At 37.8% G+C, this 123,066-nt stretch overlaps 2 protein-coding genes across 13 annotated transcripts; both read right to left on the reverse strand.

Moving 5' to 3' along the window:
* Nucleotides 1-47,861: 47,861 nt before the first annotated feature.
* Nucleotides 47,862-114,749, reverse strand: LOC131684805 (uncharacterized). 12 transcript variants are annotated; one of them, XM_058967965.1, is made up of 8 exons: nt 114,628-114,749; nt 109,179-109,405; nt 64,051-64,298; nt 63,812-63,987; nt 62,866-63,115; nt 62,657-62,803; nt 49,179-50,475; nt 47,862-48,799 (listed from the first exon to the last, which is right to left on the reverse strand). In XM_058967965.1, the coding sequence occupies exons 2-8, from the start codon at nt 109,241-109,243 to the stop codon at nt 48,040-48,042; spliced, it is 2,943 nt and encodes a 980-aa protein (XP_058823948.1). In that variant the 5' UTR covers nt 109,244-109,405; nt 114,628-114,749; the 3' UTR covers nt 47,862-48,039. The 12 variants fall into 12 exon arrangements, with proteins under 12 accessions (XP_058823948.1, XP_058823945.1, XP_058823949.1 ...); XM_058967962.1 differs by having other exon boundaries at nt 114,643-114,729; XM_058967966.1 differs by having other exon boundaries at nt 109,179-109,427; nt 114,643-114,716.
* Nucleotides 114,750-115,860: 1,111 nt separating this feature from the next.
* On the reverse strand, nt 115,861-118,738 carry LOC131684810 (ficolin-2-like). Its single transcript, XM_058967978.1, has 5 exons — nt 118,543-118,738; nt 116,999-117,169; nt 116,802-116,938; nt 116,503-116,744; nt 115,861-116,425 (listed from the first exon to the last, which is right to left on the reverse strand). The coding sequence occupies exons 1-5, from the start codon at nt 118,683-118,685 to the stop codon at nt 116,033-116,035; spliced, it is 1,086 nt and encodes a 361-aa protein (XP_058823961.1). The 5' UTR covers nt 118,686-118,738; the 3' UTR covers nt 115,861-116,032.
* Between the last annotated feature and the right edge of the window lie 4,328 nt (nt 118,739-123,066).

The raw sequence follows: 123,066 nt of genomic DNA on the forward strand, positions 1-123,066 counted from the left end.
AATTGTATCAGAATTTTCTTGCAGTATCTCGATATCAGTCGTATCGAATTGCGGATCATGAGAATCAATGCAAATATTATGTAGTATAGCTGCAGCAACAATAATTTTTTGCGCGGTTTCTACACGTACCCGCATCCCGTAGGCAAGCACTGGAAAGCGCCTTTTAATTACTCCATATTGGCGTTCAACAACATTTCTGGTACTGATAATATCTGTTTGATAGCGTTGCATCCCACGATCATGCACTATTTGTGGATTATTCTCAGTGTATGGCGTAGCCAGGAAAAATGTCTTAGCGTAACCGGAATCACCAATTAAAATATATCAACCGAAATCTCCAGCTTCGAATCGATTATGGATTTGTGATTGACGAAAAATGATTTGATCGTGCGTTGATCCTGGCCATCGTGCAACAATGTTCGATACTTTCAGGTTTGCCGATGAGATGGTTTGTACGTTTAGCGAAAAGTAACCTTTGCGGTTGCGAAAAACCTCACTCTGCAAAAAGAATTTGTGCATTCTCACAAAATACAACGGAGAAATAATTTACCATTCGACCACCTGGAGATTGTATTTTTATATGCGTGCAGTCAATGGCTCCAACCGTGCGAGGTAAACCAGAAATTGAATGGAACGCGGTTGCTTCTGCTTGACGTTCTCCGTTAGTTTCCGGCATTTTTACGTACGTCGTCAAATACTCCAATAATGCCATACATACTTTAGGCAGAACGCGACAAATTGTGGCTGGTGAAACGCGAGCTACATCCGCAACAACAATTTGCATGCTTCCTGATGCCATAAATCTCAATAAAATAAGCAATTGCACTTCAGGAGTTATGTATCTGGAGCTGCATAAATTAAAAAAAAAAAATATTTTAAAATACAATAAAATGCAATTGAAGAAAATAAACATTACCGTGGTTGCGGATGTTGCAAAGCCGGTGCGATCAAATTCAACACAGAAATAAAGGTTTGTTTAGTCATGCGAAAACGACAGTAAAAATCAAAATCGTCCCAATTATTAATTGTAACTTGAAGGCGTATTCTATAAGGTCGTCGTACATTAAACTCATTGTCAACATCCTCATCTCTAAATATCCAATCCATATCAATAATATGACGATGAAAAAGCTCTGGAAACAACACCCAATTGATTACAGATTGCATCCTTCTTCCACTCAGAATACAAAGTTTGCTATCAATGGCAGAATCTATGTAAACAAATATTTTGTGAAGAAATAAAATTAACCCGAAAACCAGTTTTCTGCGCGCGAAACCCTCAAATTAATGGGTTTCGTTAAAACCTAGTTTTCGGCGGAAACCCATTTCCGAAAATTAGTTTTCAGTTCGAAAACCAGTGTGAAGAAAGGCATATTTTGAAAACCAACCATTCGAAAACCGGTTTTCGCTGAAAACTGGTTTTCACGCAAGTGAAGAAATTGGCCGTTTGTAAATTTACGCAATATTGAATTAACTATTTTTCAAAAATTAATTAGTAAGTTTACCACAACGATAAAGAGAAAACATTTTCCAAAGTTAAGGTGTTTTACCCTTACATTAGGCATTGCGATCAACCCAGAGTTCGATATTTGATGGTATATGAATACTAGGGTGGTATGCAACTAATTAAATAGATATTCCAGGATATGCTGAACAACTTTGCCGAAGGATGTATGGTGTTAGAATGTCCCTAAAACAAGTTATAGTTGATCAAAGTTTGATAGTTCGAATTAATTGCCAAAAATCATTTTCTTTGCCAACACCGCGGGTTTCATTTCATTTATTTAGTTCAACATCAATTTCGTGATAACACTGAATCAACGATTTGCCTCCACAATACTCGATTTGTAGCTGCAGCTTTCCAACATCGGTTCCGCCTAACACTCGCCAAATCACGTTACACCTGGTCCGCCCATCGTGCTCTCTGCGCTCCTTGCCTTCTTGTACCAACCGGATCATTAGCAAACACCATCTTTGCAGGATTGTTGTCCGGCATTCTTGCAACTTGCCCTGCCCACCGTATCCTTCCAGCTTTGGCCACCTTTTGGATACTGGGTTCGCCATAGAGTGCAGCGAGCTCGTGGTTCATCCTTCGCCGCCGCACACCTTTCTTCTGCACACCGCCGAAGATCGTACTTAGCACCCGTCGCTCGAAAGCTCCTAGCGTTTGCAGGTCCTCCTTGAGCATGATCCAAGTCTCGTGCCCGCAGAGAACCACCGGTCTTATAAGCGTTTTGTACATGGTGCATTTGGTGTGGGGGTGAATCTTTCTTCACCGCAGTTTCTTCCGGAGCCCGTAGTAGGCCCGACTTCCACTGATGATGCGTCTTCGGATTTCACGGCTCACGTTATTGTCAGCCGTTAATAAGGATCCTAGGTAGACAAAATCCTCCACTACCTCGAAGGCATCGTAACGCTGTTTCCTAGCCGGATCCTGTCGTTTTCTGTTCCGCCTACCAGCATATACTTTGTTTTGGACGCATTTACCACAAGTCCGACCTTCGCTGCTTCGCGTTTCAGGCGGGTGTACAGGTCTGCCACCGTTCCAAATGCGATAATGTCCATGTCGTCCGCGAAGCATACAAATTGGCCGGATTTCGTGAAAATCGTGCCCCAGCTGTTGAGCCCGGCTCGTCGCATCACACCTTCCAGAGCGATGTTGAATAGTAGACACGAGAGTCCATCACCTTGTCTCAGTCCCCATCGAGATTCGAATGGACTGGAAAGTTCACCCGAAATTCTTGTACACCGTCCATCGTTGCTTTGATCAGTCGAGTCAGCTTCCCGGAAAAGCTGTTTTCATCCAAGATTTTCCACAGCTCTACGCGGTCGATACTGTTGTATGCCGCCTTGAAGTTGATGAATAGGTGGTGCGTTGGGACCTGGTATTCACGGCATTTCTGGAGAATTTGCCGTACGGTGAAGATCCGGTCCGTTGTCGACTGGCCATCGATGAAGACGGCTTGATAACTTCCCACGAACTCATTTACTTTAGGTGATAGACGACGGAAGATGATCTGGGATAGCACTTTGTAGGCGGCATTCAAAATGGTGATCACTCGGAAGTTCTCACACTCCAAATGGTCGTTATTCTTGTGAATGGGGCAGATCACCACTTGTTTCCACTCCTCCGGTAGCTGTTCGGTTTCCCAGATCCTGACTACTAACCGGTGCAGACAAGTGGCCAACTTTTCCGGGCCCAACTTGATGGGATCTGCTGCGATACCATCTTTGCCAGCTGCTTTGTTGTTCTTGAGCTGTTGGATGGCATCCGTAACTTCCCTCAACGTGGGAGTTGGTTCATTCCCGTCCTCAACTGCACTGACGTAGTCAAATCCTCCGTTGCCTTGGTCATCTGTACCTACATTCTCCTCGCCGTTCAGGTGCTCGTCGAAGTGCTGCTTCCACCTTTCGATCGCCTTACGGTTGTCCGTCAGCAGGCTCCCGTCCTTATCCCTACATATTTCGGCTTGCGGCACGAAGCCTTTGCGGGATGCACTGCGGGTTTACCGATGATATTTCATATAGCATTCCAAAATAACATATTCTTTAGATTTACCACATTGGTATGTTTGTATGAATTATTCAAATGCCTTAGCTTAATTTCATGGGCGTAGATAGTTGAGTATTAGGGCGTAGTGAGGGGAGAGGGGGGTGACTTTACTATATAGAAATTCGAACTGAAATAGCTGAAATATTGAAATGTTCATATGAATTATTTTAAAACATAATATAGTAACGTTCAAAACGAAAAAGTGAAAACAGAAAAGAATGGAAACACTGGAAAGTGTTTTGTATATTAATTAGTTATTCTTCAAATAATGGTATTTTCACAGAGTCCAGAGCTTTCTGCAACAATGGTTCTCAAGTTCGTCTAAATCCTGTTGTTCCTATTCATTAGTTAAGCATTTTTGTTTTAAATTTCGTACCATATATCTATTTATTTCAGTTAATTAATTTCATGGATTTTATTCGTTTTAAAGATTGGAATTTTAAATATATGAACATTTCATGTTGATCTCTTATTCATTCAGTGTTCTTTTTATTCAATTTGGTCACCGTCGGTTCTCATGGTATAGAGGGACAATTTATGTCTTTGCCGTGAGACATGTTGGTAGACTTGAGCGATTTTAAATAACTCTACCCAAGCTCGACCCCTTCCAGCAGGAGACAAACGATAAGTCCGTGAGATTTTAAGCCTTTGTTCTAATGATTTATGCCACATCTAGTTTACCTGTCTGTATATTTCACATCCTAAATTTCATTATTCGTTTTGTCTCATTCATTCTATTTATATTATGGATTTTAACAATTTTATTCATATTATTCAATTCATTTTATTCATTTCGTTTCTTTTATCTATTTTATTTTATTTCATTCATCTTATTCATTCTATCCACTGCAATCATTTTTTATTTATTATATTCAATTCATCTAATCACTTTATTCATTTTATTATTTTAATCTTTTTAATAATTTTAAAAATTTGAATATTTTTATTAATTTTGTTAAATCAATTGATTTTTATTTTATTTATTCATTTATTCATTGGAACACAGCCTCCCATTGGAACAATGAGGTTGGTTGTAGAAAATGCGATGGGAATCATGTGGGTGATTCCTGTGGAAGGGATGTCGAAAAGTGTCTCTACTGTGGGGGAAACCCACACAGAAAAAAAAAATTTGTTATTTTAATTTGTTATTTTCATGCACATATTTGGAGCATTTATATTTATGCTCCAAATATGTGCATGAAAATAAACTTAAAATAACAATTTTTGTTTCTGTGTGGGTTTCCCCCACAGTAGAGACACTTTTCGACATCCCTTCCAATTAAGTCTCCGCACAAATACACACGAATTGACGTGCTTTCTTCAACGAATTTTACTATGATTTTACACGTGGATTGAAAATTACAGTTTCATTAAACGGATAACCAATGCACTTTAATTTATTTTTACTCGAATATTACTGTAAAATGAATGTCATGTAATATTACACGAATGAGAGTGTAAAATTATATGCTTTTTGATGCTCCTATTGAGTGCATTGATTTTAACGTAATTCTCAATCAATTCTTTGATTCAAGCTGTGTATGTTTACATTCGTGTTGATTTACATGTCATTTAAATTTCATTATTTTTTGGTATGCACATGATCTCCCGACATGTCCCGCGTACAAATAGTGCGAGGAGAACCTTAAATGTTCCCTTCAGGGACGCTCTAAGCGATCTTTTGCAGAAATACTAAAAATAGTTATGTCACCGGCCTCTACTAACATCTATACTAACTCGTCTACTGACGAAGGCAGCTGTGATGAACCCCAGGAGGGAACATCTTCTGCTGTGCCTAGAAGCAATAGAAAAAGGTGCAGCATTTCCTCGTCCAAGCTTCGTTATAAAGGCCAGAAGGTCCCCCAAAAATAACTACTTGGGGAAATACTGATGCAAAACCGAAGCACGTCGCTCCCGGTCTCTGAAACCTGAGCTCAGAAAAGACGTTCCAAAAACTTCCTGGGACAAAAACCCCAACTGTTCCCATATCTCAGCCAGAGAAAGAAACCATCGCTGGCTTAATAAATTTCACTGGCATTGTGGACCGTATTTTTACAGCATTAAATATTGCTGACTATCTTAAAAGCATTTTGATAAGCATTCTCCCCGCGGAAAAACCTTTTTTGATGCGGTTCACTGCGAAATGGCCCCGCCTTTCAGCGATTGGAGGGGCCATTTCGCAGGCGTTGATGGCGGTCGAACGACTTCACAGATCTGATCACTGTTCTACAGTGGAATTGCAGAAGCATTATCCCGTAATTCGATTCTTTAAAAATGTTAATAAATAATTTGAAATGCGCTGCTTTAGCATTATGCCAAACATGGCTTACTACAGAAATAGACCTCAACTTCCACTATTTTAATATTATTCGCTTGGGTCGAGAAGACTCTTACAGAGGAGTACTTTTGTGGATTAAAAAGTGCTATTATTTCAATCGAATCAACTCCCCTCGGCATCAGGCATAGAAGTTGTCGCTTGCCAAACTGAAATTAAAGGCAAGTACTTTTTCATTGCTTTAACCTATATCCCCCTTGAACCTCAGTTAGTCACCGACGGCTTGGCGATATTGCGGAGCTCCTCCCCGCACCGAGGATAGTTTTAGGTGGTTTTAACTCCCACGGTACGGCATGGAGTTGCGTTCATGACGATAATCGATCTACCTCACTCCATGAGCTTTGCGACAACTTCAATATGATCATTTTGAACACAGGTGAAATGACACGGATTCCTGCCCCACCAGCCCGTCCGAGCGCTTTAGATTTGTCCCTCTGCTCGACATCGCTGCGCTTAGATTGCATGTGGAGGGTAGTCTTTGATCCCCACGGCAGCGACCATCTGCCAATCGTAACTAATATTGCAAATGGTTCAGGGCCATCGAATACAATCAATATTTCGTGTAACCTCGCCGGAAATATTGATTGGAAGAGCTACGCGTCCGCGATACACCTGGAAATATGGAGTCCACTGAAGATCTTCCGGAGGAAGATTTACGCGTTCCTGGCTGGCTTGATTCTCGATACCGCGATTCAAGCTCATAATAAACGGGTACCAGATGCAAACTCTCGCGGGCGTCCTCCTAACAAAGACAAAGAGTGCACAGGCGTGTACATGAAGAGTTCGATGAAAGCCAGGGAACAGTTCGTTGACGGGTTAATGAGTGAAACATCGATGAGCATTCTTTGGGGCTAGGTTGGATATTCGATTTCGCCAAGAAGGTTTGTTCGAATTCCGCCCTGGCACAGGGGACCTACCCTCATGATAACGCGAACTAAACACCGTGTTCGATTGTGGAGTTCTCACATGCTCTCTTATCATGTAACAAAAAAGACCCAGGGCCAGATAGAATCAGATTTAACTTGTTAAAAAATCTGCCAGACTCTGCCAAGAGACGCTTGTTGAATTTATTTAGTAAGTTTCTTGAAGGTACCATTGTCCCTCATGACTGGAGACAAGTGAAGATCATTGCCATCCAAAAACCAGGAAAACCAGCCTTCGATCACAACTTGTACCGACCGATCGCAATGCTGTCCTGTATGCGAAAGTTGTTCGAGAAAATGATTTTGTTTCGGCAATTGGGTCGAAGCAAATGGGTCACTGTCAGATACACTATTTGGTGGCAAAGGCAACAGAAATTCTCAACAGAAATTCAAATGGCCTATGCTAGCAAAGAGCAGGAATCAGTTTTTTTTAAATATTAGGGGGACTTTTAATTCAGTTTCTATTAAAATTCGTTCTGAGAATCTGCACCTTTCACCGACTCTAAACAACGTTCTGCCAAACTTGTTTTCTAAAAAAACATGCATTTTTCGCATGGAGATTTATCGACATCACGAATTAGCTACATTGGCCTTCCCCTAAGCAGCTTGCAGATGACGGTGTGGTCTTTCTTACAGGTCCAAAATCTGTCGATTTGCAAAGAGCATTGCAAGATACCTTGGACAATTTGTCTGCACAGAGAAGTCGTATTTTCAAGAAAGCGTGAATCAGCGCAAATAAAACACTTTCAGTTATTCTAAAACTTTGTAGGTTCTGAAAATACGCCGTCTTATTTATTTTTCATTCTAGCTATTTTTTCTGTTACGGGAAAAACCGAAAAAATACAGTGAAAAATATGTTATGAACTATTGAATGTATTCCCTAAAAAAAGTAGTGAATCTACATACTTGAAGGTTTCATTCGAATTTTAACTTCAACTCACGGTATTGAACTCGAACCGTCGAGTGCTTAAGGACGTTAAAATGAACTGGATTCTTAGTTTGTGAAGTTTTTGTGGATGGCGTGACATTATTAGTCGAGACAATTCTCCACATTTTTAGAACTAAATTCATCAGCCCAAAGCAATTCTCTTCTTTTTGACCTTGTCAGCTGCAACACCATTTTAATCTTCGTCAAAATTAATGAAAAACAAATTGCTTAAAAGCGCTGAGAAACAAATTCCAGATTCACGCATTTTTTTTTTCTTAAAAAGACAATAAAAAAAACTTGACTTTTCTGCGAGTCATTAACCCTGAGATGTCTGATTTTTTTATTTAAGCTGTTCGCACACGAGGCGACAGGACACACGTCACAAAAATGTTCATTATGCATTTTGTTTTACCTATTCCAACGCTGTTGCTGTTGCCGCGTTGGAATAGCTAGAACAAAATCCATATTGAATATTTGTCGTGTCCTGCGCGTACACCATTAGAATAAGTATAAATGTATTTCCAAGATACACAGAAGTTTGAAATGTTTCGTGCTCATATTATTTGAATTTTCAAATAATTTTTATTGAATTCAATTAGTCGGAAACTATAGTTCTACTGCTGCATCCCCTCTCGGTAGCCTAGACTATGACGCATGTATCCCGGGATGCAAATCATAAAACGAACAAGAGATCAAGCGGGGAATTTTAAATTCTTTTAGTTATTATTTCGCAGAACTAACTGCTATCATATTTAAATCTTGAATGTAAATCAAATTTAAATAGTAACTTCACAATCCATGATTATGTTTCAGCAATTGTGAGTATATGACGATCGAAACAAGAGTTTGTCAATATTTGGTTCAAATCAGGCTTAAACACCCATTTCATCAATCCATTATTCATGCAGATACCACTGATTACGAATATATGATTTATAGCTTCAAGTGTGCGGTGAGCAACCGAAGGCTAAATTTACCATAAAACCATTCCGTGGCACAGTAGTCAAAAATTACCATTTGCCATGCCTTTTGTAAGTCTTTGTTCAGATCACAACCAACCCGACGAGCAAACGACCGCGTTCAGTAGCATCGAAAGCAGAAGCTCCGCTCGAAAAAAAAAGACCGGAAAGAAACCTCCGGATAAATTTCCCATAAATTACGTCCTGTCGATGAAAAATGGGGTGTTATTTCATGAATGTACTGTATCCTTTAATACATTTCAGCGGAGTGGAGAACTGGTATGGGAGCTGGAAGCGATGTGAACGGAGACCTCTCTCATATTTTGTGGGTACAACTGAGGGCGGTGATGTATCGAACAAAACTGAAACTCCAGCGACATCGATTGCGACACTGAGCATCATTTATGGCAATCGGGTTTCAGTTGAATTCTACCGCCCCATTCTGACCGTGAAATAAGGCTAAGTATCCGTTTCTACTTTAATATTTCTTTCTTTCGCCGAGGAGGGGTAATTTATTGCACGTTTATTTATTTGTGTAATTGATTGTTTTATTTAAACCATTGGATTTATGGATTAATGGGAATATAAAAAATTGCAGTGGAACTGTTTGCTTGTTTGGCAATTGGGCCAACACCTCACCAAACAAAAAACTTCCCATTATGCTTACGGTCCGTTAACCAAACATATATTCCTGACAGTAGCTAATCGAAGCGTTCTGGTTTGAATTTCGGGTATTGAAAGTGAAAGGATTAAAACTTTACTTTACCTGCATACTTCTACACTTCTTCGATGCGTTTTCACAGCTAGAATTTCTTCGTTTGGAAACCACATTGGGAAAATAAACTAACTCACTAGAGTCAGAAACAAAAATTGAAACGTTCGGTAACTTTTCGATGTAAAAATATGATCGTGTTTTTCATCGGAAATTTCCCGAATGTTTCGATTTTCGTTTCGAACTCTAGTTTGTTTATTTTTCCTAACGAAGAAATTCTTGCTGTGTAGCCAAATTGAACATTGTGTGAAAACATGCTAAACAAATGTGTTGGGAAAGTACGTTGGTAAAGTACTCAACTTTCATCCTAAACACACTGTCCAGAGTACTCGAAATTCAAACCTGAACATTTCGATTAGCAATACGCCTCCATTGATTCAGAGATGTATAATGCAGACGCTTGGTATTCGACACCTGTGCTTCATAATTCACCCTAGTTATACATAACGAGAATATCTGTTCATGAGCAATAAACTTTTTCAAGTATATTTCATCTCCACAAATCAAATAAATCAACATCGGACAAGTTGTTTTTGAAATCGATATCCTTTCACTCTTTACTCGCTTCCTCGTACAACTGTTCACATTGGTTGTGTAAATCATGGGACTGTTGAAGCAATTGCACAAACTCAGCACAAATGCAAAAACGGAACCTGAATCTTGTGTTCACCTGCTGCTGTTGACATCAGTACAAATTGCTTCCCAGCGGCATCTGTCTTTTTGTGAACTGCGGACCGAATCCTTATTTATTTATATTATACAGCTGTCAGCCGGACTAACTCGAATCCAAAGGATACTAATCAAAGTAATTCCGGTAGATACAGTTTAGCTCCATTTCGGTGAACAGTTTCATTCACCGACGCACCGATCCACCTCACTGGAAGCGTAATAAATCAGCCACCTTGAACAAGGATACTAGTTTGTATTCTATAGCTCGATTATCTGCTGAACCGAGAGGATAGATCGGGGAGGAGAGCCGGTTGGACATTTGTGTTACGAACTTAGTTGAGTAATTGATTTTTTTTTCATTGGATAGTAGGGGAGATGACCAAATTGTGCTAGTAAGTAAAATTGTTAATGAAAAACTGAAAAATTGATATATGGGTTATGTTAATATGTCTATCAACAGCCTTCAATCCATATGTCATAGGAAAATTATCGAAACTGCATTTAAACAGATTTGTGTAATTAAAAACGTTTTCAATTTACGCGGAGATAAGCACAGCACAAAAAAAATCTCGCTGGTTAGATAAAAGAATGGCTGGTTCCGCAAAGTTTTAGGCCTGTTGAAATCTCGAAACTTTTCTCGAAGAACTGATATTTTTTCTAATTAAAAACTTCAGGAATACAAAGTGTTTGCGAATGCACGCCGTTTAATTTCATTTAACTACTTATATTCCAGGTTTACAAGAGTTTAACATCGACAAATGCAAAATCAATGCAATGGTACAGTTTTTGTCATAGTTGCCATTTGACTTTAATGTCATACTGCAAAGTTATAGCTCAATTCTGATGTCTTCTTTAATTTTCAAAGCAGAAGGTGGCAAACCAATTAGGACTCAATCTTTACTAGTTAGACAAATTTTTGATTTCAAAACTACGAATATTTGATCCACAGCACTTAAAAACAGTTTGTGTGAATAGAAAAAAAAAGTTATCCAAAAAATAGTGGGGTGAACGTATAAATGTGGGACACCACTTTTTTCACTTAAACTGCCATATCAAACGAAAAAACGCACCAGCACTTTGAAATTTCGAGAAACATTGATGATTAGGTTTTAGAACAAACGCTGAAAATTTGGTGCAGTTTGCTAGAACGAATAAAAAGTTATACTAAAAAAACAGGGTAAACGTATTAATGCGGGACACACTGTATTCTGTATATTATATTCTCAAAAATTTGATCGAATTGTAACATGCCTAAACTTTATTGTATCCATAAATTCACAATTTAACACACTCGGTTGCAAAATTGGTCCCTCAAAGTGAACCACTACTAGTTGGTCTGTTCTTCATCCGAGCGGATGGCTGTGATGGAAGCTCTTCACCGTGACGACGTTTCGTTTCGTTCAATAAGCCCCGACGCTTTTTCGATTGTTGTATAACATATAGGAATATTGAAAACGTTTCTTCTCCCGTTTGGTTGTAGATTCCGCATGTTAGGTAGGAGCCAGATACATTGTGATGAAAATGGAAGCTACAGTCCTTGGCACGTTACGTTACACATTGATTCATACTAGCTGAGAAACCTTGAATGGCTGCAGCACGTAGTGGAAAACGCTTATGTCAATTTGTGAAACTATCAACCCACTAGAAGATTTCAGCTTTCGACTGAATTCATATTTGGTTGAGGGAAGAACTGTAATAAAAAGCGAAACTCCAACGTAACAGTATGGCTGATAGTGAATCTTAAGAGCACAGCTGTTGCGTTGCGGTATTGTATTTTTTACTGATGGTTATTAATACATGCTTTAATTTATCTAGTGGTGCAATCGACACAGTTAACCATGAGATACTGCTAGCAAAGCTTGATAAACTAGGATGTACCCCGAGATTCTGCCACTGGCAGCGATCCTACCTTGTGCACCGCGAGGTCGTCGTGCAAATCAGTGACAATAACGTGTCTGAATCCTTTTCTAATAACTCCGGAGTTCCTCAAGGTAGTACACTAGGTCCGTTACTATTTTCATTATTCGTAAATGATGCGGTTTTCGTTCTATTGCGTGGAGGGAAACTGTTTTTCGCAAATGACTTGAACATATTTCTTGTCATAAAGAATGATTGCCGTGAGTTACAGTGTCTCATCGACACATTTTACATACAAGAGACATGCTTAATTTCAACTACAATATTGCTGGAGCTCAGCTGCAACGCGTTGACGACTTAAAGGACCTAGCCGTTATTCTTGATGAAAGGCATACTTATGCCAATCACTTATCAGCGACTATTGACAAAGCGAGTCGATTGCCGGGTTTTATGTTAAAAATTTCCAGCAAATTCCGAGATCCTTTGTGTTTCAAGGCTTTATATTGCTCACTGGTGCGCTCGCAGTTGGAATTCGCAAACATTGTCTAGTGCCCTTATCATGCAACGTGGAGTGATAGGATTGAAGCTGTCCAGGACAAATTTGTACGATATGCTTTGCGTTAACTGTCCGCTGAACCTGCCACCATATGGTCAAGGGTTCTGTCTGTCACGGTACATTTTTACGCATATTTCATAAGATAAGTCAGCAAAAACAATAAAACCATATTCTATCACAACTGCCTATTATTAAGGTCACTAAACCACACATTTTTTTTACAGAAAGTTTTTTTTCTATCATGAACCGTTTTCACTTTATTGTCATTTTGATACGTCTGTCACGTTACACAATTTCCGCAGTTAGTTTGGAGGTTGCCCGACTAAATAGAAAAAGTCTGTTCCGTTGGCCCCCAAATTTGCATGAAAACAGTCTTAAGTTGAAGCTTAGAAAGCAAGGAAGAGTTTGAAATATAGTTTTCCTGAAGAAAAACTTTGTTTTCGATTTTATGGAGTATTCTCAATGATTTGTCACGTTACAAACAGAATCTGTCACGTTACAGTTCTGCATTTTCATTGAAGCAAGGATATCAAGACAATCATACACAAATCATCCTTAATCTAGGAACTGAGTATTAACGGGAAATTTCATGTTTATTTTGAAAACATATTGGTTTTGTTGAACAAACGAGAAAAACTTTTGAAAAGGTCGTAATTTCACGAAGTAACATAGTATGTCGAAAGAAAATCCAAAATAACTAGAAAACATCTGCATTTTGAAGGATAATTTTTCGTGAGCATTTTGAATTGAAAACCCATTTTTGAAATACATTCTATAACTAAATTATTCAAAGAAAAAAAAATTGAATGAAAATTCAAAATTAAAAGAATTATTGAATTATGTTAAAACTTTTTAATGTTATTTTCTTTACGATGCAATTATATTTTAAATTTTTTTATTTGCTATTCAATTTTAAACGTGTTATGTTTTTTGCGTTTGGTATTTGTGAGTAATTTATTAAAAGGGCGTATTTTCACTACTAGATATTTTTGTTGAAAAAAAAAATTAAAATGTTTCGAAAAAATATTCTTAAGAGCATTTTGCTTCGAAATCATATTTAGTATTAATATTGTATAAGAAAATTATCTTTATGACTGGCAAATACTAAGAAATTTAGAAGAAAACTTGAAGTTAAAAATGTTTTCTTACTAATAACTTCCTAATAGTGCAATTATAGTTTCATCAGTTTACAGGCTTTCGTTAACAAAAAAAAACCTTATTTTCTAAAATTGTAACTTCATTTTTTTGTTTTTTTAACAATATATTTGTATTTTTTACATTTTTTTTGCTTTTTTTTGAAAAATTTCTCCAAAAAATATTCACATAGAACAATTAATTCCCTATAACTCGCTACCATATAGTTTTGCTACACAAATTGCGATTTTCGAAAAATATATATTAAAAGTAGTGCATTCAAGATCTCATACGCCCTTTTTAAATATTACTCTTGAATAAAAATTGTTTGTTTAATATTGAAAAATACTTAGTCTCCCATATACATGAAACGTAAAAGGTTTCATCAGAATCAAAGATGGTCACCAATATTAACGCAATTGAATCAAACTTGATAGAATCGCTTTACAGCAGAAAAAATCTGTCACGTTACATAAGATAAACTTTGTTTTCTTAAAAATTAATAAAACTTTAAAGTTTTCACAATACAGTTTCAAAAAGTAGACTCAAAGTAGTAAGAAAAAATACAGGTTAGACATTGTATGCATTCTGTTGGTGTGGTCCACAAAACTTTTTTGAATTTTTGATCTGTCACGTTACAAGTTATTTGGTTTCCATTACTTCACAACTGAAAATAAGCAATAATCCATATCCACTAAATTTTTCAAGCATTATCATCAAATTTAAATTAGACTACGATAGAAAAATGTGGTTGCAAGCAAAAGTTTGAAAATGTGGATTTTGTTTACCTTTTTATCTCCGCAACTTTCATAAATGACAGACATGAAATTTTTTTTCTGGGATCGCCATTCATATTTTTTAATATTAGAAGTTATGTACATACGGAAAACAAACAGTTTGACGCAAAATTTGATAAAAAATAATTTCTCCTGTGGTTGCCATTTTCGGAGCCTCGACCATATGAGAACCGTTGCAAGCTACTAGGACTACATACTTTGCAAGAACGTAGACATGCTTCGCAGGCCATTTTCACATCAAAGCTAATGTTGACTGAGAACGATGTACCCGATCTTCTTCAACAAATCAACCTTTACACTTCAACCCGAATTCTTCACCTTCGGACATTACTATACATCGACATGCGTAACACTAACTATGCAGCCAATAGTCCGATTATAGCGATGATTCATCGCTTTAACAAGTTTACCGAGCACTTAATCACAATTTCGTCACCGTTCGTTGTTAGGTTAATTATTTCTAGTTTAGTTCATTAAAACTTATTGTCAGTTGAACCCAAAATTTTTAAATGCAAATACAAATTGAGCCTTTGTCATTTATCCAAACTATAATTTAATGGCTGGTTTAGTTAAATGTACGTATATACAATCGCACGAGAACCTGATGAGCAACATGTCGACGTTGACACACTTGGAACAAATTAAAATACAAAAAATTATTAGCCTGAGCATGCATTCAGTGTTGTCTTCATGTTAAAATATTTCGAAATACATGATTGTGAGTTATTAGTGTTATGGGATAACAATCATCAAAGAGGGTTTAATTGGGCATTAGTGTGCTAGAATCACAAATTACAGCAATTTAGGAAATATGACACTCTGGAAACAGAATTTCGATCCAAATAAAATTCTACGGAGATATTACATATTTCATTTGAGTATAACTATGTCAAAATCGGCCCAGCATCTTTGAAAAAAGTGAGTGTAATTTTTTGACACACACACATACATACACGCGTATACACATACACACAAGCATTTTCCGATTTCGACGAACTAAGTTGAATGGTATATGAGACTAGCCCCTGCGGGCCTCGCTTGTGAAATCGGTTTTCATAGTGATTGTACACCTTTCCTTATATGAGAAAGACAAAAAGGTTCAGGAAATTTTTATGTGTGAATCCACTCTTCAACGCAAATCTCTGGAATAATAACTCCGAATGAACCTTTCATTTAAGTTTGTAGAAATCGAATCAGCCATTCCAGAGAAAGAGATGTGTATTTAATTCATGACTTTGTCACTTCCACAAAGTATCCGGTTCCATCGTAGGTGGCCAAAGTCTTTAAAGCGGGTTTAATTGGGCGTCAGCGAGCCAGAATTAAAAATTCTCGCTATTTTGGAATTTTTTTTATTATTTTTGGATCATTTAGATAGAAAGGTGGTACCGGTATCACACTTAATTTAAATTACTGGGTACAGTAAAATGTTACTGGGGTTTTGAACAGTAAACCGCAGTTTTCTCTGAAAATGGCGATTTAATAGATGATTTTCTGTACCTGTTTTATAAGTTTTTGACGAGTTTCGGTAATGTTGGTACAATTATGCCGAACAATCCAGTATTTTACTGAATTTTAGTATTTTACTGAACAATGTTTATGTACTGAAAAAACAAAAGTGCTGATAAATTTAGTGAAAAATATAGCAGGTTTCAGCAAATTATTCGAAAAGTTTCTGAAAATCGCTAAAAATTAAAACTACTCCAATTTTTTAAACAATTTGCTGACAGCTGCGTAAAAATATTACTTTACTGTGTAAGTCGTCGAAAGAAACTACTGAAGAACTTTTGGCTGGCTTAGTGTGTATATGGGAATTTCATGTATTATCGCACACTTCAACCCGTTACTCCGGAACCAGAGCTCAAAAATAAAATTCAATAGCAGCCTATGAAGATGTGATACATTTCATTTGAATATAATATGGTTGAAATCTGCTCTTACATCTCTGAGAATGATACTTCCCGATTTATACGAACTGAGTCGAATGGTATAAGAGACGCGGCCTTCCAAGACTCGGTTAAAACTCGAAATTCCGAGTGATTGATTAAACTTTCTATATGAGAAAGGCAAAACTGTCTTCTTTAAAGTTTCCTGGGTAATTCATTTGGTCTTATCGCGTTTCCAATAAAGACTTGGGACTTTACTTTTTAGTCACTTAACCTAGTGGGATGCAAGCGAAAAGAGCAATTGTCGCTGTCTCTTTGGTGAGCTAAAGTAACAGAAGTCGCCTAGCAGAGCGATTCCAAGAGTAGCTCTGGTTGACAGAATGGTCACCATTCTACGGCAGAATAGCGCTTAATTCTTGCCTAAAAAAGTAAACAATTAGACCAATTGTTTTTAGTTTATTTTTAGGCAAATTTAAAGCATTTCGACCATTGTTTCCTTTTGAATAATGGCAGTTTGAGACTTTTTAAATCACAGAAAACAATGATTTCATTTATTCAGTTGTTTACGACTTTCTGTCACAACAAAATAGTGAAACCATCACTACCTCAATATGTTAGTTAAAAATGTCGGAAATTGTTCATTGACGCCATTTTGAAATCCAAGAGTAGGATAAAATGGAAAACATGGTATAGTAAATACTAGGGAGTAAATAGTTCAGAGTAAAGAGTAAATACTAAGGAATGGACACAACAAAATTTGAGTGAACAGTGAGACACAAAAAATAAGAATCAAATAATAAGAAAATGAAAATGTGATAGGTGAAAGGCGATATAAGATCCGAAAGCGAACGCGCGTCATAACGTTCGGATCTTAAGACGCGCGAGGGGTGCGTCATAAAATCCGAAAACAAATGTGCGTCTTAAAGACCGGGACCTTATGATGCACATCTGTTTTCGGATTTTATGCAAAATGACCGAGACATTATGATGCACCATTCTTTGGGACCTTACGACCTGTGACGTTATGACGCAGTTCTTATGCGCCATGATGTCCGAAACTGTGAGTGCATCAGTGAAACCTGGACCTTATGACGGGGTGCCCTTTACGTCATAACATCCCAATATTGTGTGCATCATATAATTCGGAATATCATCTTACATTGTGATACTAGCATGATTATGGGTTTTGAGACGTGCATTTGTTTTCGGACCTTATGGCACACCCTTGTGCGTCATCATGTCCCGGACGTTTTGACGCACACATTTTTGGGACGATACGAAGCAGTTCTTATGTGTGATTGAAATGGTGGTCGTGTCCGTAATGCCTATTTCGGGGTTCACTGTAGGCGATTAGAAGCCAACGTGTATCTTCTAGTTGCTGTACAACAAATGCTGATGATGGAATGTGTAGTGCTGTGATCGAATATGGTTAGAGTAGCACACATTATTATTCAACTTAAACGTACAGCAACTATGAATCTATACCGCCTTGTGCAGGAAGGAAAAGCAAGGTTCAAGAACCGTAGTAAATTTTTATGTTGGAAAGCGACTTAACCCCGTCTTTGTAGCTTTCAACAAAAATAGCTTGACAAATCCACGGGAAATGCCTCATGCATGTATACTTGCGAATAGTGCTATTGATGCATGTCTTACATCCGACCTTACAACTAGCAATATTTGTGCTGTAACGGTCAATATGACCGTTGATAATATAAACAAGAAATATTTCTATTGTCGGTATATTTGTCGCATAACGAATTATCACCTTCTGATTTAACTGCTTGGTACAGGATGACGAAAGTTACGCCAAGGCAGCTTTAAACAGCCCACAGAAGAGCAATTTGGGTCGAACCCTGGCTAAAATTATTTACTAGTAATTTTTTTTTTGTTTTTCGTTTATTTGACACGGCTCATTGTGGTAACTTAACGGAGGCGTGGGTCTATTAAATTATTACAATATGTAAAAAAAAAATTTTACAAAAAACAATATTATGAAGTATCCTTCGGGTCTCGTCCACGCAACTTTCTATTGCGCGGGGAGATCTTCTTTCGTGGTAAGGTACTATTTGTCTGCTCGCCTAGTACATCTTGTGGGTCGATTAATTTTTTTTTGTTTCCGTCGATGTCATCATCGTCTATGGTGTCTACATGTTCACGATCAGATGTTCCTCCTTTCTTATTGCCCTTACGGGTTACGAGAGTAAAGCTGCTGTCATTGGTATTGGCTTCTTATGGTGCTAACAGTTGATTCTGAAGCATTAGATGCTGCTTTTATAGTTGTTATTATGACCTGAACAGCTGCCACAAAATTGGTAATCGTTTGTGGTTCCTGTGATGGTATTGAAGTCTGTGTTTCGGATTGGTTTTCCGAAGGTGTGTGGGGAATTGGTTGTGATGCATTCTCCTCAGCATCCTCCGTACAAGGTGTTCCATGATGTGCCATCTGGTTGCAGTATTTGCACGTAGATGTCTGCCCTTCGTGGGTGCATAGCGTGGTCTGTTTAATGTTAGTTCCATTATAATTGAATTGTATAGTCAAGTGGGAGGGAATAGGTCTTTCCACTCGCATCCTCACCACAAGAACACCGTTAGGAGTACCCGGGAAGAAGTTTCTCCAAATATCAGGTTAACGGATTCCACTTCTCCGAACTGCGACATGTATTTTGTAATTGATTCACGGGGAGTAGGCGGTGATAAATCATGTAGTTTCACATCTATAAAATTATTTTCTATGTACACAGGGATCTTCATTTCAACACTGTCACTTTTAATCACGTGTTGTTGGTTGTTCTGTAAAGCGAACCTCTTTGCTTGGTCTAATGTGGTGAATGATATCAATACTGCACTGCGCAGATGATGATATTGAAGATAGGTGACGTCCTTCAGCCTAAGCTTCATGTTCACCTTCAGAAAATGTTCCAGCTCACGGAGACTCGGTCGTGTAGAACAAAATATCAAGTCAACAACCGCTGTGTTGGGTCGAAGCAGCGCTTTTTCATCAAATTCACTCATGATGGCAGGACAATGGTTCTTTTGTTCTAGACGCACTAACTGTCGTTCACTTTGCTCGTTTGTTACTCTTATTTAGAGGGGCTTTGGCAGATGTAAAAGTAGATCGAACGGTTTCCTTTGTTCTTAAGACAATGCACACAAGATAACAGTACTTTGTTGTGGTTCGTTTTGCGCTGGCTCAGACAGCGGCAGAATTTCGCGACCGGTGTCTTTGGTGGTTGTAAATCGACTGTACTAGTAATTTCGAGGTGATCTTTGTGAATACATTTGTTTTGCATAAACAGATGATCAACCGAAATGAGAGCAGAGAAGGGACGACTTTTGCCAAACATAATAATTGGCCCTGTAGCATTTTGGTGTACCTCAAATTAGTGAAAATTTCGATATATTCAGATCGCTTGGTGGATCGGAAAAGATTGGAAGTTTCAATGTTTTTTGGATAACTGGAATCTTCTTTAGCAAAACTGTTTAAGCTACTTTGCCGGATCTCGTTGTATAATATAACATTTTCATCATTGAAATTCGGAATAAAATGTTTAGAAAAAGTAGTTTTAAAGTTGGTTCAATACACGAAGACAAAACAAATTTACAGTTATTTTTAAGCTGAGGTTATACAAATGATTGTGTTCAACTACGACTGTAATAATATTTTCTTATTTAATACGGTCATCATCACTAGAAATGATATTGTTGGATATATAATGAAAATAATAAAAAAAACCCTTAAAAGTTCACCAATTTGCAGCCATGCAAAAGCAATTTTTGATATGCTCCTAATCTTGCCACATTATGCAGTATGCTTTTAGGTATGTTTAAAAAACCTAATAAATAAAAAATCGAAAATTATTTTTTAGTTATTGGCCAGAAATTTCTTCTAGTTACTTCTCTGTGCAGCCTCTTGAACAGGAATATTACAGATCGACTGAAAGAGGAAAGGTGGTAAAGATTCTCAAACACATTAAGTTGTCGCGGTCCGCAAATATATACATCTGGTGTGGTAGGCCATTTGCATCGCAACCGGTGCCATCAAATTTATGTGCAGACGTGCCTAGAAACCGACTGTTGCCATACCTCACCCAACGCCATAATTCCGTTCTGTTTTAACCTGACTTGACATCTTGTCATTACGGAAAAGGCCATTGGATGGAGTGCCGTGAACAGCGTCCAGTTGGTGACCAACGACATGAACCCTCCCAACACGCAAGAGCTCCGCTTAATGGAAAATATTAGAATTCGGAACCTCAAGAAAACGCGAAATACAGTAGATGTTCAAAGTCGTATAACCGCCGTTTCCAGTTTTTTATAGGAGAACAGAAAAACGTTCGCATTTTTTTCATTTTTAATATTAAAACCAAAAACTCACGAGTGATTGTCAATTATAAAGTAATACAACAAGAGGGTAAAGAGGGACAAGTTTGTCTTAGCCACGAGACATGTTGGTAGACTTGAGTGATTCGTAGTTATGTTGCCTAAGCTAGACACCTGCCAGTAGAAGACAAATGATTAGCCCGTAAGATTTTAAGCCTGCTTCTAATCACCCAGCCAGTGTATATTTCACATTCTTTTTTTCTTTTCATAACTTCTCCCTCTCGGTAATATCTAGCTGATTGAATGTTGTTAAAAAGTACAAAAAGATAATGTGACTACATATTAGTCGAAATAAAAAAGGAAAAAAAAGTTTGAAACGATTTCGATTTAAATTGAGGAAAATACGCCTACTTGAAGTTTGCACACGTATAAGTCGAGGGGTTGTGGTACTTCAAAGCATTAGCTTCATGAAGTAGAAGTCAGAGATTGGGGCTTCGCAACGGTTTTAAATCATTTTTGGCAATTCTATAATCAAGATGCTCCAATAAAGGCTCACGTAATAAATAACTTGCAAACACAGATATTCATTTATTTTTTTCGTGATTTCGTTGCTCGATATTTCGAGATTGTCGATAAAACGAATTTCTATTGGTACTTTGCCAATAAGACGAGATTCGAGTGTGTGTGTGCTTTATTTCTTTGGACAAACCTTTTTAATTGATAATAACTTTAAATACAACAGAAAACGACTCAGATCTTTGGGAATCACCCGCTGGTAAGCGTCGTGTGCTATTTCCCGTAGACGCGGCGTTTCTTGTTTTTCGTTACATGATTACCCGGAAATATAGAACCTACAAAATTTTTTCATGAACCAAAATGTTTGTAAACTAATGTTAAAATACAATCAAAAACACGATTTGGCTATTTTCAACATTCAATCACTTTTTTATACCTCAAAAACAGAACGGAATATTTAAAGGGCGAACACGAAATTATTGCGACACCGAAAATGTCATGCCAATTTTCTTATAATGTTTAAAATCAAACCAAAATTTTAGGGTAGTTTTATACATATATTTGCTTCAAAAATCAAAAGAAAAGTTAATCGATGGAGTCTTGAGTGTAAAATTGAACGCATTTTCGCTTGATGCCCTCCATCAAAGTCTTTACAGTGTCATCCGGTACCAGTTTCTCAGTTTTTTTTTCCATTTTCTTAACATGTCCTTCTGGTCTTTGACTATCTTCTTGCTCTTCCGAAGTTCCCGCTTCATCATTGCCCAGTGCTGCTCCACCGGGCGCAGCTCCGGACAGTTTGGCGGATTCATGTCCTTTGGAACAAAATGGACAGAATTGGCCTCATACCACTCCAGGACACTTTTAGAATAGTGGCATGATGCCAAATCTGGCCAAAAAATAGCGGAGCTTCGTCGTGCAAACGGCAAAAGGCGCTCCTCGAGGCACTCAGATTTGTAGATCTCGCCATTTACTGTGCCCTTCGTCACGAAAGGCTCACTCCTCAGTCCGCAAAAGCAGATGGCCTGCCAAATGAGATATTTGGAGGCGAACTTAGACATTTTCTTCTTCTTAAATTTGTCGTCCACATAGAACTTGCTCTTGCCGGTGAAAAACTCCAACTCCGGAATTTGCTTAAAATCGGCTTTTATATACGTTTCGTCGTCCATCACACAGCAGTCATATTTTGTCAGCATCTTCTCGTAGAGCTTCCGTGCCAGAGTTTTAGCCGTCGATTGTTGCCGCTCATCGCGGTTTGGGAAGTTCTGTACCTTGTATGTATGTAGTCCAGCTCTCTTCTTTGCATTCTGGACGTAGCTCTGCGACATGTCGATCTTTTTAGCCAAATCACGGCTTGAGACTTTGGGATTTGCTTTAATCATCGGCTTCACCTTTCCATCCGTCTTTTTGTTCTCCGGTCCCGGTTTTCTTCCAGCTCCTTTGCCGTGGTCCAACGTCAACCGCTCCTGGAACCGCTTCAACACTCTGAAGACGATTGAATGGTGAATGTTCAACATTTTTCCCAACTGCCGGTGCGACAGGTCAGGAAATTCCAGGTGTTTGGAAAGAATTTGTTCTCTCGACACGCGTTGGTTCACCTTCATTTTCGTTGATCCGAAAAACACGACTTCGAGTTTGACAGCATGTAAACAATACACATCAATGAGAAAGTGTGCAAAATTTGGTTTGATTTTTACCCAATGGCAAAAAAGTGATGCCCTGTTGAATGTGTCGCAATAATTTCGTGTTCGTAGTTTACCTTGAAAGAAATATGGTCAAAAAAGTTCAAATCACAATTTTTTGGAAAAATTCTCAATATAAAACTATTGCAAATTTAGATTTGCTCTTCTCGCCAAAATGACGGCATCAGCTTAGAGTGTCAAAAAATAAATAAAACGAATTTTGAAAAATTGGCGGTTATATGCACGTATATGGCACCCTTATCACATTTGTATTGAACTGACATAAGTCAACATCTCAGCGGGCACAAAAATTATGGGCCCCACTGACAGTTCAAATTGTTCTGCTCGTTTTGCTCGAAGCTCGATCTTCACTTGTCAGCCATGGTACGGCATGACTCAATCTTTAGTTTTTTGTTAAAAAACGAAAATAAAGGACCGCTAATTGATGAAAAGTGTTGTTTTGGACATGTTGGTGAATAACAAAACTTTATACCATGATGCATCAATAAATCAAACGAAATCGACTTTCACAAAGTTGTGTCGAATGAAATCGATGCTGTTCATTGTGTATGTGACGTTTTCGATGTTGGCTTTGAAATCATGGCGGCGTAGCAGATACCTGGTTATATGACTTTGATTATTCAACCTTCAGTTGTCAGCGAGATGCAGTTCAAGACAAACTGGCATTCTGCAGCGAGGAAAGTGACCAAGGATGCTGTGCAAAATTTGATGGAAGGAGTCAAAAAGAAGGCCCGATAATTTGTATTTGCTGAAAAGGAAGCTTGAGTGGGTATTTTTTTGTTAATTCTCTATGAATTTTAAAGCCTACAAATTACCTAATCTGTACGTACAAATAAAAATAGATCTTCAAACAAATATCTAGTGTCACATTGAATAAGGATTAAAATGGAAGGAGTCAAGGATAAGCGGCCGCAAAATATGCCAGTACCATATAATGCTATCGTCGGAGAACTACTTCTGGATTTTTTTTCGAAAAGCATTCTCCATCATGGCCAGCCACACGCACAGCCACACCTCAGGTTAAAAATATTGTTTTCTAAGTTCAAGAGCAGTCGCATTGCCACGCTAAAGTGGCTGGGAAATGGTCGCACTCCAATTCGCCATGATATCCATCATTTTTCCCCCAGAGAAAACTCTTCCATCCGTTGTAGTTTAACCAGCCGAAACCATGTGCATTATATAAGAAAATAAATATATTTCCAACAGCAGCAGCCACTTGACTCACGGAACTCCCCGTGGAAACCAGGACAACTTTTCGAAGATCGTTAATTCGATATTTATTGCATCTGAGGTTATTGGTGGTGGCCAGAAGCAATTTTCTGGCTCTGTACAGTGGCAAGGAAAATGGCACGAAACGCATCCCGAAGGGATGACCGGTTCCGATTACAGTTGGCAGTGTGAATCTCAGGTTTCATGTTTTCTACGAACACCTTTTAATAAAAACAAGAATGTCATAGCATATAGCCTTTGGCCTTCCGTGAAAAAATATGAACAAAATCATGAAAATAAGATTGGCTTTAAATGCCACGCGGAAATCATATAACGCTACTTGCTCCGGTTTCGCTAAATCATGTAACTTTTTTCGTTGGTTTGCTTATAAAACCAAAATACCATTTTCCTCTTCATTTGATGTCAAAATGTCATCATGGTACGTTTACCCCCACGGTACCTGCACAAGCGAAGGGCCGGAAAAGAAGTACCGAGCGCAAAGTGATTGTGGAACGCGAATGAAATGCTGCAGTTGGCACTTTTCTTATGTCCTGCAGCAGCATAATAATTGCGAGGCCTGAATAATATGGGTTTCCAAATGGGTTGTTGCGAAATTGAACGCACAAGTTGTGTGCTTTATAGTGTGGTGGACTGAATGGGACCAGTCTCAGCGGGTTGCGCCGGAAATACGGCAGGATGCAGACCGGGAGTTCGGAATTTAAATACCTATAATTAACATGAGTTATGGCGGAGTTTTGAAAAAAACGCACTCCGTGCAAACAGAAGACAAACGAAATACAAATAATAGAACGCTTCATTTGTGGTTTTGATTATTATTGAATCATAATAAAAATCAACATGTTTAATTACCATAATTATAATTTGTTACATACTGCTCCTGCTATCTGTTTCGCATCACTGCCTGTAGCTTTGTTTCTAGCGTTTATTATTCCTGGGCTATATTTATGCACATTTAATCGAAATTACCTAGAAGTATAATTTGATTGCAATCATAATCATAATAACTGTAGTTGCTTTTTGTCGTCATTATTGGTTGTTTACTTTCTGCACTCATTGATTACTCTCGTGGAATTGAATTTGTCAACAACAAACCGTAGATCTCTTATGCATGCGCGAAATTACGAACGGACGTGAAAAGCTACAGTGTTTATTTTTAATCGAATACGATCATAATTCACCGATTAACTTTTTCCAATTGTGCGTACCTAAAGGGCAAAAACAGTTGATTGTATTTTTTTCACCTTTACAGCAATTCCCAAGCACATGTCTACGCATTTGAGGTAATCAATTATTTTTAATAATAATCAAATTATGCTAGCCGCGTTTAACGCACTCGCTGCACGACTGACCCAGCACCGCATGGAACGGTCATTACAATTGCGTAAAATATTGCACAAGGTGCATCGTCAGGAAGGATTAATCACGAAGCAGTAATTAGTATGCATCTAGCTTAGCTGGCGGTTAGGAGGTGGGAACATTTTCGGGGATTCGGGTGTTGCCTGGATAGCGAAGAACACTAGCGACGTTGGCGTTATGTGTATCCCATTCGTGATGTACTGACAGAGTAATACGCGGTAATCTAATTATACTGACGTAATGTTGTTTCGGTCGCTGTTAAAATTTCCTCCCAAACGAATAGGTAGGAAAGTACGTTCTGTATAACGTACTGCGTTAACCATGCTATGCATCACCGCTTGGGGATTTGTAACGGCGGCGACCTGACAAGAGCGTACACACGGACAAACGGTAAGCTAAGCCGCCGCTGAACTGATTCGCGATGTGAAAGCTTTTTAGCAAAATGTGCTAATTTTCCTGCCTGATAGTGATTAAAATTTATGATAAACTTTAATTAATGTACAGAGGGTGGGTGGTTGCTTTTTTTAAGGGGGAAGGTCATAAATACATATGCAGTTGACTTTATAATGATTGTAGCTGATATGAGATCGGGATTAGGATTGTTTAATTAGTTTAACTTTGTACAGTCCCAATAGTATTTGTTCTAAAATAAGATAAATAGGTTTGATTGTTTATCTGCGGAGAGGAAGGGACGCATAACGAAGGTGCATTGGTAGATGCTGTGTTTGTGATTTTCTTTTCGTTCACTAACTTTGGGATGAGAATAAAAGCCTGATTGGTTATTTTCTCAATGAGAATGCACCTGTTCTTTGATTATAATAACTAGTTTAAAATGAATACGATAGAGATACGTCATGTTGAAACTGAGCTGCTTGATAACCTAATGATATTGAATGATTTTCTGTACGGTTTACTTTTGTTCACACTTCTAATAATAATAAAATGAAAAAAACAGTAAAACCTTTGATCAAAACCTGTTTTAACCCACCTAGTGGTGCAATTGTGCCTTTATTAAATCTCCAAACTATGACTTTATGGCTGGTTATGTTCAATATAATTGTGGAAATGTCTATGACATTCTTAGTGCACTTCGCAATTATACACAATGGCTCGCCAGCCACGAACTTGGTGAGCTACATGTCGACGGCGAAACACTTAAAACGATAACATTTTAATTAGTTTTGCATCATTTTGATAGTGGTACGAAAGTGATACCAGTTTAAATGAGAAATTGCTGTGTGGCCGCACTTTTCAACCCATAGCTCCGGAACCGGAGTTCCGATCGAACCGAAATCGATAGCCGCGGATGGGAAGATCGTACCCTTCATTCAAGAGTAAATTTCTGCAAATCGGTCCAACCATCTCTCAGAATCAGAGGCAATATTATTTGCCACATACACACAAACGTTTTCCGATCTTGTCGAACTGAGTCAAATGGTATATACGACTCGGCTCTCCGGACATCAGTTAAAAAGTCGATGTTTTGAGCGATTGCATAACCTTTCTATATGAGAAAGGCAAATTGGACAATTTGAAATCATAAAAATTTCACCGTGTTAACGAGAGTGGAACGAGTAAAGTGGTTATGACGCATAACAAAAATACATCACGTGGTTCCAACACACACACCCACACGCAGGCTTGTTATTTGCTCACACAATGAGCCACAAAGAGTGAAATACACCGATTAAACATAGAGCAGTACAAAAACACTGCGATGTGCAGAACGACTGCACAAAGAGAAACTTGAAAACGAAAAAGAGAAAGATCTGTGCACCAAGAGCTGCACAATTTCGTTCAAAGAGTCACCTTGAAGAGCCACTTTTTTGTGCCTCCCCTCACTGGAAAGCAAGTAGGAAGGCGAATCAAACTACAATTCAGATAAAGTTTGATCGGAAGAACGTTTTAAAAATGTTTTTTGGTTGCCTTCTCTACATACGTGCGCGTGGGACCAAGATACACACCAAAGAGCCCCTTTATTTCTACTCTTTGTGGCGTGCAGCCATGGAGTAGAATACACGTGTGGGAGCAACACGCATCAGAGTGAAGAGGTTTATTGTGAAAGAGAAGAGCGGTGGTTCGCATGAAAAGTGCAAAGAGCGTTTGTTATTCTTCTCTTTATTTGCTCTGAGGTACATAACATTTCTGCCCACACGTTTACAGAAACGAACAAAATGGGCCGAAAATCGCAATGTATTCATATCGATAACAGAAATTGTTCAAAATTGTTTCATAGATTCTTACACATAGTGGGAGGTTACTAAATTAAAAGCCTCGATGTATTGAATCTGATCAGATGTATTCAATAGGTGCAAATTTGTCAGTCATTGGATCTGGTGAAAAAGTTTAAAGTATGCTGGGACAGGAACTACGGAATCTGTCGATAATCTCAGATCATTTTATATCTGACATGTTTAAAGAGCCAACAACTAGTTATTGAACCGTATTAAACCAGCATAACGAACATACTTTATAATCGAGATACTTTCGCGTATCCACTAATAACTCGAAACACTCGAAACCAAAACTACACAAAGTCCATTTGACAGTCGGTGTGGACAATGTTGCCAGAATCGGGATGAAATAAAATAGCAGCCAATTGAAGCATTGCATCAATCATTTCAAATTTGGAAGATGGTGGATGTCGGTCAATAATTTTATAAGGCATAGCTGTGAAACTAATTGTGATCAAAGCAACTACTGGCCTGCAAATCTATGTAATTTAACACCAATTTTAATAAGTTTTGCATCATCTAGGAATCATGTTGATTCCAGTTTATGTGAGGATTTACTGTATTACCGCACTTCTCATCCAGTAACTCCGAAACCGAATGTCGTATAAGAAATAAATTCAATAGCAACCTATGCCTTTCATTTGAAACAAAGTTTGAGGAAATTCGATTATCTTCGACTAACCGATGTCCGATTGTTGGTAACATACATATATATTAATAAGCACACACATACATTTGCCGAACTCAACGAAATAAGTCGAACGGTATAAGTTTCGGCACTTCGGGCCTCTGTTAACTTGTCGATTTCCAGTGTGATTGTATAACTTTTCTATAAGAGAAAGGTAAAATGTTTTATATAGAAAATTCACGATTGAACGAATTTTTTTACTCAACTCCGTAACCAATACTTCGTTCAAATGAAATAATAGCAATCAATGTAAATACTATACTCTTCATTTAAGACTAAGATTGTTAGAATCGAGTTAGCAATATATGAGAAATAGGTGTGAATCTACGTTTGGAACTTGGCCATTTCCTCGAATTTCTGGAATTCTCAACAGTTCTAAATGTATACAAGAGACTTTGATTTGCAATTAGTGATCTGGACCAACAATTTATAACTCATTTTAATTAGTTTTGCACATTTCAACCTGTACCACGGGAACCAGAACTCCGATTCTAGTCAAATTTAATAGCAGTCAATACCCAAGCAACATATGCAACAAGTATAAGAATAATTTGGTTGATTGAATACCAGTTGTATAAAAGTATCATAGCATTTTTCAGACCATGGTTTGTTGCTATTAGACCACAAACAAGTTTGTTGCTGCTAATCCAACCGTAAATCGTGGTTTTGTTTATTAAAAGAATTATTTTCCAATTAACAACAGCGACTCTAAACGATGTATAGTAGGTGGAGCCTATTATGTTTCATAACTGTTAGTTGAAAGTAACGCAATACTATAGTTGATAGCAGCTGTCAATGTTTGTTTGCAATAAGTATCATATATAAAACAATATGCTTGAAAACTTGGAAAATACTTGCCGGTACTTCAACGAAACAAATTTGCAACAACGAGAAGGCATCAACGATGCATCTTTATTCGTTATTTTTCGGCGTTTTCATAAATGTTTGAGCCATATTCGAATTGCATATTGTTAGGCGCAATCGAAAACAGCGTCATTCGTATGGAGTGCTCTTTCCAACCAGTATATTTTCATCCATTTCTGATTTCATTTGAGGGCGCATTGAAAATATAAACGTAAAATTGAACAATTCACTGTAAATCGAGAGGCACCGGTGAAGTTTAAGTATAGAAGAGCAAAATATTCGCTTCCAAAAGTTCCATTTTATGTTGACAAAATAACATCGTATCATTCCAACACCGAACATTTGCCAAACAAAATTGAACTCGAATTTTAAACTAGGTGGCAAAATTGACTTGCAATACAGCGTACGTTCTCATGACATGTTACAAATAGACTCCGCCTTGGGGTTTTCTTGGTGATAAAACTTTTGAGAAAATGTTCACCGCAGTTGGATCAACAAAAGATGTTGCTTGGGTAGGGATAGTGTAGCTTTAATTTGAAACTAAATTTGAGAAAATAGAGTCAGAAATTTCTAAGAAGCAGCTGTGAATTCACTTCAGGAACTTTTCCGAAGATTCCGCTTTCGCCGAATGTGTTCAAAGTGGTTAATGTGGATCTGTTTAAGAACCAGTGAGCTGAAACTATAAATCTTAATATAACATGTTCATACCATTTTATACGGAGATTTCATGCGTGTAAGCACTACTGAAATCGTAACTCCGTAACCGGAAATCTGACTTGAATGAAATTCAATAGTAGCCTACGGGAACGTTGTCCCTTTCATTTGAGACTAAGTATGAGAAAATCGGTTCGGCCATCTTATTCTAACCGATATGCATTTGTTGGTCACATAAATACATACATACAGACATGCGCACACACAAGTGGGCAGCAGGGACAAGCAGGACAGGTGTCTATGGGCTTAAACCCCCTCCCCCCCACGGCCTTACTGCGAGTTGGAGAGTTTTGCTGGGATATGGTACGGTTTGGATTGGGCTCTGCTAAATGTCTGTGCTGTTCAGCTAAGATCGTGGGATTGCAGAAATCTAAGATCTTAGCAATAAAAACAATAACCCAACCGGAGTGCCAACCGGCACATATGGATCGACGCCAATAACATACTGGCCATAGCGAACGTCAACGGACAGGACGCAGATCACGAATTGGATGGCAACTTTGGGTTGACAGGCGTACTCCCTGAGTAAGGAAGGATGACAGCGACTTGAAATGGCGCCTTCGTCCCAACAAAACACTGGTAGGTCTCCGGGTACGTTCTTGTCACCGTTTAGTTGGTGGTACTAGGTTCGGTTGGAGCATTCCCGATTTTACGCCGATCCGGCTCTGAACACTACTCCCCATGAAGCATAGTGTCAGTGGCGTAGCCAGGGGTGGGGGGGGGGGTTGGGGGTTAAACCCCCCCCCCTCCCAAACCAAAATTAATTGGATTGAAAAAAAAATTGATACTGACGAATTTAATTTAATATTCCACAAAATATTTTTGGAAAAATATTCTCTGATCACTACATTGAGAACTGTTTTTAAAGCGTCATGAGAACTTTTGGAAAATTGTGGGAAGGGGATCTTGTAACTTATCTCTTAGCCAAAATCTCATAGTTGTCAAATTACTTCAATGTAAAATAAAATAACTGTCTGAATTATTATGAGCTCATTTTTGGAAAGATGATTCAATATATGGATTAGAGACAATTTTTCGAATCGGAATCTAAATTTGAATAGGTTGATCGCATATAAAACATAAGCTTGTTTACCGAAAATTTGCATACATTTCAACATTTGCCGAAAATGTATTTTTTTAGATTGTGTAGAGTTTAGACAACAATTCAATATGGTTAACAACAAGAATAACATTTCTGAAACTAGTTGAAAGCTGATGTAATTTTGTCTGTAGTAGGTCAGGATCGGTTTTATGAGCATTGGATTTTTGTTGTATTCTCAACTATATGAATAGCCTCTTAGCAGGATGCAATGAATGGCGTACTAAAATTTGGTGTACTACGTACTGCAAGTTGTGAGGTTGACTAATGAAGAAAAGTAAAATTAATGCTCGATAAATTTTTAACAGTCACGATCACATTCATTCGAAACTGCCAAATTTCGATGTTAAGTAACATTGAAGAATTTCAAAACGTAAAACTGTTCATCTGCTGATAGAATAATTTTGACGGTTAATTCTCCTAGAAGTAATTGTAGAGAAGAATTACTCTTCAAGCAAATTTGGGTCGAGACTTAATGTCTCCAGCAAAGTTTTCAAAAGTGCTATTTCAAACAACTTTGTCAAAGTAATAAATATCCCACAAATTCAGAGTATCGAAATATAGAAGTAGAAAACCTTTACAACAAGTATGGTTTTTTTGTTTTAGTGTTTCGGATTCTCCTCGTCAGTAACTAGCACCATCTGGGTGTCCAGTTAGACTATGTATCTGAACTAGTACCCAAATTAGCACTAGTTACTAGGACACCCAGATGGTGCTAGTTACTGACGAGGAGAATCCGAAACACTAAAACAAAAAAACCATGTAAGGCATGTGCCCTCATGCACAAAGAAATTGGTCTTGTCCAAAAAAAATTTCCTACTTGGGAATTTTGTACTTTACAACAAGCTATTCTGAAATTACTGTATTTGATAAATCTCTTCTGTGGTAATTAAATAATAAACTCACATTGCGTCCAAGGTGCCTTTGAAGCTTACAAAAAAATAAGGGAACTGGATTTAAAACAAATAATTCCCAGATATTAAAAGGACTCAAAAACACAAAGAGTGATTCCATTTTCAGGAGCTAGCTTCAATTCGGCGCTAGTTTAGTCCGCCCACCAAGTTAGTGTCGGATTCTGATGATATGAAGTCGAAACGCAAGTTTCAGTTCCATCCATCCATAATTTAGTTATAGGTTTTGTGTTCTCAACTCGCAATGATTGTTTCAAACAATTTTATCCGTAGCGCAGAAAAAAATAGTTTTCACCTAAATTTTTCTTCACTAAGAGAAATATAGCATGCCCAGTCCATTTAAATCCCTATATGTTGAATTCATGTAGCCTTCATATTTTCAACAAAATTGTTTGAAATGACATTATCAAAAACTTTGCTGAAGGCACCATGTCTCTTATTTTTGAAAAATTAATTCACCATAATTACCTCTATGAGAATTAATCACTAAAATTTCTATATCAAAGCAGGCGCTGTTTTATGTTGATAACTTCCCGAAGTTGTCAAACCTTCAAAGTCAAGGATTATTATATTAGGTGATCTTGAACGTTGAAAATTTTTTAGATCATTTATCCCACTTTAAAAGATCGCAATTTTTGACTATATTGACATATTATACAAGAAAATAATCTATAGAGGTTTGAAAACTGTTCCATGTTGATCCTTATTGTTTGTAGACTGGAATGACGTCTGTTAGACTACTTATGTTTTTGAGTTTTCAATAATTTATCAAACTCATTAAATTTTAAGATTTTTTCAAAAAATTTGCGACTTTCATCAAAACCTCCTCCAAACCAAATTTCTGGCTACGCCACTGCATAGTGTCAACCCTAGCATGACCTCACTGCTGCTTGTATAGATAATCATAGGATCACGAGAGGCGACTATGTAGAACGAGTGGAGATAGCGGTCCGGAGTTGGGACCCAACAGAATGGGGACATCCAATTAAACAAATGAAGAGGACGCGGTTGCGTTTGCAATGAGCGGTAAGCTGCTGAGATGACCGGTTTCGTACCAAATCGAGTGTTCACCTCGAGATCAGGTAGCGACACCACCCAGAATGACTCACATCTTGGTAAGTCGTACTTGACGGAGGTGACTGGAAAGGTCGACGAGCTCTATAAGTTCGTGAAGGACAAGCACAATGTGCGCAACAAGGTGAAACAGCTAGTAACGAGTATCAAATCGGCCGAAACAGCTGCTGAACGCGAGCAGAAGCGCTCTTGATGAGAGCTGAATGAATTGAAAAAGCTCTGATGGCAGCCGCAGAACACGCGACGGCATAAACTGAGGTGACACCGAAGAATCACAATGATACTCGCTCGGTGAAAAGAGTGAGGGAAACACCGGGGCAGCCGAAAAAGTAGAAGAGCTAGCTGGAGGGCTCCAGCGACCAGAGAAACGTTGGGAATGACCGTTATTGGCGTATCGTGGGAAGTCAGCAGTCAAAGCGGAGGGAACGGAAACAAAAGGAGAAAAAGAAGAATGAACAAGAGAAGAAAGAGAAACGGAAACCTTCTCGGGAGAGGTACAAAGGCGAAGAAAGTGAGAGAGGACCCAGAGTTGAACGAGCTGAGAGAGAACGGCACTCAGAAAGGCGAGACGATCTTCGAGCTTTAGAAGGATCCTACCGTCAAGAGCTCGACCTACCACGAGCTCGTTGCTAAATCCTTGAGCACCGCAGCGAACGGGAGAGCTCCGTCGTAGGAAGCCATAGTCGAATGCAAAGGTCTAGACGAGATAACGACCGTAGAAGAACTGAAGTGTTCTGATCGATCAGTACAAACTGGACGTACCTGCGACAAACCGGATTTGGAAATCGTATGGAGGCACTCGAACGGCGGCGATTCGACTCCCAGTGGTCGTTGCCAACAAACTGGTAAAGACCGGCAAGATAAAAGTCGGATGGTCGGTGTGTTACCAAACAGTAGGAGCGCGAGTTACCCAACAGTGGAGCGATGCTTTAGTTGCTTGGAACTCGGACATCAGGCTGCAAGGGGAACTGCAAGGGGCCGGGCAGGTCTGCACCGTGTTAAAAATGCAGAGGAAAGAGGCACGTTGCTATAGACAGCACTACGCAACCAAGGTGCATGATCTCCAAACTGGAGGACGGAAATGACCACACGACAGGCTGCTTCAAATTCCCTGCGTACAAAAAGGCGAAGGCAGGCCAACAATAATGGAGATAACCCTGCTTAATCTCAATCATTGCGACATTGCACAGCTACCCTTGTGACAATCAACAACAGAAACAATGCAATTATTGCAGAGCTTTATCGGGTTCCTCCCTATAACGGTAACTGGGTGGTGGCTAGTGTAGAGAGATAATAGGTGCTAAGCAAGTCCACCAACTACCTACAGAAAAGTAGACGCTAACACCTGGGGCAATGCTTACCGTGTCGTTATGGCCAGGATCAAAGTCCAGCCAGTCGAAATGTGTGCTGACTTACTGAAAATTATCGTGGAGGGTCTTTTCCCGAAGCACGACCCAATCGCATGGTCGTCAATGCAGACGGTCAATGCTGGTGACTCAATTCCAACGACGAGCTCCTTATAGTGGCAAAAGGCCTGAAAGCGAAAAAAGCTTCCGGACCGGTTGGTATCCCCAACGTAGCACCGAAGTTTGCGATCCTGGCGTTTCCGAACATGTTCAGGATAGTCCAACAGAAATTCCTGGACGATGATTACTTCCCGGATAGATGGAAGATCCAGAAGCTGGTGTTGCTGCCACAACCAGGGAAACCACCAGGAGATCCAGCACCGTATCGGCCTATATGCTTGCTGGATACTCTTGATAAACTTCTGGAATGGGCCATTCTCAACAGGCTGACGACCTACGCTGAAAGTGAGAACGGGCTATCGCAGAGGCAGTTCGGGTTCCGCAAAGGGATATCGATGGTAGACGCCATCCGCACAATCATCGCGAGCGCGTAGAAAGCATCGCAGCAAACTATGGGGCGATCGACGTAGCGCTACAAAGAATGCGGGTTCCGGACTTCAAAAACTTGGTAGCGGATCGGGACGGTCGCGTAAAATGTGTTCAAAAGCGGACTGGGACGGCCTTAATTAAAAAAAATGCTAGCGAATCGGGACGACCGCGTAGGATATTTGCGAAGACGGACTGGGATAGGCGCAATAATTAACATTGGCAGCAGATTGGGACAACCCCACACGGGTGAGCTTAAGCGGATTGGAACGACCGCGTGAGATTGATTTGAAAGCGAATTGAGACGATCGAGATTTGATAAACTTGCTAACAAATAGGGACGACCACCTGAGGAATGTATGCAATAAAAATTGGACTAAACCGTTTTGCGCGTTAAGGGCACAAGACCTAATTTTAATTAAGTTTTGTTTTTTTTTGTGTTTCGAATTCATTTCGTCAGTAACTAGCACCATCTGGGTGTCTAGTTAGACGATGTATCTAAACTAGTACCCAAATTAGCACTAGTTAGACACAAAAAATTCCAAACAGTTCACACGACATACCTGAGGAATGTTCAGATGAAGACTGGCGCAATTAGTTAAAATTAGCACCCAGTCGGTATGACCGCAATTGTTGTCGAAACGCAGTGGGATGACCACATTCGTATTGACATGACCAGATCAGGACGACCGCCTAAAATTGCTTTGGAAGCGAACTGACACGACTGCAATTTGATAATCTTGCTAGTAGGATCGTATAAGATTGCTTTAAAAGCGAGCCGTGTGAAGACGAGAATTTGGCATTTACCGACCTGGGACCCTACCTATAATTCAAGTTAGAGTTCCTAGTAAGAGTAGGAAAAGGTGGTATAGCTAGTTTACTTATAGCTTTCGTGGAAGCAAGTGTCAAAGTCGGCGTGGGGTATATTTGTACCGCATAACGACGCTGAATCCCTCTGGATAAAGACTCGATACGTCAATCGTTTGTTTACCATTTATCTGTCAGTGTCATTCCAATCGAGCACGAGACCTGTCAATGGGCCTCGTTCCAGAAGGATTCGAAGCGATTTTCTTCGGATTGATGGCTTTTGACAGGTCTCGTGCTCGATTGGAATGACACTTAGTGATAAAAAATAAGAATAAGATATAGTTGGCGAGTCTTTATCCAGAGGGATTCCGCGTCTTTAGTACCGCAGTGTACGGTTGCCGTTAGCGTTTCGTGCTGTCAGTGGAAATGTGATTCGTGACAATATCAATTTAAATACTGGTTGTTTTACTACGTAAGTAACAATTAGTATTATATAATCGTTTTTCAACATTTATCCAATTAATTTAATTTAATTTTGAAGTAAAAAAAATCGTTCTCATTTTTTCTGATTTTTGTTGTTTTATTGTTTATTTTTTATATTAAACACTTTTACCGATGTCTTCCGTTTTAATTCCATTATAATGAACAAAATGCAAAAATGCAAGTCGTAGCCGAAATACGTACCTATTTGTAACAGTAAAGTGCATTTTCGCATTTTGATCATCATAGCGGAATTAAAACGGAAGACATCGGTAAAAGTGTTTAATATAACATTTCACTCAAAAGTATTGTTAAAGTATTTTTTTATAGTTTTCCAAAACAATGGCTCGCAAGTATGATTTGCGCACAGTAACTACTGTAACAGAAACGTTGCGTGTTACCAATGTATTACTGGTCAGAAATATTTTTTTCATTTCAATTTCCACCCCATTTCATGGTATTTTCCAAAACTCGATTTTCAAATTTTCACTCTCCCAAATAATTGCATTTTTTCAAAAATATCATAATTCCATTTTATACCATTATTTCAACTTTTAGAATCATTTGACTTTTTCAAATCGGTTGAAAATTCGAAGTTATATTATTATTTTTTCACTTTTTTGTTCAAACCAATTTATGTATCATTGATTCAATAAATTTCGTACTTTAACTTATACAGCTGTTTTCGCAATTAAAAAAAGAAGAAAATCATGTATATACATTCCTTTTGTTTGCATTTTTACCTACGAAATTGCGATCTAACGCATGGGGTATGTTCGTACCCCAGTGCATCGTTCTAGGGTGAAAAAGTGCAACGTTCTAGGGTTAACTGTATTTGAGCCGCTAATTTTATTTTTCAATTGATATTCGATGTGATTTTGAATTTTAAGTATTTTACTGATACATCTTTCGAAATCATTGTACAGGTGGAAGTATACATGCTTAGACATAGAAAGTTGTACGGACAATAGTTGTCATGTGATGAAGGATGCAAAAACCGCTAAGTATAAATTCTTTTCAGTAAATGGGTGCCTCACCGAATTCGATTAGCGCCGACTTAGTTCATCCTAATTATGAACAGTAGTTAGCCGTTGGTATCTACGTATTAATCTCAATTTCGATTTGAATGATTTGACGATTGCTAAGACCAACGCGAGGTACTCAGTGTGTTAGGGTATTTTTAACTTGCATTGACATTAATTTGACTGGAACATTATTGAAAACTGAAATTTTCGTTAAAAAATCATTCTCATTCAACAAACAGCAAGAGTTTAAATCATAAAAATGCGGATATCAAGCAACTCAGCTTTTCAAGTTTGGAAACATGGATCAACTAACTAAAAATTTACATGAATTGATGACCTGTAATTGATAACTATCATCCAATATCTGGAAAGAATAATTTTCCTGTCACTATAGGCTCAGATAGCTTGACATCATAATGTTCAGAAGAAAGTTCTTTTTCAAATCGGGTCCAAATTTTTCTATTATTTAGACATTCCTGTGTAATAATATCGATGCACATTTTTTCTGTGTTTATTGAATCATACGATTTTCTATCAGGCAATCCTTGCTAACCTGTTCCTGCAGACACGCAAAATAAGCTAATTAATGTTGGAACGAAACTGATTTGAGCTTATTTGTCTCACAACATGCACCTACGTAACATCTACTGCCTTAAAATGCACCTATCGCCAGCACCGTACTCCAACAACACTCACAGGCAGTAAATGTGCTTCATCCTTTTCTGCTCTATTGGCATGTACTGTTTATTAAGTTATTATTTAAAGAACAATAAAGTTACCAAAAATACGTCCAAACTCAATTCAATTAGTATGCTCTTAATAGGCACCATTTAGGCTGGTTCTACTCTGACCTCCAATGCAATATGTTCGTTGGGCCAACCTAAAAGCGAAAGTACACGAGGCGTACCTGAACAAAAATCGTTAAAACAATTAAACCTATCTGACTTGTTTTTTTTATAGGCTATGCGGAAGGCAAGCGGTACGCTGTGGAGAAGAACGAGAAGGATGCAATCTGTGGTCGTCTGAATGTTTGATCTATGCGAATTTCGGCGTGAAACGAGTGTACTAACTCTTTTAAAATCAATTATGTCATGAATTGTTTTATTGGAATACAGCAGAGTCGCCAAGAAATGATTAACTCGTCAGATATTACTTCGAATTTTCTAAAACTTAGTTACTGTTATCTTGTTAGTCGCAGCGAACCTTCCCATGTTTATAAAAATTTATCCATTTATAGACAGAATGTCATGAACTGAACTGATACTCGATGATTTCAAACAACAAAATGATATAGACAGCGTAATCGACATTATCGCAAACTAGTAAAGGTAGTTAAAATGATCAGTTGAACACTATATGATCACAAACGGCAAAGCACAATATAGAACTTCCGAAACATTAAAACCCTTGGTCCATTTCAAGAAATTTTCAAATATCTCTAGACTACCTAATAGCACAGACCTTTAATAGTTTAGCTGAACTATATACTCAGTGGGGTTGGGCATTGTTATATGGAAAAACGTAATCAAAACGACATCAACCGAGTACAGCACTTTTTTGGTTTCATTTGGAGTCCCAAATAACTGTGCAAAATTTGGGGTTGATTGGTTTTGACCCGGCGTAGAGCATTGCGTTTGAAATTTGCATGGGAATTTGTATGGGAAAACCTGCTTTTTTGCATTTTCAATTCTACAGACTACCGTAAAACGGGGGAACATTGATCAATTTTTCTACATTTTTTCGGATAACTTTCTTCAAATCAGGTAGATTGCATTTTTAAAACAAGTACTGGTACCTATAGATTGAAAACGTCCAAATTGTTTGGCAATTTATTTCGTCTTACTACAAAAATAAAATAAATTTGTTGTAAATTTTCATTCGTTGTTTTCGGCGTAACTATGATCGGCAAAATGTGTTAATCGAAGTAAGAAGTAACGCTCCAAATTTTGTGTAAATTGCATATCTGCAGGCAATTTTTTGGCCTGATATTGTGTCGTCTCGTAAGAAAACAAAATTGCCTGAAAAGATACGACCGACTTTTATCGAACTTTTTTGGGAAAATAGTCGAAATAAAATAGTTAGTAATAAAAATCTCAGATTTTTTAAATAAATTATTGGACAAAAATATTTACGGTTTCTAAAAAAGTAATCAGTTTAGTTGTAAGTGTTTGATTTCATTAATATACAAGGAATTGTTTGAAGAGATTGAATCGATGCATTAAAGATGTATCATTTTCAATTTGAATTTGTGTTCATAAAAGGTACATTAAATGACAAAATAATCGTTGCCGATAGATGCTGGAAGTGTTTAGAATATAGTTTGTATTTTGTTTCGATTATTTTGTTAGAGTGGATCATTTTATCGTATGTTACTGAAAAAACTCTCATTTGATCAAACTTACACCGGTGATCAAAGATACCCCATTTTACGGTACTTTAGGTTTTATATATAATGCTATGTAGCATGGGAATCTTATGGAATTCTCTTTTTTTAGATTTCGCCAAGAGCAAAAATTATACAAAGTACACAAATTGTGATGAACTCAGTATCTAGATTCGCATTTCACGGGGAGCTCTAGAGTTTTCTTGATCTTGAGCTTGTGCGACCACCCCTTGCTGCTACTCCGCTATCGATCTGGACTAGCTGAAGTTGCACAGGGAATAAGCAGATAATTATGCTTGGGAGTAGCGAAACATCTTTCAATGTGCAACTCCTGGTAATCCTAGTGTTTCTGGGACACTACCGGCACGTTGATCGCGGAAGGAAAGGAATGTTAGTCCGATACTTGCTTTTGCTAGAGGCCGTATACCACGCTTACCTCTTAACCACCAACGCCGTCATTTCACAGGAGCTCTAGAGTTTTCATTCACAAACCTACATTTCAACGAAAGCGCTCGTCATCGTAACTAGCAATGACATTACGGGTTTTTGGGACAGAGCACCGTTTACATCTATCACTTGACACTCTTATCGAAGTACAATTGATGTTTTAGTTACTCTACTCATGTCGCTGATGTGGTTCTGGGTCATTTGGCGTAAAAATTTTTGGCATAAGATCATTTAGCATAACGGACATTTGGTATGATTTTAAGAAGCGATCACACTGAAATCCATTTGACATTGGCGAGAAGTAAGGTGGTCATTGGCATAACTTTGAGCCGCGCTACTGCTGAGGAACTTTTGGTAGGGGAAAATGAGGCAATATGAGCACCCTAAGGTTGAAGGCAAATATATCTGCAGCAAAGCAAACAAATAATCCCAAAATGGCTCTCTATTGGTAGAATACGATATATTCTTCACATGCAGTCATTAAACGATCTGAAGAAAATTCAAAATCTTTGAAAATAATCGTTGTTTGTAATGATCGACTTTTGGCTTGGTAAAAACCTTGTGGGGCAATATGAGCAGGGGGGCAGGGGCAAAATGATCATGTCGCGAAAAATTATATTTTATCGCAAAATTTAAAATTTATTTCACTTATTTTAATTTTTGTTGGCGAGTACTTTTCTCGAGCAAATATTATTATTCATCGTCTGTAGTAGCTTCAGGTATGAAACGTTTACATATGGATAACTTTTCGGAATTTACTACATAATCACATATGAGGCTTGCGTGGTGCTCATTTTGCCCCATGCTGTAGAGCTCTTTTCGCTGATTTTTTGTGGAAACTACAAAGTCTGGTTAAATTATTTTTATATTTAAAATAATTAGAAAGAGGTTAAATAATCCGGACAAATACGTCATGCGAATGCTTATTTTATTTACCGCACAAATACGAATGCTTATTTCGTTTTCAGTTTTTTGACATCCGGTCAGATTTTTGTATTTATGTATGATTTAAGGTTAGTTTATTTGGAAATTGAAGTATTACATCATCTAATGATTATTGAAGGAGCATTCGTGCAAACAAAAAAATCGAAAATTGTTCATAGATTCTTGGAAAATAGGGGTGCTCAACTCGCCCCACATGGCGATATTGCCTTACTTTCCCTATAACTATTTTTATGTTCAGCAAAACACAATTTTAGGATAATGCTTGTTTGGCATGGTTATTTTTATTGATAAAACTATCCGTTACCAGGGTGTTTCTTACGGTAAATGCTTATTTTGGTACTGTAAGCGTGTATTTTGGTACCGGTTGTTCCATATGCAGTTGTAAGCGGCTGGGTTCCCTATCACATTGTCCGGCGAATCCTCAGACCCTTTGCTACGCTTCGGATCTTTTTGGCAACATATTTAAATGAAACAGAGGGTTTGTTTATCAATACTATGTTTATAATTGAACTTGTTTCAAACCATATCTTATTAGCTTAGCATTAGTATTTTTACATTATATAGTTCGAAAGAACTGCTCATGATATAAAGAATGATCAAAAGCAGTTAATCGAAACGCTGTTTTCAAAAACGACAACTCACTGGTGAAAAGGTCCGAGCCCAAGTAGCATTTCTATTCTAAGTTTTATGAAGGGCTTCAAGAGTTTCATAAAACCTCAATTGTTATTAGGGAACCGTACGTATGGAGAAATTTCTTAATGTGAGAGTGTTCATGATCTAGAGAAGTGGTACACTTGGGAGCGAGCCATATGACCATTTCCTGAAGATACAAGTTGTTATACCAAATGACCTTCAGTATGACCAATTTGTAAAATTATGCCACATGTCTATGCCAAATACCCATTTTTCTGAAGATAAAAATGATTATGCGAAAAGTCCGCTATGCCAAATGTAATGTAGTAGTAAATTTGGTATAATTTTAAAATATTACTGCACTGAGGGTCATTTGCATATTGCATCTGTTATGCCAAACGTCTATTGCACTAAATGATCTTATACCAAATGACTGTATGCTAAATGGCCCGCTTCCCACTGCTGCCTAGAAACATCAATCTTAATCGAGGAATAGCTGGATAATGCGACACAGGCGAACAAGAATCCCACGTATTGAAATAAACTGCGGGCGCTACGTTCAAGTACCACAACTACTCTACTACAGTGGCGATAAGATGTGAGAAGTTTGAGTGGGTCTAGTGTTTCGAAAGCGGCAACAATGGGGCATAAAATGGAGACTGATGAGAGCCCGTATCCGCATGTTGAAGAAAAATGGTAAATTCTTCAATTATAGCGTACACGCCAACCTATGTAAAGCTATGGGATTCTAGACAAGACATGCAGAACGTGCTCATAACATGACGTGAAACGTTTACAAATGCCCAGATCGGAATGGATGAGTTCTTTCACCCGGTTATTTTGTCCTCCTTCTCCCACTGGAAACGGCCTGATGTTGATCAATCTTGCTCCAGTTAGAGGAATGGTAAGCTGTAGTACCTATTTTTCACGTAGGAATATTTAGAGGCACACCTGGAGATATCTGAATGGCTAAACGTGCTCTCAAGGAGACCACCCAAGTAGCATTTCTAGTTTTATAGCACACTACAAGTACATTCAAAGTTTTAAGAAGAGCTTCAAGAGTGCTATAAAACCTCAATTGTTACTGGGGCAGTTTCTAATAGAAACGGTCGACACTATTCCGCGGTCATTGATGTTTGGATGTTCCGAAGACCGAAAGTCGGCTGTCGCTACTATCTGGTAGATACGAGTCCATCGCGTGGTCTTCTGGCGCTCTTGACGAGGTCTCAGTTTTGTGCCCCTTTGGTGTTTGCATTGCATTTGTTTCTCAATTCGAAATCCAAACAATAATTTAGTATGTACATGGAAATATCTCACTTATTCTAACTAATATAACAATACAACAGAATGAAATACATTCCACCGACACAAACTGGATGAGCAGGACTTTTACTACGATAGGACAAAGTAAGAATCATGAGAACCAGTAAAAACATTGTTACTATGCAGCTTAGCAGATAATCACAAACGAAGTTTTGCTGGCAAGGCAGTTGTGGTTAAAAACCATTGAGAATGACGCCCCTTATTATTTCTTCATCCAATATTTAGACAAAAGGCGAAATACGCCGATGAAACATTGAACAGAATAAACACATCAGTCGAATTCGATTTCGAAGTAAGTATGACATTTATAAATAAACTGCTGAAACTAATTCTCAAAGAATCTTTTAAAAGCGACACAAAAAACCAAAATTTCCCACCTTTTTCGAGCAAAGCCATCAATATGCAGTATAACCAGGCCACAAATTTAAACTACAAATTCAATGTAGAATTGTCTGTAATATCATTGTTGCGGTGATTAAAGACGGACGGAGCGTGTTGTCGGAAGACTGTTATATCAGCCGACGCTAGGTGTTTGAAGGCGAAGGACAGATCATTTTTTCGTAGGTTGCACCTGCAGATCGGTTAACTCTGAGAAGATGATTTATTGGTGGATAGAACCCACCTCTATCTTAGGAAAATTCGGTAACATGCATAAATCGAAGAAAGATAAGATACCACATTTTTGCCTTATTATCGCCTGACTCGTCTTTCAATTTCTCATATATCTCCCGTAAATGCTGATTCTTCAACTTTTGGGCTCTAGAATCATGTAAAAATGTACTGTTCTAATGAGCTGAAACATAAATATTCAGCAAAACATTTTACTGATGACAAGTATTTTATAATGATACCATGTATACATTCCCGCCTATAAAGTAGAGATCGACAGCGTGATCGCCGACTAGTTTTAAATGCTATTTAAAAACCATTTTTGGTAAAATATACGTTTACATTACTGCACTGCCATTAAGATTCTTTTTACTGCTGTTGTGCATTCAAAATTTGTTTTAGTAACAAGCCGTTTTAAATAGATTTTTGAATGCTGATTAAAAACAGTCAAGGATACAAAATGCTAATACACCCTTTGCAGAAAAACTGAAGAGAGCTATACCAGTAACCGAGGCAAAATATTATGATCTCATGACACTGGAAGAGTGAATCTGACATCTTCTTGTTACTGCACCTGAAAACATTTTTTTTATTTCGATTATAGAGGTTTTAACTTTAAGGTCATTCGACTCGTTGGGTTAGAAAAATCTCTTATGAAAAATTTCTAACCCTATGTGCGGGGTCGGGACTCAAACCCAGGTGCGCTGCGCACAAGGCAATAGATTTACCAACTACGCTACGCCCACCCCACCTGAAAACTATAGACAGATGAGATTACTTGAAAAGGCAAATTTTTTTCTCTTTGGGGCCATTACAGCTCGAGGAAGCCTTAATAAAAGAAAACTACCTTTGATCTTCATAATTCTAGATGAAACGAAGAGTTTCTAGCACTTCCAGGAACACCCAACATCTCAAGTGGCTCATCATTTCAACCAGACTTTCGACTTAGCGCAGGACTGGATGCGCTTAGATTGCGCGCTGGCCACTTTGTGTTATTGCGGAACTCCTCCTCGACACCGAAGGAGATTTCAATTCTCACGGTATGACATGGAGTTGTTTTCTCGATTAGTTTTTGTTTGGATTATGACAGTTTGAGTTTTGGGGTCATTCGCCTCTTTTTTCGGGATAAAAAAAATGATTGTGAAATTGCTAACCCTACGTGCGGAATGGGGAAATTGAACCCAGGTGAGCTGTGTAGAACGCAATCGATTTACCAACTACGCCAAACCCACCTCCTATCTTCTCGATGATAATTAATTTAGCTCACTCCATGATCTTTGCTCTAGCTGGTCTGTCCCATTTATGTTTCTATGAAATTGAGAAAACGAGCGATAAAGTTTGCAATAATATTCGCTATTTTTTCAGTTTGAAGTTTTGCATTTGAAATTTTCGTGTCACACAACTCAAATACGCACGTTGTTTCTTTTTGTATACACTCTAACCCTCCGGAAGTCGCGCTTATGGCCCATTGAACAAGCAGCCGCTGGTGTCCTAAGACGATTTCGCTAGATTTTCAGAGCAGCGTGCACTTAGTGCACTAGCGCGACTGCCGGACGGTTAAATTTGAGGACAACACCATTTGGTGTGAATAAATCTACATGGTACTGACAGCGCAGTAGCGTAGTCTTCTGGATCCTTTCGCAAAATCTATGTTTTGTGCCTCTTTGGTATTTACATTGGCTTCCGTTTTTATTTCGACTTGCGAACAATAATTTAGTGTGCACCTGGAAGTGGCACACTGACTTTGACTTATTTCATGACTTCTTCCAAATAGAAGTTCATGATTGCAGTGCCCGCTTAGGATTGGCGGGAGCCCACCTGACCAACCGCACGCTACGGGCCTGGGTACGACGAAAAAGTACTCGCGAAGATAGAGAAGAACTTTTTCAAGAGCGCCACGCGAACATTTCACAAAAGGGACGATCTATGATAAATTTTACAAACGGTCGATTTATGACGAATCAGATAACAACAAATTCTGAATAAATGTTGTAAGTACACTTTTCATCTTCTTAACATTTTTGTGGATTTCAAGGAAGCGTACGATTCAGTGAAATGAAATAAACTGAGGCAGATAATGCAAGAGCATGACTTTCCGCAAAGTTGATTCGCATGACACAGGAAGGATCAAAACTGAGCGTCAGAATAATCGGAGAGGCATTCTCCAAAAGTGCGTTCTCTAATTTACTGTTCAACATCGCACTCGAAGGTGCGACACTAAGATCTACTGTCTACATGACATCATCATGTAATCCAGCACGCTTTTGGATTCCCGAACGAGATCTTTGGCGCCAAGCGCTGAGTAATGGAAGGAAACTACAAGAATCGGACCTAAAGGAATGGCTGCATTTAATATATATTAGAACACTAGTGACACGCGAGGTGTAAAAAGGCGCATAACAGCTGCGCATGACTTTGTACAGATTGCTTGGTAAGCAAAAGTCCTGCATCTGTTGCCTTCGGACGCGCACGTAGCATATTCTATAGGAAAAACTCCCTGAAACTGTAAGTTGTTCTGTACCGCATTCATATTGAAGAAGGCAGACGATCGAGAACTCGGTGTGTTTAGGAGAATTCTGCGCTCAATACTCGACGGTGCAATAGAGCATGGAGAATGACGCAAACGCTTCAAAAACTCTACCAATGCAGACTACAGAAAACGAAGTATATTACTCGAAGGCCGAGAAAAAGATCAGCCATAGTCGGGCTGACCTGGTACTCACTGATTGTCACAAAAGAGTAGAGATGGTCGGGTTCGGGTTTTTGGACCCGAAACCCGGACCCGACCCGAACCCGACTATGTATATTATAAATAGAAACATGAATTAAAAAGATAATTAAATTTCAAGGCAGCGCGATTTGCATATTCTGCGCGATCCACGAGATGCTTTTCAACCATTGACTACAAAGACAAATTCCCATACATTGAACTCGCAGATTGTCAGATTGTCTCCGGGCTGGGCCGTTGCATGATCCGGATTTCTTCATGAAAATATATGAATTTCCACGCTCTTGAGGAATTAATCGCTAATTGTGTGTTCTGTTGAAGCAATTGACGGATTTTTTAAAGTTTGGAGTCGTTCCGAAAGCTCCGTTGGAGATGTTGAAGCATCTCTACTGGCGCGCTTACTGTATAATCTGAAGCATAATATAATTTAGATACCCCATCATAGATAGTCCTAACGCTAATGATGTGACATAAAAAACGCGTCAGAGAATCTTGATTGACACCCTTCGACACAAGTTTGACCGTACCAACCAGTAATAAATTATACAAATCTGCCTTTTCAAGAATGGTTTTTGATAAAGAATTAAAAAATTTGGTTAAGTGCGACGGGCAAGGTTGTTTGAAACTGTCACCATTAAGCTTTTTGTTTCCCCTTGAGTTAGCCACCGATTTATCCTGATTTCCGATTAAGATATCGACGATTTATAAGTTTCTCAGAACATTACAAATTCGATGTTCAATAATAGTCAATATAAATGCGAATTCTACTCGCCAGTGATTCGTTTTGCCATAGACAGATATAACTTAATGCGTATGGTGATTCGAATGATTTTATTACTCTTAGATGAGCCTTGGGTCCAGCTCGGGTGCCTAAAATCAGAAATCTTCGAGATCTTTGGTTGATTCTCCGTACTAGCAGGTTAGGTTCTGATCGGTTCTGATTCAAATTTTAAATTTTCGGGTCGGGTTCGGGTTTTCAAATTTTAAAATTCTCCGGGTCGGGTCGGGTTCGGGTTTTACAAAATTTTCATTTTCGGTTACGGGTCGGGTCCGGGTTTTTCAATTTTAAAATTTTCGGGTTCGGGTCGGGTTCGGGTTTTTCAAATTTTATAATTTCGGGCTCGGGTCGGGTTCGGGGTTTTCAATTTTCAAGCTCTCGGGTTCGGGTCGGGTTCGGGTTCGAAAAAATTGAAACCCGACCATCTCTACAAAAGAGGAAGTTGTGCTTTCGGCGGACATACAAGACTGGGGAATGACAGGTCCGAAATCGAACAATATGCAAATCTGCGATACATTCGGTCAAGATTCAGTGTATCCGGAATGTTCAGCTACATGATGATGATGATAAGTTAAGATTTTGGCCAGCAATGTTTCCACTTTGAACTTGAAGACAATATCTGGTAATATCTGACGAATGAAACATGTTTTTTAGACACCGAAGTCATATGAAAATTCATCGCTCTGGAAAACGCTCTGCGGCCGTAAGCTGTGAAAATGCAATAATTAACAAATGCATGTAAAATGCACGTGAACGGAATTCAAGTCTTTATTATTCTTAGCCAATTCAGTAAAATACCACAAAGCGCAACTTTCCATTCTTGTCGCTTCAGGTCGTTCCGCACCTAGTTTTTTGTGTTGTTATTATTTCATATATATATAAATACCCTTTTTTGATTAAATCAGTAGTTCACACTGTTATAAATCCGTCGAATCGGATGATTTTGGCCGTCCCACCGGCGGGGGCGGTGCCGGAACTTGCGGTCGCTTTATTTTGGCCTGGTCAAACCCACGTGGTGATTGGGGTACGTGCTGCTGACTAGTATTTGTTGCGGCACTGTTTGCACTCGTTGCCGTTGTGTCCTCCAACGTCTGTTCGACCGGATTCGTGGGCGATTGAAGGTCACTTCCAAGCGATCCAGTCGATTCCATCATTGCCAGCGGAGGGATACCTTCCGGTACTGTGGCGATTGGTGCCAGCGTAGCCACCAAACCGGTTTTGTCTTTCGTTGCTTTCTCCTCGCCTGACGGTTTGTCTACAACGTCAATGATCGCAACCTGTTGCTTGTCAATGTTGTAGACCTGCGTCCGCTCTAGGACGGTCGAACCCATGTCCTTGTTCGCACCGCTGCTAGTTTCCCCCCGAAAACTTTGTGCTTTCTTCAGAGAGTTGGTAGTACTGATAAGGGTGTTCGTTCCCTCACTAACCTTAGATATTTCCGGAATCGAACCTTTGAAACTTTGAGGCCTCAGCAGAATTGCCGGTCGTTCCGGGATTATGGGTTTCTCGCGAATCGTCGTAGCCGAGGAGAACCCACTGTCGTCGTCGGTACTGTTCCCGTTCGGACCCGATCCAGTCGGAGTCTTTGCTGATACTAGCGTTGTTCTCGGCAGTGCCACCGGTTTGACCGGAAGTGGACACGTGGGCCGACTGTGGTTTTCCTTATTCTCTTTATTACTGAAATGAGAAAGTTTATTAATTTTTATTATTTATTATCATATGAAGTTAGAAGTAACATTTGAAAATTTCATGTGGATTTTGTATTTTAGATCGCATTGCTTAATTACATGCATCAATAATGTGATAGCATGTTTTTTTTTTGCTGAAAGCAACCGTAAAACCATGCTCATTACAGGTCTGCTCGAAAAGGAAGAATGGAAATTAAGTGTGTGATACTATCGCAATTATGCTACGAGTAATAAATAGAAACATTCCCTGCAATGAGCAATTTAATTTTCGTGCATTATTAACATCCTCCTTAGAACTTTCAGAAGGATGCTTGAAATCTGCACGAGTATTATTTTTTTCACATAGTATAAAATAGTTAAAAACTCACCCTATACTGCTAGTACTATCACAATTGGGAGCATTTGGTAGTTTGTTATTTTGGTGATGCAGATTGTGCTGTCCCTTGGTGCGGTTCAGCGTTTGACTTTCCCCGATGCTGACTGCCGCCGGCCTCGGAGGAGGCATTTTATCCCCAGCAACACCACCAGATTTGATTTTCAGCAGATCATCGTGGCTTTCAGCCCGCATCATCGGCTGCCGATCGCTGGCGTACTCCTGCTGTGCCTGTTTGTAGGCGTGATGCTGCAACGATTGGAAAACGTCGTCATCCCGAGCGCGACCGATTCCGTTGTTATTTAGCTGCTTGAAGTAAGCAACCGTATGTGATTGGAGCTTGGAGTTTTGCTCGCGGGAGTTTTGGTTATTGCTGACGACCGTTGGTGTGCTATTCTTGTGATGACTGTCAGGCGGAGTTGGCGCTGCCTGTTTATTGTGTTTTCGTCGAACCGTGGGCTTCGGACTGCTGTCGTGTGGCGGACTGGAATGATCCGACAGGGAACTGTTCGATTGACTCCGATGCTTGTTGAGCTGATCGTTGCTGTTGATTAGAATTAGACTAGTATCGTGACTGCTGCTGCGGGAATGTGATGTCGACGGTTTCTGGGAGTTGCTATGGTTTGTTCCTCCTCCTCCTCCGCCACTGCCTCCTCCTCCACTGTTGTAATACCGGATCTCGTCCTGACTGCCAGTCATGGTAACGATCATCGATCTCGACATATAGTCGTTAGGTGCAACTCTCACCGGAAGGTCTTTATCCACCGGAAATCCACCATTATCAGGGAACAATGAATCTCTGGTCAAGTTGGTGTAAAAATTTACCTCCCCATCGAAGAAAAATCCCCAATCTGCGATTAACGCTTCCACAATAGTGTTGACCGTCGCCGTACTATTGACCTGGTCAATATAATTCTCGTTTTCATTCGGTGACCACAGCAGATTCGGTGACATTACAATCGCAATGTTCTGCGGTGACATTTTGTTCTCCTGATTTTTCTCCGACAAATAGGACAGGAACTTGGTGAGGTATCGCAGGTTGTCGTAGTTTTCCTTCGGTAGTTGATTGATTATGTTCAGAATTGCTGCCTTTCGTTGAGCTTCGTTCTGTTTCTGGGCGGCCGCCACGAAGTCCGGATAAAACTCGAACGTCAGCAGCGGATCCGGTAGACTGCGAAGATACTTCTTCAGAACACCAGCCGTCACATGGGGATCGGCATACTTTTCCGCCAGCGGAGGTGTCACGTAGTTGGCATTGATGGCGGAGATCATCCGTCGCAGTTTGGAGGATGCTGAAAGAGAGGAATGGTAGGGTTAGTTATTATCTTTTGGGCACGTAAGAATTCAACTAACGATTGTATTTACTGACATGTTAAACTATATTATACTATTCTTAACTATGTCAAGTGAGCTGTATTTATACTCAGTGACCAGACGAGATAGTTGAGAACATTTGATTGAAGGTAAGCATATTTTGACTAGCTGTTAATGTTCGATGGTGATGGTATTGATCATTTTGTTTACCGCCCGTCTTCGTCGTATTGTGAAATACAGAAAATAGTGTACCTAACAGTATACGTATATGTATACCATGACCTGCTCTAATTCCGCGCAGCTGCTAATACCATGTTTTATCTGAATCTTGCGAATAGGACAATGACATGTGTTATTTACTTCATACTACTATTTTAAATATTCGAGTGTGTTAGAGTAGCAGTTGTTGAAGTATTTGTAAAAAAAGACTGGATCTTACCACTATTGTTGTAGGAATAAGCTAACATAGTTTGTGTGAATGGTAAATTGATTAATTCACCTATAACAATGCAACCGATTTAACTTGTACATTATTCATTCTCGAATTGATCGGCAATCTGATTTGAATTTGAATTGTTCACAGTTGTGAATAATTTCGCATGGCGAAGACGCAATTAGTGATGGGTCTTTTGAAAAATTCATCAATCTTTTTAATTCGAAAAAATCGATGTTGTCAAACATCGAGCCGGGGAAAATCGTTGCAAAAAATCAATTTTCGAGGTAAAAAGATCGCGTCTTTTCGATGGGAATAAATTGATGTTGTCAAACATTGAACATAAAAGATCGGATGTAAAAAATCGATTTTTCAAGCTAAAAAAATCGCATCGACGTCGGCTATTTCTAGACGCAAAAATAGCATTGCAGCTAGCATTGGTTCAAACTTATCCCGCTCTTCTCCTAATTATAACAGGTCCATTAACTTGACATTTATTGTTCCGGCTACATACATTTCACAGTAATAGATAGCGATGTGCTGGTGCGAGACAGAACGGTTTAATCAGAAAAAATCAAATTTAATTCAACTAGGGTAAAGTGCCTATTTTCACAATACTAAGCAGGGTGCCTCACTAATTCATTAATTTCTCGGCCTACAATCAATGGAATGCGAAAAAATTGACATCAACAGCTTTGCTTCTTTGTTAAGAACCAATATAATAACACAAATGCGCTTAAAACAGTGAAATTCTCGTGTTTGAGCGCAACGAAAACTCGAATCGACTGCCCCTATTATTGCGCTACCATTTGACTCAATGCGTTGAACAACGATGGCAGACACTGCTGTAACCAACGGCTTCAAATGGGTGGGGTGATAATAGAAATATGGCGAAAATGGGCTCAACACCTTATATAGTTCAATCATCAGATCCTATGGTTGAATCATATTTTGATTGTTTTTGTATAGTTTTCAAACGGTTTACAATCTCGCCTTGATGTCAATGGGAAAGTTATAGGAAATGTTATGGGCATTACGAAAAACTAATTGTTGTCGATGGAGAAACGCAAATAACTTCTGAAAAGGTCGTAATAAAACAAAATAATTGTGTTGTTAAAACAAAATTTAAAATATCTCGAGAACTACTACATTTCAGAAAAATTTTGTTATAAGCATTTTGATTTAAAATAGCGTTTAGAATCATTTTCAAAAATAAAATTGTCCTTTTGACACTATTTGCAGTCATGAATTATAAACATTTGTCAAAAGTTGTTGTTAAAAAAACTTTTTTATTAAAATCTTTTCCATGATCCAAATACACTGAAAAAGCTTCTTTTATGTCTTTAAAACGATAAAAATGGGGACGGGCATAGCGCAGTTGGTTAATCGATTGCCTTGTACGCAGCTCATCTGGGTTCGATTCCCAACCCCGCACATAGGGTTAGAGATTTTTCCAAAAGAGATTTGTCTAACCCGGAAAGAGGCGAATGACCCTAAGGTTAAAACCTCTATAATCAAAATAAAAAAAACGATAAACATTATATTTTTGACAATTTATGATGGGGTAACGCGAATAACTTTTTCAAATGACATAATTACATGAATTAGTTGTTTTTGTTAGAGCAAAATTCAAAATATCTCAAAAACTGTCGCATTTTGGAAGATATTTGTTAAATGCATTTTGATTTAAAATGATGCTTAGAATTATATTCTGTAATAAAATTACAGTTTTCTATGTCAATTAGTATGAAATTTTAAAACATGTATAAAGTTATTGCTAGAAAAACTTTTCACTGATAATTTCTCCATCATGAAATTACATTCAAAATTATTCTTTTGTCTTTAGATTTTTGTTGACGAAATATAAAAAATTAGAAAAAAATGTTTGTTTTTAAATTTGAATTTTTATCATAAATTTGTTTTTGTGAAAAATGACACAACATTTTTTTCAGTGCATATTTTTTGTGCAGAAGTATTCATTACCTGTATCTCGTTCTCAGATAGTTTTACTGTATAAAATAGTGAAATCGAACAAAAAAAAATTGAAATTCCCAAGCAACATGTGTAACAAGTCTAAGAAAACTATTCTACCTATTTGGTTGAATATCAGTTGTAGAAAAGTATAAAAGCATTTTTCAAACCATAGTTTGTTGCTAATAAACCACAAATGAGTTTGTTGCTGCAAACCGAACCGTAAAAAATGGATTTGTTGACTAAAAGAATTATTTTCCATTTTACCACACCGATTCTAAACCATACTTAGTAGGGGGAGCCTATTATGTTTGATAATTGTTAGTTGAAAGTAACTCAATACTATAGTGGATAGCAGCTGTCATTGTTTGTTTGCAATAAGTTTCATATAAAGAACAAAATACTTGCAAACTTGTGAAATACTTGCCGACACTTTAACAAAACAAATTTGCAACAACGAGAAGGCGACATCGTTGCATCTTTATTCGTTGTTTTTCTTCTGTCAACGAATCAGCCACAACGAGAAGGCGACCATGATGCTTTTATAAATTTTTGCACCGTATTCGAATTGCATATTGGTAGGCGCAATCGAAAACTGCGTCATTTGCCTGGAGTGCTCTATCTAATTGTTATATTTTCATTCATTTCTGATTTTATTCGATGGCGCATTGAAAATGTAAACGTAAAATTGAAAAATTCACAGTAAATCTAGACGCGCCGGTGAAATTTATGTATAGAAGAGAAAAATATTTGCTCCCAAAAATTCATGATTATTTTGCGAAAAATAACATCGAATTATTCCAACACTGAAAATTTTCCAAACATAATTGAACTTAATTTAAAGCTAAGTGGCAAAATTGATCTGCAAACTACCGTTTTTGTTCAAGAGTATCATGACATGTTACAAATAGACTCCGCCTTATGGCTTTTTTGGTGATGAAACAGTTGAGAATATGTTCACCGAAGCAACCCAGCATATTTGGTATTGAAAAAAATTTAACAACTAACAACAAAACCAAATCACGTGTAATAACACGTGATTTGGTTTTGTTGTTAGTTGTTAATTTTTTTTCAATACCAAATATGCTGGGTTGCTTGGGTTTATTGCACGTAGAAACGTCTACGCCCTTTTGAAAAATTGCTCTTGTATCAGAATATTGAAATTGCCAGAAAAAATCATGGAGATTCATACACCGAACACAAATGTAAAGTTTCGTTCGAATCGACGTTGGTCATATTTTGCGGTCAGCCGGTTTCTCATGGAATCCCTCACCTGAAATGTTCGAACGGGTATTTAGACACACCTTTGGTGGCACGAAGATGACCGGTTTGAAAAAATAAAAATGGAACATAAATCTTGTATTAAGAAAATGACAAAAGTCACCCAACTCCTACTTAACAGAAAGCAAAAGACTCTTCACATTTCCTTTCGATCATGTCCATATAAGCCTGCCTAGTCCTAGTTTTCCGTTCTAAGTTTATAACTGATTCGAAACACTACAACAAAAACCGTACTTTATGTAAGGTTATGTGTCCGTATGCACAAAAAAATTGGCATAGTCCAAAATTTTCCCATTTGGGAATTTGCATAGTTCCAGGCGTTTGGTTGTTCAAACCATTAGACAGTTTCGGTTCATATTCCTCGTCGGCAAACAGAACTTCTCTGCTTACTATCGAGACATCACTCGGTATAAGTCAGATGTTTAGTGTTCACGCAAGACGTGTGACTTTTTGGATTTTAGTGTCTAACTAGTGCTAGTTTGGGTACTAGTATAGATACTAGTCTAACTAGACACCCAGTTGGTGCTAGTTACTGACGAGGAGAATCCGAATTTGCATACGATACAGTACAGTTTTTTCAGATATGGGTAAAGCAAAACGGTTGGACGAAATGAAAGTAGGCAAAATTCGAGTTCTGAAGAGTAGGCAAATTCGAGTTCTTTCTAATCGCGAAATTATTTGGAAAATCGGCAGATCCGAGAAAGTTGCACGAAAATTTTTCAAAAACCCCAAATGTACTGGGTTAAGGCATGTACTAAGGAAAACGCTAGATTGTCGGCCAGGCAAAAAGATCAAATTCGTCACGAAACTACAAAAAATCGTTTAAACTGCCGTCAAATTATAAACAAACTCGATCTTCCAGTGGACAAATCCACTGTTAGTCGGGTTCTCAATACCAAACCAAACATCAAATGGATAAAGCGCATGGCGAAACCCAGGCTGACATCTCAACACAAGGTAAATCGTGGCGCCAAGTATTTTTTTCGGACAAGAAAAAAAAACAATGTTGATGGCCTAGACTGCTACAGTCATTATTGGCATGATTTAAGGGATAAATCAATCACTCTCTCCAAGCGAAATTTTGGAGGTGGTACGGTCATACATACCATGGAGGATTTTTTTTCGATCATAAGCTACCTATCTCCTGGATTACTACAACAATGAATTCCAGCAGCTATTGTGAGCTACTGGAAGATGTTTTGGTGCCCCACTTGGATAATCATTCTGATGAAAAGATAATTTTCCAGCAGGACAACGCGGGAATCGCCGTCCTTGATTGACGAGCATGCAGTCCGGATTGCAATCCAATTGAGAACCTTTGAGGCATATTAGCTTCAAAGGTTTTCTTTAAAACGGGCGCCAGTTAAACTGTACAAAGGACCTCAAGCACTGTGTACGGGAAAACTGGGAACAAATCGATCCAAAAATTATAAGAAACCTCGTTAACTCAATGTCTAACAGAATTTTCGAAGTCATTGAGAGTAAAGAATGAGCTACCAAACATTAAATTTCCGGTGGAACTACAACAAATTTTCTAATTCAGATCCGATCCGATGTGCGGCTAAACGAATGCAGCTTTTCCTTGCTAATCAGCATAAAAAGCAATGAAAATCACCTATTTTGAAGTAACTTCGTTTTACGTGACTGCAATTGACCTTTGAAAATGATGGCGAAAAAAATACACCGAAAGTCTAAATTTTTCGACTAAGATTATTCCGAGCATTACTTCACTGTCGCTCTCACTTCACGGTATTTATTTTAATCACTTCACTATAGGTGACAACGGTAATAGGTAGAAACAAGTGAAGTGACGTGTAGGTGAAGTGAAAGTGAACGTGTAAGTGAGAACGGTAATAAGGGCCTTTACTAATTTTTGCATTATAATTTTTCTGCGTGAACTATTTTTGAAGGAATTCGGATTTTTATTTTTGTTAGTAATGAGAAATGCAACTAAATGACATTCTATAACATTCTAGTTGTTTCTGATTGAAATAAATTCGAAAGACGAACGGCTAACCACAACAAACTTTATTATAACTATGATGTACGCATTTTGGTGGGAAACTGGGACTACCCGTTAAATGAGTATATTGTTTTACTCTCTTTTGTGTTAACTGAATATACGTCAGAATCTGCATACTTCCTACTCAACACAAAAAAAGTAAAAATGCATAGTTTTGACTCTTTCAACAAAGTATAAAATGGGTAAATTATACTCATGCCTGCAAAGTTAAATATATTCTTTTTAGTTTCTTGAAAAAGTAAAACATACCTATTTTTTAAGCTTTAGAAAAAGTCAATAATGTGTTAATACTGCACAACATTTGTATTTCAATTTATTTTCGAAAAGTGAAAAAAAATCCCAAAAAATTTTTCATCCAAAATGGATTGACTGAAAGCCGAGAGCTGTTTTTAGCTTTATAATATAGCACTTCAATTAATTCTACCAGCTTTATAATTGTAGCTACCACCTTACACTGAATGCACTGGTAAACTTGACGATCGCTTCTATAGCAGGGCAGGGAAACTACACACTTAGAAAAAATAGTGTAAATTTACGTCTCCTGACCGTGACATATACGAGCATCAAAAATGACTTAGTTTTACGTTTGATTCTAATTTTACATGACGTTTAATTTCGTAAATCATGTAATTTTACTCCACATACAGCGTTTGTTCTGAATGGTAGGAAGTGTAATTTTATGTCATTGCGCATGTAAAGTATATGTTTCATGTAAAATTAAACGGAACACGGTAATGTTCCATCATTTCGTAAATTACGGTTCGTTGAATTGTGTCATGTTTGCAATTACGTCAACGATAAAATTCCGATTTTTTTGGTGTGTACTTTGTCTTCAATTTCTGCTTCCATTGCTTCCGAAAGATTAATCAAATTTCCGTTTTGTAGTACGAAAGACTGATGATTATTCACTATGTGTTCCACAATCGTCGCACCGAAAAGGGATTGCATTCCTCGAACTTGTATTCATTTTGAAGAATTTTTTAATGTGCGTTGTCGAGTCATCCACATATCCTAATATGCAAGAGTTGCAACCGGTCACGAGGCAGAGGAGACCTTTTGTTGAGTATGTATTAAAATTATTGTGGCAAATAAAAAAATACTTTGATTACCTGCCAGTTTCTCGAATATATCCCTATCTAACGTTTTAGATAATCCGTCCGTCCGGAAGAAAAAAGAATCGTTGTTTGCAATGCGAACTCTGATTTGAACATGGCCTCTCGTCGAAGCGTAAATTTTCTTTTCTCTGTGAGATATACTTTTTACGCATTTTTTCATTGTTCGTTAACATTCTCGAAAATGCGTAAAACATGCTCTTTGATCAGAATTAAAATCTAATCCAATTTTTGACGTATAAATGGTATTCTCAAAAATGTGTAAACATAGTGTTAAAATGGTTAGTCCAGATTTACCGTGCATACTGTAGCAATCTTGTTCTTCAATGGTGTTTGTAATGTCCTTCCACCATGATGCAAACTTATCCATGCAGATGAGCTCAAACTGTATCTTATTGTGCGATCTGAATTGAACTGCATTGAACGACAGCGACAATTAGATGAAATCCATCAGTGTATCTAAATGATCAGTATCAAAAACAACCCAATTTTGTGATGTTATGCTATCTCAGGGAAAATACCTGAAAGAGTGTCAATTGTCAGGGACCTTGGTGTAGAGCTGGATTCTAAATTGACGTTCAAAGATCACTTCCCAAATATTTGCGAAAACTAACCTTGGCTTTACTGCCCATAAAAGCATAAGAGTCCCATGTTGAAAAACAGCAAACCGAGAAAAACGCTGTTCCAGATTGTCCATCCATTGAGCCAAATGGATGGGACAACCATGCTATGGTATTTTTTATATTTTCTAAACAAACCCGTTCATCTTATTTGTGCAGTGTGATTCAGTGGTGATACAGAATAATACAATCCAACGGATAACTCATTTTCGACAAAAATCCACATGGGACTCTTATGCTTTTATGGGCAGTTTGGCATTAGAATAGCCAAAGAGTTTACTGTCTTTAATAGTGTGTATGAATGTTTTGACTTCTCTGTATCTTGTGATATTTTTTTAAATTGGTTTAAACGGCAAACTTAGTGCATAAAATGTGATTTTGATTTGTAAGATGTATAATTAATTTTAACCTAGTGTAATGTAATGTAATTTGCAACATGTGAAAAGATCATTTTGCGCGCATTTGGAGGGTGTTATGTGGTTGTGGTCCACTAGGAGGTTGATAACAGTGTATTATCTTTCTCCGGACAAAACCAGCCTAGAGGTCGTGTAGCATCCGGCGAGTTAAAGTGTCTCAACCAAATTGATCTACTGTGCCCCTGCTTACATGTCGTAAGAGGCCACTGGAAACAGGCGTCCTCAAGTCAAGGTGTTTCTACGTGTCGATAACTGAAGGGCTGGTAGGACTTCAATATGCCAGTCACGCGCGGATTGTCGTGGGTCTTACCATTGCTGTATTACGCGTTACGTTACCATCTGATTATTTCAAAAGAGTTGTATCATACTGTAGCAGAAAGGGGTTTTTCTTCATAATCGGTGGTGATACAAATGTCCACAACACAATTTGGAGCAGCTCAGATATCAATTTGAGAGGCACCGAATTGATGGAATACTTAAGTAGTACAAATCTACACATACTTAACTCTCCGGCACTCGCGCGAATGGCTCCCCGAATGAGCAGTGTTGCACAAAATACTACGGCGTGAGTGCCGGAGGGTTAATGTAACAAATTGCCCAACATTTGCACGAGTGTTTAGATGTAACTTTCTGCTCTGACGGTATTACGCATGAATTGGCAAACTGGCTCGTACCAAACGAGCTCAAACCATAGTTATTTGATCATAAGTACATCGCCTTTGATCATTTAAACGTCTTCCTGGATATCGTCGCATATCGTTATCTCAAATCTACAAACTGGAGTCTCTACGAAGAGGGCTTGGCGGCCAGGTATCATTGGTATCCTCCGACTACAATCTCACTCATAGTAGCAGCATACCATGGGGCTTGTCCGCTTCGAGTTATGCGTGCTTCTAGGGGAATACCTTGGTGGAATATCGAAATTGCTCGACTCATAAAGTTATGTAGAAGAGCTTGGAATCACAGATACAGAAACTGGTCGGAGGCATTTTAATTGGCTTGCAAAGCTTACAGAAATGCACTTCGACGCTTCGGGCAGGATGCGTTTTTGAAGATCTGTGGGTCGTATGCTGACAGGGAAGGGAAATAAAGGACGTGCGCGGTAATGTATCCGTCATTCAAAGTTAAGCTTTCGATACATTTCATACTCAGTTCGGGCCATTCAATATTATTTTATGTTTTATACACAAATAAAATCGAGTTTTCGGTTGTAGCTTCGGTTTTTACTACCCCGATTATTTTATTCGAGAGTATTTAATTACACGGTACTACAATGATTTTGTACTTTTCAAGTGACCTAGTATAGGCCTAGTGTAGATCTCAACGTGCTGTGTTGTATTCTTTTGTCAAAAATATTTTGCGGTTTTGGGACAACAATATGAAAACTACCATGATTTTGCGATTTTTCCATGAAAATTATGAAAATTGCTCAACAATCTTCTAATAAAGTGTCTTTGTTTTAATAAAAATTTAGAGAGAACATTCAATTTAGCATCCAACGACCTATTTGTCATCAAAATCTGTTGAAAAGTGGCAGTTATTATTTTTTTCAGATTAGAAACTTGCTTGCATGAACCCTTAAGGATTAGTGAGGTATTGTCTCGCACTATAGGATTCTATAATTATATCTTCCGTTATTTTTTTCCAATTTCAAGTTCAAACTTCACACATACACTTTTAAATGTGTACGTAATCGAGAAAAAAATATTTTTTTTAAACTTTTATATGAGACCATCCCTATAGAAGTTCATGGGAAAAAATAAAAACTATGCTATTTTTCAACCGATTTTGATAATAAATAGGTCGTTGGATGCAAAATTTAATGCTTTTGTTAAATTCCTATTAAAGAAAAGACGCTTCCTTATAATCATGTTGAGCAATTTTCATATTTTAATCAAAAAAATGCAAAATAATGGTTACTATCATATTGTTGCCCTAAAACCACATAGCACTTTTAAGAAAACAACATAACATAGCATACCGGTAGAAAGATCATTTCTTCTTCTTTCGAGAAGATTGAAAGACTTGAAAATCGGTCGAGGGTATATTAAATTGATCAAACGTGGTTTTGTGTTATTTGACCAGACCTACAACTTTTAACAGATCACTTAAAAAGTACATTCAAGTTGTTTTATTTTGTTGCATGGCGTTATTTTTCTTTGTTAGTTTGCCTTCTGTAAAAATATTTGAAAAAATATCGATTGAGTATGTTTCGAGACACTTTCTTGTTACTTTACGAGAAGTTCAAGCGCAAGCTTAACGAAAACTACAAGCATCTGGAAATGATCAGTGAAGTGTTAATAATAAACAACACTCCCAATGACCGGCTGTTCGGAGTTTATGTTGCTCGTTTAAAATTCTCGAAAATTGGTCGCGAGCGAGCATACCTTTTTCCCCTTTGTACTAACGCAATTCCTTTCCCGTGATGCTCGTGGAGATGCAAAGGCACTCTCGGTCTCTACCAACAGCGAGTGTCAAACTAACATTCATTTTCTTCCCTGGTAGAAAATAATTGAACGTGGCGTCGTTATTGACCAGTGAAACAAGCACAGTGTAAATGATTTGCTCCTTCCAAGCATTTTTTTTTTGGAACATTGTGCCTTTTCACTAATTAGGTCAATCACGAAGTGCAACTACGGGCTTTTGGACTACATAACTCCAAAAACAGCGAAGAATTTATGATGTTTTCTCGCGTTATTGAACATTTACAGACATTTTGTTCGCTATGCTGTTGACATTCAACATACCTTAAGAAAATCTATTTCCGACAACCGTAAGAACAAATTCAGGTCGATCAAACTGCACGTTATTTTGTAAAACATCGCTAGCAGACGCAACATTGCTGCAATATCCAAACACTTCAAAAGCCTTTGGTCTCATGATTGATATATTCGACTTTTTCGCGGGAAAGGATTTGGTTGAGATTACTTTTTAAAAAGATTTCCCCAAAGCAGCAGAAATATACCTTTAGTCGAGAACTAACGGCAATGATACTGAAATATTTAAGACATAACGCTAAGACTAATGCTTGAAGCAGCCGTTCACGTTGTTTCAAGGAAGACATCGAACTAGAAACGAATTTTCAATCGAACATCCAACTAGAAACGATGTTTTCAAATCAATTACAGATCACAAATTTCAATTTTAAAAGCATTAATGTCTAGAAACAATCTCTAGCGCTTAAATTCATACTGTTGCCATTTGGCAACATACCGAATTTTCGTGATATAAAGCCTCATCGAACGGTATACATAGTATCCAACCCAAAAACGAGTACCAAGGAAAAACGCCATTCATGCATTTAAAGGCTAAGACACCGCTTATCTAAAAAGCGACCAGAAGTGGACAACTTCACGACGATACAGTTATATTTTTTTCTGAGAACAATAATAAAATGTGCAAATCAAACCCAGCGACGCCGTTCTCGAAGCTTGTTTTATTTCTATCAGCAGTTACCTTATCATCATTTCGTGCAGCAAATCCAATCGATCGTTTACAGCATCACGATGTAAACAAAATAAAGTTCACCTATATAGCTATGGCAAGCATGAATATAGGCTGCATTGTGGACACGATCCCACCTACACTCGATTAGAATAAACAAAATACCGTCAAACTGGGTGAATTTGAATTTATCGTTTACGCTGTTAGTCGGCGTATTTCGTTTTATATCATCAGTGCTTAAAATAGCATACAGTTGTTTTTTCGAGGTAAGCTTTTCGCAAACTTCTACCTCGATTTCGTGCTTGAGTAACTGTATGAGAAAAAGTTCCGTGCTTGAATATTCTTGGCCGCAAAATAATTTTGAATCTTATCAAATTAAAGCCGCTTTACGGTATGTGAGTAGAATGTGTGTCACACTGACTCATTGTTATGGTGATAATTTGACTAAGAGAAATCTATTATTCACAATTGTATTAGGGCTCATTTGCCTCCTTGAAACGAAGCGCAGATATTCAATATAATTATTGAATACTAAAGCATCTGTGGCACTTCTAATTAACATCGTATATGTGTTTTAAACCAAGACAACATCCCAGTCACGACGTGATAAACGTTCATCACCTCCATGGCACTAGCACCAGCACGGAATTCTAATTTGGCGTCGCCCCACTGCACCCGTGAACCGTAAAACGTATGGACAAACAACGATAATCATTGTTCACTATAAATACTTTTCTGACCAGCTGATTAAACGAAGGGGTGTAAAAGCACGTTTACGATCAATTAAGATTTAGCAACGTATGTCGCAAAATCGCGAAGACGGCATTCGCATCTATTGCGACAAGCATAAGACACTTACCACAACCAACCCTCAGCAGTCCTTCTTCGTAGAGACCTTTCTCTAGCAGACAACAGACACAAAGCTCGATGACATAAGCGATTTTACGATCCGTCGCCTTCAGATGCTCTCGCAGAGGCGTGTGGAAGATTTGTTTGTTGTTCCGCCCTAAAATTGCAAACCGATCATTCATTAAATGCTGAGAGGACAATACCTATGCGATAACTTACGGAATAAACCATCCATGCTGGTAATAGTACTCTGGATTTCCCGTAACGCCGAGGTATAGTACAATTCCTGGTGTTTTACGTATTCCTTAACATAGTTGGCGATGTTCTCCTCTTCTGCCAGTAGTTCGTACATGTAAGACTCGTACAGATCCCGCTCCTTTTCGAGCTTATTGTGCAGCTCCTCCTGGTCATCCTTGAGCTGGGTCAGCTTAGCCTGGTTGCCGAGCTGGTCGCTGTTACGTTGGGCAGACTAAAATTTGGGAATAGAATTAGAGTTTGAAATAATTTGTTAGGAGGGATGCCCCAGAGAGATTAGCAAATTATATGCGCCAAAACAGTTACCAATGAAAAGATAATCTAAGAATTCATTGATTAGACAACAATTGTGTTCAGTGCAACAGTTAAACCGTAGTACAAAATAGTATCATTTACATTCTAGTTAACCTTACGGCACTCGCGCGAATGAGCAGCCGCTGGTGCTGAAAGAAGATTTCGCTAGAGTTTCTGAAGGTGTTGCACTAAAAACAACGGCGCGAGTGCCGGAGGGTTAACGTCACTCAAACTGAACAGCTTTGCAAGCATAACATTACTACATTTTAAACAATTGTTGTTTTTCTAAAGGGCTTGACAAGCAGAACGAAATCATTTATATTATATCAAATCGAATGTAAACTGATCTGTTTTGCGCAGACTTATTGCTAAATCCGAAATGCTTCTCGCATAACATTAGTGACACGTTATCAGCGCAGCTAGCGATAACGGAAAAGTAACTTGCAGCCCAAAGCAACCCAAAGAATAAACCACTCGCTTCACCCGGTACGAGCAAACAATGAATCATCTCTTCTATTCCATCATCGTTTCGTTATAGGTGTCAGGTCTGTGTGTAATGTGTATGTATATCTCGGTGATGGGAACGTAAAATATAAAATCAGCAACTATGACTTACATCATACTTTTGCCTGGTTGCTTCGTACTCCTGATGGCATTTGCTTACAATGCGCTTCTGTTTCTGGATAGTACCCAGATGCCGCTCGATGATGTCGTTCAAGTTTTTACTGACCGAATTTTCCACATTAAACTCGTTGTTGACAATCTCCGACGCCACCGTCTTCTCTAGGCGGGCTGAAACGCACAAAATACCATCAATGATCAAACTATAGATAAAATGATTCAATGAGTTCTTACCGCATTTATCCAGCACTTCCCGCAATAGTCCGGGTGGTAGATCCTTTACCGAATCTTCCATCAGCTGGCCGAGCTGGAACTCGGCCACTTTTCGCACCCGCTTTTCTTTTGCTGTCACATCCTGCGGCTGTCCGGCGGACACCGAAGTTGCTATCCGCTTGTTTAGGTTCTGAAGAATATCTTTGTACCGATCGACCTCCCGTTCGACTTCCTGCAGACCGTCGGCATTCTTCTCCGCCTTGCTCGATCTACGGAACAGTGAAGAGAGTGGAAAACAAGAATAGTTAAAAGCTATGATTAAGAATGGACATTAATGTGTTTGTGCTGCAAACTTGACTTGCAGCTGAGGTCATTCGCTTGCATGTAACAAAGCGAAGAAACCGGGCAAGGCCGGTTGTACACCGTTAAAAATAGCCGCGTATTCAGAAACAAACCAATACAAAGGCACAATGAGTAATCAGATGCAATAATAAACCGGCTAACTGGAGGTGGATTGTTGAAAGATTCAGCTGAAACCACGTAAACAGAGGACAGTAATATGGAAAACGATCGGTGCAAAGAGATGAAACATTGGCACGTGTTCATGTTCATCGATAGTTAGGTACCTATTGTAGCACAATTTGCATATGGCTTATTCTACTGTGATGACTGGATGAGTCAATGTTGAGTAAGCGAAACAGGGTGTGAAAGATAAGTGAGTGTAATGAGGGCCCTTGAAACTTGTCTTGAGTTAATATGGCGAAACTGACTAGCACTTGAGGGGGGAAATATATATACCTGAAAGGGTGATCATACTGCTAAATTAATAGTGATAGGTTGTAATTTGAAAGTAGTATCGAGCTTGTACGTTTTGCAAGTAAACCTATATTAATTAGGTATGAATGCCGCCTATATTTTGGGATCACAAGTTAAAGGATTTGAGACCATCAAGTGCGATATAATATTTTTCTAAGACTTCGTTTTCAATAGGACTCATCCGTCTACCAAGAGCAGTGGTAACTTGAATTTTTAAACGCAATTTTCTCGAAATGTCGTTTTTTCAAAAACGGTTTTTCCGTTACACGATTGCCGAAAAACCACTCAAAAGATTTTCTTCTTTTTTGTTCAATTGATCGTAATTTATTTTTCTCGTACCTTAACGATTCCTTTTTATGCATAATTTGTTGTTTTGCAGATGAGAATTTTTTATTACAATTTTTAGAACCTAAAACAGCGAACGTTGTCGAATGCAGGAAAAAATTATTATTTGTTAAACTAATCGTTAAGGTACGAGGAATACTCCCATACTAATGGAATTTTTTTAACTTTGGGATTTTAGTTGATCTATTGGTCTACAATCGTGATCACTGCAAATCTCTTAAATAAATAAGGGTTTCGGGGAAATAACCATAACTACGCCAATTGTCAATATATTTTTATAAACATATACTTGTTTATTTCATTGAAAAATGTACGACCAAAATACAATATGTTTGATGTAATGAAATCATTGATTTATGCCTATAAGTAAATTCAAACTTTCTTGACATTTTTCGCACAAAAAGGTATGTAACCCCTTAAAATTATGGACGCTCTTAAACTGCTGGGCAAATTTTCGAAATTTTTTTCGTTTATAAGTAGTATGTGGTCACCTTCCTTCAAAGCTGGATTGGTTTCTGAGGCTTCTTAAGAACCTTAGAAAGTTTCTAGAAAGGTTTAGAATATGGCTTGATAATATTTAAAAAGGGCGTATGAGATCTTGAATGCACTACTTTCAAAAAATCGCCATTCGTGCAGCAAAACTGTATGATAGCGAGTTTCAGAGAACTAATTATACTGTTTGAATATATTTGGTCAATTTTTTCAAAAAAAAAAACCACAAAAAAATGTTGAAAAATGCAATTACAAAAAAAAAGGTTTTTTTCATTACCGCAAGCCTAAAATTAGAGGAAACTGTAATTGCATTATTATTAGTAAGAAAGCATTTTTAACAATGACTTAAAATAGCCTTATAAATTTCTTAGTATTTGCCAGTTATAAATATGATTTTCTAACACTAAATGTCTTTTCAAAGTAAAATGCTCCTAACGGATCATCCATAAATGACGTAGCATTTTTTGAGTGATTTTTAACACCCCCTCCCCCATCGTAGCATTTCGTCACAAACCTCTAACCCTCTTACCTCCCTGGTAATTACGTAGCTTGACTTTAACTGTACCCCCCCCCCCCCCCACCTTGTCACCGTAAATTTTTTTTTTAAATAAAAAAACGATATTAGTTAGATAAAACAGGTAAGGTTGTCGTGACATCAGGTCTTCCCTTTAAAAAGCTACGTAGCATGACATGACCCCCCAACCCCCTGTCGTTACACATCATCACAAAATACAAAACTCCCCCTTCCCCATATAATGCTACGTCATTTATGGATGGTCTCTTAGCCAAGAATAGCACCACTGGGAACCTGCTCCCAAGCCGTAAGAAGCGACTAACAACATGCTAGGAGTTCCTAGGTATTGCTCCGTACCGAAGACTTAACTTGAACAGACCTTAAGCTTTGCATCATAGCTTTTATTGAATGAATCACAGACATATTTGCTTATGCCGATTGCGTACCAATGCTTTGGGTTTCTTCTGGCGGTTGTACAATAACCGTAAAGTATGAACATACACTAAGTAACAGCATATATTAATATGAGATAAAACGATATAAATAAAGAAAAAAAATAAACAAAGATTACAGAAAAACTATCAATAGGTTTACAATGAAATTCAAGAAAATAGATTATAATTAAAAACATTCAAAATGATTATCCTCAGTGTTAGCATTAGAAAGTGATTTTTTTATAACGTGATAGTCTTAAGAACCTTTGTAACATGTTATGTAAAAAAAACCCCGGCGTGAAAAAGCTTTTGCAAATGCCGTGTCAAATATATTAATATACCGGCTCTTCCACGCCAAGGTATAACATTCAAAGCTTTGGTCTAAAACCGTATGTAAAAAACAAACTCATGTAGGAATTATTCAATTGGCCTAAGATGAAGCTATCGACGTACTTAACTAAATCACAATGTCTACCAAGATATATCCTGATTCACTTCCCTACCTACTAACACCAATCCTATCCTGCGACACTTGTGGATGATGCAGAGGATTCCTCGGTCCCAATTGTCACAAGTGTTGAACTAACATTCCTTCCTATCCCAGAATTGATCTGCATGGGAGTGGACATCTACGTTATTGATCATACTATAATATTAGTCTCTTTAAATTGCACGTTGGATATGATGTACTACTCCCAAGTATCATACAATTAATTCAATATGCAATTTCAACAGGCTTTGATCAATCACGGGAAACTCACGGGCGGTCAACTAAGCTAAGCTTTATATTTTGCACAAAAATTTCTTCGTTATATATAAAAGATATAATAAAGATTTTTTTTCGAGTGTTGTCCTACTGGAGCTGTAGAGCTAGGTTTTCGAAAGGGCTCCCCGTCAGAATCACATATTACAATTTGCAGACGAGACAGGCAATGTCGCCCACTAAAACACTGCTTTAGGCTAATAGTAGCGGGCCGAGATTCTGAATGTGATATTCATTCATCGCGTGTATCATCGCGACGAGCTCGAGCATTTGTACGTTAACGTGTTCGATCGCGTGTGCGTTTGTATGTCGCGTGTGCTAACGTGTATGTAATTTCGCATGTATAAATTCTATTTTATAACCGTGTGCCTTTCGAATGTTCACGTGTGTTCTTGGATAATCGCGCGCGGACTGTGAATCTAATACTATATTTTAGGTGTACGACTAAGATGCTAAACGAGTCAGATCTTCCATATATTTTTTGATTGGTCCTACTGAATGTATGGACCTAAGTTATTAGGACAGATGTAATGGTAATGGTTTCCGGACGTGACCGATTCATGAGCGCGCAAAAACGGACGTTTGTAGGTTCGCGTTTGAGACAGCGTTTGAAACTTCGTAAGTGTTAAAACGTTCTCCTTATTACCGGGGTGTTATTAAGTTTGCGCGATCGCGATCGTAGGCTCCTATAAATTTTCAAACGCGGTCTCAAGCGTGAACTTAAAAACTCCCGCACTCGCACGATCATGAATTGGTCACTTCCGTTGTTGCTTCTATCCTTGATATCAGCAGACTAGGTCCATGCCTTCAATTGGATCAATTAAAAAAAGAAAGCTCTCATATCCACTGGACACCACGTTACATAGCGACATGACCGAGGACTCTAGTGATATGGGGTAACTTACTTCCTGTCAGAATGTGAATTGTATACCAAAAACCGACTATCAGAATGAAGGTCCACGTGACCATCCAAGAACGCACGCGTATATAGGAATGGCCACACGGTTACAAAATCCAGTCTTGTACACGCGAAGTCACATGAACGCGAGCACACGTGACAAACACGTTAACATACGAACGCTTAAGCCCTTCGCGATTAACAACGCAATCGCGAAGGGCTTAAGCGTTCGTATGTTAACGTGTTTGTCACGTGTGCTCGCGTTCATGTGACTTCGTGTGTACAAGACTGGATTTTGTAATCGTGTGGCCATTCCTATATACGCGTGCGTTCTTGGATGGTCACGCGGACCTTCATTCTGATGGTTGGTTTTTGGTGTACAATTCACATTCTGACAGAGAGTAAGTTACCCCATATCACTAGAGTCCTCGGTCATGTCGCTATGTAACGTGGTGTCCAGTGGATATGAGAGCTTTCTTTTTTTAATTGATCCAATTGAAGGCATGGACCTAGTCTGCTGATATCAAGGATAGAAACAACAACGGAAGTGACCGATTCATGATCGTGCGAGTGCGGGAGTTTTTAAGTTCACGCTTGAGACCGCGTTTGAAAATTTATGGGAGCTGAGACATTCACTTTATCACTGGGATGCCATCATGTTTACTAGATCGCGGGTGTATATGTCGGGGATGATCGCGAAGGGCTCAAGCATTTGTATATTAACGTGTTTGTCACGTGTATGTGACTTCGCGTGTATAACTTCGATTTTATAATGACGTAATGTGTATTTTTGCCTGATCGCGCGCGGACCGTGAATCTGAAGCTTAATTTTTAGTGTATGGTACAGATGGTAGTCCGTTTCCCCATATCACTTGAGTTTCAGGTCATGTCACCATGGAACGTGTTGTTTAGTGAATATGAGCGTCACTTTTTTGATTGGTTCAACTGAAGGCATTAGTCCAGACTGGTAAAACTTTCGGACGTGATGATTCATGATCGCGCGAGTGGTGGGTTAATGTTTGAGACCGCGTTTGGAAGTTTAAAGATGCCACGTTTACTTAACTACCGGAGTGTTTTCATGTAGGCGTAATCGCGGGCGTAAGTATATGTGGATTATTGCAATTGCATGGTCGCGTTTGTGGCCAGGTTTGTATTATCGCGAAGGTCACGAGCGTTTGTACCTATATGAGTATAGATAGCGTATAGTAGAGATATACTAATAAAAGGAATCATAACATGCCGAATAAAGAAAAAAAGATGCAAAGAGCTTGACTAGAAGTGTATAAATTGAACAATACTATTTTGGTATACATAAATAATGGAAAATCAAACTAATAGAAGTACAAAAGAAACAGACTAATGAAGTAGAATAGAAAAACATATGTAACATGCAATCAAACTCGTCTAAATGCAGCAAATGTTGCATATTTATCATTAACGACAATTGCATGCTGTTAAACTTTCATCATGCTATGCTGGCCGGGAATGGATGACTCGCGTGCATCGGTAAATTTATTTTACCCTAATTTATCCAACCCGATTTATCCGAATGAATAGAACCAAATGCTCAGATTGATCACCAGAAGTATTAGCCACTATTCTATCATATACGTCAGTTCTGCATCCATTCCCTTACCCAACTGTCACAAATACTCAGACGAATACATACACAGTAGGGTGGGGCAAAATGATCGTTTTTTCAGCACAGCACTTTTTTGGTTCCATTTGGGATCCCAAACAACTGTACAAAATTTGGGGTCGATTGGATTTGATTCGGCGTAGCGCATTGCGTTTGAAATTTGTATGGAAATTAGTATGGGAAAACCTACTTTTTTGCATTTTCGATTTTACAGACTACAATTCTTCCTGCAGTATATCAGCAATTAGATAGAAGTGTAGTCCAGGATATGCTGAACAACTTCGCCGAAGGATGCATGGTGTTAGAATGTCTCTACAACAAGTTATAGCTGTTCAAAGTTCGATAGATCGAATTAATTGCCAAAAATCATTTTTTTTTTTGCCAACACTGCGGGTGTACCAATGATATTTCATAAAGCATACCAAAATAACATCATATACTTTAGATTTACCACATTGGTATGTTTGGATGAATTATTCAAAAGCCTTAGCTCAATTTCATGGGCGTAGGTAGTTTCGCAATAGGGCGTAGTGAGGGGAAGGCTTCAACATAAAGAAATTCTAACTGAAATAACTGGAATCTTGTCGAGTTGAAATGTACAGAAGAATTATTTCAAAACATTTACACAATCCACAAGAGCCCCAGTTCAACAGCAATTTTTACTTCAGGTGATCGAAGAACATCGAAAAGAGCATCCTATCTAATCATAGTGCGTTTGCGTATTAAACTGAAATATAATCAATGTATTCCTCTAACATAAACTCGACATCAGTTGATTCAGTCTGCAACTTTACATCCATTGATATAAAGTCAATGCAGAGGTTTACAGTATGTTTCGTTTCATCGTTACTATTATGCATAGGACATTGTGCAAATGTTTTAAAATAATTCATCTGAACATTTCAACTCGATAAGATTTCAGTTATTTCAGTTAGAATTTCTATATGTTGAAGCCTAGCTCCCCCCCCCTCCCTCACCCCTCACTACGCCCTATTGCGAAGCTACCTACCCCATGAAATTGAGCTAAGGCTTTTGAATAGTAATTCATCCAAACATACCAATGTGGTAAATGTAATGTGTATGATGTTATTTTAGTATGCTATATGAAATATTATTGGTACACCCGCAGTGTTGGCAAAAAAAATGATTTTTGCCAATTAATTCGATATATGGAACTTTGAACAACTATAACTTGTTGTAGAGACATTCTAGTACCATGCATCCTTCGGCAAAGTTGTTCAGCATATCCTGGACTACACTTCTATCTTATTTCTGCTATACTGCAGGAAGAATTGTAGTCTGTTAAATTGAAAATGCAAAAAAGTAGGTTTTCCCATACTAATTTCCATACAAATTTCAAACGCAATGCGCTACGCCGGGTCAAATCCGATCGACCCCAAATTTTGCACAGTTGTTTGGGACCACAAATGGAAACAAAAAAGTGCTGTGCTCGGTTGATTAGGTTATGATTACGTTTTTCCATATAACAATGCCCCACCCTAATACATAGATAGACATACGACTAGCACATAACAGTTGTACACTAGTACGAAAAACTATGAATATCACAAAGTTACAACTAATAGTTTTCTACTTATTCTACTTTACTAAATTAATTCAATTATTAAATTAATTTAATTATTAAATTAATTTAATTATTAAATTAATTTAATTATTAAATTAATTTAATTATTAAATTGATTTAATTGGTTTATGCACGATGACGAAGTCGACCGATAAATGGACACACAATGACTCCCTCCGTGAGTCCCGTCCACGAATACCACCAATAGAACAATATTTACAAACACGGCACACAGCAACAGTCAATCTACGTCGATCCGCCAGTCGGCCACGACACCGCGCATAGACCAGTGGTTTAGCGTTGGTATGCGCAGGTGCAGAGTATGAAGCAACATATAACATAAAAAAGGCGCATAAGCCCTCTCGGTCTCCTCGATGCACCACTATCGAGGCGTAATGCAATACCCATCTTAAAGCAATTGATGCTTGATGGTGTTTGCAATACCGTCAAACCCCTAAACCTTGGAGAGGGGAAAATAACAATAAAAGATTTTATAACAAAAACTTGAAACATATTTTAAAAATTCTTTTGATTTTCAATTTTATTTCAATTTTTTAAATAATTTAGTTATGGAATGTATTTCTAACTGTTTTTGCCTTTCTCATATATTATTTTAGCCGTTACCTGCCACTTAAGCATAAGATGACACACCATTGTGGGTTGGTATGACAGAGATAGAAGATCCTTGTATAGGTAGAGAAGTTGTATTTCTTTTTTGAAGCGGATTCTTTATTTGTTTCTTTAAACGAGAATTTATACAATTTTTTTTACAAAATTTAAAACTTTTTGAGAGACTTAGTGGAATGTCACAATTAATGCTGTTAAGACAGATGTCTTCCGTTTAATTCCACTGTAACAATAATAATGAAAAAAAGTTGCTTTTTGTACGCGCTAACATATTGACGTGATCTCCGAAGCGTTTTTATAACATGCAAGATCGCAGGCATAGATGTGTGCGGATGATTACGATTGCATGTTCGCATGCGTGTACAAGATTTGTATAATCGCGAAGGGCTCAAGCGTTTCTATATTAACATGGTTGGTCGCGTGGGCGTTTTTATGTCGCATGGGCGTTTTTATGTTGCCTATGCTACGTGTGTATAACTTCGCGCGTTTGAATTCGCCTAATAAATTAATTTAATTAATTGAGTTTGTTTTTCCATTCGACACCATCATAAGTTTTAAATAAAGCTCACGTCAAAAACAAAATAAATAGAATTATTCAGGTTTTTTAAGCTTCTTAAAAAGTCTGTGGGTAACTTTGGATTATTTTTTTTGGGTCGAGAAATCCAACAGGCCAAAAAAATTAAAACTATATCGTGTCAAAAAGTACTCCATCTGATTAACAAAAAAACTTTTAACCGATAAAGAATGAAGAATACCTTAATAAATAAAATTTGAAAAAAGAAATATCTCTTTAAAATCTTATATAGGGTTACTGTACCCTAATTCATATTAGCTCCTGTATTCATCCCACCCATTTGAATACATTAGTTAGAGCAGTGTCTGCTCTCGCTATTCAACGTATTAGATCAAATGGTAGGATGAATAAGGGTGCGTTGATTCGACTTTTTACTTCGCTCAAACGCTAGTATTTAACATTTTCCAAACCAGATTTTTTATGTTACTGCTTCTTAAGAACGAAGCAAGTCTGTTGATACCTATTTAAGCGCAATCCAATCACTATAAGCGGAGTTACAATCGAAATAGTTTGACATCCTGACTAATGAGCGGAATAAGGGTACTCGTCTACCTATACAAGTCGCAAATAAATACTACTCTCTGCATGTCTCTCTCTGTTCTCTCTCTATCTCAAAACTGAAATCAAAACATATCGAGCTCTAGGCAGGATAAGAAAAACATTGCACAATTTTTTGGAGATCAATAAGAATAGAAAGAACAGATCATGTCCAAAACGAAGGAAAGTATCCACAGAATGTTTAGAACATTAATTATAAATGTTGAAAATGTTGACGCCAAAAACGGCCGAAACGTCGGATAATTCAAAACCAAGTCGTTTGATTTATATACAAGACTTAGAAAGCCAATTATTAAGTTGAAAATACAAGAATGAATAAACAGTATTCAATTTATTATAAGACAAATCACAGTACCAATTAGTTCATATGTATGTATTCCTTTATTGAGACTATTCGTCGCTTTCAAACAAAAATCAGTCGACCGTCATTAGGCAAAATTATTTTTGTCCTAACGCTATTCGAAAAAATGACATTCGGCCGATTGACCCATTCGGCCAAGTGGCATTCGGCCAAATACTATTGGGCCAAGTAGCTTGCGGTCAAATGTCCGAACGCCGTTATGAGATATTTAGCTTTGAAATGTTGGTACTGGTGGTACATTTGCAATATAGACAGAAGGAACAATTTTTTGAAAGAAGGTTGACCTTATTTATTTGTTTATTTTGTTTAATACATCAACAGGCATATCAAAGCCCCAATCTTATTTCTAATAATCAAGTCACACATAAAAACAATAATCATACAATAATTACAAACAAAGAATAAAAAGGTCAAGTGTTGTTAACGAAATGAATAAACAATCTGGAGAAACGTACACGCAGAGTATGTCGAGAAACGTTGAAATCAAATGCTGAAGCTACCTGGTTGAAAATTCGTTGCAGACCAGTGATGGCTCCATACATACTATAATTTGTGCGTCGGAATGGCAACCGGAACATATTGTTGTTACGTAGTGCTCGAGGGGCGACGTTTATGTTGTTTTGTTCCAAAATAGCTGGGGCATCTATACGGCCTTGCAGAGTGCCAGCGATGAACAAAGCTCTTGTGGTATTCTTTCGAACATGTAGGGGCTCTAGTTGAATACGGAGCGCTAAACGTAAAAATCGTCGCTGCACACTTTCAATTCTTTCAACGCCATTATTATAGTTCGGGCTCCACACTTCAGGGCAATATTCTAGAATTGATCGGGATAAAGAGCAGTACAGCGATTTTTTTTCGAGAGTTGTCCTACTGGAGCTGTAGAGCTAGGTTCTCGGAAGGGCTCCCCGTCAGAATCACATACTACAATTTGCAGACAAGACAGGCAATGTCGCCCAATAAAACACTGCATTAGGCCAATTGTAGCGGGCCCTGATTCTGAATGTGATATTCATTGTACGGTTCAGGTATGTGCGGACGTAGGGATTCGCGATCGCATGTATCATCGCGAAGGGTTCGAGCATTTGTACGTTAACGTGTTCGATCGCGTGTGCGTTTGTATGTCGCGTGTGCTAACGTGTATGTAACCTCGCGTATATAAAATCTATTTTATAACCGTGTGCATTTCGCATATTCGCGTGTGTTCTTTGGATAATCGTGCGCGGACCCTGAATCTAATACTTTATATTTGATGTACGGCTCAGATGCTAAATGAAAGTGAGATCTTCCATATCACGAGTTCCCGGCGATGTCGCCGTAGAGCGTGTGGTCTAGTGGATATGAGCTTTATTTTTTTGATTGGTCCAACTGAATGTATGGACCTAAATTACTAGAATGAAGGCTAAAGATTTCCGGACGTGACCGATTCATGATCGCGCGCGTTTGCGGATTCGCGTTCGTAACTTCGTAAGTAGTAAAACGTTCACATAAATACCGGAGTGTTATCAAGTTTGCGCGATAGCGGGCATAGGTGTGCGTAGATGATCGCGAAGGGCTTAAGCGTTCCTATATTGACGTGTTTGTCGCGTGTGCTCGCGTGTATGTGACTTCGCGTGTATAAATTCGATTTTGAAACCCTGCGGCCATTCATATATTCGCGGACCGTCATTCTGATATTTAGTTTGGTGTACGGATCACATTCTGACAGGGAGTGAGTTATCCCATATCACTAGAGTTCCCGGTCATGTCACCATGGAACGTTTTGTCTAGTGGATATGGGAGCAATTTTTCTTAATTCTTCAATTTTTTTTTTTTTAAATTAACATGGACCTAGACTGTTGGTACCGAGGATAGAGACTTCCGGACGATTCCGATTCATGATGGCGCGAACGCGGGAGTTTGTAGATTAACGCTTGAGATCGCGTTGGTAAGTTTATGAGCGCTGAGACGTTAACCTTATCACCGGGGTATAATCATGCTTGCGAGTTGGTGGGCGTGGATTGGATTTCTTCAAAAACTACGTGTTTCAGTTTATTAAGTTGATCTAGTTGAGCATTAACTAGTGGCTGAACAGTATGTTTAAGAGAAGGTTCCATCCATAAGAGATTGTCATCTCTGTTTCTGAAAACAGCGAATCCGATTCGTTATAAACGAGTGTTACTCGCCATCTTCACGAGCCAGAGCGACAGAGCGATTTAAGAGATAAAAACACCCACCTTCAGTCTGATCATCTCTTATAGATGACAGTCCATCGATCCGAATCGAATGACTCGATCACTATGCTCAAGATCAAATGAGTCCCCGAACAACCGAACCAGCATGTTCCCCCATTTGAAAGTAGAAACATCCATATCAGCCGCCCGCCAAAACACTCGATCGAATGATTATTAGTTATGAGATTCAGAGGTCAATGAACCAGCACTCGCTCGGATCTCCCACTCTTATCGACCAAGCAAGAGTACGCGCCCATTAGGCTCATCACCCAAGCCCAGGGATAAAGAGCAGTACAGCGATTTGAGACAATAAACATCCGTAAAGTTTTTGGTTATCCTGAATATGCATCCCAGTGCTCGAGATGCTTTACCAACTGCATAGGATACGTGTTGTTTAAACGTAAGTTGAGAATCCAGAATCACTCCCAGATCCTTCACGTGACTGACACATTCGATTTCTGTCTCTAGTAGACGGTAGTTAAAATAAATTGAATCCTTCTTCCGTGAAAAAGATATTACCGAGCACTTCTTCGGGTTTACATACATACAGTTCGTATTGCACCAATCAGCAAAGACTAGAAGCTGCTGTTGAGAACTCTGCAATCTTCAATTGAATGAATTATTGAAATTATTGAAAAATCTTGAGGTCATCTGCGAAGTGGAGTCTTCAAAATTCTTCTCGATCGGTGAGGTAGGATCGAAACCATTGCAAAATACTACCATTAATTCCAAATCTCTCCATTTTTGCTATTGCGATATCGTGGTTTATCTTGTCAAAAGCGGCAGATAAGTCGGTGTAAACAACGTCGGTTTGAGCGCGATGTTCCATACTCTGTTATGAAGGATGTTAAACATAATGGGTTAGACGCAGTTGACCGTCCAGACGTGAAACCGTGTTGATCGTCACTTAGGTACTGCTTACAGTGCTTACAAGCTCGAACAACTTCGAGACAGCACTCAATGAAGTTATTCCACGGTAATTATTGACGTCTCGCTTATTGCCCTTTTTATGTTCTGGGAACATGTTCGCTGATTTCCAGCAAGATGGAAAAATACCTCTGTCAATAGATGTTCGAAAGATGTGAAGAAGCGGATTAACCAAAACTTCAATGTGCCTTATCAGAAAAGCGGAGGGGAACCCGTCGGGTCCCGGATTGAAGGATGACTTAAGTCGAGAGGAAGCTCTGGTAATCATCGTTGCGTTGACATCGATAGCACTCAGAGTTTGAACCACAAGTAGAGCTCTGCTAGCAGCTAGTTTGATTTGCTCAATAGTTAATTCCTCATCTGTGAACACGTTCGCGAATTTTTCCGAAAAAAGTGCACATATATCTCGTGATGTGGAAGCTGTGTTACCATTGAAAGTCATAGACGACGGCAGTCCAGATTCCTTGCGCTGCTCGTTCACATATTTCCAGAAACGTTTAGGATGCGACTTGAGATTACGCTGAATATTTTGCTGATATCGATAGAAACAGTTTTGACTGGCTCGTTTGTACGCATGGTTGAGACTGACGTAATACTCTCTGAGTGATATTGTACGATACTTGGTAAACCTTCGCAGGGCAGCTCTCTTAATAGACTTCAACCGTCGCAATGTACTCGTTTGCCATGGAGGGCCGGTTTGTCGACGGTGAACTTTCTTCGGAACGTACCTGTCAATAACGTACGCCAGAACGTTGGAAAAAGTTTGAACTGCGGATTCGACATCTTCGAGATCCAAAATATTTTCCCAATCGATGGCGGAAAAAAGGTCCGCGATACTACGATGGTCGGCTTTTCGGAAATCGTAGGTGACAGAAAGTGGTGCAAAATCGAAATCATGCACCACAGTGTTATCAATCGTAGCGATCAATGGAGGATGATGCATCACTGGTTTTACTAGAGGAGAGAGCGCCATCACTATTGATATGGCGGAAACCTGATCGCTGGCAAAACAAAGATCGAGATGGCGGCTATTTTCATTGGCAATAGAATTGATTTGTAGTAACGTGGCTGAGCTATAGCTGTCAAGTAGCCTCACTGCAGCTGGGTGGAGTACGGAATGGTCCGAATCCGGATAAAGGAATCCGTTGCGGGAAGACTTCCATGAAATGCTAGGAAGATTAAAATCTCCTAGTACCATGATCTCATCAACTGCGTTCGCGTCTTCGAGGATAGTAAAAAGTGAGCTGCAGTGTGCTTCAACATATTCGATATCACGAGCGCGGTCAGGTGGCACATACAACGCACACAAGTATAACTTACGGTCGCCAAGCACGATAATCGTCCAAACCTGCTCTAGGCAAGCCCAAGAAATATTCTCGAAAGTTTTTGCCTTCAAACTAGTATTAACCGCTACTAATACGTCGCCTCCGGTGGATTTTCGGCTATTGCTAGGGCTCCGGTCGCAACGAAACACTTCGTATCCAGTACCGAACACCAGACTGGAAAGCGTCTCATCGTTCAACCACGTTTCGACGAAGACACGGATGTCAAAATTCTTATCGGATATTGCAAGGCGGTATTGCTCGATGATTGAGTTGATACCACCAACATTTTGGTAGTATAACAGCAGCTTATCCCGTCGTTGACCAAGGCTGGAAATCGAAGAGCTTTGAGGCAAGGAAGAGCTCACAGATGCAAGTCGGAAGACCCCTCGTCCCAACTCCACCACAGAACCGGGACGGCTGCTGCCCTTCTCGCGTATTATATTTTTGTTTGCTCTTTTTTATGGTAAATTAAGCATTCTACAAGACGTTTGTTGGAAAATTCATTGGTGGGCTTTGTTTTGCTCAATTCCTGCGAATAGTTTTCTGTCGACGAAGATCTTTTATTGGTCTTATTCGTTAGATGTTGGATGGAATCGATGACGAAGTAATCAGCGGATCAGAAACGTCTTATGGAATCGAATTAGAGATGATTGTGATGTTTTGAGGGTCGTTGTGGTATATTGAGCAGGTTGACGGTGGACCCATGCGTCACCTCTGAAAATGTCAAGACGTCTTCGTGGATATGCGACGATATCTAACGAAACGTTCGGGATTACGTTACTTAAATTCGAGATTACGTTACTTTGTTAACTTATGCAAAATTCTGTTGGAGCAGAGAATTGAACCTCCAACAATGCATCAATGGTTCGGCGATTTCCTGCTTTCATCATATGCAGATCATATGCAGTATCTAAAACCTCTTAACCAACTTCCCTAAATGATGGGATGAACATTTGCATCACTGCCGATTATGAATCCATTTGAAAATCCATTTCTTTGAGAGTATGATATAACACTTTGGAAATGATCAGGAAGTTATGATTTCTACGCGACAAATATTCTCAACAATAGACACATTTTCTACCCATTTCCTGTGAGCTTAAATATAAGAAATGCGTAATTAACACAAGTATTTAGAATTATGTATGCCCGTGACTTTTCACGTGAATTTGCCATACCAATATTATTAGAAACCACATTAACAAATACTATTTCAAACGTAGAATGATCCACGTCTTTTGAAGCCTTTTCTAAGGGGAACAATATTACAACCCTCTTGAAACGAGGAATAACTAGTGGGAGTGAACTAGAGCACTATATATTTCATCTGAAGCTATTACGGCTCATTTTGTCATTCGCATGGAATCCAATTTTCAATGTAAACTGGGTTGGATGACTATAGTCATGATTTTCGTTACATGGCCTCCTGCGAAGAGATAAAAGTGTTCTCATCCTCCTAGTGGACTCCAAACTTTTTCTGGTGAATGACTATGAGAAACAACTTATCCTAACAATAGTAAGATTAGTCTTGCGATACCAACAAAATACTGACAAAATCGGTTATCCATACAAACGAGCCAGCAAACACCAACACTACACCATTGAACAATCTCGCTTCTACAAGCCTTGCCAAATTTCATGCTCATTAGCTCTCGCCTCATTAATCACTATCCAATCGAGCCTGACCATATAGACCGTCTAACTAACCAGCCACAAAAGCAAAGAGCCAAAATAGACTGCACGCTGTTTTTTCCTCGAAATCCAAAACCCATTCGAATATACGACTGGGAAAAGCCAAATTTTGCAGCTCATTTTCGCTTAATCTCAAGGCCATTCAATAACGATGCCACCTTTGAGCGTGGACCCAACCAGACCGTTAGCATTTGGTGCAGCATTCAGCTGGCCCAGTTTTACGCTGACACAATCAACAACGGTCCAAACACCTACCAATCGAGGAGATCCATTGACGAACTAACACCAGCGATCGCAAAACAGCTGGATCCATGCCAACGAATTTAGCATTCGGTTGAATGCCAAAAAAATGGAGAATGAACACATTGGTTGAATATTTAATACATGGTATGTAAATGGGTTATTTTTGGTGCAACCAGATGTATCGAGCTGGCTCCGTAATTTGATTGAAATTTTGCAAACGTGTCTTTTTATCGTCTTTATAAATTATATTTGAGAGATGATGTTATTGTTACCAAGGTGTTCATGTAGCCAGCTTGCGTGATTCATTCATACATTATCTTGCCGTATTCCAATACCATAGTTGCTGTCGTTCGTTTAGGTTGATACGTGACAAATCGACCTACAGTTTTGAAAAGCACAAAATCGCGTGCCAGTTTGTGGTGGGCGCCTAACTGACCCGTTTTCACAGTTTTGTTATTGTTATCGACTTCTTGGGGCATTCATGTATTTCTCATTGCATTAAAAATTGGAGTTAAAAAAAGTTGCATTAATTTGTCTAAACAAATGAGAACAATTACATCCATTGAGCTCATTGTTGCTGCTATCTGTGCTGGTTGTAATGCCGTTTTATGTTAAGCAAATGCCGGTTCGGTAAGTATCTTGAAGCATTGAACCGAGAATTCACACGCCAGCCACATTCGAATTTTGTACCAGTCAGTCAGTCGGTTCGTCAGTCAGTCTGTCAGTGTGCCAACAATTAAATAATGAAAAAATTGAAACTGGTCGAAATAATATTATCCGAGGAGTGTGCCTCGCGCCCAGTTTTGTACCACACATGGGTATAGCAAACAAGACACGATGGGAAAAGAAGTAAGAAAAGTTGTGCGGAATAAAAACAAACAAAAGCATTGAAGTTCCATCTGAGTGAGATATGTACGTTTAGTGCAGAAAAAAAAATCAAACACCGAACGATCGCTCAGACATAATGAATATTACATCAGCCGAGGGGTCCGCGGAACTTTCCGCGATCGAGACTAACAACGTACAAATTGGTGGGTACAGATCGCGCCGATAATAATCCGTGGAAATAAAGCGCCAGCAAGAAGGGGAGCGGGTGCTTGTGGCAATCGAGACTCCGCATTACGTGCTATTTCTCCGGCTGCTGTTGTTGGTTTCCGTTGGAGTTTCCAGCAACCATATTGTGGTTGGATCTGAGCAAACCGTTGGTGAAAAGTTGCATTCTGGTTTCTAATGTCGTTGGGAGTCAGGCATGCGCTCGCATATTGCTTTATTAATGCTGGACTTGGTTTGGCCTTGACATGGTTCGTTCAATATTGGAGTTTAATGGGTTACAGTATGTATGAAGATTTGTGTATGACGATTATGCTTGGTATAAGATCCAAGTTTAGCGTGTTCAGTAGAATTTTTGCCCACTTATTTTTCGGTGTTAATGAGCCGGGGGTTTCAAAGCATTATGCATTATGTTGCGGCGAACATAAGTAATGCTTAAATGGCACTGGAAACTAACTCTACGAATTGATCGAAATTGGAATTTTGTTATAACGAAATATCGACCAATGAACATTATTAAAAGTTGAGTGTTGACATTCTGCCAGCCTAATATCGAAATCCATGGCATAATCGAAACCCAAGTAAAACGGTGGGCAGGCACACCTGTACCAACACTTTCGATATTTTCAACTTCATCGGTGCAAAATTTGATTGATCAAAATAACTTCGCGTAACTGTACCAGCTTAAATTCGAACACAAAACAACCTGACGCTCAGTGATTATTGTGTAAAATCTTATAACGTGTTGCAGGTCTCATTCAAATCTATCCGCGCATTAGGCGCAAAGTACCACACCCACCCTGTCTGTGTAGCTCCTCTGAAAAAAATAATGATCAATGGCTTGACTTGGACTATTATTGTTTCACATAAAATAGTAATTAGTAGAAGTAGCATTGTAGAAGAGTTAAAAAACTGAAAATGATCTCACTAACCTAGTGGCGCCGTGGCCCACCCCCTTAGTTGATTGTAAGTGCCAAAAATTACACCTACATATTTATTCGCGTAACGTTCCGCACCTACTATTGCGTGTGCAATTACAAATTGATAATGGAACTGATTGAGTAAGCTTCGCCGAGGGAGAAAATTGTACCGCTCTCATCAGATTATGCGATAATCAAATTACGCCCGGCATCACTGATGGGGAATCGATTTCAAACAGTCGGACACAGCTCAACGAACGAGAGTGAAAATCATTTCTTGGTACAATGCACCGGCTACCGCGAGCTGCGGATAGTGTTTTTGCTTGTATTTCTTCGCTTTACTTTGTACGCATGGATTAGCGGAAGGAGGACAAAAAAACGGCACGGAGCTGAGTGCAATCCGAGCCGAACCAATATCCTGTTTTATTACGATTAATGTAGGATTTAAATGCTCACTCAATATTCAAATGAAAAATTATGGGACAATGACATTAGGAATATTTCATGTTCGATGAACATAATGGAATAACAAAACATTGAATTGTATTATATTTACATCGCCAATGTTGTAATTTGTTACATTGAGTAAAGTTTCGAGCGTTAAGTGTGATTCTAAATATTGAAAAATCTCCTATGTTACGAACCACTGAATGGGTTGCACGGCTATAACGTTGCAAATATTAACCCCAGTACCAATGGGTCTGGGTGCCATTTCAGCCGAAGTCATTGCGATTCTCTGAAGTGAAAAATCTGTGAATACATATATCTTCGGAAGGAAAGTAAAGATGTTGGCCCCAATATAAAGGGTCCACACGGTGGAGTCAACATCGGTGATAGATACAGAGGACAGAGGCTAATGGAAAATAAATATAAACAAAACAATTTGCAACTAGTCATCATCGGATTTGATAATTTATCCACAAATCCACACAAGGTCAGGCAAGTTGGCAGGAATCAGTAGCGACTGACTCAAAAGGCCCGTTTCCCATATTGATCAGAGATTTGTGTATTGTCGTGATTTGTCTTTTCATAATTCCTTGATGGGAAGGATTGAGGAAGTGGTAAAGTTAGGGACAAGAAAAATAACTCAGAGAACATATACAATACGGAAGTATTCTTCACTTCCAACGGAATAAAAGACACCTTCTCGATGAGCCGATATCTCAACACTCCTGAGGGAATATTAAAATAACTGCACGACAACATACCCGAAGAGATATTGTCATTCAAAGTCGGCTTAAAAATAAACTGTAGTTTTAACACACTGTGTTAAGAAAAATAGCATACCCGATCAGAACATCATAACAGAAAGCTATCAAATTTATATCTCATGTTGATATAAATTACTCTCTGTGTTATCTTTATGATATACCGATCAGGAATGCAAGAAAGCTTATATCAAGATTATATTTTCTGGTGCTATCATTGGATTAATAATATGATATTAATGTACGCATACAACGATGATGTTACAGTAAGTTATATATTCTTTCACAATTATCTTTGAACGCTTACGGTTACACACATGACAGTATATTTGCTTATACACTGAGGTCTCTTTTTATGCGTCGTAATTCAAATTTTTAAAGCGAATTTTCTAAGTTTTTGATTTTTTTGATTTGGATTTTCAAAATTTCGCGTTTTGAGTATGGACAAGTTTTAGATGCAATTGGTCGGAGTCGGAGAACTTGTCAGTGAGGTGTTTGATTGACTTGCTTGGTTACAGTTGGATTAAGAGATGACATTGTCTATTTTCTGAGACACTCGTCTGACACATAACTTCGAGTAGGAGGCGTATGATTTAAATGTTAAAGCCATTATCATAACAAGCTTTGGAATCGTGAAGTTATCAAAGAACTTTTCCAAAGATTATAATTTTCCTATAAAACTTATTTCGAAGAATATGCAGGAAGTATCAAGCAGTCCAGATGAAATAAAGATACGCGAATTGAAATCATATTGCGAAAACGAATTTTCGGGTCACAAAAAAACTATCTGATATATTATACTGATCTCCAAAATTTTCGTAGTGTATTTTGAGGATCTTGGTAAAACTTTCAGTGCGATTTCTCCAATTTATGCAGGTTTTTATGAACACTTAAACCTTATCCAGTTTGCGGCTTTCTAGCTTGTGCGTTTTTTAAATTTCTAAACTATCGCGACTTTTTTATTTTATCCTCCGCATAAAAAGTGTTTGAGTTTACTTGAGTATATTTAATGGTTGAACTGACAAGTGATTTGAATGCGTTTTAGATAATCCTTGAAATATATAAAAACTTTAATGCAAAAATATTGTAAATTTCCTCCTTAAAATTTAATCGAATTTGGAAAAAATGTGTAACAGAAAAACATGAAATATTCAAGAATCCGTCCCATCGAACAAACATCAACAAATTCTCGAATTTTCTCATAAATCTGTTATATTCGCAGTTGATAGATATAACTTCTGTGAAAGATTTGCATTTCTAGCAATTTATTGGGTGCGAGATAATTGTACTGGTTTTTTTAGTCTTCCCCATATCAAAAATGCCAATAACAAATCCCCAAAAGAGACTTATTTTGAAACCTGAAAACACATTTGTTGCTTTGAATCTATGCGAAATTCTAAATAAGATTTCTCGTATTCTCCGTAAAATAATGTACGTAAAATATCCGCTCAATGTTACCATGTCGCATCGACATTATTTCTAAAAACCACGTAAAACACGTTAACGTACAAGAGAAGCGCCAAAGCGCACTATTTAGAATCTAAAAATAGCCCCTCTTTCCTAATCTGAAAAGACACTATAAAGCTATTCAGACTATCGTCATATAGACAGCTGTATTGGTGAGTAAAACTTAATAAAAACAAAGCGTATGGCATCAAGAAAACAAAGAGCACTTAGGCGTGGGCAAAGTTCAATGTGTGCGTTCTGGAAACGTCTTCTGCATCTATAATCGTTTTGCCCTTGACGGAAGCGTGGAATATTATGCTAACTTTAACATCAGTCGAAAACAACATCGTTGGTTCATGCAGGAAACTTCCCCATCAAACTCAGAATACCCAGGTTCAAAGCGGCAATATCGACAAATAATAATCTGCATGTCATATATTCACAATAACAATCAGCCAGCAGGTATGCAATCATTTGGCAATTCTATAAAAGCTTTTGATGCATGAAGCTTTTTGCTCCCAAAGCAAAAAGCGCCTTAATGTATGCTTTATTTTTCTCGTATTCTATTTTTAGACGTGCACGCTAAAATCGTTGATATTATACAATAAGTAATACAAGCTATGTTGGGGTCAATTATGCTATCTCATGTTGTTATGATCGTGTTATTTTTTTTTATTTTTGATTATAGAGGTTTTAACCTTAGGGTCGGTCGTTCGCCTCTTTTCGGGTAGAAATCTCTTTTTGGAAAAATCTCTAACCCTATGTGCGGGGTTGGGATTTGAACCCAGATGAGCTGCATACAAGGCAATCGATTTACCAACTACGCTATGCCCGTCCCCATGATCGTGTTATATTGCTATCAACGTTTGTTATAAATGTGATATTCGTACAGAATTTTTTGTTAGAATTTTTGTTATTTTAACACCTAACGGTTTCTGCTTTATAACAAAATTTGATAGGAAATCTTTCGTAACAAAATATCAGCATGCGTTATAATTGTGTTATTTCCTCCTGGTCGGGTATCCTTAAGTTTCAACGCTCTGTACATAAGTTCATCTATGTATGGAGAACAATATACCACAATATTCCTTTAAATGGTCGCAGTGGAAATCAAGGCTCTACAGCTTATAAAAACATGTATGAAGAACCAAAAATTGGGATACACAATTGCATTACTAAAGGACATTCCAAAATATATGAAGTTCCGCATTCGGATTCACAAAGATCGCACGAATAATACTCAGCACGCTAAATGCTAGCCATCTGCTAATTGAGTTTCCAATATCCAGTCAGTGCACTGACTAGAACACTGCAATTGTACATGGAAAAATGCAACAAATTCTTTGAAATTTCCGGACTCACATCTGGCAGAAAAAAATTGTATGAACACAAGTTGTCAAGCTACGCCAATGGTTGGCATGTTCGGATGCAGCCCTAGAGGGAATCTTGTGCTTTATCAAACTTATCGACAATGGTAGAAGTCCAGAACCAACAAAATCAGTCGTAGCGTCAGGTCTAGCCAATACATTCATTTCCACTAACACCGGAATGACCCATAGATAGGTAGATAGAATTTGAAATGTTAAGTTCCTTGACTAGAGTACGATATGCGATTACTAATTTCGATCTCGAATCTGTCCAACTAAGTGCTTTCAGGGCAGCCTGACGGTAATAATTTTTTTAACCGTGAATTCCCTGTTGAAGTGCCGATTGTACGCCACAAAGAATCGCGAAGATTTCTGCTTGGAATACGGTATAGTATCTACCAAGCGAATGCGACTGGTTTGATCTCAGTTCACTACAATAGACTCCAGCACCGGCTCGACCCTCCAACAAAGAACTACCAGTATAACAAACTACGTATTCTTCAAGTTGTCGCTCTATCCAGCCAGCCAGCCATTCTTCGCGAAGAAAATGGATAATTATGAAAGGAAAACAACATGTGAGTGTAAAATCACTGGGAGCAAGTGTATACTCATCCCAAGGAACCATTTGGGGCCACAGTTTTGTGTGGCTTGTTGCATGGTCTATTGGGTTACTGTTTCATAGCCCAGTAACCTTAAAACGGTATACACAAGAAAAAGCTTCTTGTTTCAGAAACACGTGAAGTGGTTTTATGTTCAAGAGTGCGTCTAGAGCTGAAGCAGGTGTTGTCGAGAACGCACCAGTCATCACCATCAAGACCATCCTCTGAAGATGGTTTATTTAACTTTGATTGGATCGTCATGACTGCTCCCTTCTGCCACCAAATAAGGCACCCGTATGCCAGCAATTGTCTAATAATTCTTTCTTGAATTCTAAAATCGATGTGAGCTTTCAAATTAAGTTTTGAGTTAAGAATTACCCCTACGTATTTAACTTCTCAGAGTCAAAGAGCAACCAGGGAAAACTTGTAAACTGGAAAAGCCCCCGGACCACGTCCAGGTACAGTATCATACCGAGGATAATCCGTACTTCTCATGTCACAATAATTCATAATATTTTGATTGTCCAATGCAATATACAACACATGGTAAAATAAATACTGGTTGACGTAATACACGTACAACAATCATGTCAGAATTGTATTCATGAACAACAGATGAGCAAGAACATTGAGGACAGAACTCAGCAGCATCTAATGATTTTTGAATTCACTGCATCACCCACCAACACTAAGGCGAACATCAATGGTTCTTTTCCGAATCACCTTAATTATCATTAATAATAATTTGAACTAATTTGAATATCATTAGATTTGAAATAGCAGTCCGAAGCATAGTCACGACACTCCGGTTATGTCGCAGACATTACTCACCCATCATTTTCACTGTATGGACACTCATTAGACGATAGTTTTTTTTTTCTATTAATGATGGCATTGCAAAAAAATTGTCAAATGCTTAAAATGTACGTTAGTTAGAGAAGCGGAGAAATTCGAATGAACACTTTGTGCGATGGAAAGGGTCGCCCTGAAAAGTGCGATTTTTTCGTTTCTTCGGACAAAAGGTGATTTAGGTTGCGGAGGCCTTCTTCGGCCACAGAACGGCCTGGATGTTAGGTAACACTCCATCCTGGGCAATGGTCACGCCGTTGTTCAGTTCTTCGTCATTTCGAATGACCAGCTGCAGATGACGGGAGATGATCCTGTTCTTTTTATTGTCACGGGCAGCGTTTCCTGCCAGCTCCAATACTTAAGCGGCAAGATATTCCATCACTGCTGCCAGGTAGACGAGTGCTCTGGCACCGACATACTCGACGTAGTGATCCTTTTTCAGCAAACGATGGATTCGACCGACAGAAAAACCAGCACGAACTGAGCGGATTTTGTACTTTCCCTTCACTTTTCGTCATTTACCGTGTCCAGACAACACAAGTTTAAAACCTGAATGGTGCCACACTCGCATTCGACCGATGGTTTTGTACTCAGTTAAGTTTACGTTCGAAGCCAAAGGGGCTGCCCATCGAACGAATACAGTTTACTTCCATCGTCAATCGCAATTGCATGTTTGTGTTGCGTTATTGCCCTTATCTTGAGCACTTGTATGTAAGAGGGTCTGAACGCGTGCGTGTGTGTCGCGTGAATATATTCGTTTACATAACCGTACAACCGCTTGCATATTCGCGGTTCAGATCTAGAAGGGAGTGAGTTCCCCCATATCATTAGAGTAACCGGTCAATGCGCTCTGGGACTTCTAATGAATGAAGTTATTTTTTGAAGAGGAGATTGAAGACATGAACCTGGACTGCTCGGAACAAATATAGCAACTTCCGCCCGTGACCGATTCATAATAGTGTATGAACGGGCGTTAGTATAGTCGCATGGCCGTTTGTATGTCGCATATGCTAGCGTGTATATTCGTTTTTATAACCGAGTAGTCGTTTGTATATTCGCGTTCTCTTTTAAATGTTCGTAAGGATCGTAATTTTGATGTTTGTTTGATTTTGAGTGTATGGTTCCGATGAAGGAAGACAGTAAACTTCCCTATCTCACTGAAGTCTGTGGCGCTCTGACACATATTGTCTAGTGTATAGAAGGTCCATATTTGAGGGCTACCTGACGAATACGACTCACGATAGCGCTAGAGTGGGCGTTTATATGTAGACACTTGAGACCGCGTATATAAATTTGTAAATGCTAACATTTCGTCCTAATCACCAGGATGTTTTTATGATCGCATGATAGTGGATCTAGGTATGTGGGAACAATCATGTTTTACCAGATTTGTATTATTCCGGAAGACACGAGCGTTTGTTGTAGTGCACGTTTTTAACGCGTATGTGGCGTATGCTAGCTCGTTTTTAATTTCGCAGATACTAATGACTATAACCGTGTGATCCTTTACATATTCCGTGTGCTTTTGAGTGTCACTGATAACACTAGTTTACAAATTTTGGGTTAATTGCGTGAAGTTAAGAAAAAAGGTGTTTTCTAAGTCAACTTTGGCTCGCTGAGCACGAAAATCATATCCGTTTTCTTTTTCAAAGAACCGTTTTTGTGATCTTTTGAAAAAGGTGTTTTTGAGCAATTTTTGCAGTTTTTGGTCAATATCTCAGAAACAAATCTTCCAAATAACACAAACGATTCACCATTCGAAAGGTACTGATGCGCCAATTCCAAAAATATGTAACATGTTAGGATAAAATATCAACAATTTAGGGTTAGGAGCAACCAAAAAAAGTAGTGTTTGGTAAAATTACTAATTTTTAGTTGATTTTTCATAAAAAAATAAATCTGTAAAAAAATCTTTTAAAATCTCATGTGATAGACACTTTTTTTATTTCAATTATAGAGGTTTTAACCTTAAGGTCATTCGCCTCTTCGGGTTAGAAAAATCTCTTAGGAAAAATTTCTAACCCTATGTGCGGGGTCGGGACTCGAACCCAGGTGCGCTGCGTACAAGGCAATCGATTTACCAATACGCTACGCCCACTCCCCGTAGACAAACTTCTCACGTGAATTTTAAGCCTAAGATCACGAACATCCGACAAAAGTGTTTTCTTTTGCTTCCGCTTTTTTGTTTTTGCTCTATTTTTTATCACAAATTTTTTTTTTCATGTTTTCAGAATCTAATGTTTAATTTTAACAATTTTAAGATAATCGCGATAAGCTAATAAGAAAGGTATTTCCTCAGTTAATTTTGGATCGCTGAATACGAAAACCAAGTCCATTTTTTTTTTATCAAAGAAGCATTTTCAAAATTTCTTTGAAAAAGGTGTTTTTGGGCACTATTTTAATTATTTGTTAATATCTTGTTCGAATAGGATCCGATCGAAACAGTTCGCAAGGTATTGCTGTGCCCTTTCCGAAAATGTATAATATGCGTAGATCAAATCTCGACAAACATATGATTACGGCTTAAAAGCCAACTGTCAAAATTCTTCTTGAAAGGAAATTTCAGACAAACTGTTACCCGCCAATCACAGATGTTTATAATAAACAAAAAGAAAAAGTTTTCTCTTCCATTAACTGCTATGAACTGCGTTTAGCCAGTAACGGTTCGTTCGGAATTTCCTTTCGAAGAGAATTTTGACAGTTGGCTTTTAAGCCGTAATCGTATGTTTGTTGAGAAATGTACATTTATTATGATTACAATAGACCAAAGTAAAAAAAATCCAATGTTCGACCTTTTTTAAAAAAATGCATATTTCTAGTAATTTTTTCTTAATAAATCAAGGAAAGAAGAAAATTCTTCTAGAATCTAATTAGATAAATTATCTTTTTGCATAAATTTTAATCCAATGGTCACAAAAGTCGGATGAAAAATGTAGATGGTATGAAGCACTAAGTTAAAATTGTATCTATTTATTTTTCGCACAATCATAGTTCGGCTGAAATAATATTCTATACTTGATAGTTATTGTTTGTGTTGGGTACTGTCTTTTCGAGCTTGCATCCATCCATCCTGCGGCATTTGAATGGTTTTGGATATTTCATTGTACAACTAAGTGCTCTTTTTAAAATGTGGAAATATCGTTGGAAAAGTTTTGTTTTGTCTGTGGTGAGTACATATTTTACGAATTAAAGGAACTTTCGCCTTCTGCTTCAAGAGGCTTCACAGCAGATTCTCAGTTCACAGAATATTACGTGGCTAGTGCTACGATCCAACTGAGACTCCTTCCCGATAGGGACTCGAATATTTGACGACTGGCTTATGATACCAGTGCTACACCCTCTAAACCGCCACACCAGGACAGGGTCCGCTAAAATCATAAAATTTCCATTTCGCTCAATGTGCCATAGCATCAACATTTTCCATTCGATGTTAGTGATATTAGGCTTAAAATTAACGTAAACATATTATCTGTCATCTTAGATTCTAAAAGGTCCGAAAAAAATTTGTTCTTTGGTAAAAAAAACATTTAAAAATGAGTTAATGGTCAAAAATGCACTTTTTTAAAACTGGTCGCTTGCAGCACGAAAAAATTTACATATGATCGTCACATATTATATGTTTTTGGAAAGGGCATTTCGGCACCTTTCAATCCGCATATTGAATAAATTAATTGAATGATTTTGACACGAAATATTGACTAAAAACTACAAAATGTGCTCAAAAACGAGTTTTTGAGAAAATCACAAAATCGCTTCTTTGAACAAAAAAATGAATATTGTTTTCTGTTCAGCGACCCAAAATAAGTCTAAATATACTTTTTCTTGAAGCTTCATTTTTCTTGTAAACTAGTGTAATGAACACATTAATTAGAGTGAAGATCAGTTTTTATCAGCCTCTTGGTGAATTTTAGGCTGATAAAACCAGGACATTGATAAAATCGGGACATATATTTTTCTTTCTTTTCAAGAAACCGAAGCTTTCGGATCTCATCTTAGAGAACATGGTCAAGAAAGGATTTACTCGAATTCAATTTGGTTCGTCTGCTAGAGCCCATCAAACTACCAACTATCAATTTTCATATGAAGCTGATAAAATCGGGTCAAAAAGCTACTGGTACGTAGCGGGTACTGATAAAACCGGGTCTTCACTGTATTAGAAAACACCAACTAATGGCTGAATTTTGGTTTGTGCTGGTTAGAGTAGCTTATTCAAAAAAAATTAAATTAAAATGTTAAAATAAGACAATTAAGGATAAAAAGATGAGAAGTACAGACAATTTTAAAAACGTATAACAGGTAGTATGAGAGAATAGCTCCACATAACATATGATTCCACGAAATATTTCACATAACCACGCGAACCACTGAACATTTGAGCGCCTCATCAAACTTGACGAGCGAAAATTTGGTAGATCGCAACAATTCTTGTTAACAGTCCACTCGACTGTAGTGCTTTCCCTTTATCAAACCTGTAGCAATTTGTCAGCCCATATGCCACATCTTAATGCTTCAACAAACCGATGAATTTGTCTTGTTTTTTTTTCGTTCTATAAGTGGTCCAAGATAACAGACAACAGTGTGCTTCTAGCGCATATGGCGTTTCCACTTGAAGTAAAAATCAACTTGTAACATTCTCAATTGCCTTCATTTCACTGTGATCCGTTGTTAAGATGAGCGTTAAGAATACGCAATAATAACAGGTTCTAGCTCGGCAATGCTTCTTCCGTTCTCGATTGCAACTTATTAACGATCGAACTTCATTCGCATACACATATGTTATGTCTGTGCTTGAATCGCATGATTTTAAACCCGAATGTCAGGGAATCAAGTGGTCAATAACTATCGCTGCTAGTTCAAATCAAAATGAATAATTATTTTCCGATGGCTTTCTTTGTTTTCAACTTCAATCGCTCGAGCTTCGGACAAAAATGTCTGACGAACGAAGGTTAACTTAGCACTGCTCAAATGCCGAAGTGTGCTGCACTAAAGAGCACACCACTTCGAAAGCAAATAGAGGTAAATGGCACAGAACAAAATCGCAACATCCGCGGGTTTACGTTTTATTATTTATGACTGGCGATTGTCTTGTCTTCTAGGCTATTTTTACCCCATCCATATGCTCAGCTCAGCTACGCGGCCGTAATCTTGCCGTGTGTGTGTTGAGCGGTTTGAGTGAACGGTTCACGTTGGATTATTCCATGGGGGCATCCATGACCGGGTACCACAAATCACGCACATTCTGGCAGGCATCGGTTCGTGGCAGCATTTCGGTACGAGCCAATGTTGCACTGTTGGGCCAGCAATTATTTTGCACGATGGATGCATCTGAACGAGGTACTAAAAGACGGAGGTTTTTACTGTTGCCTGAGGTATTTTTACCATCTCTCGCTTCATCTCAATATTCAACTCTCGGGAAGAGTTCGACCAGCTGACTTGTGCGTTAGGGTGGGTCTCACACTTCTCAGGTGTAAAACTAGCTCGGAAGTCAATTTGAAATGATGCAACTGAATTTTTAAACATTAGATTTCTGTATTTTACAGGTGAAAAGTCAGAAAAATGATTCAATTCAAATCAGCTATTGCTCCGAGAACTGAGTCGTCAAATTGGATGCACCAATAAAATTCTGAACAATCCAGGAGAAGCTTCACAATCCACAAATCTCTTTATTCCAAATACCGCCCGCAGCAAGATAACACACGGACGATGATATAACTGCTCCCATTCGCTAAGTTCAATGGAAGCCTAAGCATTTGATCTTCTTCCATGGGTCGATGCCTGCTCGGTATTACCTATATACCAAAACGCGGTTCAGCAGCTTTATCAACGTACCACTGACACCCAGTTTAGCCGATCGAAAGGGATTAGTGTCAACAGTCGGCCCTTTCGCAGTCGCCTTCAACACACTCGGGTGTAATGGGTGACGGTACTGATGACGACGCTGATGATTCATTTGCAAGACAAAACCGTGCCTCGTTGGTTGTTGAAATGCAGCCAGACACAGAAGCGAAAACAGTCCTTCAGCTGCGGCTTGAAACTCATGACTATCAAGTAAAGTTGAATGAAGCTAGAGCAAAATGGGTGTAACTTGTTTGGATGGATAGATGGAGAAGGTGCTGATGTCGCCGCACGTAAAGTGATTTATTTCAAAATCACTTCGCGTTGTAGGTACTTTTGCGTTTATTTGCATCACATTTCGTGCAATTTTTGTGCAATAAGAAGCGACAGCCGTACTGATTCCGTGCATGGATGCCGAATGATGCCGGATTTTGTAGATCATGTACGCATAACTGCAACCGGCGCACAAAGGGTAACGGGGCCTATTCGTGGTTAAAATGACAAAAATATTATAGATAGTTCAAAAAGTGTTTTAATCGTTTACTTTTGTATATAGGTACCCTGTGATAATGATTTCTTGACATATCTTTTCAATTTAAATAATGCATTATTTCACTTTTTTCTATTGCGAAAATATTGATGATCCAATTGGTCGTGGTAGACCTTCTACATCCACTTTATCACCCAGTTTTCAAAAGGTGATTATAAAATAAACTAACATTATGAACTGATTAGATTTGATCCGTTCATAGTGTATTGCCGAATTCTACAGTAGACTTTGTTTTACTAATTTTTAACGGCACATTTGTAGAGTGTTGATTTGATGACATCCTATATTAAACCACATGTGCCGGGAGACGCAAATCGAGCTGAATTACCTTTAGACTGAACTTTGAATATGCCGAAAATATACGCTTTGTTTTGTTTAATTGGAATTAAAGCCTCTGAAGCCTAATTGAAGAATGAAGAGCTGGATCGAGAAAAACATTTGCAGTAGTCATATTAGCACAACCAATCAATTTTTTATAATTTGCTCTGAACATATTGAAAACATTGTGTACTGTTACTGACTTCATCATATTTTTTTGATTTATTAGATATTTCTTAAGCAGCTTTTAATAGTAAAAGCTACTTAGGAAACAGTAAGTAGAAGATCATATCAATCAAACCCATACTAACACCTCAACAATATGATAACAACCATTGCCGATCGTCTCCATCCCCATCGTTGACGAGGAAGAACGAAGGATAGGATAGACGAAAAGTATTGATGGTTTACCTACTTAACGGAAGGTAGACGACTCATCAGATTATTTCGGAGTTCTTTTAGAGGTCTAGGTTTCGCTTCAAGTAAGCGATGCGACCTGTAAATCATACGTTGTTATCTAGTTGTCAAGTTAGTCTTAGAGTACACGGTCACTCAAAAAAAAAGTTTTTCTAAATCTGGGCAGCCAGCTACCGAGCACAACCTAAACAAAAGTAATTGAGCTTCAAACGACCGGCTGTGCTAGTCATATCTGCAAAATTGACCGGATCACTATTTACACTGAAGTCTTTTTATGCGGTTTTTATTTATGCGTTTTTCACTTTTTTGTGCGAATTTTCAAAGTTACGGGTTTTTTATGCGGATTTTCAAAGTTATGCCGTTTTTTTGTGCGGATTTTCAAAGTTATTCGCTTCTTTTTAAGTAGCCTCCTTTTAGTTTTTAGGGCATCACCTGAAGCAAATTTTATCGAAAGATAGATCCTCGTGAATGCACATGCGCAAACAAAAGACATAAAATGGTCATATTTTTATTTTAGATTATTAATTACTGGTCTTTGCATAGTGGTCCCAAAGTGCAAAAAAGTGGGTTTTTTAGATTGCGCCAAAACTGTTGACTTTATCAATGTAATGTCTTCGAGAAAGTTTCTTGGATTCAAACTCCCCTTCTTTCTGTCTTACCGGATTGATGATTAATCCCCCTAATAGTGAGTTACGGAATTTATTTTCTTCAATAATTCAGATAGATAAAAATTTACATCAGCAAAGTAGTAGAGAATCTCATTACAAATATTTTATCTGAAGACTTCAACTCTATATCTGTTAAGGTTTTTTAAATATTAGACATTATTTGTGAAAGGCCCTTTAAAGCAGTTTTTTCATCATAAGTTTTCTTTTAGATTTTTTTTTAATTATTTAAATGTTCTAGAACATTGTTTGGACTGTTAAACTGAATTAATTTCTCGAAGACGGAAACTTGCTATCGCTAGTATGTGTAGAGATATTCGCGTTTTTGATTAAAAATAGCTCATTTTCCAATGCCGATAATGTGTAAACGAGCAAAATAGGGCAAACCACTTGGTAAACAAATTAAAGTGCAAGAAAAGCACAAGAAACGCTGAAAAAAACAGATCTCCCCAAGGCAGCCCTCTATGGAAATACTCGAGTATTTCCATAGAGAGCCGCCTTGGGGAGCTGTGATTTTTCCAGCATTTGTTGTACTTTTCTTGCACATTAATTTGTTTACCAAGTGGTTTGCCCGTTTTTGCCCGTTTAAAAGTTATCGGCATTGGAAAAAGAGCTATTTTCAGTCAAATACGTGAATATCTCCACACATACTGGCGATAGCAAGTTGCTGTCTTCGACAAATTAATGCGGTTTAATAGTCTAAACAATGTTCTAGAGCATTTAGATATTTTGTAACTGGCTATTAGGGGGATTAATCGTCAATCCGATAAGACAAAATGAGAAGGAGTTCTACTCCAAGAAACTTTCTTGAAGTCACTACATTGATAAAGTCAGCAGTTTTGACGCAATCTAAAAAAACCCTTTTTTTGCTCTTTGGGACCACTGTGCTTTGGATTAAGGATATGGGGAGCATTCATGATGTCAGTGAAAATAAAAACAGAAAGTGATTGAAAACCTTTTCACCTTTCTCATAATAAAGGTTATGTAATCGGTAGGAATTTTGACTGTTTAGCCGAGGCCGAATATTTTATACCGTTCGACTCAGTTCGGCGAGATCAGAAAAAATTCTCTATGTGTGTGTGTGTGTATGTTTTGTTTACTTGGTGGTAAAGCGCCGACCCAGCACACGTTCAGTAGTTAGACCATACTACCGATTTCGTCCATCGTTTGCCAGAGTGAGGGACTCTGAACAGAGAAGATAACTCTGAACCCTACTCCTCTAAACTCCACCAAGACATCCGACATTTGCCTAATCCCCCGGATTCCATTTGAAATGACTACTTCGGGGGGAGGTGTGCTAATGCACTTCACTTGATTCCAGGTCGTGCTAGATTTCGCTGGTCTCATGATATTCTACATGCCCTCCTCTCTACGTTGACCAGTTGGATGCCGTGGTCGATCCAGCGATTCCAATTGGAGGGTGGCTTCCGGTTCACTGGTGCCCCGGCGACTCTATACTGGTAGTTTGTCGCGTTCGGTGCTACTCGGCGTAGTCACCGACGGCGGAGCTAGTCTACCTCGGCGGAGAGTTGCCCTACGAAAAAATGTCTCTTGCAACCGGTTACGGACGCGTTATTCTTCTTTTGATGCAGTCCGGCAGAATGCCGAGGTCAGTCCAGCGATTCCTGGTGGAGGATTGCGTCCGGTTCACTGGTGTCCCGACGATTCAAGCCGGCGATTCGCTACGGACTACTCGGAATAGTCCCTGATTGTGGATCTTTCCTACTCCGACAAAGAGTTCCCCGGCAGTGGAAGATCTTCCGAAACCGATACTACCCAGGCAGATGCCGAAGTCGGTCCTGCGATTCTGGGTGGAGGGTGACTTCCAGTTGACAGGCACCCCGACAACCATTTGCCGGTGCTACTTTCCGACCTACTCGAGCTAGTCCCCGGCGGTGGGCCTAGTCTACTCCGACGGAGAAATTTCCCGACGTTGAATTTTTTTTCGAAATCGTTATTTCGATGCTGGTCGGTTAGGTGCCGAGGTCAGTCCTGCGATTCCGGGGAGTCACTTTGACTTTCCGCTTGTCCGGACATGCCGCAGACTCAGGTGATACGCATTTAATGCCAAAAGATCCTGACTCCTGCGTTGCAGAAGACAAAGAGTTAAGTAGCCGGGAAACTCTTAAGCTTGCTTATATAACTCCACGCTTCTCTAAACTTTCTTACTTCAAATCCTCGCTGTTCCTTGAGTACTATGGCTCTTAATATTGAAAAATATTTCACACCTTATGTGTTTTTATACGGATTTTCAAAATTATGCGGTTTTTTTATACGGATTTTCAAAATTATGCGGTTTTTTATGCGGATTTACGTATCCCCCGCATAAAAAAAACTTCAGTGTGTTGCAACAGTAGTAGTTTCTTCTCTACGGTATTTTTATTGGCTTCAAAACCACCGCACAAATAATTATGGTAAATCAAGATAAATATTTCGTATTCTTGTTTGTAAAATACCCGTATACGAGCAATAATAACCATTGAAGGAAAATAAAGGCTTTGATAGCCTAATGCACGAACTCATTTAGAAATAACGTAAGATGAAATTAACTTCATACAGTATGTATATAATTAAAGACCCACTCTTTTCCTTTTTGCATTAATAAAAATTTTTGTATGATATAAAAGCATTTTTTTTTCTTGGATGTCTTGTGAACTGTTCTGAATTCGCTTAGTGAAAATATTACAAAGTATTTTCGTCTTCTCCTTCAGTGGGGCAAGATTTAGAAAAATAATATAAAAATAATATCAAAAAATTAAACACACCCTCAGCTATTCTCATGTTCAATATTTCATGTGGCCTCCTTTCACCAGGATTACGGCTTAGCATCGATCTGGAATAGATTCTACAAGTTTCTGGAAGACAGTTTGTCCGATTTTATCTCATTTATCCAAGATGACCTGTTTTAACGCCATCAAGTTTGTTGGATTTTGTTTTCGTACTTTTTTCTTGAGAATGGCCCACAGATGCTCGATATGATTAAGATCTGGAGATTGAGCGATCCAGTCCAAGACCTTAACTTTCTTATTTTTGAGCTAATGTGACACTAATTTCATTGTATGCTTAGGGTCTCCGTCTTGGCGAAAGATAATGTTCTGCGAAAGTTTCGCCTTTCGGGCACTGGCGTGGAGGTTTCTCTCCAGAATATCCAAGTAAACCTCTTTGGTAATTATTTTTTCGATGAATTCTAACGTTCCACAGCCGTTCCAAGACATTGAGCCCCATATCATCACTCGTCATAGAGAAAAACTTAAATTAAGGTCCATTCCTGCTAGAAACCTTGATGTAAAAAGTTTATCTCCTCCATGCGTCATGGTAGGCCACAAGCACTTTGCGTTCATGCGCTCTCCTGGCTTCCTGCAGGTCGCAATTATGCCATCTGACCCAAACAAGATGGTTTTTGTTTCATCGGACCATAGCATCATATAATACAACTAACTCTTTTTAACAAAAATACTGAAACTATAAAGGGGTATCTTTAATTGTTTTACATACTGTAAATGCAGTCACGGCGAATTTTCAGTAAGTTTTGACCCGTGAGATACTATTAAGATTAAAGAAAAAATCCAGTATATGTATATTAACTCATCGGTAATTTTGTATTGTACCCTATCTGCACGGAAGAAAATCAGTTCATAAATTCATGAAAAAAATCGCGATTTCGTAAAATGAACCTTTTTACGAAAATCAAAACCAAGCTCCTTAAATTATGAATAATAAACCTTGTATTCGTGAAACCATTTGTTTTTCAATTTTGTTTTTTATTCCTCGGCTTTTCGGTCTTTCGAATCAGAACGGGTATTGGATACTACCCGACGTTTCGGCCACTGGTTTTGGCCTTTTTCAAGGGAAGGCCAAAACCAGTGGCCGAAACGTCGGGCAGTATACAATATCCGTTCTGATTTGAAAGACCGAAAAGCCGAGGAATAAAAAACAAAATTAATAAACATTATCCGGTCATATTTAGAAACTTCATTTGTTTTTTCTTTAACTAATTAAACGCCAAAAATCCATGACGTTACGCTCCAATGTTTGGTTGAGTACTGTTATTGTTTCCTGAGCATGTTTAATTTTTAAAAATTAAACAAAAACAAAGAAATCGACTCAATAGCTAAAATACATTTCCGTTTACAAATTAATTAAATTTAAGAAGAAAACAATAAAAGCAGTTAAAGTGTTTTGTTTTTAAAAGAAAATTTAAACTAAGCGAAATCCTAGACACATTCCTGTTGAACAAAACATAAAAACTAAATTTGATATGTTTGAAATAGGAAATAAAAGATGTTCTTGTATTTTAGACCAGATTAAAATAACTGCAAACACAACTATTTCAAATTAGCTTTTAACTAAAACTAATATCAAAAGAATGTTTGCAGTCGAAGAGGCAAGAGGTTGCTATTTAGTTTGTTTTCTATATAAAACGTTGATTTACGATGTTTACAATCAATGGAGGACGCATTGAAATTAAAGTATTGATTTTTTTACAGTAAATGGTCAGTAATATAATCGCCAGCTTCATACCTTTATAGGTTAAGGAAAAAACAAATTCGGTGAGGTATGCATCTAACAAACGTATATCGTTATTTTAACAAACTAGCTTCTACTACAACTATGCTTTCAGCTGCTGTTGCCACAACTCTCGAACCCACCAGTCGAGCTAGCAGCCAATTTCGACGAAAAAACGCCTACCACCAATTACATGGCTATTGCATAAATCGTACTGTCCATACATGAAATTAAATGACAAAATATTCCAGCAAATCAAAAATCAAATAATAAGCAAATAGCATAACAACATAGCATAGCATAGCATTATAAAGGCCGCTCAACAACATCAAACCTTTTAGAGTTTGTAACATTCATTATAAATGCAATGGACAATGGCAACCATGTGGAAACTCTCTACACAGACTTTAGTAAAGCATTCGACCGTATTGACATACCTTTATTACTCTTCAAACTGCAAAAATATGGCATGGCAAAAAAACTCTTGAAATGGCTCCAATCATATTTAACGAAACGCGAACAAACAGTTCGCTTTCAGAATATACTTTCTGAACCATGTCGTGTCACCTCTGGCGTACCCCAGGGTTCCAACTTAGACCCTCTTCTTTTTATTTTGTACGTAAATGACATTACCTTTATACTCAAATATCTAAAAGTGCTTATATATGCAGACGACATGAAACTTTTGATGGATATAAGAAATGTCAAAGACGCTGAAGTATTCCAAAACGAAATCAACCTATTCTTCACATGGTTTAGCAAAAGTCTATTCCAACTTAACGTAAAGAAATGTAACACAATAACACAAAAACTTCAAATATTCCAATAGAAATACACCTAGGCAGGCATTGCATTTATCGCTCATATGAGTAAATGCGCCCGGATAGTTTGCTACTGCGACAATAAAAACTCACATTTTCACACGAAAAGTTATTGGCACTCACACAACTTCTCCGGATAAATACAACGTGTTATTTCTCCGGATAAATAAAACAGCCGGAGAATGAGTGAATGAGTTTATCACGGTATCCTTTTGGCGTTCCCTGCTTTGCTGTCGTTATTCCAAAACACGATAAAACAAGTCCATCATACTTCTTTGCCGCTTTTCTTTGTAATTAAGTGTATTTTTTGAAGTTTTTATTGATTTCCACGAAATTAAAATTTTATCACCTTCTCCGGTGAGAAGGAAAAAGTCAAATAAATTTTATCCGGAAAATCATTCTCACGCTATTTGTGGAGACGGAGAATTTTGCGACTCATCTTATCTCGGAAAAGTTGGACATCGGATAAGCTACTTCTCGCGTGAGTGAGAGAGAATTACAACCCCTGCACCTAGGAAACAAAGTAGTAGAAGAATGCAAAATTGTTCGTGACTTAGACGTAATCTTAGACTCCAAGCTCACATTTGTGTTACAATACAATAATAAATAAAGCAAATAGTATGCTGGACATTATTAAACGCTTCAGCTATAATTTTGAAGACCCCTACACAATTAAATCATTATACAATACATATGTCAGGCCAATTTTGGAATATTGCAGCGTAGTATGGAACCCATACACTGTCCTGTACGAAGAGCGCATCGAATCAGTCCAAAAACAATTTCTCTTGTACGCACTTCGTAAAATAAACTGGACGACATTTCCTCTTCCATCGTATAAAGCCCGTTGTATGCTCATTAACATACAAACACTCAAAGAACGCCGCGAATTTGCCATGCTTTGCTTTATCAACGACATTATTTCTCAACGTGTACAATCCGCATCATTACTCTCGCAAATCAAATTTTATGTACGTAGCCGTCAACTAAGAATTCGTAATTTATTCCAAGAACAATCTTTTAGGACAAACATAGTCCCATCAATAGAATGATGCGTCATTATAATAAAAATTGTGCAATAATCGACCTTTCCATGTTCAGAAAACAAATTAAATTTGAACTTAATCGTAGAAATAATGTATAGTATTTAAGCAAATATTGTAATACCATTCTATGTAGTCTACATATGCTTGACAAAATAAATAAATATTAGTTAGCACGAGTTTACAAATTTCCAAAAATCTTTTTTATCATTTCCGTAGTAATTAACTCGCTGAAATCGTAAATGTAGTCGAATAAGTTTTTCGATATTGCAAAAAACCATTATCCGCGATTTAACTAAATGTATCTTTACTTAATCTCAATTATCTACTATTGTACTTTGCTGATTTTGATGATTTTCTTATCATATTTTAGATACCGTAAACCGGGGTGACTTTGATAATCGGGTGACTTTGATCACTCGAAACTTTTTTCGTAGATCGCTTATTAACCCAGCATAGTCTACCGAATCATTTTAATTTGAAATGATTTTTACTCTAAACTTATGAAATACTGGTTTGTTATACTTTTTGAGTATTTTATTCCGTTTTTTGGGTACAAAAACTACAAAAAACCGAAATTTGACTTTACCTTATTTTTACAAAGCTTCGTAAAGTATCTAATTTTTATAAAACAAATAAATCTCAGATTTAAGCAAGGGTAATAAATTACAAGCGAGTTCTTATTTTCCTTTAGAGTGGGATGTGCCAAATTTACTTTTAAGAGTTTGTTTATTTTAAATACATTTTTTGTAAAACTAGTTGGCAATTATTTCAAATTATTTTAAGCTAAAATATAACTTTTTTATTGTTCAATATTCCAACGTGTTAAAATGGATGAAAAATTTTGTACATTGATAAAGCACTGAAATAAAACAATTTTAGCAGTTTTAAAGGTTTTCAGAATCTTTTATTATAGTTGGACACAAATTATACGAATTTTGGTTACTCGAATTTTACAGTACATTGAATACTTTGTATAATACCAATTAACATCTATTTAACAATGAGTATCTTTCCAGAATTAGTTTAAACAAACATTTGAATGGAAAACATATACATCAATAATTTAATGTGGATGAACATGCAGATTATCAAAGTCACCCGGAATACGAAAACGAACTTCAACTTGAAATCATTTTTTGAAAAATAGCTGTAAGCGGACAATTTTAGGTAAAACCATCCAATCTTGTTCTCCATACATCAGTACGTGGTTTTAAAATATTAAACTTGAAAAAAAATGTGTTGCGTTGATCAATGCCCCCGGTTTACGGTAATTTTATATTACATCGCTTAGTCATATACCATTTTTGAATAATGGTGGCTTTTCATTGGGACTTGTTTTTGTAAATCATTATGAAGTGTTAAGGTATTTATTTAAGACATCGTAACTCATTGAGTCCATATAATTAATTAATAAAAAAAACACGAGTAGTAGCTTCCTTGAGGTACAGTGTTGGCACCTTTTATTAGTAGTGGTAATTAACCGAATGAAAACAACAAAGATTTTAACTTGGTCAGCCCTACATTATTCTATGGTAACACCTTGATGCCACAAATATAACTATACTTCGTATTCATGCATACTTCTGCGGTAGTGTAGTTTTGCTGAAACTTTATAGATTTTCTCTCGGAAATCAAAAAGTTAACAAGAACTTTTTAGTCAAATCTGTTGTGGGTGGTTTCCGCAATCCGTAGCGGCCATTGCCAATAATGTATGTAAACATTGGCTCACTTTGAGAATATTTGTTTCTAGATACTGGGTCAAAAAATCAGCAGAGATTCGGAGGCTTATCGTTTCTGACGTAAAAAAGAACGTGAGCTATCGTGATATTGCAGTAAAATACTTTCGATTGGAGCAATAGAAAAAAATATAAAAAACTATGATACGCTAGAAACCGTAGAACGGAAGTCCGGAAGTGGAAGGCCTCGTAAAACCTCAGTCCATACAGATCGTGTGATTCGTCGTTTAGCTCGATCGGCTCCCGACAAATCTTGCCGGGTAATTCAGGAGAACTTGAACCTTGATGTAAGCAGCAGAACTGTGAGCAACCGACTTCGAGAAGCAGGGTTACAGAGCTACTTCAAAAAGAAGAAGATTTCCTCATGAAACTGGTAAGCATTAGTTTGGGGCTGTTTATGTATAAATATAGCGATCAAGCTGTAATTATGACCAGACATGTTATATGAACAATCAATAGGTAGTCTAATTACCGACAAATTCACACGAAGTTTGTTATAATCGGCAAAGTAAAACTGAAGAAGTTTGGTTTGGTTTCCTCGCGATATTCCAAAACATTTAAAAAAAAATGGTTGCAAAAATTGGAAAAAATTCGATCGCATTTTCGATTTCAACAAGTCGTTTTACTACGGAAACCATATGAAAATGTTTAGGATAGAATTGACTATAAACTAGTGTTACAGAATCCAGCCTGTAGGAATTAAAATTCATGCAATTTTGGGACAATTATCTGGCGACCAGTTGTAAGTGGGGAATAAGGAATATAGAGCTTAAATTTTATACATACACAAAATCGACTAATTTATTTATTCATGTACCTTTTCATATCAATAGAAATTTAAGGTCCAGGGGCTTCGGATTCGCCTCTTCGGATCCGTGGCATTTGACTACTGCACCAGGAAGACGCTAGTCAAAAATTGGAAACACTACTTGTGAACACACTAAACAGCTCCCACATTGTTGTGCTTGTTAAGGGGTTACAACACTGTAGAGCTCAAAAAAATAGGTATACTTCGGTAATCTTTCTTGACGCAATAGAGGGGTGAATCGAAATCTTGCTAAATGGATTTTATATCATAAGTAATAAATAACAAAAATAAAATTCCGATCAATTTTATCACAAAATGGCGGCTGTGTGGCATATTCCCTCATGCTCTATTTTTTGGAAGGGTTCAACGATCGGAAAACTATCTTCTGCAATTTTTGACCTAGAACCAAAAACTTCAGTTTTTCTGATTCCTTATAACAATAGCAAGCGACGTACGTAGGACTTTTCTGATATCCCTATTTTTTGCGAAATGGTGTACTTTTGAGTGAAAATATGCCGAAAATACCATAAAAATCGACAAAAAATCTTTAATTTAAAAAAAAATTTGGCTATAAAAAATTAAAATCCTGTGTACGTCGCTGGAAAAATCAATTTCGAATATACCTTGAAAATTTCAAAGCGATCAAAAATCAGTTGATCGCCTTACATTTCCGGCCAGCTCAAAAAAAGTGATTTCGAGAAAATCGCGGTAACTGTTTTCAGTACACTCGAGGTTTACCTAAAAAGTGTTGCCGCAGTATTGGAAAGTTGCGCATTTCTATATTGTTTTCGTTTTCCAGTATCCCGGGAGGAGGATATTTGTTAGTAAGTATAGAAAGTCGGATTATACTTCCTCTTTACTGACGCCAGAGAGATGACTCCACTAACTATTTGGACTAGATATCGATCCATCAAGCTCATGGGACCGGAGACCAACGGCTTGACTTCCCTTCCGAAGGAGAAGACGTGAGATTTTTTCACCTCAGAAAAATCTCAACGACATCGGCTGGAATTGAACCCAGGCCAACTGGAAAGAGCGGCGGTCACGCTTACCACTTAACCACCGGCGCCGTCACTACGATCTCTTCTAGATTCTTTGTAGAGTATAAGTTTAGCTGGTTTGGCATCCGGCATACACACTACATGTCCAGCTCACTGTAGTATGCCGTGTTTCATCAGTCATCCGGATCTAATGTCAGCATGTATGTATACTGGTCCATGCGTTTCTGTCATTTTCCATTTTCTATTTTTTCCAGATTCTAAACTATCGGTTCTGGTAGACAGTCAATTATATTTTTGAACTTTAACAGATCAAGTTTAGATGTTTTAACGCATTGGAAAATATCAATCTAGCGATATAGAGTAATTTTTTATTGTTACCCGAGAGGCAGTAAGCTTGGAAAGGGCACTCTTCGTATGTACACGCGAAACAGCGACAAAAAGTGTCTGGGTTATCTTATCGTAATACATATTTGGCATCGTTATCGTGCAGGCTTCAAACCTTGCACCGGAAGTTTGAAATTTGCCATTGACAATGGATTTCAACTGGCGAGTCAAATGGTGTCATATGGAGCTACCTAGTATAGCCTATCTGAAGGGAAAAACGAAACAACTCCACAGCGCGACTAGTTCACCTTGAGAGCAGACGTTTATCACACCTTGATTCTGTAGCTGTGATAAACAGTCTATCAAGACGGCATTCAAATAGATGCCTGATGGCCGGTTCGATGAGTTTTACATTGCAAATGTTTAGATTCCAGGAATGTTACACGCAGTACAACTTGTGGCAGTTTTGCAGAAATACACTCAAGTTTTTTTTTACGCGGTTTTTTTTTGCGCGGTATTTTTTTACGCGGTTTTTTTTACGCGGATTTTGAAATTTACGCGGTTTTCATTTACGCGGATTTTGAAATTTACGCGGTTTTCATTTTCGCGGTTTTTGAAATTTACGCGGTTTTCATTTACGCGGTTTTTGAAATTTACGCGGTTTTCATTTACGCGGATTTTGAAATTTACGCGGTATCCATCAATGAGGTTCCCTTTATCGCGGATTCTTAAATTTAAGTGGTCTTCATTTACGCGGATTTTGAAATTTACGCGGTTTTCATTTACGCGGATTTTGAAATTTACGCGGTTTTCATTTACGCGGATTTTGAAATTTACGCGGTTTTCATTTACGCGGTTTTTGAAATTGACGCGGTTTTCATTTACGCGGTTTTTGAAATTTACGCGGTTTTCATTTACGCGGATTTTGAAATTTACGCGGTATCCATCAATGAGGTTCCCTTTATCGCGGATTCTTAAATTTAAGTGGTCTTCATTTACGCGGATTATGAAATTTACGCGGTTTTCATTTACACGGATTTTGAAATTTACGCGGTTTTCATTTACGCGGATTTTGAAATTTACGCGGTTTTCATTTACGCGGATTTTGAAATTTACGCGGTTTTCATTTACGCGGATTTTGAAATTTACGCGGTTTTCATTTACGCGGTTTTCATTTACGCGGATTTTGAAATTTACGCGGTTTTCATTTACGCGGATTTTGAAATTTACGCGGTTTTCATTTACGCGGTTTTTATTTGCGCGGCTCGTATCCCCCGCGTAAAAAAAAACCTGAGTGTACTACGCTATTGACTCAAAATAGGTATGCTAAGAAAAGTCATGCATTGTATGAAACCTTGATTTACCTAAAGAAAATCAGTATTATTGTTATTTAAAGCTCATAATTGGCACAATAATTACTTTGCAGTTGTGGTAATAATGGGGCGTACCATCCAGAATATAGTGGGGCATTATGTCCGGTGATGAGCTGTTGTGAAAACATGAATAATACTACTCGCACACATTGTTTCAAATCATTTCAAAAACTTAGGCATGAATTTATATATTCTAATAAGTTACTCGAAATAGTTCTACCAAATCCGATTATTCCCAATTGCTTAAAATGCTTTTAGAAAAACAATGGGAACTCACATCGAAATGGCTCTTTTGAAACCTTTACGTATACTGTTGTTTTGCGGAATATTAAAAATGTCAATAGTTTAAACTAACTTAGTACATTGATTTAAAGAAATTATGCTGTTATCAGTAATTTTTACGTTTCAAATAATTCTGGGGTCCAAGGAATAGAAATGGGGCGTTTTGCTCCGGTGGGGCATATTATACCCTATTACTCTTAGAAGAAGCCTCTATCTATTTTCGGCAGCATATTCAACTTGTTTTTGTTGATGGATTAGCAGAGAAGCCACCGCAGATTCATCTATTTGCTCCGAGCGGTCCCACTGGTAAACTGGCAACTTGTATCAACGGGAAATGTACTCAAAACTACGTCTCCGCGCGGACTAAGGGGAGAAACTTTAAATTTAACTTATAGGTAAACTCGCAAACTTCAATATCAAATGTTTAACACATTTTTCCACTTTAAGCCGTTACTAAAAATAGTGAATAGAAAGAATTTATTGATTTTATAGGTGATTCCTTCATTGAAAAAGGTTTTCCTTCAAGGGGTCATAAGATGAAGTCTTTAAACCCCTTCATGACCAGGTTGTTTATGAACGACAACGTTTTTAAACAGCAGTAACTTTTGGTTTAGGCAAGAACTGCTCCCACAAACAGGTCAGGCAATTACCTTACAGTTGAGCACTAACAGTTACAAGTATTAGCTCTAGAACTGAAATTATTACAACTAGTCTGATTGGATTCCGATAGAACAGTGCTGCCAGGAACAGTTTAAGTTGTCGATGAAAAACGGAATTTTGATATATCTTCGTTATTTTGCAATATTATGGAAAACTGATAAAATCTATCAATTTAAGCTGTCTACTACTACATTTCGCACATAATTCAATTATCGTCAAAATTCTAGGAAAATGGTAACACATACCTTTATGAAAAAAGGATTTTCGTGTTTCTTGACCCAACAATTTTCAAGGAAAAATCGTTTTGAACTCCTATATGCACGAGAAAAAAGTTGGGCATGAAAGGGTTTTCATTTACGCGGTTTTTGAAATTGACGCGGTTTTCATTTACGCGGTTTTTGAAATTTACGCGGTTTTCATTTACGCGGATTTTGAAATTTACGCGGTATCCATCAATGAGGTTCCCTTTATCGCGGATTCTTAAATTTAAGTGGTCTTCATTTACGCGGATTTTGAAATTTACGCGGTTTTCATTTACACGGATTTTGAAATTTACGCGGTTTTCATTTACGCGGATTTTGAAATTTACGCGGTTTTCATTTATGCGGATTTTGACATTTACGCGGTTTTCATTTACGCGGATTTTGAAATTTACGCGGTTTTCATTTACGCGGTTTTCATTTACGCGGATTTTGAAATTTACGCGGTTTTCATTTACGCGGATTTTGAAATTTACGCGGTTTTCATTTACGCGGTTTTTATTTGCGCGGCTCGTATCCCCCGCGTAAAAAAAAACCTGAGTGTACTACGCTATTGACTCAGACTCAGCTTGTTTGCACATCTAGGCGAATAATAGCCCAACTTTGCTTGGTTGGATCACGGTGAGGTGAACACGCCGCAAGAAGACGACTGGGGGCTTCCGTGCTCACCAAATCAGCCTCGAGTTGTAAATGCTTGTGCTAATGAGAATAAACAGTAAAATCGAAAACACGTTATCCTCGAACCGAAGATGCGTCAAAACATTTCAAAGCGTACGATAGATATCGATTGTGTGTTTCATTGACCTACCCTGCCTATAATCGCATACTGGTCCCATGTTCTAGGGGAATTCCTAGCTACATGGAACTGGCTTGCGATTACATAGGCGCAGTACGGTAGCAAATACTCGGTTTGTAGATTCACGTCGTTGTTGGTGCTCGTTATGTGTAGAAAAACCATCTACTCAATTTTAAAGACATAGATAGTGACCAGCCCTACAAGTATAAAGGGAGAGTTCGAAACACATCCCATGATTTTTGATCGGTTGTCTACGCTGAAATTATGCTTTAGTCATGCAATCGTACACCTACCCTACCCGGTTCTTACCTTGACAGATTTGATTTGATCTCCTCCTTAAACTTCTCCAGCTGTCGCTTCATGTTTCTGCTCATTTATACGCTAATTTTACGTGCTACTAATCCAGTCACTCCGCGTCGCCAGATTCATTTAACTACTTGGTTTATTCTATAATTGTATTATTTTTATTGCACTGTGGTTTCCCGTGATTTTTCACTATTTTCCGTAGAATCACCAGCTATGTTTAGACGATAAATCTAGAAATGACCGAAAAAAGCACTTTTGCCGTTGTTAACGCCGTTTTCGAGGTACAATACTTCACCACAATTTTTTTCATTCAATCGACGTCCCAACTTTTCAGCAATCATCAAACTGCGAATCTTCTCCTCGAGCTCACCAGCCAACCTAGAGCTGATAACGATATCACTCGCGAACATGGGTAAAACGAAGAAAACATGCTGTAAATACCTATTGGTACCCTGCCCAGATTGACCACATCCAATCAGTTATTGCCAACTGATAACAAATCAATAAAAACCGAATGTGTGTTAGCGATAGCGATCTGTCAAAAAATAGGCACACTACTGAAATGCGAACAGTAAATACCGCGACAGCGAGTGTGTGTTCAGTCTTTTTGCTCCGATGGTTCACCGACTTCTATTTTTCATCTTTCCGTTCCATCGGCGGACGGAGCTAGCGATGTGTGAGAATTTGCCGTTTAGTGCATTGTGTGTGTGTGTGGGCTGGTGAGCCAAGGTTTATTTGTGTGCGCAAAGAAAAAGGCCGAAAACACGCAATACACGGTGGGTTCACTTCTAACAAGGTTTTAGACTTATTTACGAAATATATTCAAGACATTATCGTAGAATTTATGCAATCAATAAATTTTGTAGATTTCAAATTACGGAAGGCACTGTAAAAATCTTTCTCGAGATTCATTAAGAAAGCGTGATATAAGCAAACTTGCGTTTATAACATTTAATAAAGTTCTGGATTAATTTAACCGACAATCTAGTTTTTTTAAAAGAGAACACATTTATAACGCTAATGACGTTTTGTTTATTGAATGAAATAGGTTTTATTAAAATCATTCCACAGCATTCTCGGACTGAATAAAACTGATTTACAAGACAGCGGAAAAGAAGTAAATAGAAGTCATGACTTTCCTTCCTCTGCTGCCATTCCTTTATCACCAACCGTACCAGCAGTAGTGTGTGGCTGTAAATTGTACATCAATACGAACAGTAGAGTAAACGGGTCTAATGCGCCCCCCTCTTAAGCAAAAACAGTTATATTTCAAGGTTGGGCACTATCCTCCGCAGCCACTGGTCTAATTTATTGCCATATTTATTAGAAAATAGTTCTCATTTTATTTTTTGGTAAAAGCAGGCAAATAAAAATATTCTTATATTTTTTTTTTAAGGATGCTCAAATTTTAATTATTTTTTTTTTGCTCACTCAGGGCAGACTTCCCCCAGTTACAGTGTAATATGCCCCACAACAAAATGATAGTATGCCCCAGAGCAATCGGTGAGTATGCCTTACAACAACAAAATTATCTGCCTAATCGAATTATTGAAATTTTGATCATGCTAAGAAAAGTCATGCATTGTATGAAACCTTGATTTACCTAAAGAAAATCAGTATTATTGTTATTTAAAGCTCATAATTGGCTCAATAATTACTTTGCAGTTGTGGTAATAATGGGGCGTACCATCCAGAATATAGTGGGGCATTATGTCCGGTGATGAGCTGTTGTGAAAACATGAATAATACTACTCGCACACATTGTTTCAAATCATTTCAAAAACTTAGGCATGAATTTATATATTCTAATAAGTTACTCGAAATAGTTCTACCAAATCCGATTATTCCCAATTGCTTAAAATGCTTTTAGAAAAACAATGGGAACTCACATCGAAATGGCTCTTTTGAAACCTTTACGTATACTGTTGTTTTGCGGAATATTAAAAATGTCAATAGTTTAAACTAACTTAGTACATTGATTTAAAGAAATTATGCTGTTATCAGTAATTTTTACGTTTCAAATAATTCTGGGGTCCAAGGAATAGAAATGGGGCGTTTTGCTCCGGTGGGGCATATTATACCCTATTACTCTTAGAAGAAGCCTCTATCTATTTTCGGCAGCATATTCAACTTGTTTTTGTTGATGGATTAGCAGAGAAGCCACCGCAGATTCATCTATTTGCTCCGAGCGGTCCCACTGGTAAACTGGCAACTTGTATCAACGGGAAATGTACTCAAAACTACGTCTCCGCGCGGACTAAGGGGAGAAACTTTAAATTTAACTTATAGGTAAACTCGCAAACTTCAATATCAAATGTTTAACACATTTTTCCACTTTAAGCCGTTACTAAAAATAGTGAATAGAAAGAATTTATTGATTTTATAGGTGATTCCTTCATTGAAAAAGGTTTTCCTTCAAGGGGTCATAAGATGAAGTCTTTAAACCCCTTCATGACCAGGTTGTTTATGAACGACAACGTTTTTAAACAGCAGTAACTTTTGGTTTAGGCAAGAACTGCTCCCACAAACAGGTCAGGCAATTACCTTACAGTTGAGCACTAACAGTTACAAGTATTAGCTCTAGAACTGAAATTATTACAACTAGTCTGATTGGATTCCGATAGAACAGTGCTGCCAGGAACAGTTTAAGTTGTCGATGAAAAACGGAATTTTGATATATCTTCGTTATTTTGCAATATTATGGAAAACTGATAAAATCTATCAATTTAAGCTGTCTACTACTACATTTCGCACATAATTCAATTATCGTCAAAATTCTAGGAAAATGGTAACACATACCTTTATGAAAAAAGGATTTTCGTGTTTCTTGACCCAACAATTTTCAAGGAAAAATCGTTTTGAACTCCTATATGCACGAGAAAAAAGTTGGGCATGAAAGGGTTAAATTGAATCGCTTTCAAATGAGATTGTACGTAGTTTTGAAAAAAAACGCGTTTAGTTTTGAGAACACTTTCGATTAATTTTATGAGGTAGAATGTCATATTTTGGAACAATTTCATGGAATTATGGGTTTTGGAATTGCTGATTACGAATCTTTGTTTTTTGTTTTACAAATAAACATGAATAATTTTCGCATCAACTCACCGTGAATAGAGAAGTTATGAGTTAACAAGTTGAAGAACAAGTAAAATAATATTTAATAGTAGTCTTTATCTGAGGCTGAAACTGGTTAATGCAACAAAATTTCTGTTCGACGGTTATCCTGCAATCGAAAAGTCCATCAATTAATTTTGAAGTTATCTTAATGAGAACAATTCGAAATAATGCTATTGAAATAGTTCTGCCCCGTTTAAGATAGCTTAGAATAACATTTTGTTGATTATACTGACAGAGTAGAATATTGGATTTCTTTTCTTTATCTATGCTACATTCCTGATACAAAGTTCAAGTGCAAAAGATACAATTTTTCGGAAGGGGTTGTTTCAGATATTATAAGTCGGTAGTTCTCTCTTCCTACCATATCGACAAAAATTAAACATTCGAGAAGAGATACTCAGAGATTCGAATGGATCTTAAGAATAGTTAACCTGGAGTGAAACATACAGTTCAACATATCTGGAAAAAATTTAAAAAATCTGGCAAATGTCTGGCTTGACCGGTTGTCTGTTTAGTTGAGAAATGTCGGAAATATTTGAGATAAATTTGGAAAATTGGTAGGACGCTGGAAGTGATAACAAATGAAACTGGAGGAGTAGCAAGTCTTATGTTTTTAGTTGGATAGAATGATGCTGCGGAGATTTTCATCTTTTCAAGAGACCTAGTACAAATTGTAGGCCTCAAAATAAAATGCAATAAAAGAGTTGTTGAACAATTTGTTATGCCCCCAAAATTTTTCTTTATTTTGATTGCAGAGGTTTTAACCTTAGGGCCGTTCGCATCTTTTTCGGGTAAGACAAAGCTCATTTCAAAAATTGCTAAATCTATGCACTGGGTTGGAAATCCAATCCAGGTGTGCTGCATACGAGGCAATTGATTTACAAACGGCGTTATACGCGACCCTCCCCAAAATGTTGCTTCATATATAAAAAAACTATTTTTGAGATCCTAGATGCTAAAAAATTGGCTACGCTGGCCTTTTTGGCCAACTTTGGGACAATATGAAAATTGCCGTTTTTGGGATTCCTTCATAAAAAGTATGCAGAAACGGTACAACAAAAATGGTCTAGAGATGAAGTATTCGTGTTTTAGGACAACGAAAACTCCAATTTAAACTTACTATTTTTCTTATGATTAAATACCCGAATAGAAATGTACAGTAACAAAACCATGATTTTCACTGTAACAGTACAGTAATTTTAAAATAATTTACAGTAAATTCTAGTGTTAGCTTACAATACAAAAACAATAAACTTTAACGTTTCTACAGTAAATTTCAATGTAAAATCGACTTTTACAGTACAAAAGGGGGGGGGGGGGTGGTTATGTATCTTAACATTAAAAAAATCCATTTTTTTCATACATTTTTTCTCGAAAGCAGTAAAATTTAATGTGAATTTACTGTATCAATTGTTACATTAAATTTTATTGTAAATCTACTGCGAGAACACCGCGTCCAACAATGTTGTAACAGTAATAATTATAATATTTATTGTTTTATGATTGTTTGTAGGGTAAATGCTATTGTAAAATTCTATCCGGGATAGCTTAACGACGTGTTCAGGATGTCATCCAAACTCTTTATGGAATGGTTTTACCATATGAGTTATAGTACGTGTATAGTTTATGTTTATTAGGGTTAATGTTATGAACAAATATGACAGACGTTGCCCTAACCAGCAACAAAACAAACCAGATTTTCTGAACGAAACTCGAAACAAGATTCTGTTAGCTTCGATTAGCCTGTAACCCACCGTGCATACAGCCCTACCACACGCACACTTCTTTGAATTATGCAGCACATCTACTGTTCGAGCTCGGGGGTGATCCGCGTATGAATGAGATCATCGGCCACGGAAATGAAAACCAAGATGAGGAACTATCAGAACATCTTCTTCCACATAATAATGAAAGTAACACACATACACAACGGAACATGACTGAAGAAAAATTGCACATATTCAATTATTCCTTTCAATTCTGACATTGAAATTTAACAGAGATCGTATTCTTATCCGATAGAGGCACATATTCGATTTCGACTTTAAAATGAATAAAAAGAACAAAGTTCGCACCTCACCACCAAAACTAGAACTTTTTTTTCGCAGTCGACCTAGAAAAATACTGAAACACAAAAGGAAAAAATTGTGACGCTTTTCCCAGTTGTCCCAGTTCCGATCTGTAATTTAATTACTCTTATTGGTTCGTAGGAAACACAAACGAAAACATCTGTCAAAACAACACTTTTTTGCTCATTATCATTATCCGAAAAAACGCAAAACACCGCAGATGATTCACAGCCCACAGATTATTCTTCTCGTCTTCTTTTGATTACTTCTTTTGCACATACTCTGACGCCCGAACGATATTCCATTCGATTCGACCGCTATACGCAACGCAACGTACAGCCACAGCAACGGATACTCACAGACTGCTGTGCTGGGCCTTATTGACGAACTGCGTGCGTAAAGACTTCAGCAAAGGAACGAAAAAGTGCCTGTATACGAAAGAGCGAGAAGCGAAACTGCAAATACCACTACACAACGGTACTGTTGCGTTGCCGCAAGAACACAACATACGGGATGAGTGCTACGGTCGAGACACACGCACACGATTACACGAGAATGAATGAAAACAATAATGGACAATGCGATGGGTCGTGTATACGAATAAACTACGGTAAGTATTGTAGTGTGTAGTATTTCGGACAAGCTTGCAAGTAGATTTTATGAATGGAATTATTTTGTGGTTTGGTTTGTGTCTTCGATCAATAGGGTGATACAATCTTCAAACTGAATAGAAACTACATAAAAGTTTGTAGCATTAAAACTCTGTGTGAATACGTAAACGTTTATTTCTCGACAAACATATGATTACGGCCTAAAAGCCAACTGTCAAAATTCACTTTGAATGGAAATTCCGGACAAACCGTTACGCGCCAATCACAGATGTTGGTAGTAAACGAAAGAGAAAACTTTTCTCTTTCATAAACTGTTGTGAAATGTGTTCGACTAGTAACGGTTTGTCCGGAATTTCCATTCAAAGTGGATTTTGACAGTTGGCTTTTAGGCCGTAATCATATGTTTGTCGAGATTTGTTTTTGTGACTTCGATAAATATAGATGAATGTCATTTCTAGACTAACTTATATTTATGGCGTGAAGGCCAACTGTCACAATTCGCTTTGAGAGGAAATTACGGACAAACCGTTATTCACCAAACCCAGCTATTGACAGTAAACAAAAAAATCCTCTTTCGATGACTCCTGTGAAGTGCTTAACGAACTAGGTGCATATTTATTTTTAAAAATCATCGAAATTAAATGCATTGCTTTCCATCAAAATGTGTTTTGCGTTGCGTGTAATGTATTTTGCGTTACGTGTAAGATGTCAAATACCAACAAAAAATTAGCCCTACGCTCAGCAAAACGTTGAACAACGTGGATCAGCATCGGGCGTTTGTTGAACAGACTTTTCTGCCAGGGAGTGGAAAGGTGATGCCAAAATATAAAGAAAATGCATTTTTTCTAATTTGTTATATATTTTTGGAGTTATCTGTCCCTATTAATTTTTCGGGACTTCTCCTCAAAAATAATTTTTAGTCGCCTTAATCCTAAGCAGTTCGAAATTTCGATATTCGCAATAATTATAGCTCATTAAAAACTAGCAAAAATTTAAATGACACAATACTGTTTTAATTGCAGTAAAATCCAGTTGATCGCTAGTTAGTTCCTGTAAGCTTTTAAATTCTAATCATAATTTTGGAAGTTTTCAATCCGTAATAATATCCCATAAAAGTTTGCCAGCCCATTGAGGTAGCATATTCAGTAACCGTTCCCCTAGCATATTTTCCGTTCAGGTTGGCAAGATGGCACTGTTCATACCACCACGCTCCGTGATATAAGCTAGCACAGTTTCCGCTGTATGAATCGTTGTCCTGATCTTGGGTCGAGAACTTTGAATGCAATCCTCTCGATAAGGAATCTCCAGCGGTACCACTGTAATTGCCAACACTCTTGAGTACATATTTTTCTTCCTCATTTCCAATCTGAAAAGATGAATATTTTGCGACGGCTTTCCTGTCATCCCAATCCGTCAAAATGAAATGAATCTCACGAGGCTGGTTCTTTGTCAACTGAAATCAAATCAAATTTAGAATAATAAGAGAAATGTTTCGGGGGGGGGGGGGGGGGAGGGGGGAAATTATCTAACCTGATAAATTTTATCATTGCCCAACCAAAATTCGCTATCAAAATCTCCAAAGCCTTGCTTGTATTCGGTCCAATTACGATAGAAGTCTACTGTCCCAATGTATCTATGTTGCATGACTACCCAACCTCCTGCTTCATAATCAGCATCACAACGAACGGAAAAACTATCGTTTGAGTTACCATTATGGTTGAGAATGTATGTTCCAGTTTTATGAGCTTCTTGACAAGAGTTTACCACGCGACCTGTTACCAAAATTGAATCAGTAAACATTTCCAATTTAAAAATTTGCGTATTCTAACCTGTTGGTTGTTCCTGTTCCATGGTTCCGTTGCATCCGCTGATAACCGAGCTTCCATTTGAGAACTTAATTTCGATGACCATATGCTCATTGAAATATTGTGCCAAAAGATCGGCCATGTTCATATTCGCACAGGTACTATATAAATAATTTTTGATAACAAAACCTCAGTTGAACAAGTTATTTCACATTATATACCTTGGGGTAACGTCAGCTCCACCTGATTCACTACAACAACTTGTCGTTTCGTTTGAAGAACCGTCTCCGTCGACCATCGCATCCATTGTGGATTTGATCCGGCCCAAAGTGGCCTTTAAGTTAATTATCGACCATGCCGCGTGCTGCATTACGTCCGTTAATGTGCCAATTCTAAAGGAATATGTGAATTAGTATTCGTATTTGAATTACTAAATGTAGGTAAATTTCCCGTACTTCCTGTTATTCTAATGTTATTCAATTCAAGAGAATTTTTATAGATAATGATATGATAAGGCGATAGTCGTAGTACTTAATTGGGAACAAGGTTGTAAAGATAAAGTTAAAAGAATAGATATCTTCGAATCATACGTATAAGCTGAACCCTCCGGAAGTCAGGTAAATTGCTCATTGATGGGATTTTCGATTGATTTGCACCGGTGTAGTGCACTGGTTCTGCACTTTCTAGCAGAAGTGTCAATGGAACATACCTAGTTTTCTGCACTTCTGCTAGAAAGTGCAAAAATGGTGCAGTTCCAGTGCACCGGTGTCAATCAATCGAAAATCCCATGAATGAGCAGTTGCGGGTGCTCCAAGATATTTTCGCTAATTTTTATGAGCGCCGTGAGCTCACTACTCAGAGCACTTCCGCGACTACCGGAAAGTTGATGGAGCTGGCCTTTTGGAACGATGAAAAGACGGGTGTGAAAAGAAAATGCATGAAAATTCAAAAGTTGAATACCAAATATTTTAGTAACTACATCGTTTTGAATAGTCCCGGAAGATCAGAATCATGAACGTACAGTGGCGCCAGAGCAATAACGCAAAGAAGGCAATGCTCATATATCTAAGTTTAAATTTATAGCACTTTAAAACCGATCTTTGCGAACCTCGTATCATTTATTAATCGAAAACTACCAGCGTGGTTTTCATTTTAGGACAAATCTAGAGAAAATTTTCAATAGGGCTTAAGTAATAATGAGAGATTCTCTTTGGGGTCTTTCTCTTCTTTTCATTACTCAGCCATTTCAACGTTTACTACTCTATTCTTTGCATAATATTCTAGTAAAAACCGTCGGCTTTCGATATGTACTGGAAAATTAGTGCAAAATGTTGTAATAAACGAAAGAGAAAGTAAACAAAGAGAGGCTCTCAATGATACTTACGTCCTATTGAAAATTTTCTCTAGAATTACCGTGAAAATACCGTCTGCCACCAAGATTATTTCCTACATTTTGCTATTCTTTGGAGTCCACAACTACAACGTATTGTTTTCATGAATTTTCAAAACAATTCTGAATGTAGATGAGCTGATCTACATTTGGATTTATCCTATTTGGCACAAAAGTTCTACAGTTTTAGATGGTCAGATTTTTTTAAACCTTTCTAACGGATCTGTTTTCATCTACAACTCAACAGCAAAAATTAGCGAATCTTGCAGCATGCTTGAAGAGCAAAGAAAATTCTTCGTCCTTATTTACTGGCAGTAAACCAATTCCAAAATTGACCGCAACTTCCCACATCGTACACTTGCTATTCACACTTACTCATTTTCCAACAGTCTTATTTGATCCCTAACATTATCCAAACCAGTTTTGTTAGAATCTTGGCAGGATTGTCCATGGACCCTGTGATCCACCAGAAGAAGGGAAAATACCAATAACGGTAGAAGTTCTTTATGTTTCGCCATTCACAGGCTGTTTCAATCCAAACACTGTAATCACTCGCACCGCCGGCACCAAACTGAATTCCAAACACAGAAGCAAGAGCAAGCCTTTTACCTTTGCAGTTTTGAGATGTTTGTTTTGCGAATTGTAGCGCGTATGAGATAATGAGAAATGGACTGTTCGGGGATTCCTGAAGAATGGTATAGGGGAAGTGCTATTGAGATGGTGTCCATCTTGATTATTCATATTGATATTCATATTTATATTGACTCATATTAATATTGCATTTCGTATTATTCATATTGAATTCACATTGAATATTCAATTATTTATATCGCACCGCAATCGCATATATTACTGTAAACCTTAACCATCCGTTGATTTTTTGGTGAATACAAAAGCTTTCAGCTTGAGTTTTTGGTTCAAAATTTCAATAAGGATTTGGTAAAGTATCTAGTAATAATAGATAATAACATAATTGTTAGTTTTGATTTAATTCATGAGAAAACAGTTTTTCCATATTGATATAGCTATACTGAAACCCCTATTAACGAACCAAACGTGAGTTCTCAAATATAAATTTTATATTAATTCATTATTTAGAATTTACTTCATTCAAAAACTTCTTTTTCTGTCGCTTTTAGAAGCGGTACACAGTCATGGATTCTCATTGTACTAATTTAAATGCGGCTATGATGTTTATCCAAGGAGTACAGGACTTAAGATCTACTAGCGTAATAAAAATATGTCGGAGCTTATCCAAGAAAAAGAGCACAGATCTCACTTTGAATAAATGGCGGAAATCTATGTCTAACAACATTTAAAAATAGAGGAAGGTAACTTCGGGTTAACAAAACACTCCACAAATGGGTATTTACGGAATCTGGTTGGCAAGAAGATGTTGAAATTCGATATCAGTCGCATTTAAAAATCCAAGGTGGCGACTTTCGGTTGAGTATTTTTTTACAATACTAATATCCGTATTTTTGGAATTGGATTTGACAAGTAAACAACGGAATGAATATTGCTCAATCAGAACATGGCACCAGGCATCGAATCGAGTGTCATCTATTCATCAACACTAGAGTGACAAGAAAAAAATGACCCCTATCGGCCCACCTTTGAGTCGATTCCTAGTCCTACCAAGAGTGCTTGCTCCAAATTTGAAGCAAATCGGGCAAGTCCCTGAAGTCCCAGACCAACGTGCCTGAAGTTTGCAAGGGATTTTTCAACAATCTACATGGAGAAAACCCACAAGCTCGCTTTTTCGCCACTAGGGGGCACAGTATGCATCGTATTATCTAAGTGAAAATAAGAAAGATATATTAATTGCCTACAACTTTGTCGAAGACTGCTAGTGAATCCGGCTTTGTTTAAACAAGTTATTAAACTTTTAGCGAAGTAATGTCTGAATCAGTTTTGCATGGGACCTAGCAGTGCATGGTACTGTATCAGTACTCGATTCCCACGAACTAAAGATTTTTTTGTGAAATACCGATTAGGTTTCGCATGTTCAGGAGAATTAGAGTAAATAATGCGAGACTTGTTTTAGTTCCACATGTTACCGCTTAGAGGGCGCCAACACCAACTTTTCAACGGAGAGTGATAGAAATTAGGCGTCTTCTACAAAGCTGTAGAACAGCCATTTTTAAGTAATTCTCCCGTACATGCCAATGTTCTATCACTTTTCTATACAAAGTTACCCCAGTAACAATTGTGATTTTACGATAGTTTTATAGCCACTCCTAAAACTTAGATGGCATTTGTAGCGTGCTATAAAACTTCAATTGCTACTAGGGTAGTGTTGGCGTCCACTATGCGGTCACAGGTGGAACTAAAGTTTTCTAACTAAAACATAACCCGTATCATGTGCTATAATTCTTATGAACATTATATTCAGCTAAATATAACCATTATTTCACAAAAATGTACAGTTCGTGGGAATCGAGTACTGATACACAACCATGCACTGCTGAGCCTCTTGCGAAACGGACTCAGGCATCACTTTGTTAAACGTTTAATAACTTCTTTTAACAAAGCCAGATTGACTAGTTTTCGATAAAAATACACTGAAAAAAATAGTTTGGGCAAGGAAAAGTTTTTTTCAAATTACTTTTTCATTGAAAGTGCCCAACCTGAGTTTCTGACGGTAGGCAGGGAACATAATTACCTATCTTGGAACAAAATTTCATCCAAATCAAAGATGGATTTTTTATTGTAAATCGACTTTAAATTTTCAAAATCGATTTTTTTTTTCAATGTATAAGTCGATGAAGAATTTTTTCAATATTTTTATTCAAAAAATTGACTAATTTTGTAACAATCATTCCTACAACATTTTTTTTTGTAGGATCAGTAATTTTTAGAATATAGCACGGTGTCTTTGTCGAACAACTTTGTTCAAAAAAATTCGGCATCTGTAAAACTTGGGGATATGAAAGAATGGACTTTTCCCTTTCATTTGAAAGTAAAATTAAAATATTCTGTCGGGGGGTCTAGAACAAATTTTTATTTTAAAGTTTTTTTTTTATTGAAAACTTTAGTTTTTAATGAAACTAATTCGCATTTTTGCTATTAATTGATATTATAGACATTCAAAAAATACTAAAAGTGAGAATCTGATGAACAATCTCATTTTCTACAACTTCGTAGAATGCTATAAATCGATGTAAAATCACCCGAGAAAGTAATTAAAGTTTTATCAGTTTTTAGGCGTGCGTGGGGCCTATAATTTAAGAAGTCGATTAACAAGGACCTACAAAAATGTTGGGTTTAAATGAACAGTAAATTCAGATAAATTTCAATGTATACAAAGTCCCATTCTCAGCAGTAAAAATATGTTTTCAGATTCCTCCGGGTCTTGGGCAAAAATGACACTTTATGAACAAGGAGGTGTGGAAAGTAGTTGACTAAATTTATTCGATAATTTTATACCTTATCAAGATGTACATTAATGTAGTAACGGATTTTATCATGCCTTTTTCATTTCTTTTCTCGCTCTAAGAGATAGCTAATGTAAACTAGAATGACTCTTCTTCCTGATCCTATCCTGCCTGGTAAAATGCAATTGGCTTAAATTCAAAGCTTTATATTTGTATGAACTATAGTGGACAGCTCGAGTCATTGTAATAAACGACCGATTTTATTGCAATTTTGGGACTGTTTATCTTTATCAAAATTAAAAGAAAGATGATTGAAAGAGCAAAAAGCTCTTCGAGTTTTGGATTTATGTTTGTTATCTTTTGGAGTAGATTCATTTCATCAGAATTTTTAGATGCAGATTTTTGCTTGTCCTCAAATTTTATTTGCAAATCGAACACACTTCACATAATCTTAGAAAAAAGAACAAAACCAAGTTTCATAATATCCTTTAAGAAGAAATTCCGGAGTCGTTACTCATTGAACACGGATCACAACAGAAAACGAACAAGAAAATATCAGGCTGGACCATACATTCAGTAAATTCTCAAAGTAATACAAGTCTGTTTATTGAAGATTTCCCTCATAATATGGGATAAGAGCAAAGACAACATATCAAGAAGACAGAGTTGCCAGTTCAGTTCAGAATATGGAGACATTAACAGCAACACGTCTTTCGGGAAAAGGTGATATTTTCTATATCTACTTTTATATTGAGATCGCTATCTTCGTACAATAGACAAAACCTTTATTTTTCATTTACTATTGCGATTTCTGTGCAATGTACAGCGATTCCCAAAAGTTAACAAACTTGAACATAAATCTCATCGAATTATTTTTCTATCCTTCATGAAACTGTCAATGAGGATTCTCAATCGAAATCAAATCAAATGATTGAATATCTAATCGAGTTTGATCAAATATAAAGTTAAAATTATGCCAAATATATCCCACAAGATGCTAACGAGCAAAAAGGTTGATTCAAGATTACATCGAGCATAGAGTATGAATGAGTGAGGAGTATAAAAGAAGAAACAAATATATCTGTGACAGAAAAAACTGTTTCATTTTGCTGTATTACCCAGCATCTTTCAAAAGAGTACTAATTTCGTTCAAATTTTATCTACTCTTCTCTATATCTCCTTGCTCCTAAAATGTCATTGGTACGCATAAAACGGTGTTTTCCGTTTATTGGTACGCATAAAACGGTGTTCAGAAATTATGTTTTTCCGATTAAAGGTGGGACTTTGCTAGAATTCAGATTTTTCTGAGCACACTGTTAAAACAAGGCAATCCATTTTTTACAAATGAAAATGTTTTTGGGATAAAGCTTCTTAACCAATAGGCCTCGTGCGAATCTAGAAACTTTGATAAAAATTTAAGAGCTTTCTCTGGCGATTTTAGATCGCGATGTAGTTTTCTACAAAAATGCATACAATTAAATTGTACATCAGATTCTCACTTTTGGTAATATTTGAATATCTA

The sequence above is a fragment of the Topomyia yanbarensis genome, chromosome 2 (genome assembly GCF_030247195.1).
Source record: "Topomyia yanbarensis strain Yona2022 chromosome 2, ASM3024719v1, whole genome shotgun sequence".
NCBI lineage: Eukaryota > Metazoa > Arthropoda > Insecta > Diptera > Culicidae > Topomyia > Topomyia yanbarensis.

Excerpts from the sequence above, each read along its gene's own strand:
- LOC131684805 (XM_058967965.1), bottom strand. The coding sequence starts at position 109,243 with ATGAGCAGAAACATGAAGCGACAGCTGGAGAAGTTTAAGGAGGAGATC. Across the intron at positions 50,476-62,656 it reads ACTGCTGAGGGTTGGTTGTG|CATCCTCCAAACTGCGACGG; the intron begins GTAAGTGTCTTA and ends CCTCTCTTTCAG. Across the intron at positions 48,800-49,178 it reads GATAGTACTAGCAGTATAGG|TAATAAAGAGAATAAGGAAA; the intron begins GTGAGTTTTTAA and ends TTCTCATTTCAG.
- LOC131684810 (XM_058967978.1), bottom strand. The coding sequence starts at position 118,685 with ATGGCGAAACATAAAGAACTTCTACCGTTATTGGTATTTTCCCTTCTT. Across the intron at positions 117,170-118,542 it reads ATAAGACTGTTGGAAAATGA|AATTGGCACATTAACGGACG; the intron begins GTAAGTGTGAAT and ends ATATTCCTTTAG. Across the intron at positions 116,745-116,801 it reads GGAACAGGAACAACCAACAG|GTCGCGTGGTAAACTCTTGT; the intron begins GTTAGAATACGC and ends TTTTGGTAACAG.